The sequence below is a fragment of the Lotus japonicus genome, chromosome 6 (genome assembly GCF_012489685.1).
Source record: "Lotus japonicus ecotype B-129 chromosome 6, LjGifu_v1.2".
NCBI classification, from domain to species: domain Eukaryota; kingdom Viridiplantae; phylum Streptophyta; class Magnoliopsida; order Fabales; family Fabaceae; genus Lotus; species Lotus japonicus.
Genome location: NC_080046.1, coordinates 66763441 through 66907619, shown reverse-complemented (window position 1 = coordinate 66907619; position 144179 = coordinate 66763441). Strand labels below are relative to the sequence as shown.

At 35.0% G+C, this 144179-nt stretch overlaps 15 protein-coding genes and 1 pseudogene across 17 annotated transcripts; 4 read left to right on the top strand and 12 right to left on the bottom strand.

Moving 5' to 3' along the window:
• Positions 1–394: 394 nt before the first annotated feature.
• LOC130723539 (fasciclin-like arabinogalactan protein 19) lies at positions 395–1743 on the bottom strand. Its single transcript, XM_057574615.1, has one exon. It carries the CDS (start codon positions 1561–1563, stop codon positions 610–612), a length of 954 nt encoding a protein of 317 aa, XP_057430598.1. The 5' UTR covers positions 1564–1743; the 3' UTR covers positions 395–609.
• A 3312-nt stretch (positions 1744–5055) lies between these two features.
• Positions 5056–6826, top strand: LOC130724433 (bZIP transcription factor 12-like). The gene is made up of 4 exons (XM_057575654.1): positions 5056–5466; positions 5548–5619; positions 5822–5851; positions 6529–6826. Exons 1-4 carry the CDS (start codon positions 5122–5124, stop codon positions 6607–6609), a joined length of 528 nt encoding a protein of 175 aa, XP_057431637.1. The 5' UTR covers positions 5056–5121; the 3' UTR covers positions 6610–6826.
• Positions 6827–7052: 226 nt separating this feature from the next.
• Positions 7053–8777, top strand: LOC130724432 (BAHD acyltransferase BIA1-like). The gene has a single exon (XM_057575653.1). It carries the CDS (start codon positions 7296–7298, stop codon positions 8655–8657), a length of 1362 nt encoding a protein of 453 aa, XP_057431636.1. The 5' UTR covers positions 7053–7295; the 3' UTR covers positions 8658–8777.
• A 3051-nt stretch (positions 8778–11828) lies between these two features.
• On the top strand, positions 11829–24117 carry LOC130722164 (uncharacterized). Of its 3 annotated transcripts, none has more exons than XM_057572813.1 (15): positions 11829–12432; positions 12525–12616; positions 12871–13025; positions 19453–19508; positions 19656–19850; positions 19950–20013; positions 20209–20412; positions 20524–20657; positions 21081–21276; positions 21415–21474; positions 21563–21805; positions 22242–22500; positions 22590–22795; positions 23088–23138; positions 23552–24117. In XM_057572813.1, the coding sequence occupies exons 1-15, from the start codon at positions 12278–12280 to the stop codon at positions 23837–23839; spliced, it is 2358 nt and encodes a 785-aa protein (XP_057428796.1). In that variant the 5' UTR covers positions 11829–12277; the 3' UTR covers positions 23840–24117. The 3 variants fall into 3 exon arrangements, with proteins under 3 accessions (XP_057428796.1, XP_057428795.1, XP_057428797.1); XM_057572812.1 differs by having other exon boundaries at positions 20209–20424; XM_057572814.1 differs by lacking the exon at positions 11829–12432 and having other exon boundaries at positions 12902–13025; positions 20209–20424.
• Positions 24118–29973: 5856 nt separating this feature from the next.
• On the bottom strand, positions 29974–34397 carry LOC130722806 (tubby-like F-box protein 8). Its single transcript, XM_057573655.1, has 6 exons — positions 34218–34397; positions 33979–34040; positions 33006–33371; positions 32816–32903; positions 31748–31880; positions 29974–30911 (listed from the first exon to the last, which is right to left on the bottom strand). The coding sequence occupies exons 3-6, from the start codon at positions 33351–33353 to the stop codon at positions 30191–30193; spliced, it is 1290 nt and encodes a 429-aa protein (XP_057429638.1). The 5' UTR covers positions 33354–33371; positions 33979–34040; positions 34218–34397; the 3' UTR covers positions 29974–30190.
• A 17774-nt stretch (positions 34398–52171) lies between these two features.
• Positions 52172–54427, bottom strand: LOC130723780 (WAT1-related protein At1g68170-like). Its single transcript, XM_057574907.1, has 6 exons — positions 54112–54427; positions 53693–53809; positions 53265–53526; positions 52880–53038; positions 52635–52786; positions 52172–52528 (listed from the first exon to the last, which is right to left on the bottom strand). Exons 1-6 carry the CDS (start codon positions 54366–54368, stop codon positions 52273–52275), a joined length of 1203 nt encoding a protein of 400 aa, XP_057430890.1. The 5' UTR covers positions 54369–54427; the 3' UTR covers positions 52172–52272.
• Positions 54428–66244: 11817 nt separating this feature from the next.
• On the bottom strand, positions 66245–68342 carry LOC130723670 (WAT1-related protein At1g25270-like). Its single transcript, XM_057574780.1, has 6 exons — positions 67971–68342; positions 67742–67858; positions 67381–67618; positions 67121–67279; positions 66854–67005; positions 66245–66740 (listed from the first exon to the last, which is right to left on the bottom strand). The coding sequence occupies exons 1-6, from the start codon at positions 68225–68227 to the stop codon at positions 66482–66484; spliced, it is 1182 nt and encodes a 393-aa protein (XP_057430763.1). The 5' UTR covers positions 68228–68342; the 3' UTR covers positions 66245–66481.
• Positions 68343–76193: 7851 nt separating this feature from the next.
• On the bottom strand, positions 76194–78254 carry LOC130723606 (WAT1-related protein At1g25270-like). Its single transcript, XM_057574712.1, has 6 exons — positions 77883–78254; positions 77654–77770; positions 77293–77530; positions 77033–77191; positions 76766–76917; positions 76194–76652 (listed from the first exon to the last, which is right to left on the bottom strand). The coding sequence occupies exons 1-6, from the start codon at positions 78137–78139 to the stop codon at positions 76394–76396; spliced, it is 1182 nt and encodes a 393-aa protein (XP_057430695.1). The 5' UTR covers positions 78140–78254; the 3' UTR covers positions 76194–76393.
• Positions 78255–82159: 3905 nt separating this feature from the next.
• Positions 82160–84123, bottom strand: LOC130724715 (WAT1-related protein At1g25270-like). Its single transcript, XM_057576007.1, has 6 exons — positions 83805–84123; positions 83583–83699; positions 83233–83470; positions 82926–83084; positions 82670–82821; positions 82160–82566 (listed from the first exon to the last, which is right to left on the bottom strand). Exons 1-6 carry the CDS (start codon positions 84059–84061, stop codon positions 82260–82262), a joined length of 1230 nt encoding a protein of 409 aa, XP_057431990.1. The 5' UTR covers positions 84062–84123; the 3' UTR covers positions 82160–82259.
• A 7792-nt stretch (positions 84124–91915) lies between these two features.
• On the bottom strand, positions 91916–96066 carry LOC130723582 (WAT1-related protein At1g68170-like). The gene is made up of 6 exons (XM_057574689.1): positions 95469–96066; positions 95146–95208; positions 93398–93514; positions 92891–93305; positions 92649–92800; positions 91916–92547 (listed from the first exon to the last, which is right to left on the bottom strand). Exons 1-6 carry the CDS (start codon positions 95663–95665, stop codon positions 92271–92273), a joined length of 1221 nt encoding a protein of 406 aa, XP_057430672.1. The 5' UTR covers positions 95666–96066; the 3' UTR covers positions 91916–92270.
• A 2624-nt stretch (positions 96067–98690) lies between these two features.
• Positions 98691–99852, bottom strand: LOC130723601 (uncharacterized). The gene is made up of 2 exons (XM_057574704.1): positions 99568–99852; positions 98691–99000 (listed from the first exon to the last, which is right to left on the bottom strand). The coding sequence occupies exons 1-2, from the start codon at positions 99706–99708 to the stop codon at positions 98845–98847; spliced, it is 297 nt and encodes a 98-aa protein (XP_057430687.1). The 5' UTR covers positions 99709–99852; the 3' UTR covers positions 98691–98844.
• Positions 99853–105756: 5904 nt separating this feature from the next.
• On the bottom strand, positions 105757–113108 carry LOC130723994 (uncharacterized; annotated as a pseudogene).
• Positions 113109–113737: 629 nt separating this feature from the next.
• Positions 113738–117760, bottom strand: LOC130727017 (fructose-1,6-bisphosphatase, cytosolic-like). Its single transcript, XM_057578344.1, has 12 exons — positions 117257–117760; positions 117080–117127; positions 116644–116718; positions 116357–116418; positions 116206–116272; positions 115999–116112; positions 115781–115867; positions 115407–115477; positions 115221–115286; positions 115051–115137; positions 114391–114466; positions 113738–114045 (listed from the first exon to the last, which is right to left on the bottom strand). Exons 1-12 carry the CDS (start codon positions 117413–117415, stop codon positions 113929–113931), a joined length of 1029 nt encoding a protein of 342 aa, XP_057434327.1. The 5' UTR covers positions 117416–117760; the 3' UTR covers positions 113738–113928.
• A 1553-nt stretch (positions 117761–119313) lies between these two features.
• LOC130727015 (actin-2-like) lies at positions 119314–122124 on the bottom strand. The gene is made up of 5 exons (XM_057578343.1): positions 121968–122124; positions 121359–121430; positions 120832–121225; positions 119862–120475; positions 119314–119762 (listed from the first exon to the last, which is right to left on the bottom strand). Exons 2-5 carry the CDS (start codon positions 121416–121418, stop codon positions 119697–119699), a joined length of 1134 nt encoding a protein of 377 aa, XP_057434326.1. The 5' UTR covers positions 121419–121430; positions 121968–122124; the 3' UTR covers positions 119314–119696.
• Positions 122125–124742: 2618 nt separating this feature from the next.
• LOC130726659 (vacuolar iron transporter homolog 4-like) lies at positions 124743–125833 on the bottom strand. Its single transcript, XM_057577962.1, has one exon. The coding sequence runs from the start codon at positions 125735–125737 to the stop codon at positions 125099–125101; it is 639 nt and encodes a 212-aa protein (XP_057433945.1). The 5' UTR covers positions 125738–125833; the 3' UTR covers positions 124743–125098.
• Positions 125834–130178: 4345 nt separating this feature from the next.
• Positions 130179–132551, top strand: LOC130726478 (cytochrome b-c1 complex subunit 6-1, mitochondrial). The gene is made up of 4 exons (XM_057577757.1): positions 130179–130334; positions 131198–131282; positions 132073–132162; positions 132254–132551. Coding segments are annotated over exons 1-4 (210 nt in total). The 5' UTR covers positions 130179–130332; the 3' UTR covers positions 132287–132551.
• Positions 132552–144179: the final 11628 nt, after the last annotated feature.

Genomic DNA, 144179 nt, shown 5'->3' with positions numbered 1-144179 from the left:
AACTATTTTTTTCTTCACTTTTGAAAGCACTAAGAATGTTACCAAATATTCTCAATTCTTAAAGTTGGCCAAAATGGTCTTTAAAAGCAAGTAGAAATCACAGTCATATACTTTTTCCTTTGTCATTCTTTCTACACTCATGAGAAAGAAAGTAAGGAAAAGCAGAAAAGCATGAGATAGGATGAGATACAATGGAGAAAAAAAAATGTTTAGAAATAGTTGCAAATATTTGAAATAGGAATAAAAGGAATTTTGAATTAATCATATGAGGTAGGGCAGGTCATGATGTGACACATGCAAATTATGCTACACCAGATATTGAAATAGAGCAAATTGTGGACAATAACTATGCACATGTAAATGAAAATGCAGACAGGGATTATCCAATATAAGATATACCAACAAATCAAAGTTTCTGGATTTTGCAATGATTCTAATTACAAGTAATTAACAACTATTGTCAACTATTTCTATTTGCTAGACTCTGAAATTTCAAACAACTTGAATGTTACAGCAAAAAAGATGAAAGCAATTCAATCTGTACCCTTTTTCAGCAATTGAATGATGAACAGTCAATCCAATTTTATTAGTACCAATTAAGCAAGCTCATCAAGTTGCATAGCAATGCATGTAATCTTCCAATTCAATTCCAACGTCATGATCATGATGATTCTCACACTTTCTCAAGCCTTCCATCTCGCTCTCTATCGAAGTAACCCTGCCTTCCTCCAAGCCCGCAGGAGTCGGGGCCGCCGCATCGGAATATCCCTCCGGCGACAAAGATATTGCCGAATCTGGAATGCTCGGAGCCCAAACCACCGGCGTCACTGCAGGGGAATCGCCAACCGTCCAATCAGCTTCAGGCTCCGGAGAAGCATCATTAACCACTCCAATTTCCGGTGCCGGAGGATGAAAACCCCTCCGGATTCCGAAATTGAACGGAATCGGACCAAGATTCTCCGGCGACGACACAGGCCCGAATCTTGGAGAGAAATACAGAGTACCAGCAGGGGAAGGCACCGGCACCGGCAGAGACGCCGCCGAGAGAGGATTCTCAGATCGAAGGCTGAGGCTTCCTGCGAGACCGTGAACGGCGACGTGCCGACCGTAAAAGAGGCCGGGGACAGCAACATCGACTCCGGCGACAGCGATGCTATACGAGGAACGGCGGCGCGTGAGATGGAGCCGGCGATTGGGTAGGAGAGTGGGAAAAGTGTAGCCGTTGGGAAGGCGGCGGAGCTCGGCGAGGGAGAGGCGGCGAGGAACGACGTGGAAGCGGAGAGTTTCAGTGTAAGACGACGCCGTTTGAGAAATGTCGAGGGCGAAGAGGGAAGCATCGGTGGGAGCGAAGAAGGTGAAGGAGTTGGTGTCGTTTGAAAGAAGGTGGAATTGGAGATCAGAGGTGACGATTGCGTTGCAGAAGAGGTCGTACCCTGTGGCTCGTAGGGTGTCAAGCATGGAATCAAACTCTCTGATCGGTATGCACGTGACGGTGACGACGGCGTTAGAAACCGCCAGCACCACCGTTAACATCCACACGGCGTGGAAAATCCCGCACCTCATTTCAAGAAAGAACTCCAAGATGGTGGTTGGTTGGTTAGTCGTTTTGGCGGTAAGTAAATTCGTAAATGCTCCTTCCTACACACTTTTACTTTTCCTGCTTTTATATTGCGAAATTGACACTCTTCTTCTTTCTATTTTGGGCTTGACTTAATGGGCTTTGAGTTTTAGGGCTTTGTGAAGTGTTTCAGGATGAGAGATGATAACCCAACAATATTAATGGTGTGGTAAAATATGAAGCCCCTTGATGCTTGTCTTGGCGAGAGGAAAAGTTGATGAAGAAAATTTCGAAATCAAGTGATTTGAAAATGGGGTGAAAAGGGATTTTTTTAACCATAAATTTGGCTAAAAGATCATTGAAAAATGTCATGCTTAACGCGACGACTTATGGTCAAAAGAAAATTTACACAAAATATGAGGATTTTAAAGTTAGTGTTCGTCTCAAAATGAAATCGGGTATACAATAAAACAAAGGAACTCATAGTTTGAAGATTCCGTAATCCAATGATTGATTATAAGCATTACAAAGCGCTACAAGGATCGATCAACACTCTTGATAAGTTTTTTTTTTTGTTTTTTGACATAACACTCTTGATAAGTTAAAAGTGAATTATCTCATAAACTCTAGAGAACACCATTCTCTTACAAAGAGTTTCTCCCTTTTACAAGTCAATAAGCTCAATATCAAAATCTGATTTCGAAAAGCTTGTGTGTGCCTTTTTATAGACAACACCTTACAAGTTTGCTTAGACTTGACTAAACTGAAATTCCTTGCGATTAAACTCAAATTAGCTTACTGAATCAGACAACCTCTAATAAAAAGTTTTACATTATCCATAAATAAAAGTTAAACTCATTAGAAAATAGAACTATGCATTAATAGAACTGAACTTTATGCAATTGAATTGAACTTTAACATCATGTATATAAATGGTGAAATAATAACAACAAAAATACCTGGAGAGAGATTCAAGCTTCACCTACAATACTCCTCTATACACAATTAAAAAAAATTAAGAAAATTTGACCAATTTTTTTTTGTAGGAAACAGGTACTTGACAATTTGTGACGTGTTGTGTCGGCTGGGGACGGCAAACGGAAAACGGGGCAATGAAAGTAGTGACGCAACACAATAAAACGAAGCATCACCTTTTTCTGTTGCTGCACAGCAACTACAGTTTCTTCTCCAATACTTTATCTTCTTGTCTCTTAATGACTATGACCTCCAAATAATTAATGAATATTGACTGATGAGTGTTTTAAGAATTTTTTTTCATCGGAATGTTTAAGAAGAATGCTACTTTAAAGACATTTAAAGTATTGTAATAAAAAAATAAAATAATTTAATTAAAAAGTCATGTTTTAAGAATGCTACTTTTTTTTTCACCAAGTTTAAGTAGCCCAACAATAATATATACACACCTTCTTTTTTATACAATTCATTTTCATATATTTTTATTTTTATCTCTCCTCTTATTTAGGGTTGGCAATGGGCTCCGTGGGTGCGGGTGTGGTCATTCCCACACCCGAACCCGAACTTAACACCTAAACCCAAACTCAAACTCATACCCAATATGGGTGCAAAAATTAAACCAAAATCCAAAACCCGATGTGAGTACCGAACCCGCAAAAAACTCAAATACCTGATCCGGAAACAACATGAACATAATCATCATTTTTCCAATAAAAAGGAAAAATTATAGTTCATGAATATAAGCTGATAAAAAACATAATTCATGGATTTATAAACATCTCAATTCTAAATGTCTAATTAAACTTCATTCTTCAATATTCTTCTAATTAAACTTTTCGGTCGAAGTTTTCAACAAATAACAACAACCACAAATAATATAACAAAATAAAAAAACAACCACAAATTCAGGTTTGGGGTTGGGTTTGGGTGCAAGTTTAATCAATCTCACACCTAAACCCAAAAAAATCGGGTTTCGCCCGAAATTTCGGGTTAAGTTCGGATAGGACCCCGTTTGTTTGAGTTTTCTTGCCATCTCTACTCTTATTATCTATAACATCTTATATTTTATCTCTCCTATTTTTTCTTTTCTTTCTATCTCTCTCCTCCTTTTACCTCATTTTGAGGTGTGAACAAATAATTATTCTTAAGTAACCTAATATACTCTATTTTTATTCACTAATCTAAAACAAAATGAAATTGCGAAAGGAAAGGTTATACTTAATGAGAACATGATTTCAAAAAAAAAAAAGAGAACACATTGATGATTTGTTTGCATATGCCGACTCTCTTGTTACAAGAATGATTCGACCAAAAAAATAAAAAAAAATGATTTATTAAGGCTACCGAACTTGTCAAGAATTCAACAATAATCAATAACTTGTTGGATTGGAATCTTCCATGCTGTCCATGATCCATGTTTTCTTCTTTGAGCTTTTGTGAAAAGTTACTAGGTGGTCCCACTAAGTATATTAATGAACTTTTTCTTGAGAGTACATTTTGATTGTTGGTGAAATAAGTAACTATCCCTAGCAAGTGGCAAACTGGCAATATTAGAATCAGTGATTTTCAGATGTAAAAAAAATCCGTACACTGCTCCAATTCTGCTTCACATTAGCAAATTTCATTATTCCCATAATAAACTTTATTTTTTTTTCTTTCATTAAGTAACAAAAATATCCTCACATATTTTAATATCTATTTCTTAAAACTATTCTTCATTAAATTTATTAACAGTATATATTTTGTATTTTAGCATTGTATCATAATATTATTATGAAATAAAATGAGAATATTTTCAATTAAGTGGTCTTGAGGCTTTTGATAAGAGAGAAATTAATCAAGACTTTGGTAATAACTTTTTACTTTCATACATTTGTCCCAATACATTTTATTTAAGAAATTAAGGGTGATTGCATTTTTTATTTTATTTTCTATCTATATCCAAATTAGGCTTGATGCAGGTTGGATACTTGTGTTTCAGATTGTACTAATGTGGTGGAGGTCCTCCACAACCGTGTTAATGTAGACACTTCTTGGGTAAAGGACACCATTAGCAGACTCAAAGTGATAATCAATTGAAATTGGTATATGTCCATGTTGCAGATATGTTGGTCCGGCAAGCCTCTAGATATGAATCTCCTCAATGTATGTGGAGACTTCCACCCTCTAGCTTGATAGCATCTCTATGTGAAGATGGTGTGGGGTAATTTGCTGTTTTTTCTATTTCCTCGTGTAAACAAAAAAAAAGGCTTCATGTGAATAAATGAGTTGTTGGTTTGAGTGGTACATGTTTGATGTAAACGTTCCAACTCGAACAAGATTGTCTCTAATTCTATGTACTTTATGGACACTGCCCAAAATTCAAAACCCAAATTAAAATTATTCATGCTTTGTGAAATACTTTAGTTAGGTTAGTTATATTGGTCTTAACAACTCTTGAAAGAAACCTATGAAAAAATTAATAGGGTAGAATATTATATTATATTTTACAAAATGACATAGACTATATAAACAAAAGAAACAGGGTAGTTGTGGTCGGAGGAGAGAAAGAGAAGAGAAGGGAGATTGAGTGTGTGTTGTTTGTCGTCATGGCGTCGTCGAAGGTGGATCTGGAACAACACTGTTCTCTTTCAGTTTCAGGTGACGAGATTTGGGAAGACATCGTTGGTGCCACTGATCAACACATCACGCTCGAGGATTTCTTAACCAAGTCTGTCCCTGTCGACACAGATGACGCCACCACCCACAACAAGAACGAAATGTATCTTCCTCAATCGGCCAACGGGCATGAATCAGCCAAGAAATTAGTCCCACATGGAAGGGGAAAGAGGAGGGTTGTGGAGGAACAGCCACTTGATAAGGCCACTCTTCAGAAACAGAGGAGGATGATCAAGAACAGAGAATCTGCTGCTAGGTCCAGAGAACGCAAGCAGGTACGGTACCTAATTCAATTTAATTGATCCTTTTCACTCTCTCTAAATTAATTTGATCCATGGTGTTAATTTCATTCACAGGCTTACACACTTGAGCTAGAGGCTCTGGTTACTCATCTGGAGGAAGAGAATGCACAATTGTTGAGGGAAGAGGTATGTAATTGGGATGTGGATGAAATATTTGTTGAAGGAATGTTCTTTCTTTTTCATAGGTCGTCCATGACCGGCCCTGTATATTTGGTTTACATTAAATAAATTATAGTTGACCAAAAACATATTATATGCTTTTTAAATATTCATCTTTAACTGTTAATTAATCGTGATTAACTCTTAATTATCTTTAATTTGCATGCAGGCTGATAAGAACAGACTGAGGTTTAAGCAGGTGAGTAGCAATTCTGCTAACTTTCTGGTTCAATCTAGCTGATAAGTGAATTGGCATAACTCTTGTATTTGACCTGATTTAACTGAAATTTCATGCAATAGTATTCTTTCAGTGAATAAGTAGAATTCTATTTGTTGTTTTTATAATAATGAACTCATTGGTAACCAGAAGCTCAGGTTGATATTAAGAATGAAAAGTATATGAAATTTCAGCTAAATCAAGTTTCCAGGTATTAGTATGAGAAAAAATAGCTAACTTTATCATCTACATAAAAACTTCAATTAGATTTGGGTAAAAGTAGAAGTTTCATGTGGTTAGCTTCCATTCAACATTATGATTACATATTTAATCCCTATATTTCCTCTTTTTTGGGATGAACTGCCCTCAAATGACATAATTCCTTGTTTTTCGAGTTTTAATGACCATTCATTTGAAAATCATCCTACAAACAACTAATTCTAAAACTAAAATCAATTCTAAGTAAAAGCTTATGAGAATAGCTTCTAAGTCATATAATTGCTTCTGAAAAAGTTAAGCTGCTCTAAACATGCTACCACTCTCCTTGTTGTGATTTTGGTCTTTGAACTTTAAATATATAGCAGACTAGTTCACTATTTCTTATTGATTTCTGATAACAATTCAATCTCTTTCTCTCTTTTCTGAATTTCTTTCTGCAGCTGATGGAGTGCCTCATTCCAGTTGTGGAGAAGCGTAAACCAAGACAAATGCTTAGGAGGGTGAATTCAGTGCAATGGTGAATTGGTGATGTTGATCTGTTTGTCTAATTTTTATGTCCTGGTGTAGATACCGATCAAATGGAGCTAGATAGTATTAGTTATTACAGAAGAAAAAAAAAATTGAGAAGAGGTTTAGAAGCTGATTTTACATACATGTAGCTTTGCTGGTTATTGTCTTGGAATTGTATAGGGGAAATAGCAGCAGTCACATAATTCAACTAATTTGATTCGTGCTGAAGTTCACTATTGATCATCCATTGCTTGTGGGAAAACTAATTTAGTTCTGAAGTTGAAATGAAAATGTGTGTGCGTGTTAATTAAGTCAATGTTTCTGTTGGTTTGGTTCACTATTAATCCACATGTTCCTGTTGGTTTGGTTCACTATTAATCCACATGTTTAGGCTATAAGAATTCAGAAGTGTTGCTGCCTATTTATGAATTTGGAGTAGGTATGCATCACAGTCTCTCACATTGACATTATATAATACAATTTTGATATATTAACACCATATTTCATCTTTTATCTCATTTCCACAAAAAAATTATCTTCTTATCCCTAATCATTTTCTCGAGCTTCATCATATTATTCATTTCACTCTCTTCTCTTCATATCTATCTCTACGTGTGAGTGTGTTACACGTGTGTAGATATAATTTTTCTATAAGTAAGAGAAGAGTAAGAAAAGAAAAACAGAAGACACAACAAAAATGAGTGGAACTAGTGGTAACATAGAATTTGAGATATTACACAGAAAATGCATCAAACCCTCCACACCCACACTATCACACTTGAAAACCTTCAAACTCTCACTGCTTGACCAGCTTTCACCTGACATCCATGGCAACATCACCTTCTTCTTCAACAATTCTCATTCTCATTCTCAATTCTCCACCAACTCCCAACTCCTTCAAACCTCCCTCTCCCAAACTCTCACCCTTTTCTACCCTCTCGCCGGACGCCTCCACCACCCTGCCACCGCCATCAACTGCAACGACCACGGTGCCTTCTTTATCGAAGCTCAAACCACCACCACCCTCTCCGACCTCCTCACCAACCCCCATTTCAACACCCTTGAATCCCTCATCCCCTCCACCGATGAAGAAACCGTCGCAATGTCCAACGGCTCCATGCTCCTTATCCGCTTCACCTTGTTCGGTTGCGGCGGCACCGCCGTCTCCATATCCCTCACCCACAAGATAGCCGATTTCTCCGCCCTCATCACGCTACTCAAAACCTGGACCGCCGTGTGCGGCGGAGCCACCGAGCTACCTGCCCCTGAACTCACCGCCGGCGCCGTCTTATTCCCTCAGAGGGAGATTCCGGGCATGTCAGCCTCCGTGATCACCGTCGCCGGGAAATTCGCCGCGAGAAGGTTCATTTTCAACGCATCCAAGGTTGACGAGCTGAAAAATAGAGTCAAAGTCGCACTCCAAAGCGCCGTCGTTGGAGGCGGTGCTGCTTTTCACGCGTCGAGGGTGGAGGTGGTGCTCGCGCTCATTTGGAGGTGTGCTCTGTTAGCAGCTTCCTGCTCCTCCAAAACGGTGTCATCGTTCAGGCCTTCTGCTCTGTTCCAGGCAGTGAACCTCCGTCCCCGGATGGAGCCGGCGGTTTCCGACACCGCTGTGGGGAACTTCGTGTGGCCGTTCGCGGTGACGGTGGAGGAGGAGAGTCACTTGGAGTTGCATGAGATGGTGTGGAGAATGAGGGAAGCTATGAAGGAGTTTCTTGAGACCAAGGCAGGGAGGTTCAGAGAGGAAGGTGGTTTTGAAGTGGTGATGGAGTGTCTGAAAGAGAGGGCTCTGCTTTTGAATAGGAACAACAAGGACATTGTTGTTTATAAGTGTACCAGTTGGTGTAAGTTTCCTCTGCTTGGACTAGATTTTGGGTGGGGGAAACCTGTGTGGAGTTGCAGTGTGAATAATTTGGTGAGTAACACCATTGCATTGATGGATACCAAGGATGGTGGAGTTGAAGCTTGTGTCACACTGAGTGAGGAAGAGATGGACTTATTTCAACAAGATGAGCACCTGCTACAATATGCTCTGCTTAATCCTGGTGTTATAATCTGATTAGAGAATGGATGATTAGATATTAATCACCTAAGCTAAGATCATGTTGTTTGTTATGATTTGATATTCTTGATCAATCTGATGTAATTATGAATGTAATATACATATTTTCATATCTTAGTTTAAGGTTACTACATACAATGCTGAGATTATGAATGTTGTTAGAGCAGCAACGAGCAAACAGTCAAGAGTAGAGAGAAACACACGAAAGTTTGTTCACGCAGTTCAGTCAAATTGCCTATGTCTGCGACTATAGAGCAGCTATAGTTCTGTTTATTGATTCTCTTTTGAATATAATAATTAGGTTACAATATTACAAGCTTATATAGGGATACTAATGATCCGGATTACAATAATACTCCTAATGACACTTCGCGGGTCACATTAACTTGTACACGGACCGCGATCCATTGCCCATGTGACACCACCTGTGAGCCATACTCAACAAATGTTTTCCACAAAGTTGATTTAAATTGAAGTGTATGTAGCATTTTATGAATTTCATAATACTTGTTAATTTCAATCAAGTAACCGAAATATTTTATCTACATAACTTGTCAAACTCTCCCAAGAAATATGGCAAAGTTACCTCTTGGTTCAATAATTCAGGCTTAGGCCCATACTTTGATTGATTGATTAATTAATTCAAACAATACATGATTCATACACTAGCTAGGTCAAACATAAGAAAAAAAATGTATTAATGGGTAACGTGCATGAAAAATACATAGTCTTTCTTCATTACTCTTTTCCAACTTCTTCATCCTCAATCTTTTCCACACCAAAGAACCAAGCATGACTCATAGACCTCTCCTAGCTTTGTAGTTACCATGGCCACCAAATTCTTCCAAGTCTGCTGCCTGAAAATGAAGAGAAGCAAGGTACCCAATAACTCTTAACATTACGTGTTTCAGGGAGTGTTGTTATAATTTCCTTTTTCGAATCATTTTGGCATCATACTACCCAATTTATCTGGCTTAATGCCTTCTAGGCTAGGTTGCCTTTAATTTAAGCTAGGTTGTAACAATAACAGTGTATCTAAAACCTAACTTACATTAAAGGCAACTAGTCTAGAAGACATTAAGTCAAATAAATTGGATAGTATGATACCAAAATGATTCGAAAAAGAAAATTACAACAACAATCTTTGAAACACGTGATGTTAAGAGCTATTGGGTAATTAAAAACCACAAATATGTTTCTTTTGAGCGTCTTCAACTTCCTCCAAATGTGTCTTCTGAGCGTCTTCAACTTCCTACAAATGCATGTCAAGGAGATAATAAAAACCACAAATATGCATACAAGCATAAACAAAATCCATTGAACACCATTGCTCCCATAATAACTACAATGGATTTGATCCCTTCCACACTTTCCCTGACTGTATCATTTAGTGAATGAAGTTTTTCTTAGATGCTCTGCATCATAATAAATACGAGAAGCAAGGACAAGATGAATATTGTTACCCTCAAAAAAGGACAATTCTCCACCACTCACGGAGTTAAATGTATTGACATTGGAGCCCACAGTGATAATTAGATAGCCATAATCCACAGCAAATTCTTCAATGTCTCATTCAAGTTATTGTTCGTATTAGATCGGCAATAAAATTTCGTATTTGCTGCATCAATCTTGACGCATTCTGCTTCATATTGAATTGTATATCCACTTTTTTCTGCTCAGATATAAAAAAAAAAGAGAGGAACTAATTATAACCATAATCACCATAATCTAGTGTACCACTAGTAACTGTTGGCAAGGGGCCCAAACGGACCAGGCCCAAGAGGAGAACAAAAAAGCCGTCTAGATACACAAATATTACAATTAATCAATTAATATGTAGCATTGGGCCATTCACTACTGGGCCACTTAGTTGCAGTATCTATTTCCCTAAAAAGCCTCTATGGGTTTCACTAGTAGCACTACAATATATTGTAATTGAATTTCAGAATCAAGGTAACAAAGTTATTCAAATCTATCTTTTTATTTCTTTCCTTGAGCATTCCTCTCCTTGAGCATTCCTCTGGTTGTCCATCTTATCTTGCAGCTTTGATCAATTTATGCTTTGTTGATGCTCAGACGATGTGGCATGTTCGACTTTCTTTCACCGTGTCGTCTGCCCTTGTAGCTTTGACTCTTCTCCTTGCGGGTTAAGCTGTCTTCTTGCGTTGCTTCTCTAGACGGTATAGCATGAAGGGTATAAGTGCGATTTCTTGAAATACATTTCACAAGATATATTTAGTCAATTTACTTATATTCTTGAAAATTGTTATAATTCAAAACATGATAGACGATGTGTGCAGCGTTTGAACTTAACAAGCGTCATGTGTTGGCTTCGAGTTTTTTAACGTCTAATGAGTACGAAGAGTTTTTCCGTCCATAGTAATCCTATTTGGTTTGAAATTAGGAAACCAATTTGCCCCTGCAACGCAAAATTCATGGATCCGCCATTACCCACTGTCACCTCAAACCCAACTCAAACATCAACATTCAACACCCTTGTTGTAACAATTATCATTGAAGCCATTGTGTCACATGTGCTTCTCTGGAGAGCGTAGAGTCCATAATGGAAAAGCAGACTCAACGAATGAAGACAAATCAAGAAAATGATTTTTTTATTTGTAAATATGAGTTCAAAGGAGGAGCATCATTTTGTAAAACGACGACACAAAGTAAGTCGAATCAGGCGAGTTGCAAGTTTTAATGGTGCGACAAAGAAGAAGGAGGAGGAGGAGGAGGAGGTAGTCAAATGGGGGAGGGAGTCGGTTGCGTGATAACAATATGGTACAAAGATTTTTTATGAATGTTATTAGTAGTCTTTGGTGACAAAACGAAATAAGACATAGTTGAAAGATAGAAAATAAAAGTTGCACCACTAGCCGAACGAAATGTAACTAGTTGTATCAATCCAAATTTATATATGTGATTTTGGAAGTGCACTGCATACTAAAATGTGTGAATGATGAAACGAAAAGTGGAATGGCCGACACGACAACATTAATAGCAAACCATCACCTGCGAGAAAGAGAAATTGGTTGACGATAATTTATGCTCTTTTGGGCTCTCTCTCTCTCTCTGGGGAATTGAGTTTGGTGCCCCACCCCTTAGGCTTTGCACCCCACTCTATTAAATACGGAATTTAAAGTTCCGTATCAATACGGAAAATAAAATTCCGTATCTGTTTTAGTATATAATGAGTGGTTGAAAATGTGACACGCATGCTTAAATACAGTACGGAATTTTAAGTTCCGTATTCAATAGGGAGAATACGGAATTTTAAATTCCGTATTTGATAAAGTGGGGTGCCAAGCCCCATAGGTGGGGTGCCAAACCCAACTCCCCTCTCTCTGCCACTCTCAACCAACCACCGATCATGCTGGACCCAAAAAAACAAAAACTCCATTATTCTTAATTTTTAATTGAAAACTACTATGCTATTGCTATTGCTATTGCTATGTTGTGTTTGTTTTCATTCGATTTGATTCCCCTTTTGTATCAATCGCCGAGGTGGGGTTTTGCTTCCTTTTTCTGTGGGGTTTTGCTTCTTCAACTTCCTTCCATTCAAATGAAATGATCATTTGGGGCATATTTACCACTACTGTCTCTGCTTATCACTACATATGTTTCGGAAATTCGGATTGTTTGCGGGTCTGAATCAAACCAAAAGGCTGCTTGATGTCCAGCAACCAAATCACCACTTGCCAATGCTCGATGCTGTTCATGAAGTTGCAATTTACATTCATAGATTTCATAATCTCGACCTTTTTGAACAAGGGTCAGCTTTAATTAATTTCTACTCAATGAATTCATTTACCTTTTTTGTTATTCTTTTTCTTCTGATGTTTCATTCTTATTCCTGTTCGGCAGATGGTACAGGATCAAGGTTACCATGAGATGGGAGGACAGTGATACTGATGATTCTTATCCCGGGATTCCTGCTAGAGTTGTTCAGTATGAAGGTGAAGTACATTCACACAAATGTAGTTTCATGCTTTAGAGTTTATGTCAGTGTATTCAACCCCATTAGCATAGACTGGGATATGTTCTCAAAATGCCTACTATTTAGAACTTGGAACTGCTGTACTAGCATGTTTGATATGCTATTGCTGAGTAGTAATTACTTTCTTTTTCGCTGTTACTTTGCTGACTTACTTAATACTTGTGTTCTACAATGAGTAAAATCTTTGAATACATATTTTTCTTTGAGCTGCAGCTCCTGAAGTGGGTGCTGACAATTTATGTAGAGTTTGGATCATTGATGATACGGACAACAGTTTTTCAACACCTCCATTCCGTATAAGATATGCCAGGCAGGATGTATTTCTTTGTATCATGGTCTCTTTCTATCTGTCTTTTGGTGGAGATGAGGTCAGTCTCTCTCTGATGTTTGTATAACCTATAGGCTATAATTTATGTGTGCAATTGCGGATGTTCTTTTTGCTTTAACAATAAATTAACAAGGTCTAGACTGAGTACCCAAAAATGTTAGACACAAGATTATCATGAGCGAGACAAATCTGAGGCGGCATAATTTTGAAGTATACTGTATTGTGTGGCCAACAAAACAAGGTCCCTGAAAATGACCATACTTACTGAAGAAAAGAACTAGAAATTCTCTGGTTCCACACAGCCCAATGGAAACTTCAATAACAAATTGTGACAAAGAACTACAGTAAAAAAAATATGGAGACCGGGATCTTGGCGAAGATCGCAGAATTACATGTTCGTCAGAAGCTAACAAGCCTTAATGTAATTATTATATTATGAATGTGTAAAAAAATAATGCATTGGCTAATTATTCGTGACGTTCTCTCCAAAGTGGCTGATCCAAGGGTGTATACATAATACAGGCGACCTAACATCAAATTTTGATTATTGACCTTAATATCTATTTGACAATGCTCCCTTTTTCCTGTCCCTAATAAGTTTATGGCAGAAGCAATAAGCTGTATATGTTACAAAAGGAAACCTTTCCGTCAGAACTAATTATCTCATGCTGTAAAAAATGGAAGCCATATAATTCTCTGCTACATTGAGTTGTAGGGGAGTGAGCATATTTTCAAGGGCGTCTCTTTGCCCTTATGTTTATTACTAGATATGACTGTCTTTGTGGGGTCATGTTTTATTAAGGGGATTTCTTCCATTGATATGCAAATTAATTGTTCAACTTTATTGCACTCTTAAGCCATTTGAGATTGTTGTTTTCTTTTCATTTCATTTGAGGAGGATCCTTATCCTCCTTTTGGTTGTACCTTCTGATACAAACCAATGTAACAGTGTATGGAAATAACAGGAATTAAGAAGGAATGAGTGATTTGATTAACTGGAAAAATGGATACAAGAGAATAGTAGCTGATGCTACTCCAGAGCTGAGCTCCTATAGAGAAGGCAAGTCCTCTCTATTCTATTACAACATAGCTAATTCTCAGATACCCTCTAAAGGCTAACAGAAATACCCCTTTATACACCCCATCCCCTGATTCCCGTAACAAACTTCCTAGAGCATCTTTCCCTCTTTCTGCCAGCTCACCTCCCTTCTAGGCTCTTCCTTTCTTTCTCCTTCTTTCATACACGCGCCACACTCTGGGCTTAGGATCAGGATTAATGCTTTCAGCCCATAATTGATTTTGGGGTCTATCAATGCCACCCTCTTCAAGCACAACCTTGTCCTCAAGGTTGAAAGTGGGAAATTGGTTCAAAAGACTTTGGGCCTCTTCCCAAGTAGCTTCATCCGCAGACTTTCCTTGCCACTGGATTAGGTACTGCTGTATGGTTTCTCCTTGCTGACTGATAGCACGGGTAGCTAGGACTTTCGCTGGTTCCACGGGCAGCACACATTCTCCATCTAAGCTACTAGGTAATTCTGGCTCAGCAAGATAATTTCCTATGGCTTTCTTAAGCAAGGAAATATGAAACACGGGATGGATTCGAGAGGTTGCTGGCAGGTCAAGTTTGTATGCCACAGCTCCAATGCGTTCCTTGACCTCAAAAGGACCAAAGTAACGTGCTGCCAACTTGGGATTGATCCTCCTTGCGACTGATTGTTGCCGATGAGGACGAAGCTTAACAAAGACCCATTCTCCTACTGCAATTTGTTTATCCTGTCTCCTTTTGTCAGCCTGGGACTTCATGCGACTCTGAGCACGAATCAAATGAGCTTTGAGCTGGCGGAGAGCTTCATCTCTGTCTTGCAGCTCTTGTGCTACTGCCTCAACCTTGGTGTCCCCATTGGTGAAACGTAAAATAGAAGGAGGCTCCCGGCCATATACCACAGTAAACGGTGTGACTCCAATAGAGGCATGGAAAGTAGTATTGTACCAATACTCAGCCCATGATAACCACAGAATCCAAGAGCGGGGCTGGTCTGCTATGAAACATCTCAAATAAGTTTCAAGGCAGCGGTTGATGACTTCTGTTTGTCCATCCGTCTCGGGATGGTAAGCAGTACTCATGGCTAATTGAGTGCCTTGTAATTTAAATAATTCCCTCCAGAAATTGCTCACAAAAACAGGATCACGATCACTGACGATTGATCGAGGAATTCCGTGGAGACGAACTACTTCTTTCGCAAAGGCTTCCGCTACTGTGCGTGCGGTGTAGGGATGTTTGAGAGGAATGAAGTGAGCATACTTCGAAAGTCGATCAACAACCACGAACACAGTATCTATGCCCTTGACCTTAGGCAGCCCATTAACAAAGTCCATTGACACATCGTCCCAAATTCGATCGGGTACAGGCAAAGGTTGGAGTAGTCCTCCTGGGGAAGCAGCGACATATTTCTGACGCTGACAAGTATCGCATTCTTGCACAAATTTTTGGACGGAATTTTTCATACCAATCCAATACAGGTTGGCTGCAATTCTGCGATAAGTTCGGTAGAAACCAGAATGGCCTCCTTGAGGAGTAGCATGAAACTCTAGTAGCAGTTTTGGTATGAGAGAAGAAGAAGCAGAGATGACCAAACGTTCTTGATAATAAAGAATACCTCGATCATACGAAAAACCAGGTTTACTGTTTGGATCGTTCTGCAGGCTTGTAATTATGCTGGCAAGTTTCTGGTCCTGATGAACCTCTTGCACCAAAACCTGTCCTTCATCCCAAAGTGGATAAGATGTTAATTTCTGCAATTCCCCTTCCTCAAAACTTCTGGACAAAGCGTCTGCACCTTTATTTGTGATGCCAGGCTTATATACTATGTCAAACTGATATCCCAGAAGCTTGGCTGCCCAGTTTTGTTGGTCAACAGTTGTGATACGCTGGTGCAACAATTGCCTGAGACTTCGCTGATCCGTAGAAACTGTGAAATGCCTTCCTAGAAGGTAAGGTCGCCAATGTTGAATGGCTAGCACAATTGCCATCAACTCTTTCTCATAAGCGGATTTAGCAAGGTTGCGTTCGCTGAGAGCTTTGCTGAAAAACGCTACAGGTCTCTTGTTCTGGAGTAAAATGGCTCCCACTCCCCGTCCCGACGCATCACACTCAATCATGAATGGTTGAGAAAAATCTGGTAAGATGAGTACAGGGGCGGTGGTCATGCGTTTTTTAAGGACCTCAAAAGCTTCTTGTGCTTTTGCATTCCAAGCAAAACCATCCTTCTTTGTGAGGTCAGTGAGAGGACGAGCTATTTTTCCATAATCACGCACAAACTTGCGATAATAACCAGTGATTCCCAAGAATCCACGCACTCCCTTGACACTTGTAGGCGTTGGCCAGTTAGTTATACTCTGTATCTTGGCAGGATCCATGGCTACTCCCTCTTGAGAAACGACATGCCCCAAGTATTCTACTGAGAGTTGAGCGAAAGAGCACTTTTTTTGGTTTGCTACCAGTTGATGTTTCCTTAAAGTCTCCAAAACCTTGGCTAAATGACTCAAATGTGATTCCCAGTCCACACTGTAGACCAGAATATCATCAAAAAAAACGAGTACATAGTGGCGGAGCATGCTTCGGAAGACTTCATTCATTAATGCCTGGAAGGTTGAAGGGGCATTCATCAGCCCAAACGGCATTACCAGACACTCGTAGTGGCCTTCATGCGTGCGGAAAGCCGTCTTATGAACATCTTCCTCTTTCACCAAGACTTGATGATACCCAGATTTCAAATCCAACTTAGAGAAATAACGAGCCGCGTGTAATTCATCCAGCAATTCCTCAATTACCGGTATCGGAAATTTATCAGGAACGGTTGCTTTATTCAACTCTCGATAATCGACGCACATTCTCCACGATCCATCTTTCTTTTTGACAAGGATCACAGGGCTGGAGAAAGCACTCTGGCTGTGCCTAATTATCCCAGATTGCAACATTTCTCTGACTTGCTTCTCAATCTCATCTTTGTGATGGTGAGAGTAACGATAAGGCCTCACGTTTACCGGTCCTTGCCCTGCTGCTAAAGTGATCTGGTGATCCCTTTGTCGTTTCGGTGGTAACCCAGCTGGTGCTGCAAACACATCTTCATATCGGCATAGAAGTGCTGCTAATTGATGTTCCTGCTCATCAGTCAACTTTGATGGTTCTTCTGGCTTGGGCTTGGTGGCCTTCGAGCTTAACAAGGTAGCCAAAGAGCACTCAGCTTGACCCCAATGATCTTGTCCCAACACACTTTGCAACGCACCTTGGTGATTCTGTGTATAATCCTTTCCTTGTAGTGAAACCCATTTTCCATTCTCTTGGAACTTCATTGTTTGCTTTCCCCAGTGCACTTTCATCTCACCAAGAGAGGCCAGCCACGCTATCCCCAATACCAGGTCAAGCTCTCCTAGATCGAACAAATATGTGTCCAATGCAGTAGTGTAATCATCAATTCTCACCTCTAAACCCTTGCAAATACCAGTTGCAATAGCCTTGTGACCATCTCCCATACGTATCCGCAGTTCTGGCGTGGGTTGAGTCTCCCACCCCATCGCCTCTACCACTCGTCTGGACACAAAATTGTGGGTTGCCCCACTATCCACTAAGATCACGACTGGAACTCCATAGATTGAACCAAGAAGTTTCATAGTGTGGGTTTGAATTGGCTCTGTACCCATCACCATGATACTGCAAGCCCCATCGACTTGTGATTCCTCAGTTTCTTTCTCCGCTTCAATCTCTTCTCCGCCTTCTTCCGATTCATCGAGCACCATGATTTTGAGCTGCCTGTCAGGACACTGGTGTAGAGGGTGGTACTTCCCTCCATACTTAAAGCACAAACCCTTTTGCCTACGGTCTAGCAACTCCTGGTAAGGAAGATGACGGACACCGCGATCGCGGGGTGGAGTTCTAGGATTGTTCATCTTGTCATCTCGTCGTTCCCCTTTCTCTTCGCGATTTTTTATCATAACCCAGCCCTGATTCGATTGACCCGGTGACCCGGAACCCGCGGGTAATTGGTGGGTCGGGCGATTGTAAGGACCCGATCCAGAGCCCGATCGCGTGAAACCCCCTTTTGACCCGGTCCAAGTGCGTCCTGGGCCGTGGAGCTCCGTTTCCACAGCTCGTGCCAAAGGAATCAATCGGGAACGAGGCAAATGCACCAAGGTTCTCAGGCTGCGTATTCTTGCTCGTATGTCTTCTCGAAGACCATGGATGAAATATCCGAAGAATTGCTCGTCTGGAAGGTTGGACGTTTGTGACAACAAACGCTCGAATTCGAGCACATACTCGTCGACGGTACCCTTTTGCTGCAGATCGGAAAGTTGTTCGAAGACGTCTCCCCTGCTTGCAGAGCCATACCTCTCAAGCAACTCATTCGTGAGTTTCTCCCAGGTGAGACTTGGATCCAGATGCAAAAGAGAGTTGAAATAGTGGATGGTTGAACCCTCCATACACAGGTGTGCGAGGTTAACCTTAACCTCTGGACTTGTTCCCATAACGTGAAAATAGACTTCTGCTCGTGCGATCCACCCAGCTGGGTCGTCGCCATTGAAGAGTGGAAGCTCTACTTTCTTTGCGCTCTTCCGAAACTCATCCAGCAACCCACTGTCCAGCTTAGTCCATCCGGAAACACCAGAAGGATTTCCTCCCTCAGCCCCTGTTTTGATCGGAGATTCGTTGTCACGAATCGGAGATTCGTTGTTACGAAGACTCCCCGCATCGTCTTTCTCCTGTGGCTGCTTGGACATGTTCAAGGTCAGCAAATCAAGCAACTGAGCCTGATTCACCTCCGCTCGCTCTTGCATAGTCACTAACGTGGTTCTCAGGGATGCGACTTCTTGTTCGAGTGCTGCAACTTTCGCCTCCATCTTCCTCGGTGGCATGCGTAGTGGTGTTGTATCGATCTCCTTTCACTGGTAACCTCCTCGATAGAATCCGGCAGGTCGGACCAATTTGATACAAACCAATGTAACAGTGTATGGAAATAACAGGAATTAAGAAGGAATGAGTGATTTGATTAACTGGAAAAATGGATACAAGAGAATAGTAGCTGATGCTACTCCAGAGCTGAGCTCCTATAGAGAAGGCAAGTCCTCTCTATTCTATTACAACATAGCTAATTCTCAGATACCCTCTAAAGGCTAACAGAAATACCCCTTTATACACCCCATCCCCTGATTCCCGTAACAAACTTCCTAGAGCATCTTTCCCTCTTTCTGCCAGCTCACCTCCCTTCTAGGCTCTTCCTTTCTTTCTCCTTCTTTCATACACGCGCCACACTCTGGGCTTAGGATCAGGATTAATGCTTTCAGCCCATAATTGATTTTGGGGTCTATCACCTTCTCTCTTATGCCACTGGTTGCTTGTATCTACCCAGAAATTATAACCTTTTTTCCTCTAGGTCATAAATAGCTTTCATAATGGTTATTCTTATTCACAGGGTAAAGCTGTAATCTTGAAGTTTGAGCTCTTGCGCACTTCGACACCGGATATTGGGTTAGTTAATGATGCTCATTCCCCTGTATTTAAACAAGTTAAACTTTAATGCGGGGATATTGATTGAACTGGAATTAATGATTACTATTGTTATTATTATTATTATTAGAAGTTGTGACTTCTGAAACTATATATATTATTGTACAGGCCTGAGTTACAAAGTTCACTGGATGCATGTGCAGCTTCAGTTCATGAGTATAGGATCCCTCCTAAAGCTCTTCTGGGATTACATTCATATTGTCCTGTCTATTTTGATTCTTTCCATGCTGTCGTTGTTGATACAAGTATTCATATCAGTCTACTAAAGCCTGGTTATCACACACCACGACCGAAGGTATCAAGGTTTGTCAGAATTCATGTTTTTATGGTTCAAATAGATGCCCCAGTTACCATTCCATTGCCATAACTAATGTCTGTTTCATCTATCTTGTGTTGATTTAGTTATACCAGTGATTCTTGGGCTTCTGAAGGAAAAGCTTATGAAGACAATGTTGAGTCAAACAAGGTACACCATAATACAGTAAATCTTTTTATAACTTCATAAAGATGCTTCTTGTTTCATGAAGGAGTTTGAGTTGATATTTATGATTTATGTTACACACATACACTACAGAAATATATTTATATACATATAAATATATATTCTTGATTTAAATTATCTTTATATTTGCTTACACTGTGTCATATTCTTTGAAATCAGGCCATGTTCATCAAAGCATTGATATCTGCCCATGATATCCTGCTTGAGGACCTGAGAAGAATAAGCAAAGGAATTAACCAAGCTATTGATTTGACTGGAATTACTTTTAAACCAGCTGTTACCAAATCACCCAATGATACTTCACCAGCACATGCGAAAATTATTGATGATGAAGCACCACTTCAACTGTCTAACAGCATGCAAGTCAGTGCTGAGGTCCTTAATTCTGGCCTCATTAATGTTTCATTATCTGTTCTTTCTTCTTGATGTTTTGAACTTATTGCTCATCTAATACTCTCTTCTTGCCTTCAACAGAAAGCTGAACATTATATCAATCATATTTCTAAGGATTCCTTTCAACCATTACCTTGGGATGATATATTAAACACTTTCCAGTCTGTTGGGAATCAGCTCTTATATCTCTGGAATACATTTCTAAAATTCCACAGGTATGTTTAAATTTATTTTTGGAGTTATTACATGTCACCAAATTATTATATGAATTTGGATAATGCAGAAGTGCTTATAACCCTCTTTTTAATAAATTCACTCTACATTGTCTTTGGATCCAATATGATCATTATGCCGTCTTGAAAAGGCTTTTCTGTGTTTATTTTTGCATGATTTATTTAGGCAAGCATGAGCCTGGCCTACTGGCTTAGTGGGATTTAGCTTACTCTGAATAAGGCTGGTCTTTGGTAAACATTTGTTGTTGCTTGTTAGCATCTACTAGTAACATGAAAGCATTGAAAAAAAGTTATTAACTCATGAGAAAATCACTCAGTTTAGTGTCTTTGAGCCTAATACTAAGCATCCTCCTAGCTTATAACATGGTTTTTTCTCTTCCTTTTTAATCTTTTCAACTCATCCAGGGAAAATAAAACAAAGATCATGGACTTTCTACAAAACTCATGGGCTAACGATCGAAGAACTGAATGGTCAATATGGATGGTGTACTCCAAGGTTGAGATGCCTCATCAGTACATGAGTAATGGAGTTGAGAGGACATCATTGTACCGAAGCATGCATGGAAGATCATCAAGTACGACAAGGAGATTAATTAATGATGTAAGCATCTATTATACGCTATATGTGACTTGCAAACTTCATAAATTGCCTGCTGATTTGGAATGAATCATTATATACGATATTTACATGGACTATTTAATGAATTCTTAAAATCTATTCTCTCTTTTTTTCTTTCAGCCTGTTCAGACTGCAATAATGCGAGCTGAACTTCATAGGCGTGGTATAGCGCAAATGAGGGTAAGTCATTATTTACATGAGATGTTAATAATCATGAATTTTTCCTTTTCCTGCTGATTGGAATTTATGACATCTGAATTCCATGCAGATCAACAATCGTTCACTTCAAGACATGTATATATTTGGAGATCCTTTGCGGGTTCCTATCATTATTGTAGAACGCTTGGAAAATATGTACCGATCTGCCAGCGTGAATTCATACCTCATTCCTTCAGAGGAGAAAGCAATACACATTGTGGAAAATGGATCTAGAGCCATAAAGATGTCTGAGAATAGCCCTCAACGAAATGAGCATGTTTTGAGAGTAGTTGTTTTTGTTCATGGGTTTGAGGCATGCTTCATATTCTTGCACTTGGTTTTATCTCTATTATTTCTTTCATCTTTTCTTCCCTCATTTCTTGTTACTTTGTCACCTTCTGTTTTTTGGTAACAAATACTACTTAAATTTCAAAACAGAAGCTGCAATTCTTGAAAATCTAAACACTGTTTTGCACTTTCTTACATTCGAATATATATGAAATCAATCTCTGGTTCCCATAATTCATGATGACCTGGATCTTGCCTTCAACAAGGAATATGGAGACATGCAATATAACTTCCTGTTTTTTTCTAGTTAATGCTGTTTGCTTTGATGTCCTTGTCTTTTACTTTGGCTGCTGATCTCTGATTTATTTTGTTGTTATGTTTACCTTTTTACCAGTTATTACTTATAGAAGTAAATGACAATCCTTGCTTAATGATTGGATTTGTATCTCAAACATTGACAGGGGCATCATTTAGATTTACGTCTTGTTCGGAACCAATGGCTTTTAATAGACCCCAAAATACAAGTTCTTATGTCTAAGACAAATGAAGACAAAACATATGGAGACTTCAGAGAAATGGGATTACTGCTGGCGCAAGAAGTGATCTCTTTCCTGAAAAGGAAGATGGATAAAGCTTCAAGAAGTGGAAAATTAAAAGATGTCAAGCTTAGCTTTGTTGGCCATTCGATTGGGAACCTCATTCTCAGAACTGCTTTAGCAGGTATTTACACACAAAATTTTGAAGGAATGAAAGATGGTACTCATCAAACTATACTAGGGAAAGTAATGTGCCTTTTTCTTTTATTTCAGAAAGCATCATGGAGCCATATCTAAGATACTTGCATACTTATGTTTCTATATCCGGTCCGCACTTGGGTTATATGTACAGTTCAAACTCTATATTCAATTCAGGATTGTGGCTCTTGAAAAAAATCAAGGGCACACAATGCATCCATCAACTAACTTTCACAGATGATCACGATCTTGAGAACACCTTCATCTACAATCTTTCGAAGGTATCGAATGCATATTATCTTGCTCTTATTTATAGGTTTCCATCCCTTAACCTCTTTTGTAGTTCGTGTGCTCTCTCTGTAGTCCCTATTTGTTGAACATTATGAGGGTTTTGGGGGGGTTTGGAATGGAGGTAATTAGTAGATAAGTAGCTGCAGAAGTGTTTGTCACCTTGAAGGTTTATGTTCATTTTTGTTTGTGTATATTAATAAGAAACACTAGGGTTATAACCATAAATGTTATTTTTACAAGTCTTTAGTTGCAGAATTAAAATACTGTTATCTTGTACTACAGATGAAGACACTGGCAAACTTCAAGAATGTGATTCTTTTATCCTCTCCTCAGGTAACTTCCTTTATATGCTTATGATGGTATTTAATTAGCATTGCTTGTGTAACCTACATTAACAGAACCTTCTTTTCCTTGTATTATTTGACACTATCTTGTATTTGTCTGCTGTATCATTTCCTAAAGAGTCAAGAGTACAAATTTGAAACTTAACTATCAAGAAAACAAAATAATAATAATAAAGGAAATGTACAAGGTAGTAAGATTACATTTATAGGCTATATACGCAGTACGCTACTTCACAAGTTGTACGCTTTTATGAAGAAAAAAACCGCTGATTCATGAGAAGTTTGGTTATTAAGAGAAGTTTGGTTATTAAGAAGTGTGGCATTAATGAACATGTAGCGCTGTTGTTTCCTTTTATTTCTAATGTTTGATCATAATAATGCTTCTTGCTCATTACATGTCAGGATGGTTATGTTCCGTACCATTCAGCCAGAATAGAACTGTGTCCAGCAGCTTCTTCAGATTTTTCTAAACAAGGGAAAGTGTTCCTGGATATGTTAAATAATTGCCTGGACCAATTGCGGACTCACTCTGATCATCGTGTGGTCTTGCGCTGTGACATTAACTTCGAAACCTCCTCCTATGGAAGGGGATTCAACACTCTCATTGGACGCGCCGCTCATATTGAATTCTTGGAGTGTGACATATTTGTCAGGTTCATCATGTGGTCTTTCCCAGAGCTCTTTCGTTAGTTAGTGCATGTTTAGTTTCAAGATACTCAGAAGCTAAGAAGTGATTCTAGAAAACATCACCATGGAACAAGTAAACTAGGGAATTTGCATGTACTTAATTGTTAACACCAAAATTTCCAAACTGGTAAATTAATCATTGAGATATGATATATGTAAATGCACAACATATTTCAGTGTAGTTTATACTTTGCTGCCGAATTATTATTATTTACATATATGGTGGTGGCATGGGTCGAAATATTGTTTGGAATGTATTTCCATTGCTAAGATTGAAGTTATATATGGTGTTGCTAGATTAGTATTTCCACCAGGTAAAAAGATTACTTAGTCGACCCAAGTTTTAATAGTATATAAATCAAAGGAAAAGTATATTCTAGAATTTGGCTTGGTTAGTGTAAGAGGTCGAGAAACATGGACTGTGGGTCGAGATATATAGTAAGCCAAAGGGAAAAGCATGACTTTGATCTAATATACATTGTTCATTCAATATATGAGAAGCCCCACATAGATCTTACTAATATATTCGACTATATTTTCAACATCAATTGAAATTATTTCTTCGACCCAAAATGGAAGAAAAGAAGCCGAGTAGCAAGAGATGAAGACTCACAGCAAAGAAGTGGTGACAAGGCAGAAGTAGCAGAACTGAAGATGTCAGTTAACAAATTGGGAGTTATTGGAAGTTACAAGAAATCAAAGGCTATGATGAAGAAGTTACTTTTATGTTTGAATATTAACCGTATGATTATGTTAGTAGTTTTATTTAAAACATTATAAATAGTGGTTGTAACTAAGAATAATCAGATTTCACACATTTAGACTCTTAGACTTGAAAACCAACAAGTCAATCACACAGACAAATGACAATTAAGAGATCATGAGCATGATTGTGGTGTAATCTCATTTACTTTCCATTTCAATTCATATTGTTTCTTCTTTTCTTCTTTTTTTCTTTCTTTGATTTTTTCTTTACTTGTCTCAATTTCTTTACTTCATCCTGTTTTTCATGAAAAAATCTGAAATTGACACTCTAATGTTTTCACCAAAGAACCCAAGAGGACTCGAATCCAGTCCCCAGATTGATCCTTGGATTCTCTATTTGTTTTACCAAAATTTGGTGTAAACATTAGTGCAAATCAATGTTCATTTAGAAAACAAAATATGCGTAGGTTTACATAGAGCACTTCCAGAGCAGTGGAGTTATTTAGAACACTGCATTTTTGATGAAAAACAGTTTTTAGATGTGAAATACAGGGCCATGAACAGTGGTTCATGTCTTTTGTTTTCAGTTGCACTTGCATGTACAAAGAACAGAAGGCACTTGTGTTAAAAGTTACAAGTTGTTTGTTCTGTAGGCTTAGGAACCTGGGAAAAATGTTGTACACTGGCACGTGACGATGGAAATTCAAAGAATTTTGAGATGAAATTCAATGTCATGTAAACTGTTTTGATGCCAATTGTTTTGCCGTAAGTTTGTGGAATTGGATTATCAACATAAACTTAGTGAGACCAAAATTGATTTTAAACATTTTTTACCTTCATGTTAGCCTCTGCCATGTGAAAGCATCACACCAAAATTTATATAGCACAAGACAATATAGAAAGCATTACCCTTAAGAACATTCTTCTATGAGTGGAGTTAATCGTCACTATAATGTACAACATACATTTTTGCTGTGAAGCGATATAAAATACTCTAATCTCCTATATTTTGACTTAAGATCCCTCTGCTCTCCATAGTCACCCAGTTATTCCTTATGATGAACCATAAGAAATAATCGACGCTGCTGGTACGTCTCAAAAAGAATGTCGAGCCATATGTTAGAAATACTTCCAAAATATATTTAATTGGAAATATGCATTGTATTAATGGTTATTATAATTAATGTTTATTGACCTACATGTTCCCTGTTCGAATCCTGGTAGCAACTTTTCGCGTAATTAAATTTTGAATTGCTGGAATTTGAACCCGCGAGGCAGACTTGCATTGCTAGGGGACGCACTGCCAGATGAACCAACGTGATGGTTGGTAACATTTCTGAAACATTAATTATATATGTCGGTTTTTGAGAAACCTTTTATTAATAGATACTCCCTCCGTTCCTAAATATAAGACCTATTCCAAAAAATTGCGCTTATTAAGAAAACACTTAATGTGACTAATTAGTGTATTGATTTTTTAAAAATACATACATTCTTCCCTATTTACCCTTTGTTATTTTCTCTCACTAATAATCATTGCATTCATAGTTAGTTGGAATAGTAGTAATTAATGGTAGGTGATAACTTTGGAATTGAAAACATACAATTAATGTGAGGGGTGAATATGGAAGAGTACAAAACCTTTTGCTAGATTTTTGTAAGAGGTCTTATATTTAGGAACATGAAAATTTTGAAACTAGGTCTTATAATTAGGAACGGAGGGAGTATATCTCTTCACTGCTAGATGAACCAACGTGATGGTTGGTAACATTTCTGAAACATTAATTATATATGTCGGTTTTTGAGAAACCTTTTATTAATAGATATATCTCTTCACCAAGGGATGTTTATATCTCTATGTAAAGAGATACTTGGGCAGAAAAACTCATAATTCTGATGCACGAAATTGGATTTCTTTTTGACCAATTTCTCCTCCATTTACTATATCCTAAATCATCCTTCACTTCACTAATGCATGAGTGAAGTGTGAGAATCATACTTCTGTAAACTATTATCAAAGATACGCTTGGTGTGTTAGTGCAAACCACATCAAGGAATTCAAAGTATCCTGAAGGGAATTCGCCGGTTTTCTCAGTTGCATCAAATATAAATTAATTGATAGGGGCGAATTGAACCTAAAGGTTAGTGCATATGCACGCTTTGAATCTTCAAGTGCTTCTGTCATCAACATCTTCATCAATCCAAGAGTTGGAGCATCTTCCCCAATAGAGATTATTTCCCAACACCATATATTATTGGAACGAGTTTGGACGTCATTTTTATGTAGCATATTAATGTTTTATGGCCAAATTTTAACCTCCACAACTTTGAGAAATGTTAAAATCATGACCCCTCCAATCCCTACTGTGGTTCCATACTACATAAAAAAGGACATAAATGGCTTGACATTTTCAACTGCTTGGCAGGAGCACCGGAAGATGTTTCCAAGGAGGGTTGCTCACTAACTTAAAATTTACTGGACGCAAGGAGATTCAAACCATGTGAGGTTCCCTCCGTATCCACGTCGCGCTCACAGCACGCACATGGTCGCACGTTCGAATCCTATGGACACAAAATCACACGAATGGAAATTAACTATAGCAAATTAACTAAAGGTTATAAATAAAAAGCAAAACTATTTTTCAACAATTTTATCTACCTCAACTTCATTTACAAATCTATTTGAGTTTGAATTCCTCTTGTATTTTCAAATACTTTCACAACAATATACCACAATGTACGTGAGAATGAGAGATATGACCGCAAGAATTTATGTTAAGTTAAAATTTCAATTAGATTCTATATGTGCCAACTGTTATTTTATATACACAATAATACTACTTTTTTGCTACATTGGAAATTAAAATACACAATAATAATAAATATTTTTCTTAATTAATTTTTGTGCAGGCACAAGTTATTAGGAATAGGAATGTACAGTTTATGCTCATCGATTTTTCAGTTTTCCTGACATTGGGTGCTGTGATGTGGTTTGCATATGAATTTTTCCGAAATGACATATGGATTATTGTAAGTATATACATACATTGAGTTAATTAATTAGTTTTTTTTTAATAATTAATTTTTTTTTTGGAGATACCGAATGTGTTGGAATTTTTCCTGGGGATCATTCAGATGGTGTTGTACTGCATCTATCGGGACGCTGGGGGAAGGTAAAGATTTTTGTGAATACATGCTTAAATTTTGGTTTTTTACTACTTTATTTTATTTGCTATTAGGTTTTGAATTTTCAGATGACGATGGGGTGAAGGTGATAGGAGATCTGCTGATTATGTGACTGCTGCTATTTAACTTTTTGAATCAAATGATTTGAACTACTCGAACTTATTGAATTGTTGCTGATTATGTGATATGCTCGAACTAAACTGATTCTTGTTTTAGAATTAATCGTTTTTATATTCAATTATTCAGACTTTAGAACCAAGGAAACGATGTAAATGATAACATGGTGTATAACTAGTTGAATTAATTTCCCTTTTGCTAAACTTATGCAGGCCTACCTTTTTCCAAATATGGAAAAGGAAGTCCATAGATGGATACGACTCACTGCCATATCTGGTGGCATTGCTCAGTTGTGTGATCTGGCTATACTACGGGTTGGTCAGAACCGATGGACTTCTGCTTATCACGATTAACTCCATCGGATGATTTATGGAGGTCATCTACATTGCCATCTTCCTATTCTATGTCGACCATCAGGCCAGGGTCCAACAAAATCTCAATATATTACTCTTTATATGAAATTAAATTTTACACCAAAACTAACTAATTTTTAATTAATTATTTGCATAATGCAACAATTAGACTATTTGTGGCGATGAGCATGGGCTTTGCGACGATCTTCTTCATCACATACTTTACCATGCGAGGTTTCCTCCGTATCCACGTCGCGCTCACAGCACGCACATGGTCGCGGGTTTGAATCCTATGGACACAATATCACACGAATGGAAATGAACTATAGCAAATTAACTAAAGGTTATAAATAAAAAGCAAGACTATTTTTCAACAATTTTATCTACCTCAACTTCATTTACAAATATATTTGAGTTTAAATTCCTCTTGTATTTTTAAATACTTTCACAACAATATACCACAATGCACATCAGAATGAGAGATATGACTGCAAGAATTTATGTTAAATCAAAAGTTCAATTGGATTCTATATGTGCCAACTGTTATTTTATATACATAAAAATAAAAAATAAATTTTCTTTTTATAGAGACGTAATATGTTGATTTCTGAAAAAGAAAAAGTATGATTGCAAATTTGCCTTTTTATAGTGACGGCACAAAACCTTCATGTTAATATTAACTCCAATGAGTCAAAATACATATTCTGAAATAAGATTTCCACCGTGAATATCAGCAACATTTTGAAAGAAGCTGTTCGAAGGAAGTTTATTCCAAGAACATGCATTTCGAAACTACCATCCCAAAGTGACTTTAATGAGGGCTGAACTGAAGTGAGTGGAGATTTGGAGAATTGAGTTGAAGGTTGGAAAAAGAATATGAGTAGAGGCCTTTGGCTGTCCTTGCCTACACGGTTCCAGTGAGGGTTGTGGAGTAGGAAGGGGAATTGGAGGAGTGATATATGGAAGTTGGAGGAAAAGTTGGGTAGTTTATATAAGCCAATGAACACCGGTACGTAGGTGATGCACCCTTAGGTTGTGTTGGCCAATATCACACTTCTTTAACTCTCCAACAACGGTTTTTATTGTTGAGCTTTATAGATCCAATCACATAATAAAATTCAATTGAAATAACAATCACTTCCATTGTCCATCAAGATTAGGTAAATAACAATGTTTTTGAGTCGTATTTTATGATATAATTTTAGTTAATGAATGAGGAATGTTACACTTAGATAGTAGTATAACTTTTTTTTTATCAAAGATGAATGAGATAGTAGTATAACTCAATTCATGAGATGCAAAAAGGATTACTCCATGATGATCCGGAATGATATACCTACTACCAAACATTGCACCTCCCCTTTTTTTTCCCTCCATTTCTCTCCTCCGATCACATCTAATCACATATCTTGTCTATCAATTAATCTCTCCTATAGTCCTAGTGGTCTACTTTATTGGTGTTTCATACAGTAATCTCTCCAATACATTATTTTTTATTATCTAGTTGACTTTAGGACTAAATATATTAAGCTGCCCTTGAGACAACCCATGCCGCATCATAACTTTCCATAAGCAGCACCACTATTTCATGATTCCTAAACAATTCTAATGCCACTCTAATTAATGCCCACTTTGTTAAGATATACATCACAAGCAGCACCACGTGACAGATTACAAGTACCTATCAATTACCAAACACATGTTCAAGACAACATAGGCAGAAGTAGAACCTATAGATTGTTGGTAGAAAGGATAACAAGATATTGATACGCATGATTCATCCAAGAAAGATACATAGCAACAATGCAAGTTAAAAATTCTCTAGCACTATTACATCAAAGGGTACATTAAAGTTACAATTGAGTCATGCAGCAGCTGAGTAATAATAGTGGCCTAATCCATGACATTGATAATAACAACAAGAAAACAAAGGGAAGGAGATCAATAACACTGTTTGATTAGCTCATTTGAAGACCTATTCTTCATGATTAATCTATTCACAAGCTAGTTTGGTGTCAAAGCTGCTTAAGCATATTGCAAAAGCTTGGAATGCAGACAAAGGATACCGATAATCCATGGTGAACATGTCTTTCCCCACTTTGCCAAACTGCAGAATAATCTTGTCGTGCTCTGGTGGAGCTGGTTGAGATGGTGTAGGTGCACCTGCAGCTGGTGGCTGGGTTGCAGCAATCAACTGAAAGTTTTTAACAGACGCAACAGTTACTCGTCCCCGGAAATTAAGGCACCAACATTGCAACTGTTCATGCCATCTCGGTGGCTTGTTTTTCAGAACCAAGGGTCTCATCTTGCTGCCATCATCATCCTCGTTACAGGATCCCCCGATCTCAGAAAATCGTGAGCTGCTGAACTCGATAGAATGATCTAGAGACTTTGAAAATGAGATGCTCCGGAATGAGTCATCCAGGGAACGAGGAAGGAGCTCTGGCTGGCCAGGAACGGTGCCGCCTGCATCAAGTGCTGAGGCTGGTATTGAGTGCATAATGCAGTGCATTTTCCTTGGGCCTCGAGTCCCAAGCACGTTTAATTCATATGTTACCTGAGCTATGTTGTAACTACCAGATGGGACCTTAGGCGAGACCTTTTTGGAATAAAACCTGCGGCTTGTCTTCCCAGTCCCAGGAGGGCATATATGGGCAGAAGAGTATGGAGGCTGTGTGTCATAGATGATGAATTTTGTACCGAGAAAGTTCGATCTGGCAAATCAATGTAAAATAAACTTTCATAAATGTGAAGACGCAATGTAAAAATAGAACATAAAATACTAAATAAATAACACAAACTAGAATATATATGGGAATGAATTAATTGAAAATTGATGATGGAGTAAGAACCTAAACTATTACCTTAACAGAGAAAAAAAAAAACGGAAGATGATCCTACTTTCTGAAAAATCTGTCACAATATATTTCTAAATAGTTATGTGCATCTAAAATATGTCAAGTTCAAAAGGTTTACATCTGCAACCTGACTGAAATTCATAAAAAAATCATTATTCTGCTGTTATACGTTTGGAGTTGGGACTGCATTGTGACAGTCTAAACCCTAGATCATTGATGAAACTGGTATTATTGATGGTAGAAAACGATTACAGAAGTAGAATCCCTAACCGAGAATCACTGAGACTCCAAGTCAGAGATCAATTGTACAAGTAATTTGGGGAATTGAGGAAGAACTCGAATCTAGGGTTTGCTATTGATTCCCAATGAATCAATTCCTGGTTCCACAACCAGTTCCAGTTCTAACTACCAAAGATGCTTCTTCCTCTCTAAGTTTTAGCTATTTATAGTCTGTTCTAACATAGCTAACTGCCAGCTGTATATTCTGACTTATTTACAATTAAGTCCCTGAGATACTCCTATTACACAGCTCTGGTCCTCTTCCTAACATACACATGTTTCAGAGCTGGCTTAACTCGAGAGCTAACAATCATAGTATTTTAGCAGGTTTTATATGTAGGAAACGGAAAGAAGTTTCTTTAATATAGTCAAAGAGTAACTGAGGATGAAACTCTTGTAACCAGTAAACTCACCTCAGCTTTCCAATGTAAGTATTACTTGATCTAGAAATGTTGTCAGCATCCATGGAAATAACGTACTCGGTGTAAGTTGTTCTCCTTGTCCTCTTAGCAGAAAGGAGAAATTTTCCATTTTCAACTAATAGAGCTGCAAAAGTCAAAGTAAACAGAAAAGAAAAGGAAAATATGAAATGAGTTCCGCAAGCATTAGCGCATGGTAATGAACAGATTTATGTTTACTATGTCATAGACACACAGATTCAAGCCGTTCCAAGCAGCAACTAATGATAGATGGAAATTATTACACACTTCACAAGACTGCTCAGACAAATCTTAATTTCATAGAATGAAGGAACATTTCAAACTCTAAAAATAACTCCATAGTTTCACCCCTAACCATTGCAAAGACCATTTGTGATTCTTATCTGGTCAACATCTAAAAACTTCAAACCCACCACACACCAGGAAAAACAATGAAGCATCAAAAAATGCAACTGATAAACTTTCTCCACCTGACAAAATAATAACAAAAAAACTAAGCTGACTATAAAATAGAAAACCTCCACAGCCTTAAAAAATTACAAGGAATATAGCCAACGGAATTCAAATAAAACGGAAAAAAGTCTGTTAGACTTGCCCCCAACTAAATGGCTATCAAACAAGATGACCCTAAACTCCTGATATCAATCATAAAGGGAAATAAATACAACACAGGGCAAACAACCATTATGGATTTAACCGGCTTCATGCTCATAGCAACGTTTGATTGCTGATTTGGACAAAAGATGGGAAAATGTGAGGTGAAACTTGTAAAGCCCATCCCAAGACTGCAGTCCTACAGTCGAAACTACGGCAGCACAAATTACAGTATCATAAATATCATCCCATATAGGCCCGAAATCAAATACCCATGCAAATAGTTACCCACAGGCAGCGGGCAGCCACAATCAACATATGCAAAAGTGTTCATGTGTTTAAAAATTGAACATCACATCAGATAAAATGTACAGGGTCATAACAGAAGCAACCAGACACAACCATATAAACCAAAGGGACAACTACATGTATATTTAGAGTGCTTACCGGGGCTTAGGCAAAGGAACAGGTGGTATGTTAAGTTAGATTTATCCCTTTTGATAAAACATTGAATGATCCCATCGCGTGGCCCAGGCTGAAAAGTGAAAGGAGCAAAAGATAAGTGTTTTGTTGCATCCACTATATACAGATTGTTCAACAAAGAATGAGACACTAAGAGAAAAGTAATGATGCTAACCTGCTTCAGGGACACAGGGAATGTAAGCTTGCCAGAGAACTCCGGGCTCTTAACAATATCCTTGCACATATTCCTCCAAGACTGGCAAACTGCAGCACATGCAACAACATGCTTTCGAGCAGGCCATGTATTCTCACTCTCCTCTAGCCGTCTAATGACATCAAATAGTAATTCTGGGGGTAAGCTTGCCCAGCAACTATTTTGAATTACTAGAGGCTGGTCATGCAAATCCTGTACCGAGCCATGAGATTTTCCTCTATGATGGCCAGTAAGTCTGACATCAAAACTACGCCTAGATAAGCTCCCAAAACTATCCCTCACGTCACGAACTATGCTGCGGAATGACATTCTGCACTGAGCATATGGCTGCAATAAAAGAAGTTTCAGATCAACAATCACTTCATTTCAATATTATTGTTGGAATTCAGTTATTACTTATTAGTTATCACTCTTCATCTATCCAACTAAGATCCTATCTATATATGTTACTACTATGACCCAGAATAGACACCATATCCTGCATTTCAATCAATGTTTTCGGACGCTCCAATTAAAGCATCCATAGTCATGAATCAAATGCAACAGGTGTTCAAGATAACGACGACCGAGATGAAATGAGAGAATGAAAACACTAGATGTTTGGTCATCACCTACCATCCTAGCTTGAAATAGCATAATCAAGATGGGGTAATGTGAATAACAGAAGTGAAAGTGCCATCATTTTGTTTCTACCTTAAAAAAACTGTCATAAGTTATGTCATTCTAGAAAACTAAACTGGGTTTTATTTAGAATGCGTTATTAAAGCACACAAATTAAGTATTTACAACAAATATAGAAAGCTATAACCTATTCACCAGATAATTTAGCAGAAAACAGATAAGTAACCATTTTCAATTTCCATTTCTTTTGGCAGTTATTGCTAAATGCTAACAAGAACAAAAGAAAAGGATCACAGGAAGAGAAACCATCCACCTCTTGAAACTTGGAGAAAATCCAAGTCGATCAAAACTCCCCAATGTAGATCACACGCAATCCTTTAACAGCAAAAAGCATAACAAAATGTTAGAAAACGAGTCATCAAACTGTGAATATAAAATTCGACCATTTTCAACACGACCCAGTTGAAAAAAGATCCTAAATTTGAAGAAAAACTCCACAGATCGTTTGAAAATAAAAATAAAAAACAGTTTGGATTTTGCAGAGAAACATACCCAGAAGAATGAAGAGATCTGAAGGTGAAGTATAAACACTAGTTGCAGAGATTGAATGAAAAAGAGATCCTCTTCTTCTTCTTCTTCTTCTTCTTCTTCCCAGTCTTCTTCTTACACATCCCTCATCTCTCTCTCTCTCTCTCTCATATCCGGACTCCAATGCTTCATTAAATCTAGTTCATGAAGAAAAGGAAAAAGTATCAAGTTCAATTATTTATTCATTTATATGAAATTAAAGTGGTCTTATGATTTTTAAATATTTAATATAATTCTTACATAATGAAGAGTTTAAGAATAATTAAATGATTTGTAATAATAAGGTTAACGTGTGCCCACTTGGTCTAAAATCGTACCGAGAAGGTTGTGGCAACCAGCAAGGAATGTAATGTCATGTGCTTCTTCTTTCCATCATTATTATCCCTTTAATTCATGTGGCCATATTTCCATATTATTACTATATATTTAAATATAAATGTTACTCGGGCATTCACTTCAATGAAAGTTATTTTAGCTTTACATGGTTACTAAGGGCTCGTTTGGCACGCCGTATTAGGCATGATAGTATAAGCTTATACAATACATTATGAGTTTATCCATTGTTTGGTGATGACATTGTATTGTATAAGCTTATCCATCAAAGTCCCCTTATACGTTAAAATGACGTATTATTTAATCCATCATGTGAGTGATGGATAAGACATGATAAGGTTGCGACGTATAAGTCACCATCACCACCACCCTCTATTGCTGCCAACTTACACCACCATTGGCACCACCACCACCACCATCCGATCACCGCCGCCGCCGCCACCACCGCCCTACCGTCACCACTGGTGTTGCCACCACCACCACCGCCGCCCTACCGCCACCACCACCATAATCGCCGCCACCACAACCCTATCGCCACCACCACCATAATCGCCGCCACCACCGACACCACAACCACAACCCTATCGCCACCACCACCACCACCACCATTGCCTCCACCCTCCACCGTCACCACCACCCTACTAAGCCGCCACCGCCTTACTACCACCACCACACTCTATCGTCGCCAACACCACAACCACCATCGCTGCCACCACCGCCACCACCGATGTTGCCGCCACCGCCACCGCCCTACCGCCACCACAACCACCACCCTATCGCCACCACCACCATAATTGTCGCCACCACTCTATTGCCACCACCGACACCACAACCACCACCCTATCGCCGCCACCACCACCACCATTGCCTCCACCCTCCACTGTAGCCGCCACCGCCTTACCACCACCACCACCACCCTATCATCACCACCACCACAACCACCATCGCTGCCACCACCACCACCAACCTATCTCCACTGTCACCACCACCGCCACCAACACCAACCTACCACCATTGCCACCACCACCACCAACCTACCACTACTTCCATCACCACCGCCACCACCGTTATAATCACCTCCATATTTGATTTTTATTTTATATCATTATTCAATACTTCATTAAACATAAAATTGCATTAATTTAAACGATATGGTAAATTATACAGTGTATGTCCAAACGCTGTATAGTATAAGAAAATTATCAGGGCTTATACTATCAGGCCTAATACTATCAGGCCTTATACTATCAGGCCTTATACTATACGTCACACCAAACGGGCCCTAAATGAGGCTGCAGGTTATATTTTATTAATTAGGTAGTGATGATTATACCCAACATCAATACATGATTAACCCTACAGAAAACAACCAATAACATGTAACTAATTAAGAGAAAAAATAGTGTATTAATAAAAAGATTGTATATTGTGGAATAGAATATTTAAACTACATATGAAATGGAAGTTATATAGTAATTTATATCATCAGGTTGTTGTTGTATTCATAATTGAGATTTGTGTTTTTTACCTAATGAACTTTTATCTTAATTTCTTGAAATTTATTCAATCAGTTCAAAAACCATATATCAACACTAATCACCTAGATTAATTGATACATGTTTGTGTGAGAATGTAAATTTTGCAATGAGGAGAATGAAGTGTTCAACGTTAATTTGTTGCTTAAGTTTATAGTCCGCCTTAGCTAAGGTTTTGTAGATATGCAATGAGAGGATCTCTACAATCAGTGTCTTGATCCACTTGGTCCATGATAGGCGTTTCTAACTCTTTGGCACTGATGAGCAACTTGTAACCTAATGCATATTGAGCCTAGTCACCGACTTAACGATTGTGTTCTTTAAGATCATACATAATCGTTATATCATAAAAGGTTCTCAGTAGTTGCAAGGTCTTTTCATCGTATTCGGCTAAGTTGGGATTACAGCATTTAAATTCCATTGTGAGTTAATTAATAACCATCTGCAAGTCACCAACAATATGGATAAGATGGGCTTTAATTTGGAGGATTCCAAAGAGTACAATATTGATAAGTGTCAAATTTACCTAGTTTTCCATATTATTTTAGGCACTTATTTTTAATAAAAATATGCAATTTCATATCAATTTAACCATCAACTCCATTTCAAAAAAAAAAAACCATCAACGGTGTAGTTTAGTAAATAATTAGATTTATTATAGATTTTATGAATTTTGAGTCTAATCCCTATTTTTGATGTAGGATGGATGCTAAAGAGAATCCATGAAGGTTTCGTTGAAGAAAAGAAACAAGAGGGTGAAGAAATCCATTTTGGAGCAAAGAATTCGCTCAAGCCAAAGAAAGTGCGCTCAAGCCAAAGTTCCGGAGAAGAATCTCGCTCAAGCGGGATGGAATTTCGCTCAAGCGAGCTATGGCGGTGCAGGAAACCCAGACCTGAAGAAAGCTACTCGCTCAAGTGAACGTGAATCTCGCTCGAGCGAAACTAAGACAACAAAAAGTCTATAAATAGTCTGAAATAGGGTAGAACAATTTTTCCATCTTTTCTTCATTTCTCTTCACTTCCAAACCTTATGAACAGGGGAGAAAACTAGGAGCACTTGGAGAGGAGGCTTGGGTGTCGGATTCGACGGCGAGACATCGCGGAGTCTTCGGTTCTTCTCGTTTCTTTTTCTAGGTTTGTAAAGTTATCCATGGAAATGGATAACTAATCTCGCTTGTTGGGGTTAGATGTAGTTGATAAATCTCTATGTGTTCTATTTGATTCAGTTTATATACTAGCATGTTCCTTTGCTTAAGATTTAGTGATTTTCTCTTGATCTTCATGTTATGTTTTAGTTTGCGCACCTAGAATATATTGCTTGATTCGACGTGAGAACGAGAGCAATATCGTTTTGAGTCTGAAATAGAGTTAATCACCTAATAGTCCTAATTGCTAGAGATATAGTTAGGTTTGTTAGTCACTGAACACTTAAACTTCATGATAACTTTCTTTCTCAATCATGTGAGAGATCAATGTTTAGGATTAGAGAGTTATTGGCATCCACTAATGCGAGAGATCGATGGTGTAGGGTTGAACTGGTGTTGATGAATCATATGCATAAGCTTGATATGTATTTGAATATATAGGATACAGAAGTTCTTATCAATGAAATCTAATCCCAGCAGTTTCTCTACCCTGTTGTTTTCAATATTTATTTTCTTTGTTTTTATTTTCAGTTTGTTACAAAAACCTTCTCGAAATCTTATGAAACCTCGTTACTTAAGTTACTAAAACTATTGAACGACATGGTATTACCAATTCTCTGCGGATACGACAAAACCCTAAGTTATACTGCAATTGAGTCTTGAGGATTTTAAAAGCTATATCGGAGTAGAAAAAATCTCTCAACAAATACCAATATAAGTGTGCCCTTATAGACTCTTCAAAATTACACAAGCTCCTACCCGTAAACTAGTTATGGATCCATCAAAGGCCAAAGTCCATGGCTTGAGGTGCACGTATGCTCGGACCTCTTGCCATGAGTCATTTACCTCTAGCACGGGGAAATAGATCTTACAAGGCAATGGACACCATCAAATCCCATAAGAACACCTGGAAATAGATCTCTTAATTTGTAAATTAGATTCCATATTACACTTCCATTCCGATTTGTTCACAAGATTCATGCGCATTGAATAGTGATAAAGGGTTTGTGGCTTAATTTGACAGAAAAAAATGATTGGTGTAAACTTTCACTTAAGGTGCAACTCTCTAGGAATGGGAAATGTAGAGAGGGAAATGTCAGACCATACGCATATTCACTCTTTTGTAGGAAGTGTAACACCCTCTAAACCCCGCATAATAATATATCATAAATAGTAAAATGCATAACACAGAGGGTGTCACACTTATTCTCCAGAAACATAAATCAAAACACCTGTCATGCTCATAATAAATATATAAATTTTCCAACTTTAATGTCGCAACATCATATGCATAGCACAGCGGATTTATTTCAACTCCAAAATTTAACATAAAGAGAGTTCATAGGTAACTCTTAACATCAAGGTACAAAACTAAACGTTTCCCGGTGTTACATAACAGAGCATGACTCCCCTAACTAAACCGTAAATGAAAGACTAGCTCCTCCAACTAACCCTCGCGAGAAGCTCTACTATCTTCAGTACCTGAGCGATGTCGCATAGAACATCATTCCAACAGAAGGGTGAGAACTCATATCATATGGATAAGCATAATAATAAATAATGTAAAAGCTTATCTATGCTCCACATAAATTACTCACATTCACTAACAAATAATAAATTATGTAATTTTAACATAATTAATCAAGTTCACAGTTATGGCAAATACTCCATAAATTATAGCTCAATTAGAACATATATAATAGTCTCTAATTACCACCACATCAAATCTCTCCAAAAATATCACCATAACACATATGACTCAAGTGAGACTCGTGCAAATGCCTTTGGTACCAAAGTTGTTATCCTTAGCGGTATCACCGCGTCCACTCCAGACAGATAACCATCAATAAAGCCCTCGCTCTAGGCTTCAAAACCACTCCAGTTTTGGGACAAGTCACTAGCCTCCACGAGAACTAGCAAACATTGCCTCTTGACAACTATGCAGTGTATTGTGCAAAACTCAACTAACATATGCATATTCAGACCATCTCCAAGTCCTAGTTATTTTAGCATATTCATCACCAGTTGCACAAAACACATATTACATGTTATCAATTATACAACTTGCAATCACAACAACTTAGCATCTCAAACATAACATCAATTCAGAAACAACATCATATAATGATTATTAAAAATAGATGTAAATTAAATATAATTCATATATAACAGGTTCTGCAACTATTTCCTAAAGACTGGATTTCTCTCTAAATTTTCCCAAAAACTCGCGACATGCTCATGCTCGCCATCTCGCGACATCTCACTGCACAACTCGCCATGTCGCGACATCTCACGACATCTCCCTACGCAACTCGCCATGTCGCGACATCTTGCGACATCTTCCTGCGCAACTCGCCATGTGCGCGCACCACACATCTAATGAACTATTAAACAGATGTAAATTATCAAATCAGGAAAAATCGTACACTAACCGCAGTTCGTAAGAAACTGGACAGCTTAACCTATACTCACTAAAATACACATAACTCGAGCTACAGACGTCGGAATGATGTGAAACCAGTGGCAAAAGTTTCGTAACAGAAAAACCTACAACTTTTATGAAGACTACTTCTTCAAATTCGGCCATTAACATAGCACGAAAAAGGGTACAAGAGAACGTAAATTTCTGCGCATCATGCAAGCCTATCATCTACCCCCCAAATCATCTAAAAACCAAACCCTAACTATTTCAATTTGGGAATTTTTGCAACCTAGGGTTCCTAAATCATGCTTTCTATCATTATCCACTATCATACCAATCCATAAAACATGAATTCAAACCCTTACCTCTTGTAGATCAGTTCTAAGTTTTCTCCTCTTTTCTCCTCTCCTTCTCTGCTTTCACGTGTTTCTTGTTCTGCTTCTCTTCTAATCCTTATTTTTTTTCTTTTCTTTCTTTCTATTTCACTCCTAACCCTTAAATACTCATACAATGGGCCCCACACTCAATTACTCATACTAAACCCTAAAACCGTATTTATCTATCACATAATCACTTGATTATCTAACAAAATCACTTAATTACCATATACCATAATACTAATTAAAATAAAATAATAAATAACCTAATAACAGAAAATGGGGTGTTACAGGAAGGGGAAAAGAGAGGAAATTTAAACTACGACAAGTTATTGCTCCAACTCTCTAGCTCCCACCCGTACGTCCATGACTACGTAGTCTTGGGCCTCTTGCCATGAGCCATTTACCTCAAGTTTTATTGAGTCTAGTTTACTTTCGTGTTTTGGTGCTGATTGTTGAGCTTTTTGGAGCTGGCTTTTTAAAGTTGTTATCGATGCTACTGAGCTTTGTAGTGTTGTCACTTGGTTGTGTTTTTGGGTTACATATAGCGGTTTTTTCCTTGTGTTTAATTGTTGGGATGAGCTTCTCAAATTCATCAAGGTTGGGCTTTTGTTTCGGATGATTGTGCTTTTTGAGTGATTGATATACTATGTCAAGGATGGTACTATGCTGACTAATTTTGCTGGATTCTCTTTTGCTGAAGTGTATGGTTTGTTGGTTTTGATACGAGTTTGGGGCGAGCTGTTTGCTTTACTTTGGGTAATTTCAGCTTTTAATTTCATAGGTGCACTAGAGTTTGTTGTACTCTTTCCTTCACTAGGGTTTTTCCATTGGATTTTTCCTAGTAAGGTTTTAATGATGCACAATCTCTAGTGTCGATTGTGGGGTTTTTGGCTTCGTAGGATTGCCCTGTTTTTAATTGAGATGTATTCATGTACTCTATTCATTCAATAATATATATTTTGTCTTTTAAAAAAAAAAGTAGTTAACACATTTTCTGAATATAACGGGTTTATCCTATTAGGAAAAAATGACTTTAATTTTTACAAAAACTTTTGAATAAATACACAATCTCTCCACTAGTCTTTATATAAACTTATATATAAAAATACAAAATCAAAAATGAAGAGAAAAAACAAAAAACAAAAAACAGAAAAGTAGCGTTTGTCAAAAGCGAGTGCTACACAACATTTGAGTAGCAACCTGTTAATGGTGTGGACAGTACATTGGCTGCGCACAAAGTCCATCCTGCTCCTCTTTTATGTATTCTTTCACTGAGGGAAAGTCCATCGTGCTTCTCTTTCCACCAGCACTAGTTGAAGAAGCCTCTGATCTCTCATGCTCAATGTAGAAACGTGATCGATACGCAACCAAGTGAGCATAATGGGCGGGAAAAACTGTATACAAAGCAAATTAATTATGTCAAATTATAGTTATTGTACCAAAGCAAAAACAATAAAAGTGAAGAATCAAACCAATTGGCAATGGACGAAAACCCCTTGCATGACCAGAAAATAACAGATTATATAACGGTGACTGAAAAAAATTAAATGAAGTAAAAAAAAAATGTGAATTACATGCAACAGAGGTGTCAACTTCTGTAGGTCATTGAAGTTATTCCCATCACACAACACATGATAATGTGTCAGTTTGCTAGTTCTATGCAAAATGTTAATAGTACTGTTAATATATGATGTTAGCAGAAGTTGTATTTTTTTAGCAAAAGTCTATTTTCCATATATTATCTTTGATTGAGTACAATTTTATACATAGGAGTAAGATTAGTAGGAGAAGTCAGTTAGTGAGTATTTGAGTGTGTGTTATACCTTGTTAAGAAGGTTTTCTTCATGGTCAGCTAGTTTAATAATATCAGTTTTATATTAAGTAAAATTACAACCCTAGTCTTAATAGAGTAATAAGTCAGAACACACTCTCTGTTTATAGTTTCTAGAACTTACTAATTGTAACCAACAATAAATAACAAACTCAAGCATGGAGATGATGGATATGGCAAACCGTACTTTCGATGTAAAATTGCTCTTCAGATAGAAGTCAAACTGCTCGGGGAGGCATGTGACTCTGTCAACAACAGTACCTTCGCAAAAGAGTAAAGTTCACTAAATTGGTTAAATTACGAAGAGAAATAATGAATGCATGCTGAATTTTAAAATAAAAAAAGGATTTAACTATGGGAAAATGTTTGTAAAACTTGATGATAGCCGCTCTCTGTCTCTCATGCGGAAAAGGCCTAGTGTAGTGCTTTTTCTGGAAAACCACAAAGGTAATAGAAGATATGTAGTCTTTGCGTATAAACATACAAGCCTTAAACAATCAGTATTAAGGTTAGTAGGAGAAGTCAGTTAGTGAGTATTTGAGTGTAAGTGTTATACCTTGTTAAGAAGGTTTCCTTCATGGTCAGCTAGTTTAATAATATCAGTTTTATATTAAGTAATAGAGTAATAAGTCAGAACACACTCTCTCTGTCTATAGTTTCTAGAACTTACTAATTGTAACCAACAATAAATAGCAAACTCAAGCATGGAGATGGTGGATATGACAAACCGTACTTTCGATGTAAAATTGTTCTTCAGATAGAAGTCAAACTGCTCGGGGTGGTAGGTGACTCTGTCAACAACAATACCTTTGCAAAAGAGTAAAGTTCACTAAATTGGTTAAATTATGAAGACAAATAATGTATGCAAGCTGAATTTTAAAATAAAAAAAGTATTTAATTATGAGAAAATGTTTGTAAAACCTTGCTGTATATTTTTATTATTGATGATACCCGCTCTCTGCCTCTCATGCGGAAAAGCCTAGTGTGGTGTTTTTTCTGGAAGACCACAAAGGTAATAGAAGGTCTGTAGTTTTTGCGTATAAACATACAGGCCTCTAGGTTTATCCTATTAGGAAAAAATGACTTTAATTTTTACGAAAACTTTCGAACAAATACACAATCTCTCCACTAGTATTTATATAAACTTATATATAAAAATACAAAATCAAAGATGAAGAGAAAAAACAAAAAAAAAACAGAAAAGTAGCGTTTGTCAAAAGCGAGTGCCACACAACATTTGAGTAGCAACCTGTTAATGGTGTGGACAATGGCAGTACATTGGCCGCGCACAAAGTCCATCCTGCTCCTCTTTTATGTATTCTTTCACTGAGGGAAAGTCCATCATGCTTCTCCTTCCACCAGCACTAGTTGAAGAAGCATCTGATCTCTCATGCTCAATGTAGAAACGTGATCGATACGCAGCCAAGTGAGCATAATGGGCGGCAAAAACGGTATACAAAGCAAATTAATTATGTCAAATTATAATTATTGTACCAAAGCAAAAACAATAAAAGTGAAGAATCAAACCAATTGGCAATGGACGAAAACCCCTTGCATGACCGGAAAATAACAAATTTTATAACGGTGACTGAAAAAAATTAAATGAAGTAAAAAAAAATGTGAATTACATGCAGCAGAGGTATCAACTTCTGTGGGTCATTGAAGTTATTCCCATCACACAACACATGATAATGTGTCAGTTTGCTAGTTCCATGCAAAATGTTAATAGTACTGTTAATATATGATGTTAGCAGAAGTTGTATCTTTTTAGCAGAAGTCTATTTTCCATATATTATCTTTGATTGAGTACAAAGTTTCCTTCATGGTCAGCTAGTTTAATAATATCAGTTTTATATTAAGTAAAATTACAACCCTAGTCTTAATAGAGTAATAAGTCAGAACACACTCTCTCTGTCTATAGTTTCAAGAACTTACTAATTGTAACCAACAATAAATAGCAAACTCAAGCATGGAGATAATGGATATGGTAAACCGTACTTTCGATGTAAAATTGCTCTTCAGATAGAAGTCAAACTGCTCGGGGAGGCATGTGACTCTGTCAACAACAATACCTTTGCAAAAGAGTAAAGTTCACTAAATTGGTTAAATTATGAAGACAAATAATGTATGCAAGCTGAATTTTAAAATAAAAAAAGTATTTAATTATGAGAAAATGTTTGTAAAACCTTGCTGTATATTTTTATTATTGATGATACCCGCTCTCTGCCTCTCATGCGGAAAAGCCTAGTGTGGTGTTTTTTCTGGAAGACCAGAAAGGTAATAGAAGGTCTGTAGTTTTTGCGTATAAACATACAGGCCTCTAGGTTTATCCTATTAGGAAAAAATGACTTTAATTTTTACGAAAACTTTCGAACAAATACACAATCTCTCCACTAGTATTTATATAAACTTATATATAAAAATACAAAATCAAAGATGAAGAGAAAAAACAAAAAAAAAAACAGAAAAGTAGCGTTTGTCAAAAGCGAGTGCCACACAACATTTGAGTAGCAACCTGTTAATGGTGTGGACAATGGCAGTACATTGGCCGCGCACAAAGTCCATCCTGCTCCTCTTTTATGTATTCTTTCACTGAGGGAAAGTCCATCATGCTTCTCCTTCCACCAGCACTAGTTGAAGAAGCATCTGATCTCTCATGCTCAATGTAGAAACGTGATCGATACGCAGCCAAGTGAGCATAATGGGCGGCAAAAACGGTATACAAAGCAAATTAATTATGTCAAATTATAATTATTGTACCAAAGCAAAAACAATAAAAGTGAAGAATCAAACCAATTGGCAATGGACGAAAACCCCTTGCATGACCGGAAAATAACAAATTTTATAACGGTGACTGAAAAAAATTAAATGAAGTAAAAAAAAATGTGAATTACATGCAGCAGAGGTATCAACTTCTGTGGGTCATTGAAGTTATTCCCATCACACAACACATGATAATGTGTCAGTTTGCTAGTTCCATGCAAAATGTTAATAGTACTGTTAATATATGATGTTAGCAGAAGTTGTATCTTTTTAGCAGAAGTCTATTTTCCATATATTATCTTTGATTGAGTACAAAGTTTCCTTCATGGTCAGCTAGTTTAATAATATCAGTTTTATATTAAGTAAAATTACAACCCTAGTCTTAATAGAGTAATAAGTCAGAACACACTCTCTCTGTCTATAGTTTCAAGAACTTACTAATTGTAACCAACAATAAATAGCAAACTCAAGCATGGAGATAATGGATATGGTAAACCGTACTTTCGATGTAAAATTGCTCTTCAGATAGAAGTCAAACTGCTCGGGGAGGCGGTGACTCTGTCAACAACAGTACCTTCGCAAAAGAGTAAAGTTCACTAAATTGGTTAAATTATGAAGAGAAATAATGAATGCAAGCTGAATTTTAAAATAAAAAAGGATTTAATTATGGTAAAATGTTTGTAAAACTTGATGATACCCGCTCTCTGTCTCTCATGAGGAAAAGCCTAGTGTGGTGCTTTTTCTGGAAAACCACAAAGGTAATAGAAGGTATCTAGTCTTTGCGTATAAACATACATGGCTTAAACAATCAGTATTAAGGTTAGTAGGAGAAGTCAGTTAGTGAGTATTTGAGTGTAAGTGTTATACCTTGTTAAGAAGGTTTCCTTCATGGTCAGCTAGTTTAATAATATCAGTTTTATATTAAGTAAAATTACAACCCTAGTCTTAATAGAGTAATAAGTCAGAACACACACTCTCTGTCTATAGTTTCTAGAACTTACTAATTGTAACCAACAATAAATACCAAACTCAAGCATGGAGATGATGGATATGGCAAACCGTACTTTCGATGTAAAATTGCTCTTCAGATAGAAGTCAAACTGCTCGGGGTGGCAGGTGACTCTGTCAACAACAATATCTTTGCAAAAGAGTAAAGTTCACTAAATTGGTTAAATTATGAAGAGAAATAATGAATGCAAGCTGAATTTTAAAATCAAAAAAATATTTAATTATGAGAAAATGTTTGTAAAACCTTGCTGTATATTTTTATTATTGATGATACCCGCTCTCTGCCTCTCATGCGGAAAAGCCTAGTGTGGTGCTTTTTCTGGAAGACCACAAAGGTAATAGAAGGTCTGTAGTTTTTGCGTATAAACATACAGGCCTGATAATGAATATATAAACGTGCAATAGTGTAGATGAAACATAATTGAGCACTAATTTATTAAGGCATACATCTCTTATCTTATTGATCTCCTTCTCTATAACTTCATTGAACTGAGACTCCCCGACACCATCCATGTTGAGAACAATTGATTTTTTGAAAAATAAAGCAGATGCAAAATACACACATAACACTCTTAACGCACTAAAGATATCATTAATATAAAAGAAACCGAACCTGTAAAATATAATCATCTCAAGCATCGATTCATTATTTGCTTCAATCCACAAGTCGAGTAGTTCCCTGAAGTAAAATTGATAAATAAATAATTTTCGCGAAATACAAATTAACACCAAGTCACCAACCTTACCTTATGATTCCACAATGTTTGTCGGATGAATTCTTGTTAGAATCTTCAGAAAATTCATACAAATAAACACCAAGTCATCAACTCTCTAGCTTCCACACCTTTTTTGTTGGATTGATCCATCGACTTATATCCAGCATACAATGAAATTCATAAATTTTAAAATGGCGACATGTACGTTTCATGTTTTGCAAATTAATAAAAAATATCTTTTATTTAGTGTACATTGTGTTTATGAAGTTTTTTTATTATTCGGATTGGCAAAAATTAAGTTTAAAAGTGATTTAACTTTTTTATTGAATAAAAGTTATTTATTATATATCTAAAGAGAATGATATATTTTATCAAGAAGAATTTAGTCTTTTTCGAATTAAAAAACAAAACACAAGATGAATTTAATATGTCTGCGTATTACATTATAAAACTAATTGTTTGAGTGGTCGATTTGATTGTGCATGTTCTAGTAGTGATTTGACCGGATTCGTCTAATCAATAAACACTGTATGTGGAAATAGCAGAGCTACTCCCTCACTAGTTATGGTCAAAACTCGTCGCTCTCCTCATAAGATGACCACTTCTTACGAAAGCGTCGAAGAAAAGCAACCTCCAACTCCTCAACACCAATATGAAGAACCTTCATAAATTTCAATCCGCTTGACAAAGTGAAGCCCTCAATCGACTCGAACAAATGGTGCATCAACAACATGATAAGTTGTAACAAAAAACAAAATTAACTTAAATCACACTATTAGTAGTTCAATTTTGGGATTCTTTGGTTAATTTTTAAAAGTAAGTTAAAAGTAGTTAATACATTTTCTCAATATAACAAGTTTATCCCATTAGGAAAAAATGACTTTCACTTTTAGGAAAACTTCCAAACAAATACACAATCTCGCCACTAATCTTTTAAACTTATCTAGAAAATACAAATAAAATACGAAGAGGAAAAACAAAAAAGAAGAAGCAGAAAAGTAGCATTTGTCAGAAGCAAGTGAAGTGCAACATTATAGTAGCAACCCGTAAACGGTGTGGACAAAGTCATCACATTGACAATGCACAAAGCTTCGTGAACAAACATTTTTCATGTGTTAGAAAATATGAAGCGAGTAGCTACAAAGTGAAACTACTCATCGCGCGCACATGCACAACCAATTTTCCATGTCTTTCGGGTTGAATATGAATTGCTTGATGCTTTATCAACTATTACCACGATTCCACCTCAGTTATTGTATGAAAAGTTCGATTGAAGTGCAGCAGTTCTAGATTTAAATGCAAGGAAATATATCAGTTATTGTATGAAGAGTTCGATTAAAGTGCAGTACAAGTTCTAGATTTTAATGCAAGGAAATATATAAGTACGACTTGCACTTCAAAAATCACATATACGACAAGAAAACAAATTCACTATTGAATTAAATAAAATTAACAATAAAGTCTAATGATAAAAATAATCCGAAGCAGAAAATACTTTAAGAAAATAATTAATAGTAAATCAGAGTGTATGTGTATATATATAACTTCAACAAGGTGAAGTTAAGCTTTGAGAGTAAATGATGGCTTCGCAAGAACATATGTCGTTAGGAATTTTAAGAAGATCAAATATATTATTTTTCCAGCTGAAGAGGAGCTCTTCTTGAAGCATTATGACATCACCATTGTCAAACATGTACTTTGGAAACCAAAAGGGAAAAGGCAAGCCACAAGGCCTAAGATCTTTACTATAACTAACAAAAGGGAAAAGGGCAAGCCATAAGCCACCATTGTTGAGTAATTTAACCCAACACTCATTAACTCCAAATTTCTTCATCTACTAAATCAAAAATGGTCTCTACTGTCAATGTGAGAAGAAGAGACACTCGCCCAAAACCCCAACTTCTGGATCACGGAACTCGTCATGAGGTATATCAACGGGTACCAACAACTACACATACTTCTCCTTATTCAAATCAAAGGAAGGAATCATGTATTCTTTGCCCCACAATCCCACATCATATCGATTTTGCGAAAGGCTACCTGGTTAAGAGTCCCCTTCAAGTGAACTCCAATTCTTTCGTTCCCGTATATAATAGTAAGTTGTGATAAAGAATAAGATTAAACATTGTCACCCATACTAAAATTACAAATTTGGTTTGTTTGTAGGACTAACAGTATTGTCTTATAAGTGTCACTCACATGATCTTAGCCAAATCCATAATAAGTTGAGCCAATTCATGTTTAGGTGTTCTTGAGTCACTCTTTTGATGTTGACTTGATGACGGAATTACAAAAACTAACACCGTTGTATTCGTCATAAGAGAGAGGATTAAGAGTTCTATTTCCAAACAAGCATATTAACCCATTACAGGATCCTTTTACCATGTGGTTGTCTTCCAACTTGCAGCGGAAGAACTATAATTTGTTCATGATGGTTGAAGGAGGGTTTCAAGCAAGGATTTGACAAGGAAAAGATGCGAAGTCGTTACTTGAACAACTCATTATATGGTTTGATATGAAGAGCACGTGCAAGTTGTCATTTGGAGTAGAGCATTGATAAAGGTGCCGCTTCACAAAGTGGGTGTCAGAAATGAGAGAGTTCAATGATTTGCACACTATTTTGAATCGCATCAAGAACTTCCCTGAGAGATATAAGAGGATATCCATGATGAGTTCGTCAAGAATCGATGGTAACTCAACATCAAGTTGATTGTGATCGGGTTGCATTTTGCGGCTAGCAAGAACTAGCAAGGGTGGATTTGTGAGTTAATGGCAATAATGGTGGAATCACATCCTATATATAATCCAATCACACACACACACTTACTTTCCACTCATGGTCTTCAAGGGGGAACTGTGCTTTCTCTCGCGCCACCCCTGCCCTTGGATCTTCCTTCATCAAGGGTCCAAGGCACACAACACACGGATCTTCCTTCATCAAGGGTCCAAGGCACACAACACACAGATTGTGTGTTTCCTCCCATTCCATCACAACCCTCCGTTGACACGACATCAACAATCAAGATCCCTCTACGTCCGGATCGCCAAGCTGGACCGATTCGATTGAACTAAACTGAATTGGTTGATATTGTCTAAGAATTGAATTGAACCAGTTTTTTCATTAAAATGAACCAGTTTTTTCAGTTAATGATCGGCGAACCGTTTTATGAACCACTTTGGGATATACATAAAGAACCACTTTGGAGAACATTCACGAGATAGAAGTTTTGGCAAATGTACTCTGATCGATGGAGAAAGCTAACTGACTTAGGTACCGGGTATATAAAATTTTATTTCAATCTTGGCTATATCACCTAGCGTTCATTAACATTGATCAGAAACTAATTAAACATCATCTGCACACTGTGTCCCATGTTTATTAATTAGAGGCAGTACTAGCTATTACAATAACAACGAACAAACTTGAAAAATATCATGAGATGATCAAGATACAATAACAAAGAGCTAGCTAGCAGGTACGTCCATCAATTCCTATTTCTTACTCCACCCAAGTCCTCCTCCACTGCGGAATCTGTCATCAGCAATACAAGAAATAAAGCAATTTTTTTTATTTCCATTTTTCAACAAATTAAATACAATTTTGAAGAATAGTATTAGGTAGGTAGTTATATACCTGGACCGCATCTAATGGAGCATTTGCGGTCACACCGTTGCATAAGCCTCGCTGCACCACACATTTAAAATTCATCTCAATCATATACATATATACAATCATAAACTGAAAATTGTGAATTTCATTTCTTTGATTAATTAATTAATTCCATAATTTGATTCAATATTCTAATGAACTGAATTGTGAGATTAATTTGAGAGATATATCATATATGTGATGATGATGAACTTACTGTCACTTTGAACGCAGCCAGTGGAGCAAGCATCGTAGCAATCGAAAGCATCAGGCTCAACGCTCTGAAATTGTGAGGAAATCAGAAACAAAAGAATCACCGCAGCCACCATCTTCTTCATCTTCTTAACAAACACCTTCACCTTCTCTAGCTAACTTTCCTTTTTCAGATTTTTTTTTTTTTTGATAATCTCTAGCTAACTTTCCTTTTTCAGATTTATATGGATATCATATCATATATATATATAAATGAGGATATCTCACTATATATATATATATATATATATATATATATATATATATTTTTTTTTTTTTGCCTCTCCTTTTATCTTATTAATGACATTGGGTATCCAAGGAAACTACCGAAATGCCATCCTAATCTAATCCCTCGATCTCTTGTCCTCTCTGCACCGATTAGAATGATGAAACATGCATGCATCCACCTGCCATTGACTAAATGGTCTCCAGCCACTAAAATTGACCAGCTAAAGGCCATTTCCTTTCTTCTGCTGCTTCTGGGCCTAATTAATTATGTTGTTCAAGGTCGACAACTACAAGTTATTTTATATAATCCCTAGTTTTTCTAATATGCTAACTGCATCTATAATTCTATGTGCTCCTTCGATTCAAGTGAAATAAATATTAGTTTAAGATTAAATTAAAGGAAAAATCATACATCAAATTTCTTATCAAGTTCTTCATTCAAACAAAAACAATGATAAATAAATTTTATATTTAAAATAAATGAAATTTCTTAAGAGAACATGATCTTTAGAAAAGTACCCCTAAATAGTTTTTTTTGTTATGTAAGTACCCATAACCATAGACTCATAGATATGATTTTCTTTTGCTATGCCTACAGACAACCCTATAAATAATTTATAAATTTAATAAACAATGAAAAATACATGTTCTATAGTTGTAGTCAGCCGTCACCGTTACACAGTGAAAACATGGGACAATACAGTACTGCACATATGTATACCTCTTAAATATTGAATTGATTTTTTCACATCATGCTGTTAATTTATTCATTTCAAAATGCAAATCATTGGTCCAAATGAAAATAAAAATCCATTCCAAAAGGCAAAGGGCTAAAAGCCCAAACGTAGAGAACAACCTATAGAAAAGCGCCTCTAAAAAATATCTATAGAAAAGCAAAGGGCCATGTAGCATCTTGAAGGACATGTTTCTTTCGTTAATTAACAAAAAACAAGGACAGATTTTTGGGCTGATTCATGAAGGCCTATTGCTGAAAAAAAAATGGCCTTTTGAAAATTGAAATTTTGTGGTTTAACCTTTATAATTGGTTTTTGACCAAAAAAAAAAACCTTTATAATTGGTTGACAAAATAAAATCCTTTATATATACTTAATATTATTTGTAGAATATGTAGGGTTTTTTCAAGTAAAAACGAAGAAGAGATGCAAGAAAAATTGCTAAAGGCATAGTTTTTTTTTTTATGCTTAATAACAAACAAAGCAAAAGAATCAGCTAACAATAAAGGTTCCAAGTTAGGAGGGGTCATGAACGGGGAGAAAATCTAAGTCCTGCATTGCTCCCATATTTGCTGAAAAATCAGCACAAGAATTAACCTCTCGTAATGTATGCACAATGGTTTTGAATTTTGATAACAAGAGTGTCAGTGAAGAGAATTTATTAGGATTTCTTTATTTGTTTATGTTTTGTTATTTTATTGAGTTGTGATTTTGGGATCAAACATTCCATATGTATTATAGTATTTTATTTTGAGCACTAGTGTGTTACTCTTTTGTACGGTTAATATGAGGCTTGTCGTCTATCTATTTGATGGATGTACCATTTAGCTGCATCGTTAACTTTAATCTAATTATCAATGAAAAAGTGACTTTTGTATTTTAATCACCAAAAAAGCTTATTTAAAAAAAAAACCAAAAAAGCTGTATTAATTTATGATACAATTGAAGTTTGAAGACATTATAGTCCCCTGACAAGCGGTGTAAAAGAATTCTAAAAAAAACCGAAAAATTACAAATATATAATTAGTTTCCCCATTTTTTGGACAAATCCTCATGATCTTGTACTTCATTTCTGGTGGTGGTAGTAGTAGTTGTTTGGCTGTGATTGTTTTGGTCACATTTATAATTATCTGCTGGTGTAGAACTCACAACAACTTCTATAGCTTCAGCTTCTTGGGTGATTTCTGATGGCACCAACATAGCTATCTTTTTCATCTCTTTACTCTTACCCCACAAAACCATGTACAAGCCACACACAATTAACACTGCTCCAAGCAAACTACACAAAAACAATCCAAATCAAGAAAGGCCAAAATGAAACAAAAACGGTATACATATATCATTATTATTATGAGAGTTAAGATAATTTAGTATAGGAAAAATACCTTCCTAAATATAATTTCTCATCCAACATCAAAGAAGCGGTAACCGCCACAATCACTAGCATTAGAGGGTTGAAAACAGACGCAAATAGAGGTCCCCTCATCTGTATGCACCACGCAGTGATAATAACTACTACTCCAGAGGCCACAATTCCCTGCAGTAAAATAAAACCACATGAAAAATTTGTACAATTTAATGAAGTTACAAATTAAGACCATGGTGATAATTAAGAGTATATATATTATACCGAGTAAGCCACAGCTAGTAGCCTGATATTCCAACCCAACTTCCATTGACTCCAATCCCTTTCAACACAGAGTCCAAAAACAGTGGCTTGTATTGCTCCCATTGTAGACATCAAAGCTGTGCTTGAGTAATGAGTTGGGTATTCTTTGCTCATCTTGGCCTGTGCCAGCCACAAGACACAAAAAAAAGTCAATGTTTGAAAATCTTTCTGCAATTAGGGTTTTAAAATAATTATTTTTGGAAAAAAACTTGTGTGAGTAGCTTCTAAATACTAGAATTAACTCTTAGGAAAAATAAGGTAATGCCTATGCTGATAGTGTGATATGCTATTCAGAGAAAGCTAAATTAAAGGAAAGAGTTAGTGGTGAGAAATTAAATAAGCTAACCTGAATGATGAACCACATAGCAAAAGAGAAGCAACTTGCAATGGCACATAGAACACCAAGCAAGTTAATACCAGAGTCATCAGAATGTGACGCTACGTGGCCATTTTGGTGCTGATGTGGATCCAATAGGTTGATGTGGAAGGGCCAGATATGAATCTCTTTCCCTTTGATAAAGGTCAACACCATAGCCCCACCAATTCCAATTAGAGTTCCTAACACCTTAGCTTTTCCTGATGCAGCCCTCAAATTTAACCTTTCCAAACTGTAGAAAAGTTCAAAGTTTAATTAAATTAAACAAAGCGTAGTAAACTTAATTATGACAGCTAGCCAATTAAATTTCTACGAATTCATGTTGCTTAATATTTCATCAATTACATGGCTAATTAGTAAGATTTTATATACAAAGCATAGGTGATTAATGTAATTACCCGAAGGAGATGGCCATGACAAACGTGATGGCTGGAACAAGATTGTAGATTGCGGAGGCAAACGTTGCTGATATTAAAGCCAAGGCCTCATAGAAAAGGTTTTGAAATAAACTTCCCCTGTAAGTAAAATTAACCATATCAGTATTTAGTAATTAACAAATTAGTAAGGCCTCATATGAGACTAATCTTCTTGAGACTCAGAAATCACATTAACTGGGCATGCCTTTTCCAACAAATCTTTTCCCACACACACGAATCAGAAATCAGACACTCGACTAAATGGTTAAGAAACACCATTATTTAACAAATGTGTGATTGTGCTGAGACTTGTACTTATTATATGAACTATTTACTATTGAAAAGAGAACGTATGTACATGTTCAGTTGAAAGTAAAGGGTGAAGAATTTACACAACATACCCAAACAAGCCGCAAAAGAATGACATGAAAAGCACCCTCCAAGTGAGCTTTGGTCTCTTGTTCCTTTCAGTAATGAGAGCAAGAGGGATAGTGAAAGCCGATCCAAAAGCGAGGCGGTAGGCAGTGGCAACTCTAACGGTCATGCCGTCGTTGAAGGCGAGCTTGTAGAGCACATTGACAGCAGAATAGGCTATTTGCACCACCACCATCAGCATCACTGGTTTCAACCCATGCAGCACATTGCATATGCCCTTCATCTTCGTATTTTATTGCTTCCTCTGCTAGCCCAAATTAATGGATTTGGAGAAAACAGAGAGAAGAGAGAGCATTATAGAAGTAATGTGCAGGAGAGGGGTATTTATACTTGTTTGGGGATTGATGGAAGATTCAGATTCCAAATTAGACTGATTTTTAATCCAAAAAGTGTAGTTACTTAGACTCACATTATTAGTGATATTTTAGTAATGTTGTTTTTTTATTGAGATCAATGAAAATAGTGAACTTTTTATACTACCAGCAAAGTGTAGGGGCAGTAGTAAATAAGTTAGACTTCACTAAGTATGAGTACACAAATTTAAATTTCGAGAAAAATATTTATTGGAAGAGACATATAACTATTTCTAGAACAAGCGGCAACATCGGAAAAAAAAACTTAGACTAACACGTGCAAATAAGTGAGGTCAATCAGGACGTCTTGCCAATTAGATATTAAGCTTTTAGGTTTGCTTTGCTTTGATGTTGCTTTATGCAGACAGGCATTGGACAATCAAAGACGAGTTGGCAAATTAGACCTGTGCTGTGCCTTTAGCAAGATTACTTGAGCAGATTCAATTCATTATTAGCTAGAAATCAAACAGCAAACAAAGTGAGTCTACCCCACTCCTCACAACCAGTGACAGGATCAGCCAAAATTGGCTAGGGGAGGGAAAGTTTGACACATTAGGAAGGCGAATATTGTTGTCATATGAAACATGACCAAGTTTTACACCGGAAGGAATGAAAAATGTTGAAGAGTTTGGATTCATACTCTTAATAGTTCAAAGCGAAGATTTTCCTGAGTTTTATTCATTTTGCGGCCCAATAACAAATACTGCAATGCAAATCACGGTCGGATCAAGGGTAAAGTCACCCAAGCAACCGCTTTAGACCTCTAAAAAAATTTCTTTTTTACCAAGTAAAAAAGACCCCAATTTTTTTTTATTAAGCCAAAACATCCCCAAAAAACCAAGCTTAAGACAAAAAAAAACCTTACTTTAAAGTTTGCTTAGGTCTCATTTAGTGTTGGGCCGACCCTGATGCAAATAGTTTCTAAATTTAATTAATTATTAATTACTTAAAGAAGCATTGCTACTCTGTCAGTGCTAGACTTTGACAAACTCTACAACTTAAGCCAATCACTAATTTTGATATCAGTCACGATATTTAGATTCAATGGTTTTGATATATCAACAACATACGTGTTTGGCGATCGTTGAAACTGCTGTTAAATGTGAAAGGATTTAGTGAGGGTTTTAAAACTCTAGCAAAATAAATGTGTAGCTTTCCGGTGGTTATAGTAGCAGTGCGAAGCCGCCATAAAATGTTTTTTTTTTAATTTTATAGATTCTGACAATTTTTAAACCGTCACAATCTGCATATATCAATCGGTCGTCGACATTATATTGAGTTTCAAAAATCTTTGATAAAAAAAGTGAAATGTTACATTGAAATTAATAACACTTTGACAGATTCATCGTCTAATGACTATAACCATTAATCCATTATTTGATAAGCATCTTAAAATAAAATATAACATCAGGATGGGATGTGAGTGAAATAAGAAGAAAAAAAATTAAATGCATAGATAAGAAAATGCACAGAGCCAATTTCAAGATGTGTGCATGAATAACACAACCCCTTAGTCATCACTATATATATGTCATCCAAATACCCGAGTTGATCAAAACCAACGACCAGAAGTCCTTACTTTATTAGGTTTTTTTATATTATCTTCAATTCATTAGTTAGGGAAGACGAATGAACCCAAATTAATGTTTGGGCTAAGGTTATGAGTTGTGACGCTAGGATCATCATGGTCGTGACTTAAATTTTTATTATAAAACTAAGTAACTAATAATCTTGTATTGAAGTTGTTATTCAAGGCAAGTTAATTATTACTCCAACATTAAAAAATAATGCATTTCAAAAAAATCATTAAAAAATAATGCTTATAGCACTTTTAGCCTTGATATTAATTATTATGGAAGTATCAATTAAAAAATAGCAAGTCCCATAATGCTTATAGCACTTTTAGCTGCAAATGAGTTCACACGAATCAGAACACCCTTTGCTAAAGGGATTTAATTTATGCATGTTGTGTGAATGAGTTCAACTTTATTTGGCAATTAAGAAATTGACTTTGATTAATAAAGTAGAACTTTTCATTATACAATCCACACAAACAGATAACAAAAACTTGATCATACACTCATGTATTAGTATGTGTTTGGATTTCAGTTTGCAAAACAGAGTTTAAGTGAATGTGGGTTTGCGAAACGGAGTTTAGTTGAAAGTGAGTTTGTTGTAATGTGATTAATGTTTGGATATTTTTTTTGAAAAGTAAGTTTGACAATGAATATTGTTTGGATAATATTACTTAAAAGTACTTTTGGATGTGTATAATTATTAACTTCAGGCATGAGTAGCACCCCAACCAACTTTCAATCAACAGAGAAGTTATAAATTCCCTCCTTCCATCTAACGTACGTTTAGAGCCCAAACTCAATTGAGTCAACTAGAAAAAAAAATAGCCAAACAAGTGGGTGCAGAGTTCTGTGCATTATGAAAGTACTTTGAGCTTCAGGGATTTCAACCCAAAACCAAACATAGCCTTAATCAGCACCTGCGCCGAAGGAGACACATTACACAAAGGCTTCGTAGTGGAGCAATTTTCAAGAAGAAAGGTAGAAAAGGAAAAGACCATATCCCTTATCCTCTGAACGAAATATCCTCTGTATATTTCGTGTTAAGATATCAGCAATACAATAATATTAGCTATTGCATTTATAAGTATTAAATCACGGTTTAAATAAAAGTTTGTTGCGTCTAACTTTATACCAAATCATGATTTAATGATTTCAAGAAGGATTAAATTAAATATGTTTTTTTTCTCTCGGTTTTAGTCCATAAAAATAGTTTTTTTAATCCTAAATCGTTAAATTATGCTTGTGTGTCTTCCTCTTGTAACAAATAAAAAATTCTGCTTATATGTTTCACATAAAGCTGACTCACTCATCATATACTTAAAACTTTTTAATGTGAATTGTCATTGTAGAACTCACTTTTAACACAACCCATATATTGCTACATGGATTTGGCACATTAGGCCCCATTTGAAAAAAAGACTTAATTAAGCGTTGATGGTCATAAGCGATTATAAGTGCTTATGATCATAAGCGAACATAAGTACTTATGACATAAGCGCTTATTTATAAGCTATTTTTAAAAATTTATTGAAATAAACTGAAAATAAGCTATATATAAGCATAAGCTCTTTTTCATGAGCTATCCTGAGTAGCTTATGAAAATAAGCTCAAAATAGCTTTTGGTAGGCCATAAGTTGTTTGCATAAGCTCTCACAAACACCAATACAAGCGTTTATGCTATCAGATAATTAAGCTCAAATAAGCTCTTCCAAACGAGGCTTAGGCATATGAAGAAGTTAGGGTTCCACAATTTCTGCTTCTCACTCCTTCCAAGTTCAAACGTACCACATGTTCTCCTCTCCTCGTCCCTTCTTCCCCACTCTCTTCTTAAACACATATCCTTTGTTCTTCTATGTATGTCTTTGTTCGTCCTTCTCCTCCCTTCATTAAGACTTATTCATTCCCCATCTTTTAGTGCAATTAATGGAATCCTTTATTTTCATGCATTTTGGTTTAGCCTAATTCGCTTTTATCAATTATAATTTTATATGCTTTCATTTTTTTTTTAGAAATTTAATTAGTATTTCATTTTATGTTTCACGTTTCCATTAAGCTAGATAGGTTTACATCAAGGCTCAGCCTTAGGTTCATACTTGTTTAGTATGGTTTTGGACATGTTTAGCAAGGATATACATATAAACATTTCAAACTGCATGTTATTTGCGGATGATAAATTTTAATTGGAGAATAAATGGAAGCTGTGTTAATTCTAAACTCGAGATTTAGATGGGATCTAACAGTTATAGATTAAGTAAAAGTAAGACAAAGTATATGCATTGCAATTTTAGTAAGATATTGGAAGTAATCGGAAAGTAAAATTTGAAAACGACAACATACCACAAGTTTCATTAATTTTAGTACATTGGATCGATTATACAAAATAATGGAAAATTTGATAACGATATTACATACAAATTCAAGCTTGGTGGTCAAAATGGAGAAAAGCACATGGATCATTCGTGAGAGTAAAATATGTATCAAGCTCAAAGGAACTTTTACCGAACCGCTATAAGACCTATCATCTATATCATCTATATGGTAGTGAAAATGTTAAACTTTAACCGGACAACATGATAAAAAAGTTGGAGTAGCTTAAATGAGAATGTTGAATATGGATGAGTGACACACTAGAAACACAATGAGCAAATAAAAAAAAAGATAGTGAGTGACGCCTATCGTTGAGAAGCTAATGACAAATCAGTTAAGGTTGTATCACGTGACATTTGTAGCACACTCTTGTGTGTGTGAGATTTTTAGAGGTTTATGCTACATGGGCTGGGTTTTGTCGGGCTTTATGGTGGATAGGTTTTGTACCCATGTTGAGAGAGGTTGTTTCTCAACATTTCATATATATTATATAATTTTTGTTTTAAAAACATGGTATTTAGTCAAGTGAATAGGGCTGGAGGGAGGAGGCTAAAAGAACTTGAGAAGATAGTGTTAAAAACGATCTCACATTCAATAATATTCCTTCTGATCTGATTTTTTTATCAAGTTCAATGATGAAGTGTTATTCATATAGCTGACTTCATTTAGAGGAATAAAACTTTAGTGGGATAAAACTTTGTTGTTTCACCCTTTTGATGATCTTATTTTAGACTTTACTTAATATGGATCAAGAAAAATATATATGATTCACAAGTTAAATTAAAGAACTTCACTATAAAAAGATAATATATATATAGCACACATATTGTACAAAACTATAAAGAAAGTAACTTCATGAATTAAAATATGGAATTAATGAGCAACATCATTCTTGGACAAATGTATATATGAACAAAAATTCCTTCACGAAAATTAAAAATAGGATAAGTTGCCAAAATCCCTCTTGAGAGGGTACGATGTACCTACCGCGATCGGACGAATCAAATTCATGCCAATTTTAAGACTTTAATACATTGAAATTATTTAACAAGAAAATAGCTTTTTTAGTGATAATGATGCGCATTTTGTAACACCACATGAACAGAAGTTTCCATTATTGCTACCAAAATTAAAGTTCTAGTAGCCATTTTGAGCATGTGTGGTAGGGGCTGTACCAGAAAAGAAGAAGTTATAATAGGTATTATGGGGCACAACACCAAAGGATGTGATTTATCATATTTCTAGGTGCAAAATGCCAAACTGTCAATGTCTTCAATTTCTTAACCCAAATTGCAAGGTGTGGTTGTGGCCGCCAAATGGGAACACTACCAAACGGCAGGGAACACACCACCACCACTACCAACGTTGCCGCCATTAAACAAGAACACCATCACACTTTTCATTCATCAAACTCAGCTCTGTGCATCTTCCTCGATCCACCACCACCTCCTCTCTCGCCGACAACATTTTTGGCAACTAGTAAACCAACAATTCTCAAACCTTATGCCTTAAAATTGGTTCCTAACATGTTATAAGTAATATGTTATGTGAGAAATAATCTTGATTAATGATAGTGGGATATTATTGGGGTGTCTAAGAATACTATTGAAAAAACAATATGATAGTTGTTGTACCATACATTGGAGGAGCAATGACACTCTTAACATTGAGTGATAGTGCGAGATACTGAAAAGTTTCTGTCCAAGGGTTCTAACTTCTATCTGGTACCTAAGTTCCTAACTTTTTCCCACTATTTTTGGGAAACATGTATAATTTGCACTTTGAATATGTAATAAATAACCTCATAAAACAATAATGAAAGGGGTTGAAATTTGAAAATATATGCATATTGAGTAAACGCCAATATAATACTATTTCGTGAAAAAAATGTGATCGTTTTCGGCTAAAGCATTATGAACAGCAAAAGTCAAGGTCTATATTTTTTCAACAAATTAATGATTTTGTCTGAAACAAAATAATATAAAATGTATAAAATAATAAAATGCAAGCTCAAAGAAAGTATCAACCAACTAGGTTTCATTTCGTCAAATGAGAGTGTGCCTAAAATTGTACTAACATGCGTTATAATGAATCTTACATCTAGTCTAGAATATTATAGAGCATGTGCTTTGTGTAAACTTAATTCTTTTAAATAATGAGCATGTGCACAAGATCTTGATTTGTGTGGTTGGAGCTAAATCAAATGCTGGAATACTTATCTTGAACAATGGAGGTCAAATATTCTGAGCTCCATAAAATGGAAGAGTCGTAGTGTTGAGGCAGCATTGCCCCATAAATAGTCTTTTAAAGCATCACAATGGACGTTCTATATTGTGCCAAGTCTCCATAGCATTGATTTAGTACATCATAAAATGATCACGTAATGGTAATAAAATTCCTATAATTACTGAATATATTTTACGTACGTTAAAAGTTTCCTTAATATATTCTCTTTTAATTTTTAAAGACATTATTATGAGACACTACTGTTTGAAGAATTATACAAGTTCATCCCCTTGTAGCTAGTGCTCTTCTTTATCCCATATTGCATGCATGGGCCACAAAAGAAAAATGTTTAGGTGCAGTTAACTAAGCCAACAGAATAACGTCAATGCTATGGAATTCATAGGATACATGAACAATGATCGATATTTTTATCTTAAAATATATAATTAAAGAATAAACTTATTAATATTCCATAAGTCAATTCCAAATCTTTGTATTAATTACTTTGTTATTGTACGTCAATTTGTCATTTTGATATTCCATGAGTGCACGAATAATAAAAGACTGTATAAGTAATAAAATCCAAAATTACCCTCTTTGGATTTTCATGAGTTTTATTTTTTAGTATTACTTCTTAAACTTTAAACTCATATGTACCGTCCCCGTAGCATAGCTCAAGTGGTAGAAGCTGGGGGGGGACACAGTGGCGGACCTTCATGATGACAGGAGGGAGCTATAGCTCCCTCAAAAATTTTGAAAAAAAATTTAAAAAGGATTTGGGTAGAAAAATTTATTCAGCAATACTATATATAATATAATGGGTACTTAAGAACTTTAAACTCAATACTGGTTCAGTGGTTGAGAACCACGCTCATGATGCCAAGGTCCGAGGTCTCAGGCCTTTTTACATTTTTTTTCATTTTTAACAGCTAGTTTCAATTAGCTTTTGACCTGGCCTTAGTTAACTTGCATAAATATTAAAACTTATATTTTTTCATTATCATTAATTCTAATAGTAATTTTTGTATTATAATTTATATTATTAGTTCAGCTCCCTCAAACTTTTTCTTGAAGTTCCGCCGCTGGGGGACATGTGAGTTGGGTAGGAGGAAGTACATGTATCGATTCATGGCGGGTGTAATTTATCTTTCTGAGAAAAAAAAAAAAACTCGTATGTTCCGAATCTTAGTTTTCGGAAACACAGCAGGTCCAATCAAAGAGTCAGGCCCTAAAATAATGTATGTGAAAACAAGCCATTTTTCCCAACTAAAGAGCAGCCCAAAATTAAATCTATTGCTTTTGAGTCTTTGACCCAAAACGGGATTCAAACTATTCTGACTCACATCGTAATCTTTGGGCCTCTAAGCCCACTTTGTTTTCTCAAAATATAATATATAACTCAAAATTTATTGTTTTATTCTTCGGCCATGCATTTGTAGCTGTGTAACTTTGGTTATGTCCCTTTCTCTGTTTTTTCTGGGCTAGGCCCTCTATGAATGAAACATCTCCCCTCCGTGATGGCCATTTTTTTTTATCTTATTACACAAGAACATCTTTTTTTACTTCATCGGAAGAATACACAAGAACATCATATATATATATATATATATATATATATATATATATATATATATATATATATATATATACACTAGTGTTTTTTACCCGCGCGTTGCACGAGCAATATGTCTATTGTATTTGGTACGTCAATCAATCAATACTTTGATTATTAAAAATATATTAAACAACATATGAAATAGAAGAGTCTGAAATGTTAAGTAAAATCTAGAAAGCATGAGCAGAAGTTTGAGTTGACACAACCCATATGCGCTTTTGATGTTCTTCGGCGACTCCACCGTCAAGTTGTTCTTCTCCACCGTGAATCTCTCCATTGACCATGACGTCGCCAACAACAACAGAAACCTAAAAAGAAACCCAGAAAGAATCCTCTAAATAAGAAATTATTCTTGCTCTCTTACTCTAATTTGGAGATTTCAAGAAGACCAACCCAATATGGGCAAACCTGTAATCATGATGAGAACATATCAGTAAATTGAATTTGCATAAGTTAAAAATAAACTAATAAAAATTAATCTTTAATTGCTTACATGAGAATTTTTCTCAGGGTCATATACTTCTGGTGGTTCTGCCATGGGATTAACCCTGTCTTTACGAATACTTTCTTCAACCTATAACTCAAGGAGAAAAAATCACAAATGTTATTTAACCCAAAAGTCCTAAAAATGCAGAGAGCCAAAGACATAGAAGGTCTCAAAAGTCTTAAAATCCAGTTGCAAAAGAAAATCAAAACACAGCAAGGAAGAACTCAAATTGGGGGAACAAACAAAAAAACAAACAGATCATGAGGAGATTCAGTCAATTAATAATTACTGCAGGATCAAGCAGAAATAATAAAGCTGTCATCATGATTCTGAGAGACTCAAATACAAAATCATGATCTTTAAGGGCTAAGATACATAATACCTTGATTGCGGATGGAATAAAGCAATGGAAATTTCAATTGGACTTCAAACGTAACATACAAAAATAATGCAATTAGAGATGACATTCATGAGTCAATTCATATAATAGAGGCAGGTTAATTCAAAGAAAATATATGGACCCAATAATCTTGAGCCAATTTAAAATTAAAGCAAAACACATATGAGAATAAAATGTCACGGAGGCCACAGCTGAGGCAAATGGGTCCTGCTTTCTATATCTCATTTCCTCCATCACTTTCTTTGTGGTATACGTTAACATAAAACTACTATATTTGTCATTATACTCTCTCTTTCTATGAAAGAGATCATGAGTTCATGACATGCTAACCTTAAGTTATGATCATGACATGCAAGTGCACTTATCTGCGCTTGGTAAGCAAGAAAATAAATTATTAATGACTTTAGAGGAGAATTGTAATTACCTTTGGATTTGCGCTGTTGATAATATCAAATATTGGATGATCAATGAGTATTATACCAGGGGAGAACATCTGCAGTAGCTTCTTGCTTGTGGTTATCATCAATTCAAGAAAAAAAAGAACCCACTTTTGACATACCTTGTACCCCATTATAACCTGTCAAATAACATCATAAGGGAAAACAATCATTGACAACTCCTAATAATGTAACAAAGGACATTATGCCAATAATCTTGTAAAGTTTCTTGAACTTGGATATATGTGCAATTATTTCCACATATGCCGGAGCAAGCTATTATTAGCAACTCCCCTGCATATAGCTAGACTTCAAGCTTATGTTTTTAATATTATTAATTAATTAGCAGCTCCCCTGCATTAAGCAATAAAAAGGTTGTTACCAATACAGCTTCAAACCAATCACAAATTGTAATAAAAGTCTCATACTCTCATGGGTCACAGTCTCAAGATGTAAGATGAATCCAATTAATTAGAGGACCAAAGAAATAAGAATGCATGATGAAAAATTCACTGAAGTAATTTAAACTTGATAAGTAAAGAAGCCAAACATAAGTGTATCATCTAAATCAAATCCAGTTCCTTGCCTCTTCTGAGAATCACCTATGGATGTATATTTGCTATGTCTAAGCCCCTTTTTCTATCTCTCTCTGTGTAGAAGAAAGTGCGCTAGGTGGACGCGTGATCCTTTGCCTTTCCCTACTTGCATCCATTATCTCATGTAGAATCTTCCCTTCATCACGGTAGTTCAAATCGATGACAGACATTTTCAATTTCACCCCACAAACAACTGTAATGGATGGTTGCTTTGTCTCTGGGCATGGGTGAACGAAACGACGTCGTGTTGAAGATTTGGATTAGGGCACCGTTGATGTTGGGAAGAAGGGTTCTAATAATGGAGATGTGAAATTTTAATATTTTTATGAAAAATTTCCTCAGATTTAAAGTTGTCTTTAAAAAATCGGTTTCAATATTTGTTATGATAATAGATTTTAGGTGAAGAAAATTTTTATTTTTTGAGTATTAATAAATTTTATGTTACTTTTATTGAATTTTCGAATTTTTATTTAATTGAGGATTTTATGAGTTTTTATTGTGATTTGGTAGTTTTTATAAATTTATTTTTACGGTATTTTTATTGAATTTTTAGTTTTTTATTTAATATAGGTAAATCTTAGATAATTATGGCAAATCTTTTAAAATTTTAAAATTTTATTAAAAAGTTCTCAGATTTAAAATTACCTTTAAAAATCGGTTTCAAGATTTGTTATGGAAATACAATTTAAGTGAAAAGAAAAAGTTTATTTTTAGAGTATTAATTAAATTATATGATATTTTTATTGAATTTTGGAATTTTTATTTAATTCAAAATTTATGAGTTTTTATTGTGAATTGGTAGATTTTGATGGTTTTGATTAATTAATTTTTATTGATTTTTTTGGTTTTTTATTTAATCTAGGTAAATCTTAGATAATTAGGGCAAATCTCAGGGAACACGTGTCAACAAAATGATGCAGTATCTTAGATAATTAGGGAAAATATTTTAATTTTTTAATGAATTATAATCTCAGTATTACATATTTTATTTTTATATTGTAGATCATGAGAAAGAATAAAAGGAGAAATCAGTGGATTCTTGTAAATATGCAGTAAATTAGGCTAGAGACTTTTCCTAATTTAAAGAGATAATGAAAACGGTTTCAAGATTTTTTTTGAAAATAAAATTAGTAAGGAGTAATCTAGGTAAACCTTAGATAATTAGGGCAAATCTTTTAAAATTCGGTTTTAAGATAAAATAACACAACAAAAGAGAATCTATCAAATTGAATGACACGTGAAATTTATTTTTTATGAGAATTAACCTGATAATGACATGTGAGATTTTTTTAGAGTATTAATTAATTTAATATAAAAATAAACAACCTAAATCCTAATTAATTTATACTCTAAAAATAACTCTAAAATAAAATAAAATGTTTCCTGAAATTAACATTAAATAAATAATAAGATAAATTAAGATAAAATCAAGAAATAAACAACCTAAATCCTAATCAAATCTAAAATTTTAAAAGGTAATAAATAAAGATAGATAAAAACTACAAAAATCTAGCAAATCACAATAAAAACTCATAAAATCCTGAATTAATTTAAAATCCGAAAATTCAATAAAAATACAATAAAAATTAATTAATACTCTAAAAATAAATCAAAAATAAATTAAGATAAAATCAATACATAAACAACCTAAATCCTAATCAAATATAAAATTTAAAAATGTATTTTTTTATGAGAATTAACCTGAGAATGACACGTGGAATTTTTTTTATGAGAATTAACGTGAGAATGACACGTCACTAAATCAGCCTGGTAGAAGTTCTTCTTTTCTAATATATATTGATTGATATTGATATTGATGATATATATATATATATATATATATACACTTTTAAAGTATATTTTTTTGATAAATTCACATTTATTTTCTTTTCCATCTCAATTTCACTTTTTTTTTTCTTTTTCTCTCTTTTCCTTTTCATCACAACACTTATCATATATCTCATTTCTATTTTTTTCTTTTTATTTGTTCTCAATCTAGATGGAGGTGAAATTAAATGGATGAAATGAAATATACTATTTGTTTTCTGTTAAACTCTTTCCATTCTGCCATCATGTTACTTCACACTTGCCTTTATCTCTTGCTTTCTCTGGTTTATTACACAAAGATTTGTTACAAAGCAAAAATGTACAAATTTCCCGTGTCTCAAATCTTTGCCTTTTGCAAGTGGGAAGGTGGAAAAGATGGCATGGTGTCCAACATGCACACTCTACAACTCTACAAATGTTGTGTTATTTGCACATTTCACGTCGCTTGAAGTCATTTTCCCCTGTTATTTTCAATGTCTTGTCCTTCTTGCACACTTTTTAATGAACTATCATGATCCTTGCTAACAATATTTATCTCACAATTGTTATTACTGCACTTTATATGATCATGATCTTGATCTGGCGTGACAACAACCTCAATTTGTTCGATTTCTGGATCGATTACCAAGCCAGTCACATTTTTCAATTCCTTGCTCTTACCCCATAGAACCGAGTACAATCCAATTATAATTAGCACTGCTCCAATTGCACTAAAAATGTTTCAAAAATCAAATCATTAGCATCTAAATTGAGGGTATGGTGCACTAGGACTTGATTCACTACACAAGTTAATTAATATAGCAAGTATTAATTTGATGTATACCTTCCTAAGTAGAGATTCTCATCCAACATCAAGGAACCAACAATGGCCACAACCACAAGCTGCACAGGGTTGAAAACAGAGGCATACAATGGGCCTCTCTTCTTTACACACCATGCAATAACAACAACCATTAATCCAGATGCCACAATTCCCTGCAACAACATATCACCAATTCAAGTGATCAGCACACTTGGTGCTTGACAAGCTATTAATTAAAACAATTAACATGCTAATCTCTAATTAATTATATAATATATTAGCACATACTGAATATGCTGCAGTTAGAAGCTTAATACTCCAACCCAGCCTCCATTGGCTCCAATCCTTCTCAACACAAAGGGCAAAAACAGTGGCTTGTGTTGCCCCCATTAAGCACATCAAAGCTGTACTTGAGTAATGGCATGGGTATTCTTTGCTCATCTTAGCCTGTAGTGTCATGTAATAGTGGTTAACAACAAGAGAATTACAAATTAAAGTGAAACCAAAGTTTAAAATGGCTATTTTGTTATGTTATCTATGTTAATTACCTGAATGATGAGCCATAATGAGTAACAAAAGCAGCTTGCAAGACCACAAAAAATACCAAGCAATTTACTATTAGAGTGGGCTCCTGTGTCCTTTTTATGCAAGATGTTAATGTGGAAAGGCCAAATGTCAAGTTCCACACCTTTCAAAAAGGTCAACATCATTGCCCCTCCAATTCCTGTTATTGTTCCTAATACCTTAGCCATGCCTGATGCCTTGTGAAAATTTAACTTTTCTAAACTGAAAACATTTGAAAGCAAGATATACAAAATATTAAGTAAAGCCAAAAGATATTGAACATGAAATAGATTCTTTCAAATGAAAATAAGCTAGAAATTAAAGGAATAGATGAGAAGAAAGTACCCGCATGAGACAGCCAAAATAAAAGTAACTCCAGGAATGAGATTGAAAACAGCTGAAGCAAATGTTGCTGATATTAAGGCCATCGACTCAAAATAAAGGTTTTGGAACAAACTTCCCCTGTTATATATTACATGACACATGTGAATTTTTTTTTTTACACAAATATATAAAACACAATTTATAAAACACAATTTGTTAGCAATTTACATAAGTGATCATGTAAACATACCCAAATAGACCACATAAAAATGACATGAAAAGCACCCTCCAAGTCAGTTTTGGTCTGTTTTTCCTTTCAAGAATAAGAGCAAGTGGAACGGTGCAAGCAGTGGCGAAAATGAGACGGTAAGCAGTGATGACTCTGACGCTTACTCCATCGTTTATGGCAAATTTGTACAACACATTCATTGTAGAAAAAGCAATCTGCACCATCAACATCATCAGGGCTGGCTTCAACCCTTGCATTTTCCTCATTATATCTCCCATTTTAATTTGTGTGTTTTCACTCTTTCACTCTTGCAGCTGCTAGCTAGCAAATATGTCTATGAGAAACAGCTGCTGCAAAAGAAAATAATGGAAAGGGTGATGGAAGTTTGATGGAAGCCGTGGCTAGTTTATATAAACAAATGAATGCAGGGAAAATGGGAAATAATTTCGAAATTCAACATATGGAAATTTAGTCAATATGCGGCAGCCTGCGCCATACATGCTAGACATTTAGCCTTTGATTTTTGCATGAAGTCTGGGCCCTCAGAATAACCTCTTGCGTCACAAGTCAAATATTTTATTGACCAAAAAAAAAAAGAAGTCAAATATTTTTGTGTTGTATATATCTCTGCTTATTTAAATTTGCTTAAGGACATAAGGTGTACTTAGACATGCATGGTATAGTAGGTAGAATTGAAGAAGGGAGATTGGAGACTTTTAGAGTAATGACTTCATTTATACTTTTATGTCAATTTTTCATTTCATTTTCACTCATTTTTTTTCTTATATCTTTTTGTATTTCCTCATACTAATTATCATATACTCATTTCTCTCTCCTCTATTTTTATCTCACTCTTAGTGTAAATAAAAATGAAGTGTGAATTAAGTTTCAAAAAAAAAAATGAAGTGTGAATTATGTATTATTCGACACTTTAACACATGTGAAACCAATGTACAAATGGTAAACTATTTTATTTTATTATTTTTTTGGGTTCAAATGGCATGTAAGCTTCAGCATTGACAAAAAAAATTCATGTCAGCATTCTGTTAACATCTGCCAACTTTCTTTAACCCAGGGACTACCGTGAAGGGGTTTTGCCACATTCAAGACCACATAAAACATTTTAGAAGTTTAGGGACAAATGTGAAGGCGAGTAACACATTCAGGACCAAGTTGACTATTTACCCCAAATTCTTTTGTTGAGACATCAAATGATATTTGAGGGATAAAAGATTTCAATTCTTGAAGGATAAAGATACTTTATCTTAGGATCCTTTGTTCCTAAACAGTGTCTCATTTTTTATCTCACAGATAAAATCATGTTGTGTCAATTAAAAACCACAAATGTATAGTTATAGATGTCAAATATCCATAAATTTTTAAGTTGACATATCACAATTCCGTTATTTGAAACAAGAAAAGAAATGAGATATCGTTTAGGAACATAATTAAGATTTTGATCAATCTTTTACTTTTCGATCTCACTTTTATTCATATAATGAGTGACATGATAAAAAAGGAAGAGATAGATAAGAAGTGATAGTGTGTAGTGATGTGATAGAAAGAAAGAAATATCTGAATATCATTTACTAAAATTAACTTGAACTTGAAATATTGATATACAATAATGTGAACGATAAAGTTTAAATTCAATATTTGAGTTTTTTGTTTGTGCTGTTGATGAATAAAAAACTTAGCAGTTGAAATTTTAATATGGGCCCTTTGTTCAAGCTGGGAAAGATGTTTTCAATTTTTTTTATGAATAAACTATTTACTTTAAAAGGAAAAGATTATATTCAAGCTCCACCACTGATTTATTAATATTCAATATAATGAAATATGTATAAAATAAACTAAAAATATCATTGATCATTAACTAGACTTATTTTTTTTTTGTAGACTTTTGCTTGTAAGTTGTAACTACCACTGCAGTCCATTTCTTTATTGTGTTCCTCCACACAAAAAGGGTCAAGATTAGTGCACTTGATTTTGAACTCCAAAAGAGATCGTTGATTTTCATGTGATTCTTGCCAGCGAAAGCCTTGATCATTGGTCCCCTTTTCACATTTTTTTTTTTACCTATTTTTCTCCTTTCTTTTTATCACATCACTTAATTATTATATCATTCATGTATCTATTTTATATTCCTATACTTTTCTAAAAGAATGGTGGTGGTTTTGGTGAGAGGGGCAAGGTTCAGCGCGATAATGAGTTGAATCCCAAAGAAATGAAACTTCATCCACCCACACTAACTACCCTAATAATTATAATGCAAAGTTCTACTTGTAATAGCCTCTGCTCCACTTCTATCTCAGCTATATTTATAGCCCTTTCTTTCTTTAATTTGTAAAACTTTGAAACCAGCACATGAGAGAGAAAGAGAGTATGATATTGATAGGTTCTGATTCTGAAGAAGGAAAATTAAACAGCTAAGTTTATAAATGACGTTTTACCCAAACCATGCACTAGACTGATGTTTAAGCGTAAGAATGCATCTTTCCAGGTCCAACATAGGAAACTCTTGTTTTACTTTATGATTTTCAATTTTCCTACCACGCGGTTGAACAAGTGAAAATGAGTTGTGTCTCTCTTGGTTAAAAATATAAAATGTACTCATAGCACCTGCCCTCTCATAAGATAGTTTTTCCCCCATTAAAATTTGTGCAGTTTGACATGTGATTTTAGGTATACTAGAAGTTCACTCTATATATATGCTTATGTTTCTACCCGTTATTCTATTTTATATTTTGTATTTTTAATACACTAATGTCTTATGTGAAATTCATGTGTGTTTAACATGATAACATCAAACACTTCATTACCAATAAGGTTCAACGCAGTGTATAAATAGTTAAACTCATTAAGCATTTAGTTATAAATAGTTCAATTTCTAGGTGGTTATGAAAAAAAATATTATCTTGATCCAATGAATTAATCTCATGATTATCGGTTGTGAGATAGAAGTGTACTCTTATTCAAAACTTGATGAACTTTAATTTGAAAGTGGAACTTGATAGTTGATACAGATAAAAAATAAACTACACAAGACCCATATAATTAGCTATTGAAAGAAAAGAGCACTATAGGCGATAGCCATGAACTCAGGTATGTTTTCTAGCCACTTCAACACTCTACAATCACAAAATTGGCGTCAAATTTGTAGGAAGCTGAAAGAGACATTTTAATCTACCAGCACACACAAAGATTGAATTTGAATTTCCCTAAAGAAAGTCACTGGATAGTAAAAAAGCTTCACTTGATAATAATAAAGTTATTGATTTTAAAAAAGCTTCACTTGATTTCTGGAAGAATAATTTCAACTAAAAGTTCAATGTACCTTACAGTCAAATATGAAGAAGAAGAATACGACTCAAAATGTAAAATGGAACAATGAATAGCCATCAATTTTTGATTGCTACGGGTACTTTGAAAGTTATAATTACATTTAATAGTAAGTGCAGATCATTGATTAGGCATAGTAGAAAATATACAAAATTCCAATATCAGTTGATAGGGATTCAGAATATCATTGTGAATTTATCCTTTCCACATTTGGCACAGTCCTCAGCTAGTGAAGCAACTAATAAGAAAGTCTGCAATTTCACTCTAGTGACTAGAATTTGTCTTGGAAGTTAGTCACAGCATCTGCAAATGAGTGAAATCGCTACTGTCTATTTCCCATACCAACACAACTAAACCAGTTGAATTAGTCTCTACTCTCTACTCTTGCCAAGGTAGAGAAAAGAAATTAAATAATGGACCAAAAATACAAAAGAAAATGGTTTTCATACAATCAAATCAAATTTATGTTCCATCTCATTTGTTTCCATTTTTATCTTCTTATTTCTGTATTTTTTTCTCATAGCATAACATATCATTTGAGGTGAATTTGTAACAAGTTTTTATTGAAAAGAAAAGGACTTGTTCCTAGGAGTAAAAACCCATTCTTAAGCCAACAGAGCAACTCTTGGCACCCTATGCAAAGTCCTTATCTCTTAACTACAACACCAAAAGTGTCAAAATTGGATTTTTTTATCTATGAGTAATTGATTCAAGTGGTATGTACATACTTAATTATCTTTAAACAGTGTCTCTATAGATAAAAAAACTCTGCTCGAAGAGGCGCCACCAAGATGCGGATATTCTCAGTTTGAATATGATTGACTCGTATGAAAATATCAGTCTTACACCAACAAATTGGATTTTTGTCTTTATAAATTTTTGGTGATTTAAATCTCACTAAATCAGACTTAGCCACATGGTATGGCATGGACCATGGACCTCCAAATGTGTCCCCATTTAAGAAGGAAGAATTGCTCAATTGTTTTGTACTATTGTATAATCAATGATCACAGTTTACAAACAGAGATAAGTGTTAGCATTCACATTCAAATTGAATCCACACGCAGCAGTACCATTTAGTTACATTCATAACATGATGAAACACTAGCAACTAACAAGTAGGTAATTATAATTCCCATTACCCCTATCAATCAGTCATAGCTGGACTCTTTGTTAGGTTTTGTTTTCCCTTTTATTCTTGTTGATAGTTCTAGACTTCTAGGTCATGTGCCAACTCAAAAGCCCTTAAATTGAACCAACCCCACCCATCCTATATTTCTTATTTTGCATGCCCTTTTAAAATGTTGCAGGTGTTTAGGAGGCCCATTCATTTTTACCAATCTTTAACTAGCTAACAAGTCCGTTGCTGTCACTAATTAAGTCTTTGTTATTCAGAACAAGCAATTGGTCATAGCCATGCATTTTTTTAGTTCCCAAGAGTTGAACAAATTAATGAAGGGTTTCATCCATAGGTATAGTAGCTTTCCTCATTCCCTCTTTTGGTCATGTAGTTAATTTCAGAGCCCAGCTACATATAGTTAGGATCTCTATGCTTCTCTGTCATATCATAATCTAATTGGTGATTATTTCAACAATGGGCCCTGGGCTTGAAAGTAGAGAGTAGATGCAAACCCAACAAGCGATTTTGAGCACCTAAGTAAAACTTTACATGCTGGTTTGTATTGTTTGTTTAGGCTGATTTTGAGCACCTAAGTAAAACTTTAAAAGTAGAGAGTAAATGCTCGTTATTTCACTTTCTGGTACCAGCTAGCAGACCCGTGGCTTTGTATTGTTTGTTTAGGCTTTTGTGGGTTTCTGTAGAAAAGGCTGGTTTGTACTTGGCTTTCTAAGCCTTTGGGCTTGGCCCTTTATCAATGATCAATCATCAATCTTTGACCCAAAAAAAAAGTAAAACTTTACAGAACTAGTAAATGGGGAAAACAAAAAAATGACAGTAGCAAAAAAGTAAAAGAGAATATTGCAATACATGTTTATAAATGCCAAACGGCAGAGGCATGTTAGAGGGGAGTTGGGTTTGACACCCCACCTATTGAGTTTGACACCCCTCTTTATTCAATACGGGATTTAAAGTTCCGTATTCAATACGGAACTTAAAAAACTGTACTGTATTTGAGCATATGTGACACATTTTCAACCATTCATTCCATACTAAAACAAATACGGAATTTTAAATTTCGTAGTGATATGGAACTTTAAATCCCATATTGAATAAAGTAGGGTGTCAAACCCAATAGGTGGGGTGCCAAACCTAATTCCCATGTTAGAGCAGTAATGGGCAACACATATTGATGAACAGTGGTAGTGCTAGTAATGGCATGATGGGGAGTCCATTTTTCATTCTTAAAGTTGCATGATATAATGTGTTTATTAATATAGGGTGTGTTTGTGTGTATAATTAAACGCTTATGGAAACAAGAGTTTATCACATAAAAGTTTTTTTTTGAGAAGTTAATTTGAGAAAATTATTGAAATAGGATGGAAATTAATATGATATAAATCAGTATAAGCTCTTATTCATAAGTTAATCTAAACAACTTATAAAAAAGTTCAAAACAAATTATACATAAATTAGGAGCTGTTTATATAAACACTTACATAAGCGTTTATGGTATTAGATGACCTTATATAAACTCGGGTTTAAGTTTATAATCACATGTCATGATTATTGCTTATTTGATGCTGCTGACATTTAAAAAATCAACGCTAAATCTTTAAAGGTTTCAGATGTTGTAATAATTACTCAAGTAGTAGTAATTACATAGTGTTCCAAAATGACAAGTGTGTTGATTTTACATTGAATGAATTTGAAACAAGTCCCACATAGAAAGGGGAGCAACTTTTCAAAGCATTTATATATCATTAAATGTCAACCATTCAACAAAGAGACAAAGAGAGGATATAGTGCCACATGTGCAAGGTTTGGTGGTCCCAAAATTTTATGTCACTTGTTCTACTCACACCACCCATCGCCGGTGTCGACGGCGTGGACATATCTATTGGTAACAGACACAATTTATGAAGGGTCGCAACCTTATATATTGTTATGTACCTTATATATTGTTATGTTTTGCTTATAAATACAGTGCATGTTCAGAATTTAAGATACACAATCATATCCTCTGATTTTCCAGAAAAACCACTTCGCCTCATTTCGAGTTTTCATTAGTCTTGTGCAAACTCGAATCTAAAGGCTGATTATCCTGGGTATTCTTGCATCTAAACTCTAAGACAAATTCAAAGAGTGTTTGAAATACTTTAAGGAAAGTGATTTCCATCACGATCAAGCATGTTCATTTTCTAACATCAGAAGGTCTACAACTGGTAGAAAACATGTCATTGTTTGTAGATGTCCCTCATCTGTACAACATTGATAGAAATTAACACTGCAAGAATTTTGAAGTTTAGCCTCCAAACAAAGGGGTTGTCTAAATGACCCAAGATAAAAATTGGGTTAAATCACCCTTGATGAAGTGTTCCAATAATATTGTAACATGTGTCTTCATGTATTCCAACTCATTTCATTATTCTTTTTATTTTTAATTTCATAATATTCATTTTATTAAAGGATTAAATATGTTTTTAGTCCCTGAATTTTGAACCAAAATTAATTTCATCCCTTATAAACATAATTTTCAAAAAGCATCTCCACAATTAGGGAAAAAAATTAGTTTAGTCATCCAGAAAAAATCATACAAGAGAATAGAATCTAGAAACCCTAGCAAGAAAAAATCATCTCTGCACCTGCGGCCAGCACCACCACCTCGAACCACTTGGCTTGGCAACCGCTGTCATGATTTGAATTGCCCTCGTGGTCTATTTACTATGTTCACATATCGGAACTTTGAAAAAAAAACATGTATGTTCTTTGTTCATTTGATTGATTCCCTTCTCGTCAATTAAATTGGAAAACATTGGTCCTAGTCTATTTCCATCTTCCACGGTAACAATCGTTGTAGCACATGCATCTGATGAATACTCTTGGAATGATTTTATGTAACAATCATTGTATTATATCTGGTGGCTGGGGTTTTGATGAATAAATTTAATGTTGTTTAATAATATATTTTCTGGGTTGGTTTTTTTTTTGGGTTTTCTTTTCTGATTTGGTGGTGGGAAAAGTTTTTTTTTATGTTGAGTGGTAGGAGAGAGGAAAAAAAAGAAAAAGAAGAAATTGAGCGGAGATAATTGAGACTGGAGTGGAGTGAGATCGAAAAAGAGGAAGAAGAAGATAATGTGAAAATTTATTGGGTTTTGTGTGATGAGATTTGATGAAGATGAAGAACACTATGATGAAGATGAAGAACGCCATGGATGAAGATGAGGTGATTAAGGGATAACAATATTTTATTAGAAAAATTGATTAAGTCTCATTGGAAACAAAAAATTGATTTTAATCCCTCACGGTGACAAATAGCAAGTTGGTCAAGACCAAAATCATCTATTTTTCTAATCATGAGGATGCTTTTCGAAATTTACATCGGCGAGAAATGAAAATCAAATTTCGGTAAAAGTTCATGGACTAAAAACATATTTAACCATTTAATAAAGTGAATATTATAAAATTAAAATTAAAAAGAATAATAAAATGAGTTGGAATTCATGAAGACACATGTTACAATATTATTGGAACACTTCATCAAGAGTGATTTAACCCAATTTTTATCTTGGGTCATTTAGACAACCCCCAAACAAATTATAAACAAATTATAGCGAAGTCGTAACAAATTATAGCGAAGGTGGCACCCCACCTATTGGTCTATTTTATATTTCTATTTTTTTCTTTTTATTTGTTCTCAATCTAGATGGAGGTGAAATTAAATGGATGAAATGAAATATACTATTTGTTTTCTGTTAAACTCTTTCCCTTCTGCCATCATGTTACTTCACACTTGCCTTTATCTCTTGCTTTCTCTGGTTTATTACACAAAGATTTGTTACAAAGCAAAAATGTACAAATTTCCCGTGTCTCAAATCTTTGCCTTTTGCAAGTGGGAAGGTGGAAAAGATGGCATGGTGTCCAACATGCACACTCTACAACTCTACAAATGTTGTGTTATTTGCACATTTCACGTCGCTTGAAGTCATTTTCCCCTGTTATTTTCAATGTCTTGTCCTTCTTGCACACTTTTTAATGAACTATCATGATCCTTGCTAACAATATTTATCTCACAATTGTTATTACTGCACTTTATATGATCATGATCTTGATCTGGCGTGACAACAACCTCAATTTGTTCGATTTCTGGATCGATTACCAAGCCAGTCACATTTTTCAATTCCTTGCTCTTACCCCATAGAACCGAGTACAATCCAATTATAATTAGCACTGCTCCAATTGCACTAAAAATGTTTCAAAAATCAAATCATTAGCATCTAAATTGAGGGTATGGTGCACTAGGACTTGATTCACTACACAAGTTAATTAATATAGCAAGTATTAATTTGATGTATACCTTCCTAAGTAGAGATTCTCATCCAACATCAAGGAACCAACAATGGCCACAACCACAAGCTGCACAGGGTTGAAAACAGAGGCATACAATGGGCCTCTCTTCTTTACACACCATGCAATAACAACAACCATTAATCCAGATGCCACAATTCCCTGCAACAACATATCACCAATTCAAGTGATCAGCACACTTGGTGCTTGACAAGCTATTAATTAAAACAATTAACATGCTAATCTCTAATTAATTATATAATATATTAGCACATACTGAATATGCTGCAGTTAGAAGCTTAATACTCCAACCCAGCCTCCATTGGCTCCAATCCTTCTCAACACAAAGGGCAAAAACAGTGGCTTGTGTTGCCCCCATTAAGCACATCAAAGCTGTACTTGAGTAATGGCATGGGTATTCTTTGCTCATCTTAGCCTGTAGTGTCATGTAATAGTGGTTAACAACAAGAGAATTACAAATTAAAGTGAAACCAAAGTTTAAAATGGCTATTTTGTTATGTTATCTATGTTAATTACCTGAATGATGAGCCATAATGAGTAACAAAAGCAGCTTGCAAGACCACAAAAAATACCAAGCAATTTACTATTAGAGTGGGCTCCTGTGTCCTTTTTATGCAAGATGTTAATGTGGAAAGGCCAAATGTCAAGTTCCACACCTTTCAAAAAGGTCAACATCATTGCCCCTCCAATTCCTGTTATTGTTCCTAATACCTTAGCCATGCCTGATGCCTTGTGAAAATTTAACTTTTCTAAACTGAAAACATTTGAAAGCAAGATATACAAAATATTAAGTAAAGCCAAAAGATATTGAACATGAAATAGATTCTTTCAAATGAAAATAAGCTAGAAATTAAAGGAATAGATGAGAAGAAAGTACCCGCATGAGACAGCCAAAATAAAAGTAACTCCAGGAATGAGATTGAAAACAGCTGAAGCAAATGTTGCTGATATTAAGGCCATCGACTCAAAATAAAGGTTTTGGAACAAACTTCCCCTGTTATATATTACATGACACATGTGAATTTTTTTTTTTACACAAATATATAAAACACAATTTATAAAACACAATTTGTTAGCAATTTACATAAGTGATCATGTAAACATACCCAAATAGACCACATAAAAATGACATGAAAAGCACCCTCCAAGTCAGTTTTGGTCTGTTTTTCCTTTCAAGAATAAGAGCAAGTGGAACGGTGCAAGCAGTGGCGAAAATGAGACGGTAAGCAGTGATGACTCTGACGCTTACTCCATCGTTTATGGCAAATTTGTACAACACATTCATTGTAGAAAAAGCAATCTGCACCATCAACATCATCAGGGCTGGCTTCAACCCTTGCATTTTCCTCATTATATCTCCCATTTTAATTTGTGTGTTTTCACTCTTTCACTCTTGCAGCTGCTAGCTAGCAAATATGTCTATGAGAAACAGCTGCTGCAAAAGAAAATAATGGAAAGGGTGATGGAAGTTTGATGGAAGCCGTGGCTAGTTTATATAAACAAATGAATGCAGGGAAAATGGGAAATAATTTCGAAATTCAACATATGGAAATTTAGTCAATATGCGGCAGCCTGCGCCATACATGCTAGACATTCAGCCTTTGATTTTTGCATGAAGTCTGGGCCCTCAGAATAACCTCTTGCGTCACAAGTCAAATATTTTTGTGTTGTATATATATCTCTGCTTATTTAACCTTGCATAAGGTGTACTTAGACATTTTTTTCTAATACAATTTAACCTTTCATTTTCACTCATTTTTTTCTTATATATTTATGTATTTCCTATCATATTAATTATCATATACTCCCTCCGGTCCTTTTTATAAGAAAATTTTGACAAAATCACACAAACTAAGGAAACTAATATTTTTTATAATATGTTTAATTCCAATGATGTCTTTTCCTTTTCACAAGAATAATCATGCTAATTACCATAAATGTTGACAATAGCTATTGGGTGCTTGCACTTTCCATCCAAATTTTTGCATCGGGAATAAGTATATTTGCATTGAAATGAATTATTTGACTTAATTTAATAAGAGTGTTTCTTATAAAAAGGACCAAGAAAATTTGCCAAAGTGTTTCTTATAAAAAAGACCGGAGGGAGTAACTCATTTCTCTCTCCTCTATTTTTATCTCACAAATGTGAACTATGTATTATTCGACACTTTAACACCTGTGAACCAATGTACGAATGGTACACTATTTTATTTTATTATTTTTTTGGGTTCAAATGCCAAGTAAGCTTCACCATTGACAAAAAAAAAATTCATGTCAGCATTCTGTTAACGTCTGTCAACTTTCTTTAACCCAAGGACTACCGTGAAGGGGTTTTGCCACATTCAGGACCACGGAAGACATTTTAGAAGTTTAGGAACAAATGTAAAGGCGAGTAACACATTCAGGACCAAGTTGACTATTACCCCAATTTCTTTTGTTGATATATCAAATGATATTTGAGGGATAAAGGATTTCAATTCTTGAAGGATCAAGATATATACTTTATCTCAGGATCCTTTGTTCCTAAACGGTGTCTCATTTTCTATCTCACCGATAAAATCATGATGTGTCAATTAAAAACCACAAATGTATAGTTATAGATGTCAAATATCCATGTATTTTTAAATTGACATATCACAATTCCGTTATTTGAAACAAGAAATGAGATATAGGAACATAATATTTTGATCAATCTTTTACTTTTCGATCTCACTTTTATTCATATAATGAGTGACATGATAAAAAAAGGAAGAGATAGATAAGAAGTGATAGTGTGTGGTAATGTGATAGAAAGAAAGAAATATCTGAATATCATTGACTAAAATTAACTTGAACTTGAAATATTGATATACAATAATGTGAAGGATAAAGTTTAAATTCAATATTTGAGTTTTTTGTTTGTGCTGTTGATGAATATAAAACTTAGCAGTTGAAATTTTAATATGGGCCCTTTGTTCAAGCTGGGAAAGATGTTTTCAATTTTTTTTTTATGAATAAACTATTTACTTTAAAAGGAAAAGATTATATTCAAGCTCCACCACTGATTTATTAATATTCAATATAATGAAATATGTATAAATTAAAATAAACTAAAAATATCATTGATCATACTAGACTTATTTTTTTGTAGACTTTTGCTTGTAAGTTGTAACTACCACTGCAGTCCATTTCTTTATTGTGTTCCTCCACACAAAAAGGGTCAAGATTAGTGCACTTGATTTTGAACTCCAAAAAAGATCGTTGATTTTCATGTGATCTTGTCAGCGAAAGACCGTGATCATGGGTCCCCTTTTCACATTTATTTTTTTTAATCTATTTTTCTCCTTTATTTTTATCATATCACTTAATTATTATATCATTCATTTTAATGTTTGATAAACTAATAAATACATAAAATATAAAAAATTTACCTCACTTATCTTCAATGTGATTGGATGATGAGTTATTTAACCTAAACTTTAATTTCAAAATGTGGATATTTTAATGAGTTTGAAAAATGTATTTTTCCTAGCAATGAGGTGAGCAATGTCTTAGGACCACACTCTGAATTCTCCTCCTCTGAACTAGGTGGTGCCCAGCTACCTCACTCACAAAAGAAGAGATAGAGTTAGTGCTTAGTATAGGATATACTTGAAATTCATCTTGCTATGTTTTGAAGTTGTGTTCCTCTCATTGATTGTATTTGTTATATATTGTTAATGCTTAGAGTAGTTTATGGGATTATTCTCATGTTTTCGATCATTGTGCTCACCTAAGCTTTTAAAATTAACAGAGGAAACAAATGGATATTACAAAATAGTATTAAAATAAAAAATTATATATTTAGCGGCGGTTTCAGGCCTCTATATGTGAAACCCATCAATCCCTTAACGGTTCAAACTTGTTTGAAATTAAAAGCAACGTCAATTATAACTTGTTTATTTTTTTTAAACACTTATTAGCGGTTGTAATCAACATTAGCCTCAAATCTGATTTCAATTATTGATCTAGTTTAGCCGCCACTAGCGTTCTAGATTGTTGTATGCGGAAGGCTACCTGCAGCTTACCTGGAAGAAGATTTTAGTTAATGAGTTAATGTCTTAATGACACATGGAGGTTCATTATCTCCTCTCCTCTTTAACTTATATAAAAAAAAAACTTACTGATCTTGCTTCATCCATAATGCCCATATTCACGAGGAATAATTTTGGTGACATCATGGAATACAGAATATCACTCACAACTTGCAGATGAGGATTTTACAATTTCATTTTATATGTGGAAAACATTAAATTTTTTCCTTAGAATATAGAGTCGTTGAGTCTAAAAATACTTAAAATAGAGTTATCAAAGTATGTCTTGCTGGAGTATACGTGTATTAATTTGTATTTGTGGGATATTGGATAATAATCTGGTGGATATTATTGGAGAAGAGTATGGCAGCAATTAAGCAAGGTTCCATTACAGTCAAACCCAAGGGTGGAAGAAAGTAATTAACTAAGAAAGTTGGTGTCATGCATGATGAATAACAGGATTCGTTTCACTATGTGGCACAATTGTCCTTATGAATGTTGTTCCAAATGATATTAATTACTCTGTTTCATACGGAAATTCTCAAGGTTATTATGATTGTCATAGTGAATTGGAAAATGATGACGAGATCTTCTTGTGGAAAGAATGGATTTACATCAAAGAAAAGATATAAATATATATATTAGTTGGGTTGCTTGGAATATCTTTTGAAAAAATATAAATCAATGATTTTATGAAGGAGTGAGTTAGAACGTAACCAACACCTTTTTTTAACAAAAAAGAATATGATTGGTGAGTATATGAATAATGTCAGTCAAGTCAGACATCCAAACAACTTCAGTTTGAAGTTGGAGAAAGGTTGAAGAAGGTGATAAACGAGGAGAGAGAAAATTCAATTTTAAAATTAAATAAGTTTGGGTAAGCAAAATTAGACCGGTAACCATTACTTTAATTGTCTTGAAGGAGAGATAATTAGAGTTTTTTTGTCCAAAAAAAATGTGTTAAGTTAAGTGTTAACTTAATCTTTTTCAAAATCTTGTGGGAGTAAGTTAGCGAACCCTATTAAAAAGAGTAATTTAATTGATATACATGTCGTTGACAATGTACATTAAAAGTTTTTAAGTATTCTTAACAAAATTGACGTCTTTGTGAGGGGTAACTAAATTGTGTTGCAATTGACCATATATATTAAGGAAACAAAACCATTTTAATGACTCTTTAGTGACTTAGTTGACTTGGTATATACCCAACGTCCATGTTAGTTATATGGAATGTAGAACTCAATTTGTCCTTGCACACATGCAAAATCTTGTGAGTTATAAAGTATATACACTTTTATAATACTATTTTTTTAATGTTCCTTCATCTCGCTTTCTTTCGTTTATTACATAAAGAATTGTAGAAAAATAATGAACAAATTAAACCAAGGTGAAGAAGATATGTGGTCCAGTGTCCATCATCACCCTCTACGGCTATACACATTCACTGTTATTATTTGCACTTTTTACATCACCTGAAGATGTTTCTTTTATGTTATTTTCTATGTCTTGTCCTTCTTGCACACTTTTTGATGAGGTACCATCATCCTTGCTAACAATAATATTGCTCTCACAACGGTTGTTGCTGCAGTTAATATTATCATTATCTGTTGTGGTGGGCGTCACAACAACCTCAATTTTTTCAATTTCTAGATCTGGAGAAGTCACATTTTTCATTTCTTTGCTCTTGCCCCACAGCACCATGTATAATCCAATCATAATTAGCACCGCTCCAATTGCACTGAAAAAATGTTTCAAAAATCAAACCATGAATATCTAAGTTGACACATGATTAAATTATCATACTACAATTACGTTAATGTTTTTTATGTGTATATATATACCTTCCTAAGTAGAGGTTCTCATCCAACATCAAGGAACTAAGAATGGCCACAAGCACAAGCATCACGGGATTGAAACTAGATGCATACAATGGACCTTTCTTCATCACACACCATGCAATTACAACAACCATTAATCCAGAGGCCACAATTCCCTGCAACAATAACACACCAATGAACATGAGCACAGGGTACATGAAAAACTTTTTAAATTAAACCAATATTCTAATCTCTAATTATTTTTGTAATTAGCACATACCGAGTATGCTGCAGCTAGAAGCCTAATACTCCATCCCAACCTCCACTGACTCCAATCCTTCTCAACACAAAGGGCAAAAACAGTTGCTTGTGCTGCCCCCATTAATGACATTAGAGCTGTACTTGAGTAATGGCTTGGATATTCTTTGCTCATCTTAGCCTGTAGTGTCATGTAATAGTGATAAATGAAAAGATAACCACAAATTAAACTAAAATCAAAGTTTAAAATGACGGTGTTAATGTGTTATGTTATATATATATATATATATATATATATATATATATATATATATATATATGCTAATTACCTGAATGATAAGCCATAATGAGTAACAGAAGCAACTTGCAAGACCACAAAAAATACCAAGCAATTTACTATCTGAGTGGATTACTGTATCCTTTTTATGCAGGATGTTAATGTGGAAGGGCCAAATGTCAAGTTCCACACCTTTCAGAAAGGTTAACATCATTGCCCCCCCAATTCCTGTTAATGTTCCTAAAACCTTAGCCTTGCCTGCTTCCTTGTGAAAATTTAATTTTTCAAACCTGAAATGGTAATTTGAAAGCAAGTTACATAAAGAAACAAAGCCAAAAGATATTAATTGAACATTGAATAGCTCCTTTGAAATGATGAAAAAGTGATGATGGAGCAAAGTACCCGCATGCGACAGCCAGAATAAAAGTGACTCCAGGAATGAGATTGAAGACGGCTGAAGCAAATGTTGCTGAAATTAATCTCAGTGACTCGAAGTAAAGGTTTTGGAACAAACTTCCTCTGTTATATTATTACACAATCATGTGAAAAAAGTGTTAAAATTGAACTTACAAAATATTAAACACAATTACTTAGCAATAAGTGATCACATAAAAATATATATACCCAAATAGGCCACAGAAAAATGACATGAAGAGCACCCTCCAAGTGAGTTTTGGTCTGTTTTTCCTTTCAAGAATAAGAGCAAGTGGTACCGTGCAAGCAGCGGCGAAAATGAGACGGTAAGCCGTGATAATTCTTACTGTCATTCCATCGTTGATGGCAAGTTTATAGATGACATTCATGGTAGAGAAAGCAATCTGCACAGTCAACATCATGAGGGCTGGCTTCAACCCTTGCATTTTCTTCATTATATCTTCCATTTTGTGTTTTACACTCTTTCAGCTGCTAGCAGATATGTATATATATGTATGTCTGTCACAAATAGCTAGCTGCGCTGCTGCATGCAGAAGAATGTGGAAGCTAAGTTGCTGAATGTGGCAAGTACTATATATAAAGGAATGGAATGAATATAGCATGCAGCTGCAGGGTATAGTGATGTCCAAATTCAACGTTATAGAAAGTTAGCTAGTCAATTTGTTGCAACATGATGCGCGTCTTACAAGCTAGACATTCAGCCTTTGATTAATAGATTAATGAATTAATAATTAACCAGGACTAAAAAAGTTTGCCTAAAACCTCAAATTTGGTAGGTACTACAGTCTACCTCAAATTACACTACATACACAGTGTACTGTTTGGTGCCATTACTTTGCTGAGTGCTTCAGTTATTTTCTTCTTTTTTCTAACTTTCCAGTAAAAAAAGAATTTCTTGGTAAGTTGTACCTATTTTATGGATGGGGTTCAAAATATAAATATTTATGAGAGCCATTAGAAAGCGTAATGCAAGCGCATAGAAAGAAATGGTGTCTTTTATATTTCGTAGTGCGATAATGCAAGTACTGCTGGTCGTGTCGAGATTGTGTGTTTCATGCACAAGTACGTTTTCAGCACCCAGATTTTATGTTAAATGTTGAAAATTACATGAGCACACAAACCCGAGCAATGTACATAAAAATATTGTTGAAAGAATACTTAATTATTTAATGTGATTATAATCATCTCAGAATCTTAAGATGATTAGTCTTGTGATTATCGACTATCACAATCATCGGAGGATGGTTAGTCTAAATGTTCAACAAATAAATTAAAGTATGAAATTTGTACTAATCTACACGAGAGTGAGAAACATTTGTCAAATGAACACATAGAAAAAGCGCATTTTTCATAATTGCAATGTATATATAGTTCAGTGGGATGCGACCACACGTTGGAGTTCAAAGTGGAAATATATACTTCTTCCTCTAACTTAGTTTTATTTTGTTTTATTTGACTCTAGTTGTCTCTCATCCAATAATTTAATTCCCTCTAGCTTTTTTTAAATAAACACGGGAAACCTGATTTGTTGTTTGTTATCTTCAATCCATGACTCAACCTGAGCTAACAGCTAGCCTCAGCTAGCGTTCAGCACGTACGTCACACGATTCTGTAATTTTTTTTCTTCTAGAAAGACAGATATTTAAGTTCTCATTACATGAGCTAGAGTTAAATAACTTCCCGGTATAGTAGGGGTGGCCTGACTATTGTCCATTGTCGGATTAAAGTTTAGACTTTAGAGAGCATCATCTATTTTAGGAAATATCAGCATTTAGTCCTTGACGCAGGTTGAGCTCTAGTGATTTTGCTAAGTGACTTCATCGGTCTAACATGGCAGTGGCATGTCTTTAATTAATGCAAGTGGCCTATCATTTTAAATATAATTTTTTAATTAAAATTTTATTTTCACTTATATAACTATATAATAAAATAAAATAAAATTATTAATTAAACATAAAATAAAAAATTACAAAAATTATAATTTTCTTTATTCCTAACTTCTAATTAATGTCTTATATTCTTCTTTTCCCTCATCTTGTTTGTCTTCATCCCGCAAAAAAGATCATGAAAATTTCCAAAATCTAAAAACTTCTGCTCTTCTTTGCATGAGAGTGATTCTTTAGACATTAATATGTTGTTGGAGTCCCTTATTTTGTCTTGCATACAAGAGCTGTGTTGTCAGGCATTATTGATACCTCTACTAGTTCGTAGCATGTCTCATTCCATCATATTCAGAGAGAACGTGTGTGCTGATAAGCTAGCATCTTTGGGTTTGCATTTCATGATGGCTTTACAAAATTATTCCTTGCCTCCAGCCGAGTTGAATTCGTTCCTAGTTTATGACCATCATTGTGTTGAAATAGTGTAATTTCTTTTGTTTGTTCATTTTTAATTTAATTGCATTTGTTCAACAAAAAATATAGCTCTACTTATTTGTATATGCTAATGAGATAAACTTATTTAATACATAGCTCTACTTTATTTAAAAAAAATTATAAACTAAATATTTATTCTAATTATAATGTTTCAAAAAAACATAATTAAAATGAGTTATAAAAATCGCTACTAACCTAACCCAATATTGCATTTGAATATTTGATGACTGGGCAGATAGCCAAATAGGCATATAATCAGTTGGGTCAATGAACAAAAGTGTATCCATCAAGTATAGAGGATGCCATTCAAATTTCAACTAAGGGGGCTCTCTAAGGCTGCGCTGTGGGGCTGTGGTCAGCCTTTTTTTCTTGTACGCTTTGGACTTTTTTGTTTCTTTCGGCGGCGTCATATCCCAATTATTTTCTTCTCCAAACACACTGTCTTTGAAGTTTGAACGCATAATAGTTATAATTGTCCCCCAAAAAAAAAACACATAATAGTTATAGTATTAGGTTCCCATAGTTTATGCATTTTTTGAAAAAAAAAAAATGTGTGTGGGAGATAAAGGCACACACACTATTAACTATTAAGTGTACTAGAAGAGTAGCTAGTGGGCGAAGGGAACGAAAGAATTTGTTAGGTGAAGAGTAAGAGTTCAAATTCTGGTGAAGAAATTAATTTACTAACAATTAACATTTACCTATCAAAAAACAACTCAAATAGTAACTAGTGTTTAATTCGAGTACGTATACGGAGAAATCCTCTAATTTCATGCGTAATTTTAACTTTTTTTAAATTACAAATTTAATTCATAAACGCAAATGTTGAATTAAAAATCATGATTCATGATTAAGTGTACGTAACCAAAAGTCATGATTGGCATATTAGATGGTATGATTTTCTTATCACAAGATTTAGCTTAATTCATGACGTATAGTAAGGGAAAGAGAGGGGAGGTGGGGAAGGATGTGGGGTTGTGACACCCCGATGGGCGGTGATTGTGGAGGTTGGCGGTGTCTGGAAAGAGGGAAAACCACCAAGAGTACAAGGGACATAGAGCTCTATAAATAGGAGAATCTGATTCAGAAAAAGGGTTCTCAACTCAACTCTCAAAAAACTCACTAAAAAGCTCACATGTCCGCATCAAAGAGACTCAACGAGCCTAACGTGATCATGAAGGAGTATGTTGCTGAGCCAGCCATTTATGTTTCATGCCTTTAAGTGTTTTAAGCTTGTCATTTCTTCACTTTTGCTTTTCTGTCGATTTCTTTCTGTCTAATGTAATTAGTTGTTTTTCGACTTATTTGATGTACCCTTTGGTTTGTTTAATGCAATTTGAAATTCAGTACCTTTTAAACTTGCAAGTCCATTAACTTATCGATTTCACTCTTGACACACGGTTGTCGAGTTGTCTAGCTTTCACACGCAACACTTTGGCAAGACGTTTTCCCAAAAGGGCCCTTAATTTGCAAAATTCTTAACTTCTTAAACTTTTTCCAATCGAATTTAGAGAATGTTTGTTTGCTAAATATCACTGTAAACAGGTACATCGGAAAATAAAACAAAGCAACGAAAACTACAAGACTAACAACCCAATTTCCCATGTCTTTCTGCTGAATATGAATTGCTAGCTCGCTCGATGTATTATCGACTATTTCCTCGATACCACCTCAGTTATTGTATGATCGAGAGTTCGATAAAGTGCAATATGAGTTCTAATTTTGAACGCAAGGAAATGTCTACTACTTGCACTTAAAAAGCCACATATAGGATAAAAGAACAAATTTCATTATCATTATTGAATTGAATAAAATTAACAGGAAAGTCTAATGATAAAAATAAACCAAAAAATAAAATACTTTTACAAATTTCATATATATATATATATATATATAATTTCAAAAAGGTGTAATTAAGCTCTGAGAGTAAATGATGGCCGTACAATAACGTAAGTTGTTTGGAAGTTCAAGAACATCAAATCTGTTATTTTTTGGGCGATAGACGAGCTCTTCTGCATGCATTAGGACATCACCATTGTCAAACATGTACGTTGGAAACCAAAAGGGGAAAGGCAAGTCGTAAGGTTGAATATCTTTCCTGTAACTAATGTCAAGCAATTTAACCCAAGACCCATCAACTCTAAATTTCTTCATCTGCCAAATCATAAAATGTTCTCTATTGTCAGTGTGCGAAACACATAGACACTCACCCAAAACTCCAAGTTCTGGCTGACGTAACTCGTGATAAGGTATATCGGTTGGTAACGACAAATTCACACACTTCTCTTTATTCAAATCAAATGAAATAATTATGTGTTCTCTTTCCCCGACCATAATTATGCCTTCTGTTTCCCTCATATCAATTTCGCGAAAGACTACCCAATTAAGAGTCTCCTTCAAGTAAACTCCATATCCCAGTAGAATATTAAGTTGTGAGAAAGAATAAGATTCAACTTCTCTCCAATTTTTGTCACCCATACTTAAAACAAAAATCTGGTTTGTTTGTAGGACTAACATTGCTATCTTATAAGCGTCGCTCACATGATCATAGCCAAATCCACAACAAATTGATTCAGCATGTTTACGTGTAAATGGCATCTTGAGCCACTTTTTTGACGTTGACCTTGTGGCGGGATTACAAAAACTAACACATCCGTAGTCGTCACAAAAGAAAGGATCAAGAGTTCTATATCCAAACAAACATATTAACCCATTGCAGGATCCTATTACCATGTGTATGTCTTCCAAATTGGAGTTGAAGAACTGTAATTCTTTTGTGATGGTTAAAGGAGGGGTTTCGAGCAAGGATTTGACCGGAAAAGATGCGAAGTCGTTATCTGAACCCGGCATCACGTGGCGGCTTGATATGTAGAGAACGTGTGGGTTGTCATTTAGAGTAGAGCATTGACAAAGATGCCGCTTCACGAAGTGAGTGTTAGAGATGAGAAAGTTCAATGATTTGCATACAATTTTGAATCGCATCAAGGACTTCACTGGGAGATATAAGAGGATCTCCGTGATAAGTTCGTCAGGAATCGACGGTAACTCAACATCGAGTTGATTATGACCGGGTTGCATTTTGCGACCTGCAAGAAACAACAATGGCAAATTTGTGAGTTGATAATGGCAATAATGGGGGAATCAAATTCTATATATTATCCAATTATGAATTTTTTTTAAAAGTTATAATGAGCTATGATTTTTTAAATTTTAAAACCAGATATTCCAATTATGATCCTACTTGATATCATTCTTTTTTTGATAATGTACTTGATATCATTCTAATATAACATATTGCAATCTAATCTATTTTTTTTTTCGGTTGGAGCAATCTAATCTATTAAGTACTATATATCAAAAGCAAATATTATAAAGAGGGACTGTGTTATGAGGTGCGATTCTCTTATTTTTAAAGCTCCTATGATTAAATTTTATAAAAAAATCAGATAATATTTTTCTCTACAAATTCTTATTGAGACTTTTAAATATACGAAATTATTTGATTTGATATCTCATTGAGTTATTAACTTTATTAAAGCAAATATGAAAGGTCGTATGCCATGGTTTTTTAACAAAGAAATGGCTAGAAAAACTTGATTTTTCCGGACACCGCCAACCTCCACAATCACCGCCCATCGGGGTATCACAACCCCACATCCTTCCCCACCTCCCCTCTCTTTCCCTTACTATACGTTATGAATTAAGCTAAATCTTGTGATAAGAAAATCATACCATCTAATATGCCAATCATGACTTTTGGTTACGTACACTTAATCATGAATCATGATTTTTAATTCAACATTTGCGTTTATGAATTAAATTTGTAATTTAAAAAAAGTTAAAATTACGCATGAAATTAGAGGATTTCTCCGTATATGTACTCGAAAGAGGAGGGGAAAGAGAAATATAAATCAAAATTTTAATAACTAAACCAATGTGAATAACCTACATCTGACTAAAATTACAACATGCACTGGCGGCCACATGCGATGGTGTCATAGATCATTATTCCAAATAATTTTTCAGAAAAAAAAGATATGAATTTTTTTATAAACCAATTTTGATTAATCACAATAAGTGAGACACCAAAAACATATTTGATTCACTAAAAAAATTAAAAATGAAAGAAGAGGATATTTGGTTCATTGTTAAGGTTGTAGGGCCAATTGGGGCTACTCGGCAAGGAGTTTGGGCTACCTTTAATTTCAGAGAATTTAAGCTTGCTGTGAAATGTTAATAATAGAATTTCATCATGCAGACAATGACTTGTTTTTATTGGATACCCTGCGGGATTGTTAGAATGGGCTCAGGCCTACCAGTCTTCAGTTTCTGGGTTTGGCCCAAGAATCAATCAATAAGATGCTTTGGCAAAAAAAGATAAAGCTTCTAGAAAATAAATTTCTTTTTTTGTCAACTACTATACATATTTTTTTTATGAAAATCTTAAATTGTCATTATCTAACTTCAGTTAAAAATACCGCCCCACCCAATAACCTTACACCAAAACGTTACTACATCCATTTTCGGATTGCAATTGGGTAAATGGTCACATTAGTCCCTGGATGTTCGCACCGACTTCAGAATCGTCCCTGAATGAATTTTATTAGGCTCGCGGTCCCCAGATGTGGCAAAAAATAGTCATATTAGTCCCTGACGTTAAAATCCCCTAACGTCCGTTAACCCAATTAATAAAAGTCAACATTATATTTCTAATTTTTTTTCACTTTGGTCCCTTTCTTCTTTCTTCCACCCTCTTCACCCCCTTCTTCCATCATTTTCACCAAAACCCACCCCCATCATGCTTCAGAAACCCAGAATGTAAACCCACAATCTTCACTTCCTTCATCTTCATCTTGTTCATCTTCACTTTATTCATCTTCATCCCCTTCTTCCATCATCTTCACCAAAAACTCCTCCCCTTCTTCATCAACTCATTCCCCTTTTTTTTTTCTTTTTTTTCATATCATCATCATCAACACTCTTCTTCTCCTTCTTCAACCAACCATGCCCAAACCTTCTCTCCAAGATTTAACACAAACCCAACTCAGATTTAACACCAAATTTACCCTCCTTCTCTCCCAAGTTGGGTTTGTGAGTAACATTAAAATATTAGACGATGTATGGGTTGTTTCACTGTTACAATTCACCCTAACATGTGGAGCTCAATCAATAATTAAAATCAAAAACTGCCTTGAGCTTCTTCACTTCACAAAACCCAGATCTGCTTCTTCTCTTCTCCACCCACAAAACCCATTTTCTCTTCAAAACATATTCTCTGCATCAACTCTCTCCTCGACTTCCCAGGCTCAACCACAGCCACCGAGCAGGACCTCGTCCACATCTGTGTGTCTCTCGCTCTCTCTATGTCTCTCTCTCTGCTTTGTGCCCGGGTTTTGATTTTGGTTCTGGTGACGGTGTCGCCGGCGAGTTCTCCGGTTGAGAGTAGGATCTGGGTTGCAGGTTTGAAGATCAGGGAGGTGACCTCGTCCATATATATGTTTTGCAGCGTGAGAGGAATCAGTTGAGGGAGGTAGAGGTGGAGGAACTGGTTGACCATGGCGGAGGCGGAGAAGCCTGAAGTGTTGGAGGCTGTGTTGAAGGAAGCTGTGGATTTACTAGCAAACCAGATCTGAATTTGTTTTTGCTTTTCTTTAGAGTAACATTGAATTTGCTTCACGGGTAGAGAGAGAACAAAATCTGGATTGTGGCCGGTGGGAACAAGAGAATGCGGCGGCAATGTTGTTAGGGTCGGAAACCCAAAACGTAAACCCACAAACCCAACTTTCTGGGTTTCTGAAGCATGATGGGGGGTGGATTTTGGTGAAAATGATGGAAGAAGAGGGTGAAGAGGGTGGAAGAAAGAAGAAAGGGACCAAAGTGAAAGAAAATTAGAAAGATAATGTTAACTTTTATTAATTGGGTTAACGGACGTTAGGGGATTTTAACGTTAGGGACTAATATGACTATTTTTTTCCACATCTGGGGACCGCAAGCCTAATAAAATTCATCCAGGGACGATTCTGAAGTCAGTGCGAACATCCAGGGACCAATGTGACCATTTACCCGATTGCAATTCAATACTCACATTGTTGTTTCAAGATTCTGTTTTTTTAGCGAGTTTGTATTTCAAAGTTTAAAATAAAAACAGCAGCATGTTTGTTCGATTTGAAAAAGATGATGGCGTTTTATCCATTGTGCTATATCACTATATATCACTAGAAGTTAGACTGTTAATTGAGTATTAGACATCAATTATGAGAAATTTTTTCTTCTTCTCCTGCTAGTATTCCCTGATTGTGTTGTGTGCATGTGAACTTTTATCTTGTCCATCTGGTGAATCTTCATTATCCCTAACAACTTGCACACCATTATCTTGGCTACTAAGATTGCTTTTATCTTCTACTACTCCAGACCTGACCACTATTTCCACTGCATCATTGGATTCATGGTGGGGACTTTGCGTCGTCGGCACTAATTGATTCCTTTTCTTCATCTCTTCGCTTTTCCCCCATAATACTGCGTATAAGCCACAAACAATCAACACTGCTCCAATGATGCTGAAATCAACACACAAATTGCATGTTAATACATTAAGCAAATCAAATTAACCACTTTTCCTACATATAAATTATTAGAATCGATTCAAATTTATATATACCATCCAAGGTGTAGCTGCTCATTCAACATGGTAGAACCAGCAATGACGACCATGACTAGCATTAGAGGGCTAAAAACTGAGACGAATAAAGGGCCTCTCATCCGTACACACCATGAAATCACAACCACCATTGCTCCAGAGACCACCATACCCTGCAGATTTACATGCATCAATTAAGTTAATTTCATGATTAATACATTCCAACCTAACCATTAATAATCGATATCTGTTAATACACATACCGAATAAGCAACCGTTAGAAGCCTAACATTCCAACCTAACCTCCACTGACTCCAATCCCTCTCAACACAAAGAGCAAACACAACAGATATGATTGACCCCCAAAATGACATCAACGCGGTGCTTGAGTAATGAGTTGGGTATTTTTCACTCATCTTTGTCTGAATAATAAGCCAGAGTGCATAAGAGATGCCACTAGCCAGGGCACATAGGGAACCCAAGAGAGTCTTACCACCGGTGGTGCTAGCTTGTGAGTGTTGTGCCCCGTTAGGATAATGTAAAAGGTTAATGTGAAAGGAACCCATTTTGATATCAATGCCTTTAACAAAAGTGAGTACCATTGCCCCGCCAATTCCAGTTAATGTGCCTACTATCTTAGCCTTCCCTGCTGCCGTTCTCAAATTTAATTTTTCCAAACTGAGAGTACATATTATAAATAAATAAATTACATTGTGAAAAATGGGGAAAATTAATGAGAAATAGAAACAAAAGAAGTGAGGTTTACTTACCCGAAGGAAACGGCCATGATAAAGGTTATGGCTGGTACTAGGTTGGACATGGCCGATGCAAATGTCGCTGATGTTAAAGCCAAAGCCTCTAAGTAGAAGTTTTGAGCTAATGATCCTCTACATAGTAAATAAACATATAATCAATTCGAAACAACCGATCTCTAATGTTACACATAATGTTATTTTTTTCCACAATTATAACAATATGAATTTTCACATAAATGTTTCATATAATATTAACGTTCACTTATTCAATTAAAATATGTGCATGTAAAGACATATGCTCCCGAAGCCAAAATATTCTGAGTACCACAAAATCAAGAATAATTATAACTTCACATCTCATTTTTAAAGTGTGGAGAGTTGGAAGAAGAGAGAGATAGGAAGAAAGAAGAGAGAAAGTAAAGATGTGATAGGTGATTTGATTGATAGAGAAAAGAAAAATAGATATAAAATGAAGGTGAAAAAATAGTGGAGAAATGTGTAAATATCATAACTCGCCAATCAAGGCACTAAAATTTAGGCTGCTAACCAAAATTTGAAATCCTATCCTATAGTACGATTTTCGAAACAAATGTCACCCCCCATTCTATGTCGATTTACATAAGTTTTCTCTCTCATAATATAATTAGTAGGTAGATGATGTCTTTTTTATATTTTATGATTTAAATATTAAATAATTTCATTTTTTTGAAAATAATTAATACGGTCTTTAATAGTTATTAATAACATTAAAATAAATAACAAAAGTCAATTGTCACTTTTTCAAAAATAACTACAGTATTAATTTGATATTTTATGGTTTTTAATGAAATTAGAATAATTAATAAAAGTCATTGAGACTTTTCTACCATAAGGGCGTATGCTGAAAAAAAAAGTTTTTAATGACTATGATTAATTTTTACTTAACAAAGTAAAAAATTGATATATAGATATATATAATAGTTTTAAATGATTGATTTAAAAATTAACTAAAAAAAATTTTATTTCAGATTTTCGAATATACATGAAATATTAAAATAATTTTGGCATGAGATTCAAAACATAACAAATTAGGAAAAAAAAGGAATTAGAATTTAACTAGAATTAGAAAAATAAAACTTAAATATGTGTATACGTATGAAAAACAGAAAAATGAAAGAGAAAATATGAAAAAGTTTGATATATGCTGATAAAGTACTCTTATTCCATCCGTGCATAGTGCGAAATCAATACTAGTTATATATATAAAACCAATAAAATAATGAGTTTAATGGATATGCACTGACAGTGTAAAATAGTTTTACACAGTCATCCAATCAAAGCATGCCACATAGGAGAGATAATTACATTTGACTTTAATTTTAATTAAAAGAATAAGATATTTTCTGATTTGGCGGAATTCAATTGGATGTCTGTGTAAAACTATTTTACACTGTCAGTGCATATCCATTAAACTCTAAAATAAGAACAATAAATTATTGTTTTATTTTTTCACAATTAATGAAAGAGTTTTGTTGACCTCGAGAAACGAAGTTCCTGAGAACTTGCCGCGACTTAAGAAACATCGAGACAAAAATGGTTTTTGATGTTGAAACTCCAGAAAGATCACGTTCATATAGCTAACAACAATTACAAACGAAATGGTCTAGAAAGAGAAAAGCTTGCATGCTTAATTAGGAGAAACTATGTGGACAGCATAAGTGACCACCACATGTTACAAAAAATTGACACTTCATTTAATATACATGGTGACGTTAATAACATACCCAAACAAACCGCAGAGAAATGATTGAAACAGTATTGTCCAAGTCATCTTTGTCCTCTTCTTCCTGCCAATAAAAATAATTTCAGTTCAGATTCTAGCTAGCTCAATCTTCAAGTGAGTTTCACTATTACTATCAATTGTTTTTGCCATAGCTTCAATAATATAATTTTCCACTTTAATTTTCTCTAGTACTAGCAATTAATTTAAATGCATATGAATAGCAGCACCAATTAACATTCAAAAGCAAAACAAATCATCCTTCATTAATCACAAAATCATCTTAAATATCATGAGATTAATCAATGAAGGAATGGAATAATTAACCTTTCAAGAATGAAAGCAAGAGGAGCTATGAAAGCAGTTGCGAAGATAAAGCGGTAGGCAACAACCACCCTCAAACTCATGCCATTGTTAACGGCAAGCTTGTAGAGAACATTGACACCAGCAAATGCTATCTGCACCAACACCATCAACAACGCAGGCTTCAAACCTTGCACTACATTGCATATACCCTTCATCATCGATCTCTAGTTTAATTAGTACTAGTTGGTAGTATCCAAAAGGTTATATATAAAAATAAAATAAAAATCAATTGAGACAGTGTTATAAATTTTAAAGAAGAGGTAGAGAAATGAAGGGTCTTGTTAAGGAGAAAAGGGAAGGAGTGAAGGAGGGATATTTATGTATGAGGAAATGAGGAATGCAGATTTCCAAAGGTGAAATTAAAGCGGCAGTGTTTGGTTGTTCTCCCACGTCATCCCTCTACGTTGGAACTGTCAATACCACATGCTTTCAATTCCTATTTGACACGTGCGAATTGGGTCTTCGTGGGTCATTCTCATCATAGCCTCTTTGCATGAATTGAATTTGAATGAATCGATCTCACTCACTCATCACTTTCCTGAGTTCTCCCCTTAATTCCCTTCGGCACCTCTTCTACTCCTTAACTAAACAACTCCATCAAATGTTCTGACTTCTGAGTGAGAATGTATATTTTCTTTTGTTATGGATATGTTCTGGATGTGATTGAATATCTATTCCAATAAATATTTTTTCCAGTTATGTGTATTTTTTTTCTGGCACAGAGATATTATTTAAAAAATTAAGAAAAATAATAGAAATTTCATATTTAAGAAATTTCATGTTTTGGATTAATGAATAACTTTAACTATAAACAAAATCATATTTATTCAGTTGAGATATTTTTCGTGAAACATTTATTAATTCCTGTTTTCTCTCGTTTATTTGAAAAGGCAAAGTGAGAATTGAATATTGAATATTAATACATATATCAATAATTTAATAGTACTAATATTTTGTCATGGCATCTATGCATGAATGTGTAAATGTGTATACATGCTCGCGCGGCACCTGAGGAGTACGTTCTCGAAAAGCAATGCTAGTTTTTTTTTTGTTTTCAGTGAAGAAAAGCAGTTCTAGTGATGGCTTATAAGTTAGACTAACATCATCATGCCTTGTTTTTTTTTTTTTTTTTTCATTTTATTAGTATTTCTTTTAATGTGAGTGTGTCGTGTTCAGCTGAATGTGTACCGTAGTCCGTAGAATAGAATTCAAGAAGCAAATGCCATTTTGGATGTTGATAACTTAAGTAGTAGCACTACAATTTTATTATCCGATTAAATCGCACACCAAACCAGAAAGTTACAGAAGAAAGGTTCATTTTATTATTTCTTTTAGTGGGATCTAGGAATTTCATTAATTAATTAATTTCTTTAGAAAATCAAAATGACTTTCTTTTTACATGCAGCTTCCAACGTGCTTCCAGGTGGAATATCGGTGTGTTAATTAAATATCATTGGAAACTAGCTAGAAAGACATAAATGGAGAAAATGAAGTGACTTGAATTGGAAAGGTTTGTCTAATGGTATATAGCTGGCTATTCTTAACATTTAGTGCGCATATTGACCCTTCGATTTTGCGATTCCGTGTAAGCTTATACTCTCTCTGGTCCTATTTATAAGTATGAAAGAGAAGAGAAATCTTGGTCCTTTTTATAAGAACCAAATGAAAGTTTGAACTATATTAATGATTTTTTTCCAATGATGCTCTTATTAATTCTAACTTGTAAAATGTGTCTCATTAATTATTCTCTCTCTTTTTCACTTTCCAACACTAATAATAAAGGGTAATTTTGGAAGTTTATTTTGATTCAAGACATATTTAATGCATTTTATCAAGTTTAACTAGATTTCTTAAACTATGTGAATTTTTTTTTGTTGCTTATAAATAGGACTGGAGGGAGTACCATCCACTGCCAATTTACCTTCATCAAGACTAAGTGCGGCTTATCACAAAAGGGTGTACACTCTCCGGTCACATATATAAGCAAAAAACACTTTTTAGGTTTAATGACTAAATACATTCATTAAATGAATGAACCTAAAAAGTGTTATTTGCTTATATATGTGACCGGAGGGTGTAAGTTTGATCAACCAATCATATTTTATTGTGTATATATTGGTAAGATTTCGAGCACATACGAATTGGGAAAATGAAGGTACAGAAATTAAATTATTGTAGGGAGAATGACTGATAAAAAACTGTATTGATATAAGAGGCGACGATGCCGGCCAATTCGCTTTGTTTTAAAGCAAGTTGAGTTGAGTTGGTCCGCCAAAAGAATATGTATTAAAAAAACTAACTCATCCCCATTAGTGACCGGTTGGTGGATTGAGTCCATAATAAAAAATAAATTGGGCTAATGTTGTGGATTGTTCGGTTGGCCCAATGAAACCCGCCCAAAAAAATAAAAAAGATGAATAGTGTAATCAAACTACAACAATACTTGTAATATTTAAAAAAATGTCATGTGAAGATTATCCACATATGCCAGGAGCATATTGCTTACTGTGAAACCATAAGTAAAGCCAGCAAATAGAGAATACATGTGTTTTACTCACATAACTCTTCAAATGAGTCTATCACGAGTAGTGACAATAGCAGAGCGAGAGTTTTGATGACTCATAATGAAGACCTACATTCACAAGCTCTAGGAAAAGAAAAAGACCCGTTTGGACACATCTCAAATAAGCTTTTATGGATGTTACGGAATAAAAGCTTCAAAGGGTGAAACATTAACCCCTAATGAAGAGAATCGAAAGAGACAGGGACATAGTGAACTCATGATGGGCAGCGAACGGGCAAGAAAGCTAGGGTGAACCAAATAGCTGCAAGCGAGCACAACGACAGTCATGAGAGAGGACGAACAGGCGATCGACAATTTATTTAATTTTTACCACAGAAAATATGTAATTAGATAATCGATCACAAGCTCTCTATTCCTACAAACATATATACTTTGTCCATTAAAGTTGCGTCATGTTATAGTTGGAATGTATGAGTCCTTGCATTTATAAATTGCTCAATACATTTTTTTATTTGATGTGTAATTTTTTATTCTCACTTAAATTCTTGAATATCGAAACATGAGTGAATTCAAATGTGATTTTGTTTAGAGTAACAAATATCAATGCATTAAAAATTAAATTAATTAATTGGCTTAAAAATTCCAACAAGTAAACAATATTAAATCCAAATAATCAATTTCCTTAATAAATTAATGAATAATCTTTGAGCACAAATTGGAAAAGAAACACTATTGTAATTGAGGTAGTATTAGATTGAATGCACATTTTTTAGGTTGAAACTAAGAACGTTTGCACATTCTCAATTCTCAGCCTTAATTATCAGCGGGTTTCTCTTCTTCAGGCTTTGCCTCCTCTGTCTCGGATTTCTCTTCAACATTGGCTTCAACCTGCACCTCCTCAGTCTCGGGTTTCTTCTCCTCTTCATTCTTGGCCTCACCTTGCTCTGCTACTGCTTCAGTTTCTCCATTCTGAAAACATACATTACATACAAATATAGTCGTTAATTAGGAGAATCTTATAAGGAGTTCAAAAAAAAAAACTAAACTTGATAAAACATGACAAATTACACGCATTCTGTTTAGCTAAAGTTGTTATTGACTTTTTTACGACCACAATGGGGTGTAATTTCATACTAGTTGAAATACGCAACACAATGAGTGTTTTTTTTTTATTTTCATTTTCACTAAAAAATATAGCTGAAAAACACATTTGAATAAAAAAATTAAAATAATTTATTTGAAAACATTTACGGGCCAAGAATTGTTATTTTCAAAGCAAAACAAATGAACATACTTTTCAAAACAAACATTTTTTTGTGTTAATCTTTAAATTTGAGAATGAAAATAGTTTCCAAAAATAAAAATGAAATTGGGAAAAACATAATCTCATGCATGATCAATTTTAAAAACCAAAAGAATATTCACATAAACTTTTATCCAAAGCTGATTCTGACATGCATTAGAATCAATTGTAAATCAAAGCATACAATACATTGCAAATGTATGATCTCGTGTTAATTAGTAATAACAATATACCTCATTGAGCAAGTTGCCTAGAGTCTCCTCCTCGGCCTTGGTGTTCTCTTGCTGCTCAACCTTAACCTCCTCAGTGACGGCGGGTTCAGGTGCCGGGGCATCACCCTCGTTGGTCTTGGGGTTGCTAGCACAGTTGCCCATGTTAAATGATTATTAATTTGATTGAAATACAAAACGTGGGAGAACTAACCAAGTTCTGTTCTTGATTTGTTCTCCCTCGGAATTACTGAGGTTAATGATGATATGATAAGAGTTAGAGCAAGCAAGGAATGTTTTGCTACTTAATTCCAATTGGATTTTATAAGGGTCCTTTGGCTTTTCTTTTTGCGGCTAGGAAAGTTTTCAGGAGGCCAACGGTTGCAATTAGTTTAATTCCTTGCTTATATTTAGTAAATGCTATTCAATTTTCATTTTGAAATCAAACTAATTAGAACCTAACAGCTGTGTGAACTGTGATTATTGGCAATCACAGGCTGGGCTTGAGTGTCAATCAACCAATCCTTTGGTTTCATTACATAAATGAAAATTAATTGAAACGTTTTATATATAGAAAACGGATTCTATGGTTTGTGTCCATTATTATGCCAGATATTATTTCAATGTATGCTCTCTGTAAATCATGTTTTCTTTCCAATTTGCCAACTATCTATGATCTAACCCCTTGTGGTGAAGGTTTTTTTTTTTGGGTCAAATATGCTGATTCATTGAGGGCCGAGGGCCCACAAATGTTTTTTAAAATAAAATAAAAAACTAATTAGTCAAAAAAAATTGCATTGAAGATAGAATTTTTTTTTATAAATTTAGTGTAGGTGGTGCAGATAGTAAAAAGGGGGTGAAAATAGCAACCGTCTTTAGCAATTGGATGGAAACCTAACGGCAAGACCCAATTTTCACAATTTGAAACATGAGGGAGAAAATTCGTTCATTTTAAACATGGGGGAGAGACTTTGCAAAAAAGTAAAAGATGAGGGAGCAAATGTGCAATTAAGCCTAAATTAATAATTGTTATAATTATATTTAATTAATAAAAATATGAAGAAAAAAAAATTAAGATTATGTTTTTAAGACGATAAATAATTTTAACTAAATAAAAATATTTAAAGTTGTAACTATTTTAATATTAATATCATATAGCTAACGATGTGCAAATAAAAGTATGTTAAAAGTAAATGAATTATACAAGTATGCATTTTTATGTCATTTTACAATTTTAGCTAGTTTTACTAAATACCTTTTTTCAATTAGGTAGCTTTTCAACTTTTCGCTTCCATCTAGCTTTTTAGCTTTCAACTAACTTATAAGCTTTCAACTAGCTTTTCAACTTCCAGTTAACTTATCAACTTGACATGTCAAACACACCCATAGTGCATATTTGTTTCTTCATAAGTGATAGGAGCAAGACGACCAAAAGCAAAGAATTATGGTGATAAATCTAACATAAATTTCAAGGACCAAGGTATATTTACCAAGTGTAACTCAAGGTTTCCTTTGGCATTTTTTGCACTGGTGACCACAATTCTCAATTTAGAGCTTATCACAAATAGAAAAATGAAGGGGAAAAACAAATAGAACAATAAACCATTTTGAATTTAATACACACACATGCACAGTTAGTGTAAACATTTTACACACTATAAGAGCATCTTCAATGCTAGTTCTTAGTTCTTAATTCTTAGTTCTTGGTTCTTAGCACTATTCATGTGGGCCCGAACTGCCACATGTGCTTAAGCAACTCTTTGTAGATTTTGCTCCAACCATGAATTATTAGTTCTTAGTTCTTAACATTATTCATCCGGTCCCACAATACCATTATATTAATATTTTTTATTTTCATATAATCTTGATTTATATTTGAATACTAATTCAATACTTAAATTAAATGAATGAGAGAGAAAAAAAATTAATTTTTTATGCTAAGAACTCAAAAAGTAAAACTCATTATATAAGAAGAACTCAGTTCTTATTTTTAAGAACTAAGAACTCCACGTCATCTTCTCCAATGGTTAAGAATTCAGTTCTTAGTTCTTAACTCAAAAATAAGAACTAAGAACCTTGTATTGGAGATGCTCTAACATCTAATAAGATTTCAATTTTGTGCACGACGTACTCTAATTTATGAAAGTAGTTTTACTGAATTAAATGATGTAAAAGATAAAACAATTTACCAAAAAAAAAAAACAATTTAACAACATAATTTTGCTTTCAGGCGAAAGCTAGTTCGTCACAAAATCATTGGTTCAATAGGAAAAATTTGTCAAATGATCACAGAAGTAGTTTGCGAAACTGGAGGTCGGAGATGTAAACAGCAAGCATTATGTATTAGCTCTGAAGGTAATGGAATATCATGTGCACTGGTAGTTCTAAATTAAGTTCTAGTCTTTCCTGCCAATGAATTCTTCCTTGATTTTACCGGTGAAGAGTGTGCTTCATTTTTGTGAGGATGATAATGAAAGGAGTCCAAGATGATATGGCACTGGTGATTTTTTTTTATAAGCCAAAGAATATATTGAAATGAAGTACAAGAGGTACTTCAACCCAATACAAAAGAGAAGAAGAAAAAAGAAAAGACAAATAGGGAAAATACTAACAGGCATAATACAACCATATAATAATCTATCACAATAACCCGAATATTCAGCAGGAAGTTTCCAAGAATCATGTGCACACAAGGAATATGTGTCTCCCCACAAGCCAAATTCCATGATGATGATCCGGTGGGGAATACATTATACATGCTCCATTGGTCATAGAAATAGCACCCTTGACTAATATAATACACCACCACCAAACTTGTGCCACTTAAACACATTCTGTCATTAAATTGCATTAGCTATACGAAACCAGTAACCTTCACGTTACCACCCTTGAATCCGTAGGTAACCCGTATTGCCCCTTTCATCCTCAAAGTGACTGAATACACATGCCCGAGTTCTGTTGCCACTCGAACCAAGAATAGTTGAATCCGTCCACTTTTGCTCTCAGTCACTTCCATGCTTTCAGTTGTGCCAATTCCAAAACCTGACTGTCGTTAAATTCTGCCCCATTGAAGATTGCTTTGTTTCGAGCGAGCCAAACAGTCCACAAAATCGCCATACAAATAACATACCCCCTACTCGTCGTGCTTTGTTTATGCCAATGGTTGGGAATTGCATGAACTGATCCCGCAATGTAGGTAACAGTGATGACACCACCCCAAGCCAAGCAGAGCGCACATACCAGATAGAACATGTTGCATCGCATAGAAGAAATAAGCGTTTGGAAGACTCCTCCTCCAACCCACATAGAGGGCATAAGGATTCATCTCTGCTCACTATAATGCGCCTCTTTCGAAGATTATCCCTTGTTTGGAGCTGTCCCGCAGCCGACGCCACATAAAAGCTCTAATATTTGATGGAGCTGGAGCTCTACGTGACTGGACATTGAGTGAAGCATGGGGATCGTGCATCAATACAAACAAGTGACTCAAAGTTGAGTAATCTTCGTACTATGCTATCTTCTCGAATTAGGGATCCAATTGCTTCTCTTTATGTTATAATGTTGGAAATATCTCTTTATGTATATGGGGCAGACAAATTTTTTGTCAACTATCTGCAAGAAAGTGCACCTAACTGCAACATTCACTACAATAGTACATACATGCTTTTCTGGGTCGTTTTTTCAAGACGCTAGAAAGGTTCATAAAAAAAGAGGTGAGGTCATTGCTCTGACCTCTTGTAGCTGGAACCAGATATCTAAGGATGGGCAATTTTTCAGAGAAGCACTAGAACCCTTGCTCCCGAAGGAGGATTCAATTTCCAATGTGTATCAGGACATAAGGACCATCATGAAGACACTTAACGGGACCGTGCCACAGCTCTACTGCACGCACAGACAAAGGAAGCAGAATTAACTTACCTCAGAAGTACAAATCCAGTACTTGAGATCCTACTTAGAAAAAAACTTAAGATCCTACCCTACTGTGTGTGAATTTAGTTTTAACAGCATGCATCTTTAGAGAAATTACTCTTTTAAATATTGTTTGGCATTACTCAAAATATTGAGCAACTTATTACTTTTGCTTAAGAAGATATTATTTCTCGAAAGTTGCAATGGATACAAGTTCCCCCACGACATTCCAATCTTCTCTCCATTACATTCATATCTTTACTCTTAGATGGAACTAATACAATAACACTAACTATTATTTCATTTGTTTATTATTTATTAGCTCTTAATTTTTTCCCCCTTTTCCTACAAAGTACAAACCGCCTTCACTTTTTTCACCAATTCTTCCCTTAATTTCTCCGTGTATTTGTTCCTTGTTTCAATTTCAGCTCCTCAAATTTCAATAATTTATCTTTTAGCCAAACGCACACACATATATGCAAGTTCTTTTACTAGTCCCTTTTGTTTTGGTCCCCTAAGGTTGCAATGTTGCCTCCGCCACTGAAATTCAGCAACCTTTTAAATATGAATTCCATCAGTGATTACAGAAGGATCCAACTAAGCAACAACTTGGAAACTCATGTCTGAGTAATTGATTTAGGTTTTGTTCTCTTTCCATGGGAGGAATCAAAGCTTCAACAGAAACTCTTCTCTTCAACTTAATCTGAGATGAAATATTGGATGGCAGACGAGGTTGACAAGGGATGATGACAATTTTAGAAAAAATTGAGTTGTCATGAAATCCCATATCATAAATATAACTATATTTACATGGATAGTGACTGCGTACACATCATTAAAAAATTGGGACTTCCATGTTCATCGAATTCGAACACATATTCATCTTCTTAAAACAATTTGTGTTTTTTATATTTAAAAAATATTTTTAAGTACCTAACAAAAAGATTACGTTTTAGAAATTTTTAAGAAAATTATAACTTGATTTTTTTTATTAACTACACCAATTAAAATCAACTTTTTTTTTGTCATTTCTCTCACCTATTACAGTATAATATATTTTTCCAATAAGCCAATCAAAATAGTTTTTTTTAATTCTTTCACTAAATATTTTCTCCGTTTGACCGTGTATTAATTCTTAGTTTAATATAAGGTATATGAACTCTACTTCATCTCACTTGAGTATAGGGATGGAAATGGGTAGTGCATGTTTTATCATTCGCAAACTCAAATCCAAAATTAAAACCTAAATCTAAATATTGTTTGGGTGCTAAACTGAAATCCACACCCGCGCTCAATGAGTTAAGGATCTGTGTGCTCGAAGCCAAATCCGAAACATGTAAATGTTCTAGCACCACTTCTATTTCATCCACAGTAAAATCATGAACTTTTATGATAAAAATTAGATAACTAAGATTCATTACCAAATAACAATACAATTCAAACAAACAACTTAGTCACATTAAAAACACAAGTCAAATGCAACTTTACAAGGTGAAGTAAACTCGGCAATTCAAAGTCTTCGACAGGACAACAAACACAAATCCAACATAACATATACTTAAAACATACAAAATACCATATCTCTTAATGGCTCAAGGCTAAGTGTAACATAGTGATCTAACGAGGGCAAACTCCAGAGAGAGTAGCGCTGCAGCATTGGCAAATCAGTACATGATGACCTAATAATTTAGTAATAGTAACTAATATATAACGGTATTTAAGTAATTTTAAGTTTTTGGATACAAGTTTTAATTTGTTCTTCCCAAATTCAAACCCAAAATGACTCTAAATTTCGGGCAAACGCAAATCCAATCAATGCGGGTTTTTACTCGTTGACTCGTATTTGAGTTCAGGCGGGCCCACAGGTTCAGATGAGATTGCCATCCCTATTTTGAGTTTTTTGGATTTTTTTCTATTTATGTATCTATCCCACATCATAATGTCATGTGAGTGATTAGAACCATTATTAATTTTCAATGAAACCTGTTTTTGATAGACATGTCATATACTCATATGTATGCATGTTTGCAAGGAGTGACTTTAATTTCTAGAAAAGAATTTTTCCTATGTAACCAACAAAAAAAATAGAAAAGATTTCATTTATAAATTCTTTAATGAAATTATAAGCTGATTATTTGTATTTGAATACATAAATTAAAATCAATTTATTTATTGTCTCTCTCAACTATTATAATAGATTTTTCTTATAAGGTGAATACAAATTAGCTTTTCGAAAAAAATGATATTTTCATCAAGTCCAGCTTTATTAAAAATAAAATAATTTAAAACAAAAGCTTAAAAAATATCTTGGAAATCATAAAATTAATTTTTAATTATAAAAAATTAAAACAAATGCACTTTTACTCTTCGAGTTATTTGATCTCTCTTGATATAAATAGGATAAAATCTAAAAACATGTTGATAATGTGTCTTGGAGAAAATTCAAGTAAAACAAATACTATGCCAAAAGGGACCTGGTCAATTATATAATGCACGTCCCATGTGAAAAGAATGGTAACTTCCCCGTATGGTTAGCATCAATAGGAAAATGAGAACCCTCATATTAACAGAATACAATCAGATACTGAATTTGCTAACCTTCAACGGTGAGGATTCTCCATCAAGGGGATGGAGCACCTGCCCAATAAAGAGGATTGTTCCAGTCAAATCTTCTCTGATCAAGAAGAGGAAAGGGTGGTCAGCTACGAAGTCTATATCAGTCAAAACTGCACGAGTACAACCTTTTATCTCCCCAAGCACAACAGCAGGCGTCGTAGCTTCAACGTCTTCTCCATTTACCTCAACGAAAGCTTTGTGAAATATGCTTTTCACGTATAATGTATCCGGAGTGTTCACCCTCACCATTTTTGAAAAATCTGTATGCCCTTCAGAGAAAGCTGAAACCACTCCCAGCTCCTTCAGCACATTAGAAGCTTCAAATGTAAAAGAAATCTTGAATTTTGGAATCATGAATCTGCGTACTCCCACTTCTCGCCGAGGAAGCTTGCCTTTCAAGAAACCGGATTTTGAAGCCAGCTTTTCAATTAAAGCTGGCAGTCCATCATTTGCATTTGGAAGAAAAATGCACATGGAAAACCGACACTCGTTATCTTTACCTTGTTTATAAGAAAGACGGAGGACTTTGAAACCATCAAAAGCTCTAATATATTGTGTCTTCTTCTTGCTTGTCATGAAGGGAACTTTGACAGAGGTGCCATTAAGGAGGTGAAAATAATCTATGAATGTTCTATCATCAAACTTGTGTTTCCACGCACCCTTGAAGGGAAGTGCATTTGCAAAGATAAGCCCTTCGAAGTCTTCTTTTGTCCTGGGAGGAAGAAGCTTCGTAAAGAAGCCATTAGTCTCTTTTTCAATCCATGAATTCACTTCTGGAACCAATTGATCAGGCACTGGATCATCCTTTAAAACCACATTAATTTCAAAATTAATATTTTTTCATAATTAATTTAATAGAAGGATCTGCTGTTGAATTACAAAAAGTTAAAAGTTCTTGAAAAAATGATAGTACCTCGATCATGATAAAATGTGCAGAAGCTAGAGTGGTCATGTAATGAGTGGCCACAAATTGTTTAAAAGAAGGGGAAAGGGAAAACGCATGATCAGCCCACATTCCATTCGCAAAAGACAGATGGTGTGAAGGAGCAGCGAACACAGCGGGGAGGAGATTAGAGAAGAAGGCATTGAGATGGTCGACAGATTCAAATTGGAGGAAGGAAAGAAGCTCATCGAGTGTGCGGCCTTCTGAACCAACGGCCATGACGCTAAGAGCAACGTGGAGAGACAAGGGCGAAAAAATGATGTTCTTCTCCTGACGATCTTCTTTTGAGAATAAATGCTTTGTGATGCTGAGGGCAACATTTGTTTGGCACCGGATTGATTTTTGGAGGTCTGTTTCTGCTCTAACTATACTTGACTTCTTCTTCTTCAGTGTAACCTCAGGCTTATCATCATAGTCGTCATCACCTTCATCTTCCTCCTCCTCATTCTTATCCGATTCAAAATCACTCGATTCTTCCTCTTCCTCACCATTGCCTAAAGGGCGGACCAGGTATTTTGTTCTCAAATCCTCCTACAAACATTTTATGTATAAGAGTACCACAAATGTCAAAAATATAGTGAAAAAGAATTATAGTTGCAGTAAATTGACAATACAATAATGGAGTGATGGATCCAGAAATTTAATGTTGTGAGGGCAATATATTCATATAAATTTGTAACAAAAAAAATTAACATATACTATTAAAAGTTATGAATTTTTTTACTAAAGCAGACACAAGTGAAATCATTTTTTACCAAAGGGGTCATCAAAAACCATACTTTTACTACTCAAGTGAGGGCATTTAACAATGTGAGATACAAGTGATGGCATTTTTTTTAAAAAAAAAAACCATATATATTTTTACTACTCAAATTTTTTTCTAATGATATTTTCCAAATTTAAGTGAGGGCACTTGCCCTCATATACTTGAACATAGATCCGTCCCTAGTTAACCAAAGTAAATTTTTTTTTTCAATCTCACTTAAAGAAGGCCAAAAGTATGCAAGGCAATTCTTCAGTTCTTTTAGACGAAATGTTAAACTTGATAGGGTTCCACTGATTTTTAGACAAACATTATGAGCCAGAATTGCAGAAAATTCAAGTAATATAAATAGTATCACAGTAAGGACCTGGTCCATTATATAATGCACATCCCATGTCAAAAGAATATAACATTCTCCATGTGGTTGGCATCAATAGGACAGAAAGAACTGTCATAATCACAAAATAAAATCGGATATTGAAATTGCTAACCTTCAACGTTATGGCTTCTCCGCCAAGAGGATGGAGCACCTGCCCAATAAAGAGGATTGTTCTAGTCAAATCTTCTCTGATCAAGAAGAGGAAAGGATGATCAGCAACAAAGTCTATACCAGCCGGAACCGAAGACGAACATTTTAGTCTCCCAAGCATAACCGTGGCCGCTGTAGCTGTAGTGCCTTCTTCATTTACCTTAATGAAAGCTTTGTGAAATATGCTGTCAACGTATAATTCATCCGAGTTCACCTCCACCATTTTTATAAAATTTGCATCTCGTTGAGAGAAAGGCGAAACCACTCCCAGCTCCTTCAGCACATGAGAAGCTTGAAGTTCAAAAGAAATTTCGAACTTTGGAATCCCGAAGAAACGCGTTCGCACTTTTCGTCGAGGAAACTTGCCTTCCAAGAAACCAAATTCTGAAGCCAACTTTTCAATTAAAGCTGACAATCCATCTTTTGCATCTGGAAGAAAAATGTACATAGAGAATCGGCGTTTTTTTATCTCTACCTTGTCTATAAGAAAGACGGAGGACTTTGAAACCATCAAAAGTGCTAATAAAGTTAAATGGCTCCTCCTTCTCCTTGCTTATCATGAACGGAACCTCGACTGAGGTGCCATTAAGGAGGTAAAAATCAGAATAGTCAGTTTTTGAAGCATCAAACTTGTGTTTCCACGCCCCCTTGAAGTACAATGCATTTGCAAAGATAAGCTTGGTAAACTTGTCTACTATCCTGGGAGGAAGAAGGTCTGTAATAATGCCTTCCGTTTCTTTTTGAACCCACAAATTCACATCATGATGCACTTGATCACCCTTGGTCCCAAAATCAACTGAAGCCAGCGTGGCCTTGTAATGAGTTGCCACAAGTTGTTTAAAAGAATGGGAAAGTGAAAGCGATTTATGAGCCCACATTCCATTGATAAAAGACAGCCGATGTGAAGAATCAACAACATCAGAGAGCAAAGCAGAGACGAGCTGAGAGAAGAAAGTGTTGAGATGGGCGATGGAGTCAAATCGGAGGAAGGAAAGAAGCTCGTTGAGTGTGGTGCCTGCCGAACCAGCAGCCATGATGCTAAGAACAACATGGAGAGAGAAGGGCGAAAAGATCAGGTTCTTGTCTTGATATTCTTGTTTTGAGAATAAATGCTTTGTGATTGTGAGGGCAAAATCTGTTTGGCGCCTGATTGATTTTCGGAGGTCCATTTCTGCTCGAAAATCCCACACAATGAGCAATAAGTCAATGATACAAATTGGAGAAAATTGCTTACAATGAACAACCAATCATGGAACTAAATAATTAAGCCTTGAAGAATAACAACTAAGAATCCTACATGAAGAACAACTAAACTAGTACCAGATACCAAATAATCTGAACTCAAGATTCCTTTTGTAAACCCTAGCCCATGAAAAATTAGTGAAATATTGAAAAAGCAATCGAACTTCATAAACTAGTGGCGAAAGGAGATGAGGGCCGAACCTGCACTACTACAAAAAAGGCCTATTGCCACGGTTAAACTCGCCCTTTCGCCACGGTTTAACCGTGGCAATAGCGAGCGTGGCAATTGCTCAATTGCCACGGTTTGCCCCTGAACCGTGACAATTGCTTCGCCTATAACCACGGTTCGTAAATGTTAACCGTGGCAATAGAGGTCACATATTGCCACGGTTACGTACTTAACCGTGGCAATAGAGACCACATATTGCCACGGTTACGTACTTAACCGTGGCAATAGAGACCACATATTGCCACAACCATTTAACCGTGGCAATAGAGGCCACATATTGCCACAGTTAACTACCCAATTGCAGCAAATTGCAGCCACCAAATTTCATAAAAAGTAACTGAGTCTAATTGCAGCCACCAAATTTCATAAAAAGTAATTGAGACTAATTGCAGCCACCAAATTTCATAAAAAAGTAACCTCAACAATGTAGCAGCTAAAGGAAATGAATAATAATACACTAGTAACAAAAATAAATAGAAAAAATGTCCTCTACCTCACTAATTATGTCTATTTACATATTATTATGAGTCATGGAACCGTGGAGCTCTCTGCTTGGACTAATATTCGAAGACATTGTTAGCACCATTCCTCTGAGAACTTCACACAGATTGTTTTCAGTTCATTGATCCAGAAACTGATGTTCTTGTAACATGGAGGAAACTGTAAAGCAGAGAGGACTCTACATGAATTTCCCATGATTAATAACAAGACAGTCAGACATAGGAACATAATCCCACAAGGAATGCACATAAAAAGGGCTAGTAAGATTGCTTAGTTACATGCCTTTTGCTTCAACATTACATATTAGATGAGTATCATTTGACAAGAATGAAACTGAAATGCAGATAATATAATATGGATTTATTAGTTTAAAATAACTATGGTATGAGGTATCTGAATTAGATCGTGACAAGGACTTTAACATAGTGAAGTATCAAATCCATGAGGATTAGTATCTCTAAGTTTAGCGAGTGTAACTCACTAAAACAACATGAAAAATATGAAGAGTTTTGCATAACAAATTGTGTGGACAATCTTAAGTTTCAAAATGATGGATCTTTTATATACAGTTTTAAATTGCAGTAAATATTCTAAAGAATAACAAATATTCCTAACCATGAACTACTCAGCGCAATGACAATGAATGTAGAAACCCAGGGGTACACGCATAGAAGCACATGTAGAAGTTACCTTTGAAAATGGCTTAAACTTAACTCCCAACTGGCCCTTTGGAGAACTGTAATTAATAAAACACATGTAAGACATAACAGATAAAGAGCATTCATAAGGCACCCAGAACATCAAAAACATATGAGTACCCTATATAATAGAAAATCAGCACACATAACATGGAAGGAAGCCCACCAGGCCAGCTGGGAACAAACATTGGAAGAGGTAAAGAAGTAGACTCAACTGAAAGGAGAACAAAAGAGCACTCATAAGGCACCCAGAACATCAAAAAGTGAAGAGGGAAAAACTGAAACAGAGGAATATTTTTTAACTTCGAAAATGAACATACCGTTTTCTCTGAGTTTGTTTGTTGATGCCTAAGCATTTTGATGCTGCTTCAGTCACAGCCTGTTGATTATCACGAATTTAGAATAAGTAGCAAGAATTAGAAAAACTCAATCTCCATAATCAAACAACAAATAGGTGTGATGTTGTAATTTTTAGGCTATCATGTTTTTCTCTCTTTGGATTCAAAGGCTAGGACGAGATGCAAGTTAAACACGAAAAAAACATAACTGAAAAACTATGACCTCTATGTTAGCTTCATGTAGACATCATCTACCTTCATGTTTTCTATTTGGGGACTTAATTATGTTTGAAACAACCTGCAAAAGCATATTACACAATTTCATAGAAGAAAAATCTAACATATGATATTACTAGGAATTTGGAAAGAACTAAAGAGAAAGGAGAGGAATTGGTACATGGAGGCACACAATGGAAGATGATTCAGCAAGCAAGCAATCTAAAACGCTCTTGTTCTTGGCCAACCAGAATGATCTCATGTCACTACCAGAAAGCTATCCAAATCAAAACCAGAGAAACTAAAATCAAAAGAAAAAAAAAAAATGCAGAACATGTATAAATAGTATCAATTTTATATTCTCTTCTTTTCTTTATTAATATGAAAAACATAATAAGAAGTAGCAAAGAAATAGTTTATGGAACATTAAGTACCAAAAGAACTATCCTTATGGTTCATTAAGTACCAAAAGAACCATCGAAAGGGAAAACACGTCCCTCAAACCTTCCCCTGCACTAGCTTGAGAGCCTACCATTATGCCAACTAACAACACATTCCCCTACGCAATCCTCCTTGAATTACATATTGCAGAAGTATTAATATTGCCCCTCAAAGTCTCAGAATACCAGGAATCAAGCAACTGGTTTATATTCTTACTTGTGTGAGTAGCATACTTCTTGCTTTCTCTTTTCAATGCATTCCCTCAGAGCTTGTACTTCTGCCAAAAGTTCCAACAATGGTTAATCTCAACACAAGCATGGAATTGTAAACTTTCTAGAGAAAATAATTTATACTTTAACAAAAGAAAATCCAATGGGAATTAACAAACCAACCCCCAACACGCAATTTCATCCCAACCAAATCTGAACTCATATATGTTAAACCATTCTGGTTCCTTTAAGCATTCTCCCCAAAAACAAGCTAAAACATACAACACTAATTTTTCTGCACTAAACCAAATTCAGTTGCCACAAAAATACCCACAAGAGAGAAAGAGAGATAGAGAGAGAGAGTGAGAGAGAGAGAGTGAGGAACGAAGTAGAAAGCAAAACCCAAAAAACCCCTTTCACCTTCAACCAAACAAACATGATAGCTTACTGCTTACCAGGAATACTTCGTGCACGAGAACGAAACCGAAGTGCTGCTCCAAAACGATGCCGTCGCGACCCTAACAAAGAGAAACCTAGCAAAAAATATAGATGTCGAAATCAAATTAACACTCAAGGATAACGAATCAGAGAATTTGAACCCTAAACCAACAGAATCGAGATATAATCACAATAAAATTGACAATTCCTCAATCATTCAAAATGATTTCAGAAGGGAATCAGTAAATCAGATCAAATTGAGAAATTAATTTGATGAAGTGGAACTTACCGTGCGAAGGAGAGGGAGAGGGACGCGTGCGACCGAGAGGGAGCAGGAGAGAGAGAGAGAGAAGCGAGAAGCGAGAGAAGGACGAACGAGAGGGAGAGGTGGGGTGATTGCAGATCGAGAGGGTTAGGGTTTGGAGAGTGGTAGGGAAAAAATGAGAGTACTGAGTAAGTGGAAATCTCAAAAAAATTGTCTATTTGCCACGGTTCCTAAAAAATATAATAAAATATTATACCCTATTACTACGGTTCCGTGTATAACCGTGGTAACTGACCTTTTGCCACGGTTCCGCCTATAACCGTGACAATTGAGGCGTGGCAAAAGGTTTTTTCTGTAGTAGTGCTGCTAAGTCTTCTCTTTTCAGATTTTTTTACATGAAGGAGATGATTTTATTGTTATAGACTTATAGTTATATAGAGAAAATATATAATTAAAATAATAATAAATCTACTTTTTCTTTTATAAATCTACTGGTGGTAAAGTAATATAAAATCAAATCTATAATTTATATCCCTATATTTAAGAGGTAACCCCTAAATCATGAAGATTCGAAGTATTAAATAAATTAAGTAATAAATAAGTTAAAATTTAGAACTCAATCACTATCAGTTTTAATTTATATTTGTAATTAAAAAGAAATAGAACAACAAATTCTAAAAAAAAAAAGAAATAGAACTCCTGCTTAGCAGATTTGATCATGCAATCTACTGTAATGTAAGCAAAGCATGTTTATATGTGCATGCTTACTTACTACTAGAAAAATTTTGATTTGCATCCATACAATGAATGAATTAATAAATAAATTCTAGTTTCTATGGATGAAATAAACGATAATGTACTGTTCAACTAATAGCGTGTTTGATTCTTCAGTCAGAAGTTACATAATCACTTTTGAAGAGAAGATATAAGGTATAACTTTTAAAGTTAATGTGCTTTAGATTATTTGACATCATCAATTCAAACATACTATGACTACCAAGAGCCCAATAATTGGCATCTCTAACAAAAGAACCACAAAATACAGTCCTCAGGCACCATTTTCTTTGAGTGCACCATAAAGCTTTTTCATTTGCTCAATTTCATCGTAGCTTCCTAGGAATATTGGTGACCGTTCATGTATTTTCTCAGGAACCAAGTCAAGTGCCTGCAATTTGCCAATCTATTCAGAAACAAGAATCCATATATACATGAAGCTCCAAAGGATCATAATTCATAAGTAAGAATGCTTTCAACTGCCTAATGAAAAGTAAAAGAATTCAGAAGATCTATCATCAATGAGGTGTAACTTATGAATGACTAAGTATCAAATCATTTAAAAATTCATGTCAAATTCAAGAAGTAGAAATGCATAGAACACAACAACTTTTAAAGCTATTTAGAATTATCATTTGGGAGAAACAGTTTTTAGAGTAACATAATGCATTGCAGCTAAAGAGTGTTTGACATAGTAAACTAATAGAGAAAATAGAAAAGAGAGTGATACCCATACCCTTTGTTTTCCTGTGAATGCCTGGCCTCCTGCTTGCTCCATCAAGTATGACATTGGAAAGACTTCGTAGAGAAGCCTGATTTCACAGTCAAATTACATAACCAAGGCATGAGTGGAAGTTAAGTGTGTGTTTGAATCAGCGTTGAAATAATATTTGGGTAGAATTGATTATGGTTAAAGTATGTTGAAAGTAAGGTTATTATGTTTGGAACCATTTATGGGGTAAGCAATTTCTTAGAGTAATGATGTAAAATACAATTCTGTAATTATATCCGCTGAAGAAGCTACTATCTCTAGCTTCTCCACATAATTGATTATGGGACTAAAATCAATAATATAAGTTGATTGTCGAACATCTATATAACCATCTAAAATTGATTTTGGCCGGTGAGAATTGATTTTAAGGCTCCCAAACATGGAACCAAACACACAAAGTACATAACCCTCAGCTACCCCAATTAAAAGATAGGTAAATATGTGTCAAGTTCTCATCCTCTTTTCTCCTTTTAAGTTCCTAATATGCAACTCAGTAAACAAGTCTGTGTCGAAAGTTGCATGTGCAATGGTGTGTGAGAGAGTTTTGAAATTCTTAGATGCTAATCCTAGTTAATGGTTAGAAGTACTAAACACAAAGTATAACATATATAGTTATAGTCATACCTTAGCTTTCCATTTGGGCTTTTGATATCAGCAGGGTACATGAAGATACCTCCATAAAGCAATGTTCGATGGATATCAGCAACCATGCTGCATTACTCATTCTAGTTAGCAGAGAAAATGGAGACATTTGAAGGAAAACCGGGAACTTTTCCAATTGCAGAATCATTTACCTGCCAATATACCTAAGAGACTTTGCTGGTGCACCATCTTGAGGAAACTTACAATTTTCTACATATCTGAAAAAGAGAGTGCAGAACTTTGACATTTATGAAAGGATTCACTTATAAATTAAATCAAGTATTTCATGTTTGAGCAGTATATTTCAAATACAAGGTAAGAGAATCCCCAAAACTTACTTGGTGGTTGTTTTATCCCAGTTTTTGGCATTTCCCTCATTCACTGAATAAATATTTCCTTTCTTTGGTATCTATACAAGTAACACGGTAGTTAAACATAAGTGAAAGCTCCCTTTTATAGTCTCAATTCTAACTTTCTTAAGCTGACACAAAAAGAAGTTACAAATATCAGTAGAGCAAGGATAAAGAACTCAATTCAAGAACCAACTTGGTTTAGAATTATGTTAAATAATAAATGAGTGTAGAAGAGGCTAAAGATCTAGTCACATACACACAGCTTTAAGCCACTAAGCTTCATTACAACAAAGAATATTTAGAATTTCCCATGTGAAAATCATAATTACTTCATACAAAAATTTGACTATAACATATACCTTGATGTTTGGATGAGTCAATATAAACTCCCCAAGGGAAGGGTCAAGTGTAAAACCATTCACTCCATTTCCTGTGCTAAGCACAAACTGCAATTCCATAGTTTGTTCAATCAGAATCAGATATTCACCTCCATTTGTAAAGTTATTGGGAAATAGAAATACTAAGTAGTTAAAAAATGTTATATAAGCCATGTTGCTCAGATTGATGTTTGTTTTACCGTGCAAGAGCTTCCATACATGCAGTAACCGGCTGCTACGAGTTTGTTCCCAGGTTGTAAAGCGTCTTCAATAGTAACTTCTTCTGGTTCCTTCACCATGTAAATGCCAAAAATCTATATGCAACAGAGAAAATGCTAGCTATTATTATAATTTCTGTTCTGAAGCTTTCAAACACAGCAAGTATATTTGGGATTAAAAATCCATACAGTTCCTATGGAAACACCACAGTCAATGTTTGAGGATCCATCCAGAGGATCAAACACAACAATGTATCTGCAAAATGAAAAGGAATTAGTTACATGGATATATAGCGTAATTAAGATGGAGTCGTAGGTAGTTCTAGAGCTTCGAACTAACCTGCCACGCTGTGCTTGTGGCACAAGTATAGCCTCCTCTAACTCCTCAGAAACAAGAAGGCACTGACAATGCAACAAACAAATTGAAATTTTCCAGAATCAGTGAAAAAAAATGCAAAATGAAATGGTAAGGATAACAAAGGAAAAACAACAGAGTGGGAAAATTATTCCATTCATCCAAATAGGTTTCCTAAAGTTTATGGAACTAGAACATTAAGGCATGCCATTAAACCAGATTTGAGAATTGAGAAATATGACTGATAAGGACAGTGCAGAGTGCAGACTTACTGTACGTCCACTACTGATTAAGGCCTTCACAAAAACCTCATTAGAAATCACATCCAATTTCTTCTGCTCCTCACCCTGCAAAGGTACTCCGAATATGTGAGACCACAAAATTTGAATGCAATAGTATATAATAAAACGACCATGTTATCTCAGATTTATAACATGTTTGGATCAGCTTCTTCTTTTCTCAGAAGCAATTTTGGAACTCGAAAGCTACTTAGAGAACTTTCTCCCCATAATTAATTTTGATTCTAGAATCATTATTAGAAGAATTGTTAAACATGCACTAGATAATCTTACATCATAACATGACCATGTCACATACTTAAACAAAAGAAAAAGATTTAGGTCCAGCAAAGTATGTGTCATTTCTCTCTTTCTGACATACTGTAAAATCAGACTGTTCAGTTTCCAAAATCAAAAACAGAAAACTCACTTGAACATTGGTTTCTCCAGCAAGTCCTAGGAGTTTTGCCAATCCAGCCTGCCAATGAAAAAAATGGTTATCAACATATTCAACTGATGGAAAATCAGTTCCAAAAATTAAATTTAAATAAAACAAATTATGAAAATGTGATTAAGGAGGGTTTTGATTGGTGTAATGGAAGAGTACCTTGTTAACAGCAGAGCAAACGAATTTGCAGCCAAGAACAATGTGACTAAGGAGGATAGTTAAATCACCACGTGATTCAGGATACCTTGATTGCTCGGTCAGAACAAAGCGAGTGATGGTCATTAAATCAGTCCGGTAAGCATCAGCTTCATGATCCATTTTTCTTCCTATCTCTCTCTACGAATTCACACTTGTTCCTCTTGGATTACTAGCAATATAAGAATTCTAAAAAAAATGTTGTTTTTGAAAGGGAAAAAAAGGTGATGAAGGGTACTATGGAATGGAAGAAGATAAGAGAGTATGAGTTGTTCCAGTTTTTAGGGAATAAAAATTGTACTAGACCCAAAAGATGAGGATATGGAATATTTATATGCTTGTGCGTTTCATAAGGAACAGTGGAGAACGAGAAAACTATGGAATTAAAAGTAATGTCAACGAAGAGATAGGAATGACACATAGATACCAAGCTGTGAGGGACGAATTATTCTTGCAGTGAAATTCAGTTAAAATCGGTTTGGTGAGTCTCAATGCAGGAAAAGATAGAACATAGAAGGAAAAAATTGTTCCATAGAAACAATTTTAACATAGTACTTCTTTTCTTTCTCATTTCCTTCCTATCCTTTTCATTTTATTTTTCCAATTCCTTATTCCTTCATATATAATATTCGGGTTTTGATGCATATTTTACACTAATTTTCGAAATCATTTTCACACTTTTTCTTTTTATCTCTCATTTTCCTATTACAAAACTTATCATATCCATCAATTATTTTCTCTATTCCTATCTCTTTGCACATATGAATAATTTTTTTCCCTAATATCTGACATACCCTTTTCCCACTCAATCTTAATATTCAAGATAACTTCTTCCTCGTCTGATGTGACTCACCCCACTTCCACGCAGATACTAGGAAAAATAAAATGGCCAGATAATACTTGATTAAGATACGCTACAACAAAATTGAAGAAAAAGTCCAAAAATACTCGTCATCTCACCCTTATAAACATTATTGATATGTTTATGATCTTTAATTCATGACACTCTATTAGCATAAGGGGAAAAATTATATATACGGACACCCTATAAGCTTATATTATGCAGAAAAAGAAATCAATAGCTCAAAAGTGTTAGATTGCAAGGGACGGTATAGATGAAACAACTTGCCCCTTAGATTTAAGTTCGAACAGAATATCAGTAATGTTCTCTGAAGCAACTTTTTTCCCTCAAACTATCTCCACAACGCCCTTCCATAATTAATCTCATGATTCTTGCATTACCAACAATCATGAGATTAATTCCCTCATAACTCAAATTACATTAAGTGGATAAGTCTGTTCATACAAATCATTCTTCATACATATCACGTCAAACCATGAACTAAATGCTTAAAGAAGTGCAACTATCTCTCTTCTCTTTGTTTTTCTTATCATGTAAAACCTGATATAAATTTAGGCCTAAAACCATTAATAAGAGATTTGTTGAAATTAATGGGTGAATAAAAACAAACACTATGCATGTTTAAGCTTTATGTATGCTAATGGAAATACGTTAAATACTACTCGAGATGAGAGTTGAGTTCTTCCTATGTTCTCTGGAAAATGCCCATGTCAACCAATTGAGATTTAATAACCATAACCATATATATTCAGCCTTGTTCATGGGCTGGCCTTGAACATCCCCCGAAGTGAGGTCCAATTTTTTTGCCAAAAAAAAGGTCCAATTTTTTTTGTTCATTCACTTTTTATCAAGAAAATTGCTAGCAAAAACTCACTCTTAACACTTTATTTTCATCATTCTCATTGATTCATTGAAATTCTCATTAACTTAACTAAAAAATATGAGTCTCACTTCCAATTTAGTGGGGTACCAAATGAATTTCAATCAACAAATGAGAGTGAGTGTTGAAAAGAGTGTTGACTAGCATTCATCTTTTGTCTAACATCAAAATCCCTCAAATACATCCCATAAGCGCATTCAACCAAACAAATTGCCGCCAGAATAAAGGACTAATCATATCAAACAATAAAAAAGATATGCTTAAAGTGCACTGCAAAGATGAAAACCAACTAAGCATACAATAAATATAAACAAACTGACTCAAAAATCCCTGCCTGGGGAGATAAAGATCCTGAAACTTATACGCCTCCTAATTTGAGGCACCTAAATTCATGGCCAGCATGAAAAACAAATAAAAGGAAAATCAAGCCAAACAGAACCTACGAAGTTCCAATACCATGCCGCCAATTGCATAAAACAGTCTGGCTCCCGAGGACCTAATGGAGGAACATAAAACATACTCAACTTACAAATCCATGCATTAAACTAGATATCTCTATTGAAAACCAAAGCATCAAATAAGTCAACCAAACTTGACTGAAATATGACACAAGACTGAGTGCACAAAGAAGTTGAGCATCACCCATCTCAAACTGACCCAACTCAGAAGCACTTCCTGTGAACGATAGCTGGCCCAGATTCATCATATTCACCCTTAGAGATCCACATCTGCACAAGTGAACCAAGAAAGCACAAATGACTTCCACATACTGATCAGGACAAAATTGGAAAGAAAAAAAAAAAACAGAGGAAAGAATGAGCGCAAACCTGTTGAAAGGTACTAAGTGATGCCAAGATAGAACCACCGATCCAGACACTGTACTTCCTCTCAGGAGGGGCAACCACCTTGATTTTCATGCTGCTTGGAGCAAGAGCACTGATTTCCTTGCTCATTCGATCAGCAATTCCAGGAAACATGGTAGACCCACCACTAAGCACAATATTTCCATACAGGTCCTTCCTGATATCAACATCGCATTTCATGATGGAGTTGTATGTAGTTTCATGGATTCCAGGAGCTTCCATACCAATTAGAGAAGGCTGGAAGAGTACTTCTGGGCACCGGAATCTCTCAGCACCTATTGTAATAACCTGTCCATCAGGCAATTCATAGCTCTTCTCGACTGCAGAACTACTCTTAGTAGTATCCATTTCTTGCTCAAAATCAAGGGCCACATATGCTAGTTTCTCCTTCACATCACGGACAATTTCCTTTTCGGCAGAGGTACTGAAGGAGTATCCTCTCTCAGTAAGGATTTTCACTAAGTACTCTGTTAAGTCACGGCCAGCAAGGTCCAAACGAAGAATTGCATGAGGAAGGGCATATCCCTCGTAGATGGGCACCGTGTGGCTCACACCATCACCAGAATCAAGCACAATACCTATTTACATAACCCACAATTCAGTACCAAAGTAACAACACATACCAGGAAACATTTTAAGCGAGAAGGAATGAGTGTAAAATTGCATCTATATCCAATCCTAATATATGTAAAACCGTGCTTAGTGCATATAGTTCAACTAGTCTAAAGGTATAAATAAAACCAATTATGTAGAACTTAAAACAGCGTTCCATAGTTTCAAACTAGAGCTGCATCTAATCTCTAAGACAGCCTTATATTCATCATATCAGAAATTACCCAACTTACAGCATTAAAACATATATCAAGTTGACCTGATCAAATTGAAGTCACATAGTCAAAAAATAGTAAAACCAAATTCAACCACAGATACAAACCTGTAGTACGTCCACTGGCATACAGAGACAAGACAGCCTGAATTGCAACATACATGGCAGGCACATTGAAAGTCTCGAACATAATTTGGGTCATCTTCTCTCTGTTGGCCTTGGGATTGAGGGGTGCCTCGGTAAGAAGAACAGGGTGTTCTTCAGGAGCAACACGAAGCTCATTGTAAAATGTGTGATGCCAAATCTTCTCCATATCATCCCAGTTGCTGACTATACCATGCTCAATAGGATACTTCAAGGTGAGTATACCCCTTTTTGATTGAGCTTCATCACCCACATAAGCATCCTTCTGACCCATCCCAACCATCACACCAGTATGACGAGGTCGCCCAATAATACTGGGGAACACAGCCCTAGGAGCATCATCACCTGCAAACCCAGCCTGCAAACATGGGGAAAAAGATATACATTACATCATCAGACACTATAAGCCTGTCCTTTATACTAGCTTATTGCAAGCACTCTTGCATAGCTCACAATAAGCAGGAATCAAGTCATAAAGCATATTGACTAACCTTGACCATTCCAGTTCCATTGTCAACAACAAGAGGTTGAATGTCCTCGGCGTCGGCCATCTTTTAAAACCTCTACAACAAAAAGGCAAACAAGTTGTTTAGGGGAAAACCAAAGAAAAGAAATGTGCAAGGATCAAAAGTTCAGACAACATTTCTGCTCAATTATGCAAAAATAAAGCAATTAACCAGTTCATTTTCTTGCAAACAGGAAAAGGAACAAGTAATCCAATCCATGAATCCAGTCAGTTTCACGCAAATGCAATGGACAGCATCAACAAACTCAAAAGATCAGAAAATTTCATAGCAGAACAAGCTCGTTCTAGTTGGATCAACAAGAAATCGCACGAAAACAAATCGAGAAATTCAAAACCCGATGCATCAGAAAACTAACTCATAACAAAATTAAGCAAAAATCGGAATCCAAACACAGAAGATTGACAGCTACGAACTAGATCCAGATCAGTAAGAGCAACTACAGTAAGAAAAAACTCGATCTAGAAAACACATCAATAGTAAACGGATCCAGAATGAACAGAAGCATGTAAACACAGAAATTGAACTAAAATCACATGAAAAACGCAGATCGTGGAAACGGTGATCGGAACGCACCTTCGAAGAACACGCGATTTGCAGAGTGAACGGTTCGATGGTGCAGCAGAAGAAGAAGCAAGATGGGGGAAAGTGTATCAGAGAAGAGTGTTGAAGAAAAAAGGTTTATATATATTCAACAAAAAGAAGCTAAATGACACTGAAATGAAACTCAAATGCAAATGAACTTTCAACTTTGGTTCCATTTTCTTCGTGTTTGGTTTGATAGAAATAGATGAGACTTGTTGTGGAAAATTTCGCGAGGAAAAAGTGGTCTTTGTTTGGGAACCAAACAGCGAATAGGAAAGTGGAATCTCCTGATATGATTTGGAATCCATCACTGTTGTCAGCCGTCCATTTTTCTGATGTGTGGTTGGATGGTGTGCGCCGTATACTGCCACGTCACAACGGGCGGCTACGATGGGGTAGTGGACCCTACTAGTGCCGACCAAGGCTTGAAAGTTATGCTGTACCCTATCAGATCCACCTATGCTTGTTTGGAATTAATCAAACCAAAGTTGAAAATAAAAATGGTTTATATGAGAGTGATAAGCAAATAAAATGGATTTATGTGCTAAGAAATTCAGGAAATGTGGGTGAAAAAGACGGCAAGAAAAGGAAAATAAGAAAAAGAAAAAGGAGGAATATGAGTGAAGGTGTTAAATGAAAAATATTTCTTTCCAACAAATTGAAAAACTTTATTACAACTTGTTGTGTTTACTTCCCCTCTAAGACTGAACTAAATGCTACGCGTTTGAAATCCTTCAATTTTTTGACTCGTGTTTTTATCATACAAAATTTCATGCGTAATCTTACAAAAATGAAAAAATAATATTAGTTTTTTTTTTCTACCATGTTTAGAGTTATTTTTGTACCCTCTTCAAAATAGAGCTGAAATATCACTTACAAATTCTAATACTTTTTTTAAAACAATCTAACACTTGTATAACTTTAAAATTATTTCCGCAAGTAACTTCTCAATGATATTTTGTAAACTTTTATTTTAATCATTCAAATTCAATTATAAAAAAAAATAAATTATATTGAAAGTACTATTTTTTTTTTAAATAAAGGATATATATTAATATATAAAGTTGAGAAACAACCTCTCTCAACATATGTACAGACGTACAGTTACTAAGCCAACACAAATTATTGAAAGTACTATTTACTCAAAATATTTTATGGTCAAATGGGTAATAAGGATCACTGCTTGTGGTTCTCTTTGAGACAAATTGTATGTTGCTGCTAGAAGGATTGTTTGCAAAGTTCAAGTTATCTCTCCACTTTGATGCAAGGTAGCATAGTTCTATTTTCTTTCTTTTCACCGTGTTTCATAACATAAGGTTGTAATGTCAATATGTCATAGCTAACTTTCTTACTAAGAGGGTTGTTCATTCCTCATTCCATGTTTGGAAATTGGATGGAGGATTTTCCCTCATATTTATTTTTTCTCTTTATCATCAAATGTAACATCTTTTGTAAGTTAATTTGAAATTACGTATGATAATAAACTTAAAACCACTTATAAGTAGTATGTCCTAAGTTATTTCTAAACACTTGCACTAGAGTTTATGCGAAAAGATAAACTAAAAAAAATCTCTTCGAGAGACAGGGAATTTCGTATATAAGTTTTACATATGTTTATGATTTTTTTTTTGTTGAAATGTTTATGATTGTTTTAATTAACAATTTCAATTAAGTTATAAAAGCTATTGTTTTTGTCAAATAGGAGACATTGGGCTTTAGGAGTTAATATATACTGGGCCGGTATTGAATTCAATTCTCATTGTTACACGGGTAACAAAATCCTCATTTCCATGCTCAGTTCTTGGATTGATCACGGTCGGCCCAACTCTAAAGCATTAGCATTCAAAAATATTTTTAAATTTTTAAGGTCTGTAAAAATATTTTTAGTTATTGAAATTTTTTGGAAGATAATATTACAATCTTACAATATAATATAAAACTACTCACGTGGTAATTACTTCTGTCTTATATTATATGTCACATTTTATCAACCCAAAAAATATAAATCTCTCTAATATTTGTGAAACATTAGTTACATTTTTCATACTTACCCTTATAATTTAATATAAAATAAATATTATTTATTGAATACGTATATGACTCAAATAAACTACTCCAAACGTTATATTTATCACCGTAAGTAAATGAGAAACACATGCTTTATTCTTCTTTTTTTACAAAAACTCACGTCTAGCTAACTTTAAGGCGTAGTATCGACATACCTATTTCATGTGGTAATTGTCAAAATGCAACACCAGGAGAGCTTAGGATCAAATGTCGGTATCAACCTTAAAAAGAACTTTAAGGCGTAGTGCTTCTTTTTTTAAGGATCTGACAGAAAGAAAGTTCTTGTGGAATCAATTTAATTTGTGCATATTATTTCAGCATGCTTGGAATATGGAACCGTGTTTACACTATAACCGTGTTCCTATCAGTGGCGGAACTAAAAATTTTAGGAAGCCTAAGCAAATTTTATGATTAAGTCCTTAAACTTTGCATTTCCTTATAAATTTGTCTTTTCTCTAATTTTTTTTGGGCCAAAAAACCTACCTAGTCCAAAGAAATTTGTATTTTTTTTACTTTGAGCCAGGGCATTGGACCTACCAAGCCCTGTGGTAGGTCCGCCACAGGTTCCTACCACAGGAATTTATGAATACAGGGTACTTGTATATTGCTGCTGATTCATGTGAGTTTTGTTTCTTAGCCAGCATCTTGTTTCTTTTCACTTTTCAGTTATACATGCTCCCAAAGAAAAACAGATTGATATAACTTGTTCAAGCATTTTCTTTGCCTTATTGAAACAAACGATGTCCAAAATAAGCGTACATTAATTGGAAGACGGAATCTGATGAGTTTAATATGCACAAACATTGGATATACATCCATGTATTTCTTTCTATAACGTAAAGACTAATGATACTTATACAAAACAATACAAACACCCCATATTTATCTGGTTTGTATCTCGTTTGTCACTTTTTTATGTGTGTGCCTGTGCCTTGCACGAATATCTGAATGATTTTGCAAACATGTAACAAAAAATTTAAAAGCTATCCCATCATGCATCTAATTAAAACCGACCTAAGAGGGTGCATGATTATTTAATTGAAGTTGTAATGGAATCAAATTCCAAGATCACCCACAAGTTTGGTTAATCCAAAAGTAACCGCCATGGCCAGCCACCCTCCAAACAAAACCCTCAAAGAGGATTTCACCAACGGTGACTTCCCAAGAAAAGCACTCAACCCTCCAAAAACCACCAAGGCAAGGGTGACAGCAGCCACCACCACCCCAATCCTCACCTTATATTCCGTGATAAACGCTGCAGCGAGCAGCGGCACGCCGGCACCTACGGCAAAAGCTAAAGCAGAAGCCAAGGCGGCGTAATAAGGATTCGGCAACTTGTCCTTATTTTGAGTATTACCTTCTCTTTTCATCTGGGCCAGCTCAATATCATACTGGGAGTAAACAGAAACAAACTCTCCAATGGCCATGCTGCACGCGCCAGCAACTAACCCGGCAATCCCCGTTAGGATCATGGTCCTAACATCTTTCTTAACCGCTCCAACACCCATCATGAGGGAAGCAGTTGAGAGCAAGCCATCATTGGCGCCCAGGACGGCCGCTCTGAGCCACTGTGCTCTTTGAGTGTAGTCATGAGCAGAGTGGCTCAGAGCATCGCCACCGTCCTCCTCCGCATGTGCTAATTGTCCTTCAACGTCTATGTTGAAGACTTTTGAAGGTTGTGTTTCTGCTGCCATGGATGATGATGAAGGAAAATTGTAAAGTGGAAGAAAGAGCACTAGAGATTAAGTTGTAGGGAAAGAAGAAATGAATTAAGGTTGGATATATTGGAGTGTGGAGGACACACGCCATTTTATAGACAGGTGGGGGGAGAATATGGTAGTGGGTGACAACTAGGACGGGTGGGACTCGGTGTCACTTTGGCATCAAATGCGTTCATACTCACTTTTCACGTTCAAGACTCTTCTTTTCCTTCGGATACGGATCGTGATTAATAACCGTCTTTCTAAATTGGCATGGTAAAGGATCACGATTCATGCCACGGATTATTCTTTAATTTTAACCACATGATAATAAGGTATTATTGTGCTCATTTTATGTCCAAGTTCCATATGTACGGTTCATCCAGTTTCCAGTGAAATACTCCCATGCGTTGTAGAGATGTGAAAACGTGATCTATGATGGCATGGTGAATGATATTTCATTCAAACTTTACACTCACCAAATAGGAAATAAGAAAAGATGGGAGAAAAAAAGAATGATATGATAAATGCATGATGTAATAAAAAAATATAAAGAGATATATAAAAAAAAGGTACAAATGAGACGGATAGAAAATGTTGTGAAGGAATCACTACTCACATATGATCAGTAGTTACCACTTATAATAATATTTGGTTTACACCCTCTCATTTTAGTGTAATAACCTATAATGAGATATAGAGAAAATAATTAAGGGATTGATGGATATATGATGTGATGAGATAAGAAAAGAAAAGAGATAGAAAAAAATGAGGTATGTGGATGTATATATACTATTTTGCATTCTACCAATGGAGGTTGTACCACTTATCATAAACTAAGTTAATGTATAAATAACCAAATGATACTACGTACCAAACACGTACATCAATTAACGTGAGATTGTTTAAGTACATGTATCGCGTTTGAGTCTCTATAAATAAAGTTGCGTTAAATACTTGATAAAGAGTTGTTGATAGTCATTATACCATCTGTATTGTATTGAAATTGCTAGTCATTATACTATACCATCTGTATTGTATTAAAGTTGCTAGCCATTTTGACATTGTTGACATCTAATCATATATGTTTTTTTTTTTGGTAAGGCAAAATCTAATCATATATGTAACATATAATCAATCACTTACATTTTTTTAAAAAATTAAATAAAGTAAAAATAAAAATCTTATATAGTGGAAATCAATTAGATAGTGTGCAGAAAAAATATACATACACTAAGGATGCATCAAACATTTTCTTATGTTGGATACTATTTGAACACTACCATTAAACTTGTGCCATCGTGGTGGCCCCTCTCCCCCCGGCCAAAGAAAAACATTTCATGAAAGGAATATTTGAATCGTAAAAAGGGGATGGGGTTCGTGGCCGATATTATCGATCGACCGTACCAATTATATATATAAGCATTTTCAATTATTACATAGTTTCGCATATAATGGCATTTCAAACAGCTTTATTTGATACGTGATGTGGTTGCTTTATATTACTGTACTGCTGGCTAGTGCATAGTTGCTTCTTTTTCTTTCATCATGTCGACTACAGACAAGTGCTAAGCATTTATATTGATAAAATATGTTCTGATTCAATCTTAACTGAGGTGGGAGGGTAGTGGGATGACTTATTAATTCTGAAAGAAGATCAAAAAGTCCAAAACTTTGGGTAAAGTTTCTACATTTGGGTTTTACAAACATGAAATCTATTGGTGAGGCAATCAAGGATGTAATAAACCCCCCAGCTTAACCATTGAAGTATTAGTCTGTTTAGGCACAAATACACTGGCTAAGAGTAATGGAATACATGTGCCACATGTCATGTTTTTTGTTTGTTTTACCAGTATATTCATAAACAATCAAATTGCAAATTAAATACTCGGATTAAATTGTGATTTCTGAGTGAGTTAATTTGAATCAGCTTCTTATACACTTCAATGTTAATTTTGGTCAAAGAAGGTGCAAAGCAAACACATTGAGCTGAGGATTTTGAAAGTGATAGCATGAAATAAAAAAATGACAGGAGTGTGTGATACACACGGAACCCACAAACCATTGTGTTATTTTATATTTTTATCAGTACTAATGCAAATACATAAGATAGTGACCTCTATTGTCAATGCCTGTACTGATCGCGAATTAGTGGCGTGACACACCCAGTATTTGCAGTGACTATAGTATATAGTATGCGCAATTGGGATAGGCATGGGTGGCAGCATTACTTTTATTTTTGTATATGGTGGTTTGATTGTGCTAATTAATCTCTATTTAAGAAAAGTAGACGTACTGTATACTAATGTCTCGTTTAGATACTTGCTAAAGGCGGAATCTAAGCATGAACCACTTAAAATAGTGTCCATAGATGCACCATTATCTTAAAAAAAACTAAATTACAAAATTACCCTCAATTGACCGAGAAGAACTTCTCACATAAAGAGACTTTCATGTAATAATGATGTGTCCCCGAGGGTTAGCTCAAGTGGTAAGAGCTAGGAGACATAAGGGTGGAGAGGGGAAGGTCCAGGGTTCGAACCAGAGGGTTCCTCACTTGAGGAATCTTTCTTAGAATGGTAGCGCCTTGTGCTAGGAGACTGAAAAGGCAAAATGGCTCCTCACTTGAGGAGTCTTTCTCATAACCTCCAACAAGTTAACATAATGATGATTAAATAATTAACTAACAATAATTCTTAACTTTAGGAGCATCTATCACAAAGGTCGTTCAAGTGAAGAGTTTTTGCAAAAGGTTTACATGACCAAAACTACCATAGCTTGATAGATACTTTTTAAAATACAATATTTTGATAATTAAATACTTTATTTTTACAATATTTGAAAAAAATAATCCATCATCCCTAAACAAAGTAGCATCACCTTCCCCTAATTTCCTACTGTGTCTTTCGTCGAACCATTTTCTATTTGGTTCCATGAAGCACGATTTAAGGATATCATTCCACCAAATAGATGAGTTCGTCGGTAAACCAAGCTTCCCCCTAGATCTATAATATTTAGCTTTGACAACTTTGTTTCAAAGACTCTATTTTTCAGACAATATATCCGTCGTTTTCATTTGTCCATAAATGTTTTATTGGACAAGTCTCAATCCTTTTTTTCCAAACTCACCTTTTTCCTTTGGATAACATAGCTTCTCTCATTTCACTCAAGCCAATTTACAATTTTCATTTGTTGACCTGGGATATAAGATATTTTTTGTGGGTCGTTTATTGGCTAAGAAAATAGCGCAACCGCGCCATACACGTATTTAAAGAGGATAACTTTTGATTTTTATCGTTTCGAAGCGTTTGGAGCAATTCCTGAGATTTTTTCTTTGTAGATTGAAGAGGAGAGAGCTCTAACATCATTTGGGATTGTTATAACTTTTTTAATTTCAAATTGATTGTTGGATTATGGAAGCCATGTTTGGCTAACCTTCTTAGGTACTTGATGTTTTGGTTTGATTATTTCGACCTTATGTTTTGAATTACTCTTGAACTCATGATTCTTAGTTTTATTTATGAATTCCTCATATTTTATCATTGAATTCTAACTCGTAAGGATTAGTCTTACTATTTTGTTTGCGATTGAGAGATCAAATAGAAAATAGGGATCTAGTGAGGAATTAATTAAGAACACCTACGCCATGGAGATAAGGGTAACTCTTAATTGTGTTGCCTAGCAACCTTGAATGTTAACTCTCTAATTGAATCCGTCTAGGAATTAAGAGGTTAATGTTAACGATTTAATTAGAAGTTCTACGTAGTTAAGATATTATCATGTAGAAATTTAGTTAAGCACCGTAGGTAGGCTAGGTACTTATTAGTGAATTAGTATTTTAAGAATTTAAGTGAGATTAATGAAATTCTATCTGACGTGCTACATTTTTACTGCTTTCAATACTTCACAAGTTATTTTTCTTTAAAATTTTCAATTTTAGAACTTTGACCATTTTCAACGTCACCTTTCACCTCAAACGTTTGCCACTTAGTATTTTTAGTGATTTAATAGGTGAAATTAATTTAGGCATCCGCGGTACTTGAGTTTGATATTTTTAATTACTGGGTAACGATTAAATACACTTACTTATGAGTTATCACCATCAAATCATCAGTGCCCTCACCCCACAAGAATTCGCTCATAATTCTCCTCTAAGTGGTGACAACACTCTTTGACATTATGACTTTTTATGATCTAACATCTCTACCCATTACCTAAGATTTTAGTTAGAAAATTAACCGACAAACATGAGTCTACTTGAATACTCAACTAGATGCTAAAAAACTCAATTATTTACAAATTGTGGTAGATCTTGTTGGTGCGACTCTTTTCCTTACACAAATTTATTTTAATTACTAACCATAAAAATATTTTAATTGAAATTAGTTTTTTTTTCAAATCTAATTTTTTAGCTTTTAAAAAATTTGGTGGAAAAATGTAAATTGTAATTTGACAAAAAATGCTTGGAACCCTAAATTGAAATACAAAAACAGTGTGGGTGACATACTATTGATCCGAAATACAAGCTCGCTCGCTTGCTCTCTCTCAACACCACCACCTGCTCTTCTCTGCTCCGCGATCTGCAATCAATGTATGCCTCAAACCTTCTCTCCTTTTCATTCATCACATCTATGATTTTCCTTTGATTTCACTGCAAACGCCACTATGTTCATTTCTCCGCTTTTCAAATCTAGGGTTTTGAATTTTCGATTGCCACTGTAATTCAATGCTTCGTTTACGGTTTTCTTCATCAAATCGCGCTGATAAACGATTCCTTTTACGATCTGGAAATGGGTTTTCATTGATTGCCACGATTGGCTTTGATTAGATGCACTTCTGTAATTTTCTTCGTACTGGGTTTTTGTGGGAGGCTATTTGCTTTCTGTGAATTCATAGATGTGGATTTGTTCATTTTCATCTTCTTTGATGTGACCCCTTTCAGAGATTGGGCTGATGAATCCGATGCTAGTTAGAAATGATAGTATTTGTTCACACTGTGATACTAGCTAATGTCATTTCTAGCTACCTAGTTAGTCATTGTCTATGTTCGCCATTCATGCCCAAATTATCGCCCATGTTTTGATTTATGCTTGTGTTTCGTTGTGTTAGAGATGAATTCCTGAAAAAATTATGCTGTAAATGACTTGGATGATGAGCTTGTGGTTGATTTAGCTAACATGATTGCTTCAGACACAGAAGTGTTATTAGTTGTTTAGACTAAAGGAAACAATGGATTTCCTTTTATCTGTTTGACATTCCTGTTTCCCTTCACATGGTTTCATGAGCTTCATGTTTTTTTTCCCTATCTATTATGCATCTCTCGGTGATAATTGTAATTTGAACATTAATAATTGTGGTGTCAAAAGATTAGTGTACCTTCTTAAGAAAAACATGGCATACTTGGATCCTGTTTACTACTTCTTATTCATCTTTTGGATTTTATTATGAATTTAGGGCTGACGAGGAACCTGTTGATCCAAAGGGATATCTTGAAGAGTCTTGCAAGCCAAAATGTGTAAAACCTTTACTTGAATATCAGGTGTGGTTTTTTAGATTCTAGAATTATAAGCTGGACCATTTAAAGATGATCTTTTTTCTTTATTTAAGTGATCATTACTATGCTATTTTGTTTTCCAGATTTTAAATTTGATAGTAGATGCAGGGATTTTGCATTCATCAATCTTAATAATACTATCCATTCTGCACTTGTAAAATTTGATATGGTAGTAGCCTAGTGGGGGTAACCTGATGTTTTGAACCCCCCGCCATAGCAGGATGAAGGCTTATGGTCTGTTGCAGGAAGCCTTTCCTTGTATTTGAAAAAGAATAATTTTATGATTTGGACCAGCGACCTCATACTCATCGCAACATTTTTTGTCATAGTCTATGGAGAATATAACAATTCTTCTGTATTTTTTAGTGAGGGATTTGGGATTCTTCTCCAACTCCAAGTGAGAGAAATTTGTATAAAACTAGTGGTAGGGGGATTATTATCAAGCAAGTATTTTTGTTCTATACTTTTGGAGAGTAGACTCTAGACCGTGGGGGTTAGGGAAGAGATCTTAGGCTTAAGTCTATGTTGAAAATAATATTACCTTAGTAGGGCTTCCTCTTAGATCCCCTCATGTTGCGAGGTGAAAACTACAATCCTCATATGACTTGTAGGCACATCAGATTTTGACTTAGACTCAATACCCTAAGTGGTAGAATTAATGAACACTAAATTTAGGACTAAAGAATAATTCGCCACTTATGGTTCTGCCTTATTTTTGTTTCTTCAGTAAAAGTTATTACTTGGCAGAGAAAACTAACTCTTTAAATTGTGGCAGGCATGTGTTAAAAGGATACATGGTGATGAAACTGGGCAGAAACACTGCACTGGACAATATTTTGATTATTGGGCTTGTGTTGACAAATGTGTAAGTATTACTACTGTTTAGTTATTAAATGACCATTGAGTTATCTGGTTTACTTCTATATTTTCTGAGAAATCATAATCCTATAATACAGGTCGCACCAAAGCTATTCACCAAACTCAAGTAATAGTGGAGAATGGTCTGCCATCATCGCGTTCTGTTCTACTTTCATTTCCAAATTACTGCCTCTAAACATTTAATTTTGTAACCAAACTAAATGCCCTGTTGTATGGTTATGGTTGTGTTCACTGTGAAATTTTGAGCCCATGAAGACCTTGGATTATGATTAATAAGAACATCATGCCAAATTGTAACTTTTGAGATTTGGAAGGTTGTTTCCTGGTATGATCCTACATTCTAAATAAGTATGAGAATATGGTTTGAACTTTGAAGTATGTTTTTTTTGTGTATTTCTTGTCTGAGTGTCCAACTTCATAGAAAAATAGCCTTCCACAAATTATTAGTTGAATTCCCTTTGAAAAATAGCCATCCATGAAAATAGTTCATCCGAAACAGTTCGCTTCCATTTTAGTATGCACTTCCAAAAGCACATGTAAACTTGGATTGACACAACTAGATACATTTCGTTCGGCCCGTGGTGTAGCTTTTATTTTCTTTCTCGTTCGACTATGTCTTATTTCGTTTTGTCACCAAAGGCTACTAATAAGATTCATAAAAAATGTTTGTGTCATATCGTTATCACGCAACCGACTCCCTCCCCCATTTGACTACCTCCTACTCCTCCTTCTTCTTTTTTGTCGCACCATTGAAGCTTGCAACTCGCCTGATTCGACTTACTTTGTGTCGTCGTTTCACAAAATGATGCTCCTCCTTTGAACTCATATTTACAAATAAAAAATCTGTCTTCTTAATTTGTCTCCACCCGTTGGGTCTGCTTTTCCATTATGGGCTCTATGCTCTCCAGAGGAGCAGAGGTGACACAATGGCTTCAATGATAATTGTTACAACAAGGGTGTTGAATGTTTTATTTTTATGGACAAATATTAGTGGTTAGTTGTTAGTAATTACAAATGCTTCTTCTCAGGGTTCGAACCTTGAATCTCCATCTCTAATACCTATTTCTACCCTTGGCTCAACCAAGAGAGTTTGATGTTTGGGTTGGATTTGTGGTGGTGGTGGGCAATGACGGATCCATGAATTTTGCGTTGTGGGGGCAAATTGGTCTGGCAATTTCAAACCAAATAGGATTGTTATGGGCGGAAAATCTCTTCGTACTTAGTAGACGTTAAAAAACTCGAAGCCAACACATGACGCTTTAAGTTCAAACGCTGCACACATCGTCTATCAATTGGGGAAAAAAGGATCAGATTTGGGTGTTTTGATTTTGTGTAGATTTAGAGATTTATGTTTAGGGATTAAGGTTTAGATTTAGTGTTGGATAATTAGGAAATATTTTTATTTTAAATAAAAAAATTACACGTAGGCCTCATTAATTTAGGTGGACAGCCACGTAAGGCGCTGGACCCGGACCTAAGGCGGCCGGAGGGATTAGTTCAAATTATTTTTAATAGTCTGAGGACGGTTTTCAGTTAATTTTTCGGCGAGAGACGATTTTCAGATCTCACTCAAAATTCAGGGACAATTATATGATTTAACCCTTTAAAAAAAGAAGGAAGTAATGAAGAACGACTATGTATCCATTTTTTTTTCTTATGGTTGACCTTGCTAATAACATCTTGCATAAATCAGTGTATTCTTTAAATTAATCAATCAATCCAAGTATGGGTTGAAGCCTGAATTATATATTGAACCAAGAGGTAACTTTGCCATATTTCTTGGGAGAGTTTGACAAGTTATGTAGATAAAATATTTCGGTTACTTGGTTAAGATTAACAAGTATTATGAAATTCATAACATGCTACAACCACTTCAAATTAAATCAACTTTGTGGAAAACATTCATAATCTCTGCATTGTAGTAACCTTAAATTAAGATATGGGAATATGTATATTACTCATTATATTACATCAGTAATTGATCAAGAATATCAAATCATAACAAACAACATGATCTTAGCTTAGGTGATTAATATCTAATCATCCATTATTCTCTAATCAGATTATAACACCTGCAGGATTAAGCAGAGCATAGTGTAGAAGGTCCTCATGTTGTTGAAATAAGTCCATCTCTTCCTCAGTCAGTGTGACACAAGCTTCAACTCCACCATCCTTGCTATCCATCAATGCAATGGTGTTACTCACCAAATTATTCAAGCAGAGGAAATTAAACTTACACCAACTGGTACACTTATAAACAACAATGTCCTTGTTGTCCTATTGAAAAGCAGAGCTCTTTCATTACGACACACTTCAAAAACACGCACCATCCTCTCTGAACCTCCCTGCCTTGGTGTCAAGAAACTCCTTCATAGCCTCCCTCATCACCATCTCATGCAACTCCAAGTGATGACAAATTTAACAAGTCAAAAAAACAAACTTGTTCATGATGAGTAGAGCTTGTGTAAGCCTGTTGAACCTTCACAGATTAAACTCTTCAGGGGCATTATGAGCAGAGCACTTACTTCCCCTTTCTCTAAGTCCCTCACACCTTCCACCTTGTTTGCACCCCCTTCTCTCAAGTCTCAACCACCTACCAACACCAAACAAAAAAGAAAAACTTTAAAAATTTATAGAAATGGAAACACCCGGCCCCTTTTATGCACGTGAAGGAGCTCAGAACATTACAGGCTGTGCGGCACCCTTTGTAAATTCAGTTGCAAGTGTTGTCATGACGCCCCATTCCTTTGTCATCAATGGCTGCATCGACAATACTCATTTGCGGCCTCCTCCTTCCTGTATTTACATAAGATAAAATCTGCAAACGAAAAGGAGTAAATCAAAGAAAGAAAAAAATAAAAGGAACAACACCAGTAGGCTCATAACCAAGTATATAATTATCAAAGTGATCTTAGGCACAAAAATACAACAAAAATTAAAATGACACATATTATAGGATTGGGCAATGAGTACCAATTAGTGGACTTTTCAAGAGCAGTGGGTGCAAGGATGAATGGAGATCGAGATTTTAGGAAAATGAGTGGGTGCATGGATGAATGTGAAAATTTTCAAAAACATATAACATGTGGCAACAGAGAATATTTGGTGATGTTATAATGAAACTCAAAAAAATAAAAACAAAAGAGACGAAAATAAAAGGGGGTTTTACTTTTACCTGTGTGGGATGGATATATTGCATGGGAATGAAGTTAGGAAATGAAAGGGAATGTGAACGTACGGAGCGATTGAAAAACAGAAACAGAGTGAAATAATGTAACTTTGGAGAAAAGAGGGGAGAAGAACTCAACTGAGAGAAAATGTACTTGTCTCATCTGTGAAGAAGAAGCATAATACTGGATCGATAGAAACCTCGAATGGAGTCTGCGAGAGAATTAAAACCAAACAACCGTCAATATTGATATATTGACGAATTTACATAAATAACCATGTAAGTTTTTTCACTTATGTCCATTGATTTATTGAATTACAGATTTATCCTCAAGGTTTCCAAAATTTCTTTTTCTTTTTTATTATATATATAGAGATGATATTACAAATACTTTGTTATGTGAGTATTTATGTCGTTATTTTTTTTTCTTAAATGGAGTTCTTTAATAAATAAAAACTTAAACATACGAATATTAGTCTAACATGAAAATAAATTAAACATATACTAGAATAGAATTTGTTAATTTTTATTCATCATTCTTTATTTAATTAAAGTACTCTTGACATACGAATCCAAACGATCTCGCCCATTACTATTTCCATGGGTAGCATACTAATTGATGCGTGGCCTCACTCATGAGACATGGTCCTTCTTGCTTTATATGCCAAACACACTCATAACATGTTTCTTTATCCCTTTTCTCAACGTATATATCAAATCGTTTAGTGACACTTTGCCATTGAAATGTGCCAAAGAATAATGTTGAACCAAAAGCAGCGGGTTTAAACCTTCAGTCAAATGAGCCACCTGGATGGAGAAGTCGACTTCCAAGATCATCATCTCCAGACTTGATGTGAATGGTTAGATCCAGATTCCCATCTAAGTTATTTATGACTGTCACATGTGCTTTTTCAAGAAAAAAATCATTGTGACCAGATGAATAATCATCTTGGGCGGATGACAACAAAAAGATGAATAGTAAAATAAAAATTCTTGTGAATAGATCCATTTTATTTAATTTGGTGGACTCTTCGTGAGTTAGTGAGTTGGAAATCTTTGATATATATATAGAGCACAATCTCAACCACTGACTTGAGTTTTTTTTTTTTTTTTACACAGTGACTTGAGTTTTATATAAATGACTAGTACTTTTTACCCGTGCGATGCACAGGGATATTTACTTTTGTTTTTTTAATGTTTTTTTATAGGCAAATGTTAGTTGTTAGTAAATTAGTCATCCTCAGGGTTCGAACCTTTCACCCTCCACCTTTTATCCTCCCAAACCCTTATGTCCCCTAGTTCTTACCACTTGATTTTTTTTAAATTTGTATTATTTTTAAAGCTATTTTATGTATTAAAATAAATAAATCATAAAGTTGCCATTTTTTATTTTTGTTGCAGTTATTTTCCTAAATGCTCGATTGATGGTTTTTTTTTTATATATATTGAATAATCTATCACAAGGAGTTGAAATAACATGAATGTGTTAAAAATAGACACGGAATTATTTTATTCATTTTTTTGCAAATGGTCTAATTACATTGAGAAAAAGCTGAGAACGTATCGTTCCAGATTTCCTGTAAAAAGATCTTCAATTCATCATATGGCATTGCGAAAGACTTCTTTGTAACCTAATTTTAAAATACTATGAAAATTATTGTCATCACTATCGCAAATGAGAATTTTTAATCTATGACCCGTGCGATGCACGGGCGATATTCATTTTTTTCATGAATATTTTTTAAATTTGCGTTATTAACTTTATATATAAGAAAAATAAATTTGTAAGTTTTTTCTGTAGTGAATGTGTTTGTTTTGTTTTATAGAAGCACAATTATTTTATTTATTTGTGGTTTTCATCCTAAATGTTATTTATTTAATTTTGTTTTTAATATAATACTTTGATAGTTTATTGTAGAGATATGAAGTAGCATGCAAGATTTAATAATAGACACGGAGAGAGTTCTCATTTTTTTCATTTGGTATAATTACATTAAGAATACAACTAAGAATAATAATCAGCTATGATGAATTTCATGAATAATAGAAAACAAATGGGGAAAAATAATAGTTTGTTTCATGGGGTTTAGTTTCTTTTCTAATGAATTCATTATGTTACGTGGAAAGTTTAATACAATAATTTCACGGATGATGAAATTTACAGTTGGCATTATCGTTTCACATTTTCTAAAAAGAAAAACATAAAATAATACTTATATGAGTGTAATTTGATTAAATAGATTGAAATGTTTGATTTTTGTATATATAGATGTAAAGAAGTCACTTATATGACAATGCAAAAAAACTTTTTTGTTAAATACTATGGAAATTGTTGTCATTATCATCGCAAGCAGTGACAGATGCAAGTGCATAAGTATGAGGACGCCCTCACTTAATTTTGGGAAAAACATTAGAAAAAAAATAATTGAGTAGTAAAAGTATGTGAATTTTTATGGCCTCTTTGATAAAAAAATGTCCTCACTTATGTTATGCATTTTTAAATGCCCTCACTTGTGTCCCGCATTGCTAAATGCCCTCACTTGAATAATAAAAGTATGTGGGTTGTGATGGCCCCTTTGGTAAAAAAATGTGCTCACTTGTGTCCCCTTTCGTAAAAAAATGTCCTCACTTCTAATAATATATGTTAATTTTTTTGTTACGAATTTATATGTATATATTGCCCTCATTACATAAAATTTCTAGATCCGTCACTGATCGCAAGTGAAAATTTTTAATCTTTAACGAATCGTAACATCGGAGAATTCTACATATAGTTGCCTTGTGAAAATACTGATTTTTTCAAATATAACCCGACATATTTCAATGGTTCTCACTGACTTTTATTCATGGAAAAAGAGAATGCTTCTCACCTTCATATAGACAATACTTGTCATTAATCAAAGAGAAAATCTCTCTTTTTATTCAATTTCATTAATTGATGTGGCACATCCTTGAAATCTGATTGGTTGACGGTGTAAAAAAACTTTACACCGTTGGTGCATAGAAATTAAACTCTTAATCAAATCAATAAAAAAAAACAAACAAACAGTTTCAAATTTTTTGCTTGAATTCACATTTTTTCACCCGTGAGTCATATTTTATTTTAAATTTATATTAATCAAATTAGATATGAATATTAATGTGTTTTTTGTATGAGAATGTGAAAAAAATCATGACCATTTAATTTAATTATATTATTGTGAGAATCTATATTGATTTTCTTATAAATAACAGGTTAACCTTTCGTCACTTCACTCTAATGCAGACAACCACTCTTGTCATAAATCAAAATAATAGTAAAAAGCCGAGTAATTCTAGATATCTTTTTCCTTGAATTCACTTCATTTTTCTTTGACGTACCACCACTAAAAAATCACATTTTTTAATCTTCAAATGTCAATTTCGAAAAAGAAAAAAAAAACTTCAAATGTCATAAAATTATCAAATAAAAACTATTTCCTTCAATTCAGACGCATGTATGTTTTTTTTTTTACAACCATTAACCTTTATCAAGTAATATGTGAAGGTTGAGATGTGCATTATTATAAATGTCTTCCTTAAAGATTAAGATATCACTACGTAAACCATCATATTTAAATAGTGAAGAGTAAAACAGTGAAAAAAGGGAAGAAAAGGAAGAAATGAGTTAAACTCATTGTCACACTCACAGTCACGCCTATAGGCACCTAACTATTCTAGTTTATTTCCTGTCACCAAACCCAGATATAGAACATATTAGTGAGTAAAAAATCCTTGGCAATCAGTTTTAGAAAGTTTTCAACTTCAAAGTTAACCTCAAAGTTGACCAGTTTTGAAGGGCTCTTTCTATAGAGGCTATTTCTAGTTCTTGTTTTTTTTTTTGATAAGCCAACACATTGCATTTAACCAGCACAAGGGGTGCTAACCCAAATACAATGAGAGAAAATTCTGTCAAGAAACAGAAATCAAAGGTACAATAGGGAGAAAACAGTAAACTAGAAAATGAAAAATACATGAAGACAACCCGCAAAAAAGGCCACAAATTATTGTGCCTTCACAGCCTATTCCTAGAAATCTAGCAGCAAAGATCCACCGCTGATTTATTGCCTCCAAACCATCCCATTAACAAACCGCATCAATATTGTGTGCCACCATCATACATAACACGCCCCAACATCCAGATAGTATGTCCAACCACTATAAAGAAAGAATGCATACCCTGGATTCTCCTTCCACTCAAACCATGAATACATAAAGCCATCCACCTTTGCCCTCAGTCACTGCCATGCTCTCAACTGAGCCAATTCTAGAATCTGGTTAGGATCAAAGTCACCCCCCTGAAAAATTACCTTGTTCCTTGTCAACCAAATAGACCACACCAGTGCCATCCAAATGGCATTTTCTCCCGCCTTCTGATTTTTGTTAATGGCAAAGAATGGGAATTGCAACATCTGATCCCGCGGTGAGGCCGCCACAACCGAGAAGACACCAAGCCAGACAAATCCCTCAGAAAACTGGCTTTGATTAAGAAAAACTCTTTTTTTTTTTTTTTTTTTTTAAGAATAAACCAGAGACAATCAACCAGAGACCCTAATCCACGGGACCGGGCTCTGATACCAGAATCGGAAACATATTAAATTTGACATAAGATAAGTTATATGTGTATTTTGAAATGAGTAGGCAGGAAAATTGACAAAATGGAAGATTCGCCCCTTAGAGATGAATTCATAAGATGTCTGCTGATATTCAAGAACCAAAAAGTCCTGTAATTGAACAGAATATGAGCTTTAATTATAATGTGATGAATTCCAAAAGTCCTTGGGAAACATTCAGCATGCGTGGTTCTGGAATGAAGAACTCTCTTGTCCAGGAATACCTTAGGTTTTTGAACACAACTAAGAAGGAAGACTTGAAAAAACTGAAGGGAATTGGAGAGAAGAGAGCAACCTCCATACTTGAGCTGCGAGAAGACCCTCCAGAACCATTTAAGAGTGTTGATGATTTAAAGGATATTGGACTTTCAGCTAAGCAGATTAAGGGAATAATGAAGATAGAAGTTGGAGAGCTTTTCAACTAGTTCTGAAGGCATTGGTGAATGGCTGTACATTTGCAAGCAATGCAATATCCAATTGCAGACTAAGAAAACACTACATGAATGTAACTAGATGTTGGCAATCAAAAATTGCAAACTGGTTCTAAAGCAAACTGAAATTGAATTTGATTAAGTTTTTGAGTTTTTTGAATTGAAATCACGTTCAAAAATAAAAAAGTCAACAATAAAACTTAAAGGGTTAGACAATATATATATATATATATATATATATATATATATTGTAGTATTTCATAATTCCATGCTCATGATCATATTGCCCATGAACACACTTATTCCCTCGCTGTTCCCATGAGCACACTTCACTCGTGTTTTCAACTAGTTCATAATTCCTTCACAAAAAACATAATAATAATAATAATAATAATAATAATAATAATAATAATAATAATAATAATAATAATAATAATAATAATAATAATAATAATAATTCTCAGGAGCACGATAACTTGCAGCTCGAGAAGGGGTTGCAGGAAAGTTCATGAGCAGAGTCAGGCTAAAATCTGAAATGCAACCATCACCTTTTTTCTAGAAAGCAAAATCAAATTATATTCAAAGAAGAAAATATTTGTGAACATCCCTCTCAAATAGGAGATTAAAAGACAAATTAATCTCCACCATAACAATAAAGATCAAGAAATGAATAAGAATATCAGAAAACCCACCCTCCATATTATCCACCCAAAACTAAAATACAAAAGAGGCTCATCTGACATTATAATCACAACCCCATCTCACTTACTTATTTTCAGTGGCATTCAGCACTTGTCCAGAAACCATGTTTTACTTGATGAAGCCTCTCAACGTCAATTATCTTGGTCCGAAGGCAGAAATTTTAATTTTCTAGTTCAATCCCTCTTTTCTGCCAGTATTCATTTTCTATCAGTGGGATCTCATGTTTCTTAGATCTAATTTCTCTTTCAAGTCTGTTCCTCAGCTGCTTAAAAATGCAACCATTACCTTCTTGGTTGAGGATAACATTTGAGGATATGATATATTTCCCTTCCATATGTGAACTTGGACCACAAACTGGAGAGTAATTCTCTAGCAATCAATGTCATATGAGGTTAGGTGAGTCTAAGAGATATAGTAACTATAGATGATGAAGAAACATTAAAAGTGATTAATTTGTAACGGATAAGACATTATAAGTGATTAATTTGTGTGAAGGAAAACTAAACGTGATTAATTTGTAACAGATGAAAGATATTAAGAGTGATTAATAAGTAACATGTGTGAAAACATTAAAATCAATTAATTTGTAACGGATGAGGGAAGTTTAAAATGACCAATTTGTAACGGATGAATTTAATTTTATGTAACCATTAGTTAATTATAAGAGCTGAAGAGGAAGAACTATGACTGAGTATTATACTTATAACTTCAAATTAAACATAACAACTTTAATCTTGAGATTGATGGCTCCCCCATATTTTAACATTTTCCATAGTAATTACCTTTTCCTAAAATATATAAACTATTGTGTTTCTAAACTCTTATTTCACATAGGACATGACTACATACCTCAATACAGAAGCTGCAAAAATTCACCATATTGTTAATTTGTGAAATCCACCATGCATTGCATATTTGTGATTGTGAATTCTAAGCTACAAATCTGAGCTTTAAAAACGTAACCTGTGAACAAAAAGTAATTTAAAATAAAAAAACAAAAAGGAGAAATGATACAAATTTATTAAAATATGTCTTAAAAGTGATGTTATTTCTAACAGTAACAGAAGCAACAATGATTAAAAATCATGCAATTTTTAACAGGGGAAAAAAACTAATTTTCTTACTTCTTTAAGATATATATAATTATGACCTCGAATTTACACTGGCCACATGAGCTTTGAGGAAAATAACTGGGTAGCGACATCAGAAAGAGGCTTCAATAGCTCCAAAAAAACAAATCAAGAAAATAAAGAAAAGGCTCCAGAAGTGAACAACTTATGTGATTTATCAGTAAAAACTTCAGGATTTAACAAATAAACATTCTTAAGGATCCAATGTATTCTTCTTTTGATTGGCCCTCGGCCTTCCATCTCTTTGCATCTCCTTATAAGCATGTAATTTAAAATTTGTTCAGCATACTTGACAGCGATTGCAACTGATAAAGTGATTAGGTTACAATGGAAGTTGAAGGATTGTATGAGGGTTAAAAATTGATGCAGTCAATCTATATTAGTTATCTAACGGGGTGTAAAATTAACTGGCATTTTAAGTTACTTGGGAGTGAATCTATTTTATATGTGGAGCTTAATGCAGCAACCTTATTGCTTTATGTGGAGCTTAATGCAGCAACCTTATTACTTTTTGGGCTAGAAATATTATGCAATTGAAAGGAATAGAAGAAATAGATTTAACAGGTATGAAGGTGAACTTACAGGTTCCATTAGCTTTTGACTCCTGTTGATTAACACCCTGATCAGATTTGAGTCAGAAACCTGTTGCTATATGTCATTGTTGTGAGTTCAAAACACATAAACTGCACCCAGCAAAGAACAACCTCATAAAGTGGATGAAAATTTTATCAGAAGAAAAGACTGAAATCCAGTGATGAAGGAATAAGACCCAATATACGACTATATGGAACAAATCATGATAGAAAGTATTACCATGAGAAGAATTGAGCATGTATTCACACGAATGAAATTCAATGCTAGCTGAATATATCTAAACAAAATGAACTATTGAGGATAGTTTTCATTTCACCTCTAAATAACACGGTCTAAGAAGAAGCACTTATTGGATCAAAAGAGCTTACAATTTGATCTACTACATGAACAACGCTACTTCTCTATCGGTCATCCATCCCTTTTCATTGTCCCTACACCAAAAGAGATTAGAGTTAATATCAGAAACAAATCTTCTTTGTACCCAGCATAGACTACACGAAACTTGAACCTGCAAATTATAGAAGTTTCTTTCACCCCAGCCACAAATCACTACTCAACTGAATGCTTTTGCATCTTTCAAGTCAAGAGCATTGATAACAAAAATATTTTATGTAGAACCAAATCAGATGTAACGAACACATGAACAGAGATTCATAACACATTGTTATAAGGTTAATGTTAAAAAGTTTGAAGACAAAAAGAAGACAGTACAGTGCTTGAAATCGTGGCCGAAACCCTGCTGGAGCAATCCCCTTCCGCCACCATCTTCGCTCCCCCTGCGTGCATCTATCTATCACTCGCTCTTCCCCCACGAAGCCACACTCATTCTTCATCTCGCTGACGGAGGTGACCTGTGCAGTAACGAAAATTAAAAATTTGTTACAAATCAGAAATCCATTTTCGAAAAGGTGAATGAAGTCCGATCTGGCAATAAAAGATCCACACCAAGGCTCCAAAGTCTCCATCAAAGCCTTCATCAAACCCCTCCTCTCATTCAGAAACCCTAACATCCATGCGAGCCTCCCTCTTGCCGTCGTTCCTGCCATCGTCTCGATCTTTTTCTTTCTTCGATTCTTTTCCCTATTTCTGGTGTGTGTGCGACTGTGCGGCCCCCTATTTGTCTAATGAGAAACTGAGCAGTTACAAAGGAAGCGCAGGGAAAATAAAACGGAAGGTTGTGGAAACGGAAAAAAAACCAAAAAGAAACGTAAGAAAGAAAGGGCAAAGGGCTGAAGCCTGAAGGAATATATGAATGAGGATGTACGGCTGTGATTGATTCTTTAGGAAATAATGTGTACTTTTCCTAAAATGTCCATGCTAAAACTTAGATTATAGTGCATTGAATT

Coding starts and splice junctions, on each gene's coding strand:
- LOC130723539 (XM_057574615.1), bottom strand. CDS start 1,563: ATGAGGTGCGGGATTTTCCACGCCGTGTGGATGTTAACGGTGGTGCTG.
- LOC130724433 (XM_057575654.1), top strand. CDS start 5,122: ATGGCGTCGTCGAAGGTGGATCTGGAACAACACTGTTCTCTTTCAGTT. Junction 5,620..5,821: donor CACAATTGTTGAGGGAAGAG/GTATGTAATTGG, acceptor ATTTGCATGCAG/GCTGATAAGAACAGACTGAG. Junction 5,852..6,528: donor ACAGACTGAGGTTTAAGCAG/GTGAGTAGCAAT, acceptor TTCTTTCTGCAG/CTGATGGAGTGCCTCATTCC.
- LOC130724432 (XM_057575653.1), top strand. CDS start 7,296: ATGAGTGGAACTAGTGGTAACATAGAATTTGAGATATTACACAGAAAA.
- LOC130722164 (XM_057572812.1), top strand. CDS start 12,278: ATGTTTCGGAAATTCGGATTGTTTGCGGGTCTGAATCAAACCAAAAGG. Junction 20,658..21,080: donor ACATTTCTAAAATTCCACAG/GTATGTTTAAAT, acceptor CAACTCATCCAG/GGAAAATAAAACAAAGATCA. Junction 21,277..21,414: donor CAAGGAGATTAATTAATGAT/GTAAGCATCTAT, acceptor TTTTTCTTTCAG/CCTGTTCAGACTGCAATAAT.
- LOC130722806 (XM_057573655.1), bottom strand. CDS start 33,353: ATGTCATTCCGCAGCATAGTTCGTGACGTGAGGGATAGTTTTGGGAGC. Junction 32,904..33,005: donor TCCCTGTGTCCCTGAAGCAG/GTTAGCATCATT, acceptor TTCACTTTTCAG/CCTGGGCCACGCGATGGGAT. Junction 30,912..31,747: donor ACTTACATTGGAAAGCTGAG/GTGAGTTTACTG, acceptor TTGATTTGCCAG/ATCGAACTTTCTCGGTACAA.
- LOC130723780 (XM_057574907.1), bottom strand. CDS start 54,368: ATGAAGGGCATATGCAATGTGCTGCATGGGTTGAAACCAGTGATGCTG. Junction 53,039..53,264: donor CTATGTGGTTCATCATTCAG/GTTAGCTTATTT, acceptor TGGCTGGCACAG/GCCAAGATGAGCAAAGAATA. Junction 52,529..52,634: donor GAGAAATTATATTTAGGAAG/GTATTTTTCCTA, acceptor GTTTTTGTGTAG/TTTGCTTGGAGCAGTGTTAA.
- LOC130723670 (XM_057574780.1), bottom strand. CDS start 68,227: ATGGGAGATATAATGAGGAAAATGCAAGGGTTGAAGCCAGCCCTGATG. Junction 67,619..67,741: donor ATTTTGGCTGTCTCATGCGG/GTACTTTCTTCT, acceptor AAATGTTTTCAG/TTTAGAAAAGTTAAATTTTC. Junction 66,741..66,853: donor GAGAATCTCTACTTAGGAAG/GTATACATCAAA, acceptor AAACATTTTTAG/TGCAATTGGAGCAGTGCTAA.
- LOC130723606 (XM_057574712.1), bottom strand. CDS start 78,139: ATGGGAGATATAATGAGGAAAATGCAAGGGTTGAAGCCAGCCCTGATG. Junction 77,771..77,882: donor TTTTTATGTGGTCTATTTGG/GTATGTTTACAT, acceptor AATATATAACAG/GGGAAGTTTGTTCCAAAACC. Junction 76,918..77,032: donor TTCTAACTGCAGCATATTCA/GTATGTGCTAAT, acceptor ATGTTGTTGCAG/GGAATTGTGGCATCTGGATT.
- LOC130724715 (XM_057576007.1), bottom strand. CDS start 84,061: ATGGAAGATATAATGAAGAAAATGCAAGGGTTGAAGCCAGCCCTCATG. Junction 83,471..83,582: donor ATTCTGGCTGTCGCATGCGG/GTACTTTGCTCC, acceptor TTACCATTTCAG/GTTTGAAAAATTAAATTTTC. Junction 83,085..83,232: donor CATTATGGCTTATCATTCAG/GTAATTAGCATA, acceptor ATGACACTACAG/GCTAAGATGAGCAAAGAATA.
- LOC130723582 (XM_057574689.1), bottom strand. CDS start 95,665: ATGATGAAGGGTATATGCAATGTAGTGCAAGGTTTGAAGCCTGCGTTG. Junction 93,515..95,145: donor TTTCTCTGCGGTTTGTTTGG/GTATGTTATTAA, acceptor TTTACTATGTAG/AGGATCATTAGCTCAAAACT. Junction 92,548..92,648: donor GAGCAGCTACACCTTGGATG/GTATATATAAAT, acceptor TGTTGATTTCAG/CATCATTGGAGCAGTGTTGA.
- LOC130723601 (XM_057574704.1), bottom strand. CDS start 99,708: ATGGGCAACTGTGCTAGCAACCCCAAGACCAACGAGGGTGATGCCCCG. Junction 99,001..99,567: donor TAGGCAACTTGCTCAATGAG/GTATATTGTTAT, acceptor GTATGTTTTCAG/AATGGAGAAACTGAAGCAGT.
- LOC130727017 (XM_057578344.1), bottom strand. CDS start 117,415: ATGGATCATGAAGCTGATGCTTACCGGACTGATTTAATGACCATCACT. Junction 115,868..115,998: donor TGTATGGAAGCTCTTGCACG/GTAAAACAAACA, acceptor ATGGAATTGCAG/TTTGTGCTTAGCACAGGAAA. Junction 115,478..115,780: donor TGACTCATCCAAACATCAAG/GTATATGTTATA, acceptor TTACTTGTATAG/ATACCAAAGAAAGGAAATAT.
- LOC130727015 (XM_057578343.1), bottom strand. CDS start 121,418: ATGGCCGACGCCGAGGACATTCAACCTCTTGTTGTTGACAATGGAACT. Junction 120,476..120,831: donor TGCCAGTGGACGTACTACAG/GTTTGTATCTGT, acceptor TTATGTAAATAG/GTATTGTGCTTGATTCTGGT. Junction 119,763..119,861: donor CACTTAGTACCTTTCAACAG/GTTTGCGCTCAT, acceptor TCACTTGTGCAG/ATGTGGATCTCTAAGGGTGA.
- LOC130726659 (XM_057577962.1), bottom strand. CDS start 125,737: ATGGCAGCAGAAACACAACCTTCAAAAGTCTTCAACATAGACGTTGAA.
- LOC130726478 (XM_057577757.1), top strand. Junction 131,283..132,072: donor AACCTTTACTTGAATATCAG/GTGTGGTTTTTT, acceptor AAATTGTGGCAG/GCATGTGTTAAAAGGATACA. Junction 132,163..132,253: donor GGGCTTGTGTTGACAAATGT/GTAAGTATTACT, acceptor CCTATAATACAG/GTCGCACCAAAGCTATTCAC.